This window comes from Tyto alba, unplaced genomic scaffold (genome assembly GCF_018691265.1).
Source record: "Tyto alba isolate M040663 unplaced genomic scaffold, T.alba_DEE_v4.0 Super-Scaffold_39, whole genome shotgun sequence".
Taxonomy (NCBI): Eukaryota; Metazoa; Chordata; class Aves; order Strigiformes; family Tytonidae; genus Tyto; species Tyto alba.
Window position 1 is genome coordinate 13,566,273 of NW_024881314.1, and position 143,802 is coordinate 13,710,074.

The 143,802-nt window shown below is 43.1% G+C and overlaps 3 protein-coding genes and 1 pseudogene across 5 annotated transcripts in view; all 4 read left to right on the forward strand.

Moving 5' to 3' along the window:
• The window catches only part of LOC104368233 (myosin heavy chain, skeletal muscle, adult), a 16,171-nt gene extending 13,060 nt beyond the window's left edge, over positions 1–3,111 (forward strand). The window contains exons 30-38 of the mRNA XM_042802607.1: positions 23–188; positions 349–473; positions 625–933; positions 1,033–1,236; positions 1,486–1,611; positions 1,707–1,877; positions 1,964–2,068; positions 2,212–2,307; positions 2,930–3,111. Coding sequence (XP_042658541.1) covers positions 23–188; positions 349–473; positions 625–933; positions 1,033–1,236; positions 1,486–1,611; positions 1,707–1,877; positions 1,964–2,068; positions 2,212–2,307; positions 2,930–3,085 — 1,458 coding nt within the window. The 3' untranslated portion in view covers positions 3,086–3,111. The remainder of the gene's footprint in view (positions 1–22; positions 189–348; positions 474–624; positions 934–1,032; positions 1,237–1,485; positions 1,612–1,706; positions 1,878–1,963; positions 2,069–2,211; positions 2,308–2,929) is intronic.
• A 9,898-nt stretch (positions 3,112–13,009) lies between these two features.
• On the forward strand, positions 13,010–33,078 carry LOC122154394 (myosin heavy chain, skeletal muscle, adult-like). 3 transcript variants are annotated; one of them, XM_042802600.1, is made up of 39 exons: positions 13,010–13,024; positions 15,194–15,379; positions 15,469–15,612; positions 15,706–15,862; positions 19,147–19,174; positions 19,273–19,384; positions 19,583–19,675; positions 19,806–19,869; positions 19,962–20,060; positions 20,167–20,270; positions 20,370–20,508; positions 21,145–21,263; positions 21,357–21,506; positions 22,309–22,479; positions 23,115–23,424; positions 23,586–23,656; positions 23,917–24,004; positions 24,099–24,216; positions 24,821–24,944; positions 25,038–25,174; positions 25,279–25,534; positions 26,330–26,572; positions 26,803–26,979; positions 27,065–27,210; positions 27,293–27,383; positions 27,472–27,861; positions 28,012–28,138; positions 28,303–28,421; positions 28,947–29,143; positions 29,544–29,727; positions 29,814–29,979; positions 30,152–30,276; positions 30,469–30,777; positions 30,877–31,080; positions 31,356–31,481; positions 31,577–31,747; positions 31,834–31,938; positions 32,082–32,177; positions 32,800–32,981. In XM_042802600.1, exons 1-39 carry the CDS (start codon positions 13,010–13,012, stop codon positions 32,953–32,955), a joined length of 5,817 nt encoding a protein of 1,938 aa, XP_042658534.1. In that variant the 3' UTR covers positions 32,956–32,981. The 3 variants fall into 3 exon arrangements, with proteins under 3 accessions (XP_042658534.1, XP_042658533.1, XP_042658535.1); XM_042802599.1 differs by lacking the exon at positions 13,010–13,024 and having other exon boundaries at positions 15,141–15,379; positions 32,800–33,078; XM_042802601.1 differs by lacking the exon at positions 13,010–13,024 and having other exon boundaries at positions 15,191–15,404; positions 15,479–15,612.
• A 12,582-nt stretch (positions 33,079–45,660) lies between these two features.
• On the forward strand, positions 45,661–64,552 carry LOC116962928 (myosin heavy chain, skeletal muscle, adult). The gene is made up of 38 exons (XM_042802598.1): positions 45,661–45,867; positions 45,955–46,098; positions 46,192–46,348; positions 49,632–49,659; positions 49,758–49,872; positions 50,071–50,163; positions 50,294–50,357; positions 50,450–50,548; positions 50,655–50,758; positions 50,858–50,996; positions 51,637–51,755; positions 51,851–52,000; positions 52,803–52,973; positions 53,609–53,918; positions 54,067–54,137; positions 55,191–55,278; positions 55,373–55,490; positions 55,847–55,970; positions 56,609–56,745; positions 56,848–57,103; positions 57,899–58,141; positions 58,372–58,548; positions 58,634–58,779; positions 58,862–58,952; positions 59,041–59,430; positions 59,581–59,707; positions 59,872–59,990; positions 60,516–60,712; positions 61,113–61,296; positions 61,383–61,548; positions 61,721–61,845; positions 61,997–62,305; positions 62,405–62,608; positions 62,884–63,009; positions 63,105–63,275; positions 63,362–63,466; positions 63,610–63,705; positions 64,328–64,552. Exons 1-38 carry the CDS (start codon positions 45,661–45,663, stop codon positions 64,481–64,483), a joined length of 5,826 nt encoding a protein of 1,941 aa, XP_042658532.1. The 3' UTR covers positions 64,484–64,552.
• A 29,429-nt stretch (positions 64,553–93,981) lies between these two features.
• Positions 93,982–117,534, forward strand: LOC104360920 (annotated as a pseudogene).
• Positions 117,535–143,802: the final 26,268 nt, after the last annotated feature.

Below are 143,802 nucleotides of genomic sequence, written 5' to 3' on the forward strand. Positions count from 1 at the left end.
CTCACACCCCGTTTCTCTTCAGATCCTGGCAGAGTGGAAGCAGAAGTACGAGGAAACGCAGGCTGAGCTGGAAGCCTCCCAGAAGGAGTCTCGCTCTCTCAGCACGGAGCTGTTTAAGATGAAGAATGCCTATGAGGAGTCCTTGGACCACCTGGAAACGCTGAAGCGTGAGAACAAGAACTTGCAGCGTAAGTCCCTGGCCCTCTGCTCCTGGCAGGGCTTTCTCACTCCCCAGCGCCACATGGGTCTGTGCCTGCAGGTTGGCAAAGATACCGGCCACCTTGGTGTGTCAGGGCCCTTCCCATTCGGCTCCGTGCCTGATCTTGACATTGGACTTTGTTCCCACAGAGGAGATTTCTGACCTCACGGAGCAGATTGCAGAGGGAGGAAAGGCGATTCATGAGCTGGAGAAAATCAAGAAGCAGATTGAGCAGGAGAAATCTGAACTCCAGGCCTCCCTGGAGGAAGCTGAGGTACGTAACAGATGGTGTCCAGACTGAAAGTATGGAAGTAGCTATCTGCAGAGATGGCAGGAAAGCAAGCCTAGATGTCACGAAGTACTGCATAAGAGATCACTTAAAAGGAAACACTAGTTTAAGTCACTGTTCCTGCTGACTTGTCCAGGCCTCCCTAGAACATGAGGAAGGGAAGATCCTGCGCCTCCAACTTGAGCTCAACCAGGTGAAGTCTGAGATCGACAGGAAGATCGCAGAGAAAGATGAGGAGATTGACCAGCTGAAGAGAAACCACCTCCGAGTCGTGGAGTCCATGCAGAGCACCCTGGACGCTGAGATCAGGAGCAGGAATGAAGCCCTGCGGCTGAAGAAGAAGATGGAGGGAGACCTGAATGAAATGGAGATCCAGCTGAGCCACGCCAACCGTGTGGCTGCAGAGGCACAAAAGAACCTGAGAAACACACAGGCCGTGCTCAAGGTCCGTTCAGCAATGCTACAGAGAGAGAAAGGACAGTCCTGATGATTTGGCCCCCAAGTGCACGCTGTCGTCCTGTAATTTCTGTTGCCTGTTTTACAGGATACGCAGATACACTTGGACGATGCTCTCAGGACACAGGAGGACCTGAAGGAGCAGGTGGCCATGGTAGAGCGCAGAGCAAACTTGCTGCAGGCTGAAGTTGAGGAGCTGCGGGCAGCCCTGGAGCAGACGGAGCGTTCGAGGAAAGTGGCTGAGCAGGAGCTTCTGGATGCCACTGAACGTGTGCAGCTCCTCCATACCCAGGTCTGGAACACTCACTCTGCTGGAAATTAATCCCATCCACCAGAGATAACACAGAGTGTGATTGCTATGCATCTTGTAAATGACTACGTAACATGGCCAATACAGCCAGCCACCCGTATCTGGTTTGCTGCTCTGGATTTAAAGAGGACTGTGGCATTAAAGACTTTCGTAAACAATGCTGACACTTTCAAGCCTTGATGCGGAGGCATTAGGTCTAACTGTACAAATCATGTCTTTCCTGTTGCACAGAACACCAGCTTAATCAACACCAAGAAGAAGCTGGAAACAGACATCATGCAAATTCAGGGTGAAATGGAGGAGACGATCCAGGAAGCCCGCAATGCTGAAGAGAAGGCCAAGAAGGCCATCACGGATGTGAGTTGGGGGCTCCTTTTGGTGCTGATGGTGGACCTGTTCTCCCCCACACTGCCTCCAGCCCCAAAATGGCTTTGACCTTTTTCTCTCCTCAGGCAGCCATGATGGCAGAAGAGCTGAAGAAGGAGCAAGACACCAGCGCCCACCTGGAGAGGATGAAGAAGAACCTGGACCAGACGGTGAAGGACCTGCAGCACCGTCTGGATGAGGCCGAGCAGTTGGCGCTGAAGGGAGGCAAGAAACAAATCCAGAAGCTGGAGGCCAGAGTGCGTAGGGCTGGTATTCGTGCATGAGTGAACATGTCACGTACGTAAGCAGCAGGGAAGCTCCAAAGACGGGCTTCTCATTGCAGGTGCGGGAGCTGGAAGGGGAGGTCGATGCCGAGCAGAAGCGCAGCGCTGAAGCCGTGAAGGGTGTGCGCAAGTACGAGAGGAGGGTGAAGGAGCTGACCTACCAGGTGAGGCAGGAGGTCTCCTTGGGCTGGCAGAGTTTTCTCCCAGCAAGACAAGCTTTGCACATAACATCCCCAAGGGGAATTGTTAACCGCACATGATGTAGAACCAATCATTTCTTTTCTTTCCTGCTTACCGACCACTCTAGTCTGAGGAAGACCGGAAGAATATTCTCCGGCTCCAGGACCTGGTGGACAAGCTGCAAATGAAGGTGAAATCCTACAAGAGACAAGCTGAGGAGGCCGTAAGTATTGCTTGAAGAGAGAGCAAGAGCCACCTTCTACTGGGGCAACACGCTCGTTTAGATGAGTACAAATCCCAGGAAAGGGGTATGAAAGACACTCCCGAAACACAAGAGTCTCGGCCACGCCGTTTTACTACCATGTCACGAGGCCTTGCTGAGTTCTGGGCACCCTGCAGTCAGGGATGAACTGAGGGGAGTTCTGCAGTCTGTTTTATACGGGAGGTCAGACTAAACAAACCCAGGGCCCACATCCACCGACTGAGAAGTTCCTGAATCTCTGCCACGGATCTAAAGCAGAGGGTTTCAGGGTCTTTCTGAACCTAACAAGTCACACTGGTAGTTGGGCAGCAAGTAGTGGGAGAATAAGTACACAAATGACTAAGCCAAGTGACAAAATTGCTCCTCAAGAGTGACACGGTCCTGGTGAGGCTTGTCACAGTGGGTCCCTGAATAAGGGACGATGAGGAGGTCTGTGTGAGGCTTACGTGTAAGCAGGGGTGGGTGGGAGATGGAGGTCTGTGCCTTCCCCCAGGGAAGAGCCGCAGCCCTGCGAGGCCGAGGCGCAGGAGGAGTGAAACCCCTGCCCTGGGCTCCTCACCACCAACTCCCTCTCCCTGCACAGGAGGAGCTGTCCAATGTCAACCTCTCCAAATTCCGCAAGATCCAGCACGAGCTGGAGGAAGCCGAGGAGCGGGCTGACATTGCAGAGTCGCAGGTCAACAAGCTCCGAGCAAAGAGCCGGGAGTTTCACGGCAAGAAGATAGAAGAGGAGGAGTGAGGATGTCATGAGGCAGCAAAGTGACCTGAGGGATGCACAGAATGTGAACCCTCTGTCACTTTCTTCTGCAACGAGATTTTGTAATTGTGTCTACAGAATCAAGGCTATAGGTTCCTGTGCACATAGAGCAGGATTAGCTTCTTCTCAATCTCTGTGTTCTGCTGTTTTTGTGTCCCTAATTAGCTATGGGATCACATTAAACTTTGGATATTGCTGAATGTTTAGCTTGCGTCCATTAGCTATCTGATGTGTAACACATGCTTTTATTTCACAATCATTTAAAAGTATAAGTAATGATGTAGTTTTCTTGCTAGAGGAAAGGGCATAGAAGGCAACCAATTTACAACAGATGCAGCACTGTTTAGGTGCTTCACTGATACCCCACAATTACACAATTTTTCTCCCCCCAGTCTGGCTACTATCCTCTTTACCTACACCTCTTGGCTCCAGAATTTCATAGGGCTGCTGGGCACCTCACAGGGCCGCATCATGACAAGATTTTCTTTGGAGGAGAGGAAGAGAATGGACAGTATTGGCAAATACTTTTTCCTTCATTCAGACCTTAATCTGAACAGCAGAGGCACACTGGGCACGTACAGCCATGAATTCTCATGTGCTCTATGAGCCATCTCAGCTGGATTATTCCTATGCACTATGTGTTGCTTCTTGGTGAAAGGCACACAGACGGGGTCGTGGTATGTTAAGAGAAAAACATATGCAGCGATGTCTGCCCAAGCTGGATTATTCTCATAGCACCAACAGCTCTGTTGCTTCGAGGTATCTTCTGTCCCTTATTTTCAGGAAGACCAGACAACCTTGGAGGATTTTTTCAGAAACCAAAAAGGCTGAAGGAGCTCTGGGTGAGAGATGATTGCTAACTGAACCAGATACAAGTCAGAAGAAAGAGAGGACTGAAGAGCAGCTGGCGATGAAGGGAAAACAAGAAGCACATTAGGAAGCGGAGGCCAGAGTATGTGTTGATGTTGGATACTTTTGACAGCGTACCTCTTTCCAGCTCTGCCACGTATGTGCTGGTGTTTGCATCAGGAGCTAGTTCCTGCACTGAGCACCGGGCCTAGCAGGGCGCAACAGATAGGAGTGGAGATGGCACGGCGGGCTGAGGAGACAGTGACTGATCTGCTGAACTGAGAGTCGCCTTAAATAACCCTTCCTTTACAGGTTGAGAATCCTTTAAGAAATGCAAACTTTCACAACAGCATCCAGTGTAAGAACACTGATTCTCTTCTCACTCTAATCAGGAAGAAAGGTGTGCTTCCATCCAGCATCTGTCAACATCACTTTTAGATGCACTGCTTGACTTTTGCTCGTTTCCCAGAGAAAAAGGGCACTTGTGCAAAACCAGACCCTAGGTCTAACAAGATCTTGCAATGCCCAAAAAGGCCAACAGAAGATGTAAATGTGCAGGCAAGCATCTGCAGAAGCCCTGGGCTTTGTGGTGTCTCGTATTTGGATAGAGAACACATTTCTCTGTTGACAAGTATCAGGGAAAAAAGAAGAAAATCGAGGCAGCTGGGAATAAATAACCAGGTGTCTTCCATCCTGGATGCATGCCTGAACTGCTGAGGGACCATTCCTGAGTCCCAGCTCCATTCTAGCCCCTACAGAGAGCCAGACGCCTTCCTAGGCCTGGGAGCGGGCACGGAGTCCTGGACATCCACTTCTTGAGAAGGGAACCAAAGAGCAGGCCGTTGAGCAATGCATGTCTGTGCATTTCTGTGTAAGGCACAGGGGAAGGACTGACAGCCTCCACCTCAAGCAGATTTTGAGGACAGAAAATGATGCTGCCAGTCAGAACACACCCACAAAATCAGGCACCCCAAGGAAACCCAGGGGCAAACAGAGTTGTTGAATCCCACTGGTTTTATGCAGGAGATGTTTGGCTTGACAACACTTCTAGACTCTCCCAGGTTAAGACACTTGGGGGAGTGTTTACCAGAGAAGCAGAGGAGAGGGAAGTAGTTTTTGGGGCAGCTCTACTGAGTTTACATGCCTGTGCTCTGCACAGCTGGCTCTTTGGATGCCCACCCACTGTTTTAGGGGTCCTTAAGGACAAGATCTTGTGAATTCGGGCTGCAGCTATGATTGCAACTTCCATGGGACTGCATGCCCCAACAGAGAGCATAAGTGCAGGGGAAGTCTAGGAAGTGATCATCTGCTTGGCTGCCAGCAGTCCCCAGCTGTAGCCTGCAGTGCTCACGCTTGAGGTCCCTGAAATCTCCTGAACTTTATTCACCACAGTGTTACAAAGGAAGGCTTACTAGTGGAGCTCCAGGGAAGTGAAGGTCCCTTGGAAGCCCTGTGGGTTGACACTGGCCAGCCAACGTGTACTGTCCTAGCATGGGCCTGGCTTCCAAAGGGACACTCACACTGTTGGGAAGCTGCAGCTGACAGCTGCATAGCTGATGCCTATGACAGCATTATCCAAAGGGCTTCACCTTAGCTGGCTCCCGGATCACCAACAACCAGAGCTCATCAGATAGCCTGGCCTGCTGAATGGCTCTACTGCGGCAGCAGTGTCTCTGTGCTGAGATTTGCGTGTTCAAGCCTGTCTCCAAGACCACCGCTACTCTTGGATGACTCCAGAATCCCCAGCCACAACCACATCCACAGGAATCTCCAAAGCTTCAGGTGGCACTGGGTAAAGCCTAGATGACACACAGCATTTCCTGAGTATCCCTGTTATATGAAATGGCAGGGCCACCCCATACAAGCACAAGTTTCTGAGGCTTTGAAATCCTGCTTTACAGACCCTGCACTGTCCTCTGCCACATGATGGCTCAGCCACGGAAGCCTGAGCAGGTGTCATCAGAATGGTGTCTGAGTTGACACAGCCCAGCAATGCACGCCAATGTGAAGTCGAGAAAGTAAGCCTTGTGTCTACCGCTGAGTGCAGTTTCCCTTTGCATCATAGTAGACACTCTCTTTGATAATCGTGTAGCAAAGGAATTGGTGCAAACCACACTGCAGCAAAGGTAACGCATTCCTAGAAGGACTACTACATGACACACCAGGTCCTCTGCTGGGTCTCTTCCCCTTAGTGTAGCAGGCAGTAGCTTTGTTGGAATGTGTCTTGGAAGCTGTTCAGTTGCTCTTCTGTCCTTGATAAGAAACAGAGGCACATGCTATCAGCCAGGACCTTCCATCAGCACAAGTAAGCTGATGTGCTGTGGCCTGGCCTTGCGTCGTGTGCTTTGCCGAGGTGTGTATTTCTGCTGGTTCGCCACTCTTGGCACTTGAGCACAAAATAACCAGCTCAGGGGGTAATCATAAGCTACCTTGGAGTGAGAAGCAGCCAGGAAAGAGCCTGGTTTAGTCCTTCAAAATGTATAGGCCCTTACCCAGCTTGCCAAAAATCTCTACCCGTGGGCCTGGCATAAGGCCAGCATACGTGCCATGGGAAAAAAGTCCCAGAATGCTGACATTAAGACACACTGCTGTGAAGAGCTGCTGGGTGAAAGCTGAGCATAGGGTGCTTTGCTCATGGAGCGTACTTCTCTAGGAAAGCTCCTGCACACCAGGTTAGGGTTATCTAGGGATAATCTTCCTCTAACAACCTATAACAGTATTCAACCCATGGACTACTGAATCTTCCTCATGCTGCATTGTAATTAGTTATAATTGCTATCTTTGGGCACGGTGCAGCTGCCCACATCTAAAATTAGAAGATGTGCTCTTCTCTCAGAAAGATTCAGTTGGGCACATTTCCTCTTCTGCCTCAAACACTGAGAATCAGCAGCAGGCCTGTGTGTGCTCTCCCTCATCATGGGCAAAGAAGAGGGTGAAGTCAGATGAAAGACACTATGTGAACCCAGAACCCTGTGTTCTTGCCAGCCTCTCCTGGGACTTGGTCTCCACACCAGGAACAGAGCAGCTGCCTCAGAGGAAGCCTTCTGCACAGTGAAGTATACAGGAGTCAGAGGAAGCCTTCTGCACAGTGAAGTATACAGGAGTCACTCTCACGGTCTACCTTTATGCTGGCTCAAAACACACAAGTAATCTCAATATTTGCCCCCATGAAGTGGATGTGAAAATGGCACTGTGCACCCAAGCAAAGCCCACCTAGGCCTTCACTGTGCACACACAGAAGCAGAGCAGGGCTATGGTGGGATGATGCCATTCTGGCCCTGACCTCCCTCCAGTCTGGGAACTTGGAAGGTCATCAGCTCAGTGTTCTTGGGAATGCAGCTCATTGGGAAAACCCAGTGTTGCCAGTTACTTGTATGGAACAAAATCTATCTGTGCTGTGTTCCACCTTTACAGATCTGAAGAATCTTCTAAGGGGCAGTGAGTATGCTGCTCACTCAGAATACTGACACTCAACAACCAGCAGCCAAAGTACCGACAGGTGCAAGTATGGAGAAGAGCTGCCACACAAAGTCTGCTAGGGAATGCTGAGCTTCAGTGACTGGCAGTAAGGCAGGAAACACAAGGGCATCAGGCCTTCTGCTGTTGAGCTGTCATGTCAATCACTGCCTGCTTGCACAGCTTAATGATGATTACAGGCACATGATACTATGATTACACTCACCGAAAATAACCCCAGGGCCCAGGAAACAGTGGGGAAAAGGACAACCAAGCAATTTCAGAGGACACCGTCAGGATCAAAAATAAAATGGGAGAAAATTAAATTGACAAATTGGAGAAAAACACCCAACGGCTGTTTTTCACACTGAAATTACTTGAAAATACTGCTAGGCTCGTCAGCGCCTTTGGCACACTTATGTGATGGATTCTGAGGAATGTCTTATCAAGTATAACCACGTACTTGCTTCAACCTACAGTGTAAATCCCAAGGAGTGTTACTTATAACACCACGGGCAGCAAATTCTGATCTGTCCCACGTACTGATGCTCTGCTGATGAATCTGTGACCGAGAAAGCCCATTGAGCATAGCAAAAAATAAGCGTCTGAGTAAAACACCAGTGAACGAGACACTGACGGTTACTTTCTGTTGACGTGGGATTTCCTGCCATACATGGACAAGAGGAGGCATTTTCCCCTGACACACTATTTTGGGAGTCAGGTTGCTGTCACCTGTTAAGTGCTGATGTAAAGCGGGGAAATCATCTCTCCGTAAGAGCTCACAAAGGATGATCTCTCAGAGAACTTTTTAAATACATGCAGCTGGTGTGCTCCTCATATGGACTGCAGGGGATTGTGGACCTACGACAATCTGAACAAGAAGCAGCATGCTGTCTCTCCTAAGCACAAAAGCAGCATCCCAGTAATAGCACCAGCAAGAGGACCAGCAGAGAATCTGGAAAGCCTGTTCACTGACAACTTTGTCAGAGAAGCTCAACTCAGCTGCTGTCTTCTACAGACACCAGTGAATCCCTCTGATGGAAATCTAGCAACGCTACCAGCTCCACGAGCAGAGTTGCCCTACCTGCCACACCTCCCCATCCAGTAGAGGAATCATCTAACACCTGATCCTTGCTCTTAGGGTCTCATGACAGTGCTCTTACACCTCCAGCAGAATAGGCATGCCACACCCCTTTGCCATGCCAGCAGCACAGCCCCAACATCAACACGGTACTGTGGGGGAAACACAGTCCATCACACAGGAAGGTTTTGGAATCAGAGCCAAAAGAGGTAAAGTCCAATATTAGCTAACATGTGAGGTCGAGAGCAGTGTGGGATCATGGGATGGCTCTGCTCTGAGAGCCTGCAAGTTACCCTGCAAGGTACTGGCCAATTGGAGGCACCTCTCAGGGAGCTGAAGAGACTGATCTGGAAGGAAGGCAGTATACACCTGTGCTGCCTGGCAAAGCAGTGACCAAGTGAAGTGGCCGTTGCAGCTTGAGCTGGAGAGGATGAGATACATTTTCCCCAATCTACTTGCTTAGAGCTCAAACAGTGTCCCCATCTCTCAGGTTAGACTCAGATCTTGCCAAGTACAACCCTCATGGAGGGAAAGGTGTGTCCCCAGCAGCCTTTATCAGGGTGATCAGGGAATCTCCCCAGGACGGGGGATGCAAGCACTGTTAGAGCACCCTGACACTATGGCTGCTGGCTATCTGGTGGCATGTTGCCATCGTTGTTTCATTTCTGACCCATTTCGTTCCTTGTTTGTACTCAAGAGGCCTGTTCCCTTCCTCACGCGCCCTGTAGCAGGAACTCTCCATTTGCTTTGATGAGTGATGGAAAGGGCATTCGGAAAGTCGCCTTTTCATCCAGGACCCAATGCCCAGCAGGGACTGCTTCCAGAGACGTTAGCTGAGAACATAAGAGGTGTCTGAGCAACTACATAGCTCAGGCACTCATTCAAATGCAGCCCCACTTCAAACGATGGGTCTGTCCTACCAGCCACTCTGCTTACCTTTCCGGTTAGACAATCTGGTACTTCTTCACTGAGATGCTCGGTTTTTTTGCAGGCTGCTGGACAGAGAAGACATGACCAACAGAAAAAGCTCCCTAAAGGAAAGATGCATTCACTTCCCCTTTCCCTGATGTGCGGTCAAGGAAGACCTGCAGAAATTGGTCCCTGAGTGGAGAAGCAGCACAAGGAGATGGCAAAAGGCCATCCCGATCTCTTCATGGCTATTCTGACATAGGGTGTATCTTAACCAGGTAACCCACAAACACCTACGTGGAGTAGACATGGTATGATAGGCATGGAGAAAGCACTCCCCATATTTAATTCCACATGACTCAATGCCCATCAGCAGAACACACAGGCTTCTTGATGGGGAAAGTGCATCCGTACCATACGCAGGCTCTAGCACACAGCCATGTCTTAGCAGAAGGGCAGGGAAGAGGAGTTTTCTTCCACAGGCTTAGGGTGCTAGCATTTCTGTTCAGCTCGGGCTACCATTCCTGGGAGTTCTTCTTTTACACAGAGGACTGCTGCCTGAAGAAACACTGCTGAAGTCGAGGCTGGGCATTCCCTGTCAGACTGACCATCTGGTCTGGTGACGTCTATCTCAGCGTGCTTTACAAATATTTTCAGCATAACTGACACCACCATTTGAAAGCTGCACTTCTTAACAGTGGATGTTTGTCTCTGTGCTGGAAATGCTTTTGCTTCACCCCTAAGCACCTTGGGTTCAGTGCTGAACAAATACAATCCTTACCTGCTACAGAATGGAGGTTTACAATATCTTTAATTTTCCACCTAAGAAGTGCCATATAGCATCACCCATGAGAAACATCAACACATTGACCCTGTGAGTAGGAAATACGCTCTGTGAAAAGAAATGTAAAGTCTCAAGGAAGGAAGGGAGGGAGGGAGGAAGGGGGGAAGGTAGAATTGTGGATGCTTTGATGACATACATATCTCAATGCTGCTGTAGCTCCCATGTCAGTAACCAGTGTTCTTTATGAAGTCTGCCTTTTTACACACTACTTGGAAGCTTCCATGTCACACGATCCACTGGTGATTCACAGGATGCACTGATCTCTAAGGGCATGCTCTGCTAATCCAGACAGCATGGCTGATAACAACACCAGCATGCTGCAAATCCCACAGGGACTGCTTTTCAAAGTCATCTTTGCTTGTTTTCAATAGTCTTCCTGACTATTTCTTGATTAATTGCAGTCACCTTTCAAGGTATGTTTTGCTCCACCTCACCAAACACAGCCCACATATCTGCAACCGCTTTCTGTTAACTGCCACTGTGTGTACCTGGGGACTGAGGCATCAACGCAGAGTTATTAACAGACAAATGTCAACTTCCATGCTAAGCACAGAAATTCCAAATAGAGATCCTTTGCCACTGCAGTGTCTTCTTCAAGAGGTAGCCAGCACATACATTCATGCTGTGGATCTGTATCTGCTGGTAGCGTTTGACCAGAGAAGCGTTCTGTCAAAGGACGGCCTCCTCCAACGCCTTCCAGTTCCATGCAGGGTTAAGTGGGACAGTGTGTTGTGTGCTACAGTTCTCCTGCCCCCTGAGCCGTCAGGCAGCCTTTTGCATCTTCTTTCAGGAAGCTGCTGTCTCCAGTTTTCTGGGTTCTCCTTTACAGATCTCCTATTCTTCTTCTCACCTGTAGATGGTCTTCTCTTGGAATATTTTTCCTTCTATATCTGAATAGAAGCTGGCTCATTACCTCTCCTCGACTCTGCCCACAGTCAGCTAGTCTCATATTACTTATACAGGAATTCTCTTGGAATTATTCTCATTGTTTAACTAGAGTAATAAGGAGGACACTGGGAACTACCAAGCAGTCAGCCCCTCATCAATGGCTGGTAAGATCATGGAACAGACCTTCCTGCAAGTCATGTTGAAGTCTGAGGAACACAGGGAGGTAATTAGAGGCAGCCAACATGGCTTCACCGAGAGAAAATTGTGCCTGACTGATCTGGCGGCCTTCTACGATGACAAGACTGCACCAGTGTACAAGAGAAGGGCAACTGACCTCATCTGCCCGGACTTCTGTAAGGCCTTTGATACCCCACAAGGTTCTTGCCACAAATTGAGGAGTTATGGTTTTGATGGATGGACTGTTAGTTGGATAAGGGATTGGCTGGTTGGTCACACCAGAAGAGTTACAGTCGGAGGCTCAGTGTCCTAATGGTAACCTGTGGTGTCTCTCAGGGGTTCACACTGGAATCAATAGCATTTAATCTCTTCATTAATGACATACACAGTAGGATTGCATGCACCCTCAACAAGTTTACAGACAGCACCAAGCTGAGCGGTGTGGGTGATGTACCAGTGGGAAGGGGTGCCATCCAGAGGGACCCTGACGGTCTTGAAGAGTGGGTCCGTGTGAACCTGACGAAGTTCAACAAGAACAAGTGCAAGGTCCTGCACCAGGGTCAGGGCAATCTTCACTGTCAGTATATACCAGAGGATCACTGGGTTGGGAGCAACCCTGCAGAGAGAGGTGACTCTCCCTCCCTCTACTCTGCTCTCATGAGACCCCACCCAGAGGACTGTATCCAGCTCTGGGGCCCCCAGCACAAGAAAGGCATAGACCTGCTCGAGCAGGTGCAGAGGAACGCCACAAAAATGATCCAAAGACAGGAACACCCCTCCTATGGAGAAAGGCAGAGAGACTTGGGCCTGCTCAGCCTGGAGATGAGAAAGCTCTGAGGGGACCGCATTGCAGTCTTTCAATATATAAAGGAGGCTTATAAGAAAGATGGAAAAAGACTTTTTATCAAGGCCTGTAGCTATGGGCCAGGGGTAAGCTGGAGAGGGTAGATTCTAGTTGGATATAAGGGAGACATTTTTTAAGATGAGGCTGGTGAGACACTGGAACAGACTGGCCCCAGAATTTGGGAATGTCCCCTCATGGGAAGTGCTCAAGCTCAGGCTGGATGGGGCTTTGAGCAACCCGACCTAGTCAAAGATATCCCTGCCCACAGCGGGGAATGTTGCACTAAGTGATCTGTTTAAGGTCCCTTCCAACCCAAACTATTCTATGGTTTTGTGATTTTATGGTTCTATCCTCTAACTTCTGCGTGTCGATATTTGAGGAGATTGATGACACGGACTCCGATGTTAAGATTGAAGACCCCGTATTATTCAGAAAGCTGCATTTTTATGCCCCTACAAAGTTGTCAATCCCCCCAACATAACTGCTTATTGGTTAACATACATTACTCACACACCTATTCTAACATTTGATTGGCTAGCCTAACTACGCATGTCTTTTTTTTTCCTTTGTCACAATAACATTTTTCCTCCGGGCGTTCTTCCAAATTCATCTGTTGTTCACTGATAACGTTCTTATTTTTCTGTTATTCCAAAACCTTCAAGGTCTGGTGTTACCTTATTTTTCTGTTATCCAAAGCCCTTATTTTTCTGTTATTCAAAGCCCTTATTTTTCTGTTATTCAAGGTCTGTTGTTACCTTATTTTTCTGTTATTGAAAGCCCTATTTTTCTGTTATTCACAAACCTTCAAGGTCTGTTGTGACCTTATTTTTCTGTTATTCAAAAGCCTTCAGGAGCATCATGGCCTTCATTGATGTAAAATGTCTCCACAGTCAATGGGAGTCAGAAATTACTCGGAAAATTCACACGTACCCTTGCACTCACTGCTTCCCATTGATTGTTTCTGGGATTCTCCTGGACAGGGCACAGGGTGTTTCCATCAGCCTCCCCATGTCCTGTGCAGGGAGCCCAGGGGTGAGCTCTGGGTTTCAGACTTCAAAAAAGTGGTTGTTGCAGTGCCAGAGCCCTCCTTGGAACAGGCACAGGCCAGTGCTTGACACTGGATATTACCTTGGATCACAGGCATCATTTTTCTGACCTTGCCCCCGTGTTATTCACCGAGCTTTATCCACTGAGCTCTTTTAATACCCAAAATACCAATGACCAGGAGAAGAGCGTGTTTAGAACTGACAATGTTTAAAGCAGCTCAAGTGACAGTGCCCTTTTCTTAGCACTAGATCAGTCACTCTCTGGGACTACCAGCAAATTCCACCTTTCTCAGCATATCAGCATTGTGCAGGACTGCCTACCACCTCCATGCTCTGTTGGAGGCAGTACTGTGTTGACAGCTTTTGTTGCTGGTACTGTATGAATGCGTAAGTGTGCAAGGTATTTGTGATGGGATGGGAGTGCTGGACTGAGGATGCGTCAGAGTGCAGAGGATCTTTGTATGTCTTGTGTGTGATTGTGTGTACAGTTGTGTTTGGGTGGAGGCAGTGGTGTTTCTTTGGAGTTGCAGGTAGTGAAGGGCTACAGGGACGTCCCCAGCTTCCTGACTTGGTTGAGGACATTTCCTGATATATGTTGACAGTGGGTACACCTGTATTGAAGGGGCTTAATCTATTTAGAAGATTACTTTGCATGTGTTGCTTTTTCATGCTCTTAATGATCTGTTCTAAAGGTGGAGGTACAGTAAAAACATTGGTTTTTACTTCAGTCTTATTCAGTAAATATTACATATTTATACTTACTCATATCTGTGCCTAGTGCATTTTTGTGTACAGCTTTCAACTGGAATGTTTAGAAAAACTGTGTAACTGTTTCTTTGTCTTGGTCTGCATCTCACTTCCCAAGAATGTCATATGTAGGAATTTGTACTGTAACACATTTTGTTTCTCTCATTTCATATATTAAATCAGCATAAAAGTTAAATTCATTTAACAGTAACACATTAGTTGTTTTTTTTTTTTTTTTTTTTCCACATTTTATCTATTGCCCTTAATGCATTGCTTCATTAGTCTCAGAATATCATGCAAAAACCCCCCATATTATCTGCACAATGGAAATGGAAGTGTTGCAGCACAGACATGCCATATAAATCTGTCTTGAGTCCAGGAGGAAATCACTGGAAATGCATCAATAGTATCCATAAGGCCTACATCTAAGTTTTTCAAGTGCCTTGAGTAGTTGAGATTCTCTCCTTAAGTCTCTTGTCAAATTATTTATAGTCGATACATTCACATCATTGGTAAGATACAAAACATTTCTAAATATATCTAGTCAAATCAAATGACAATTATGCTGTTGGTTAAGTTTGCCAGACAATGCTTTGCCAAAGAATGTTTGCCAAAAAATGTTTTGACCGAAAAAAGAGGAGGAATCCAGAGCATCTGCCAATCATACTCTATAAAAGTGTCTTTGCAGTGCTCTGCCCTGTCTCCAAGAAAAGTTTCAAGGTAAGTGTGCTGCATTTAGTGCTTGTTGAAAATAGGCATCCCTCTTTATTGAATATTATGCAGTATATTAGTCCCTCTGAAACTGGCTTCCAACTACACTTTTCCACCAGCTTTCAAGGCAACTGTATATTTTCTAGCTATAACTTTTCTTGAATTTTACCTAGAAATAAGAAGATTCCTTTAATATTTTCAGATATGACACTATAATTATAAAATCTGAAATAACAATGTACAATATGTACAGTGTCACAGGACACAAAAATCAGCAATTTTAAAAAGATTAATCTGTATTATTCAAGAATAAAAAAAAAGGTGTTTCTCTTCTGGGTTTATATAATAGAATAAGAGAAAAGATAGTTTGCAATGTTTTAGCAATTTTAGAAGGTGCTTAATTTTAAAACAATGCAAAGGGTCTCCTTGCAAGCAAGGTTCATTAATGATCTATTGATGCTAGATTTCTTTTCTCCCACAGGGATCTCTGCTGACGTGTCTTCAGTAAAGTGCAGACATGACTTCTCCAGATGCTGAGATGGCCGCCTTTGGGGAGGCGGCTCCTTATCTCCGAAAATCGGAAAAGGAGAGAATCGAGGCCCAGAACAAGCCTTTTGATGCCAAGTCATCAGTCTTTGTGGCCCATCCTAAGGAATCCTTTGTGAAAGGGACAATCCAGAGCAAAGAATCAGGGAAGGTCACTGTCAAGTCTGAAGCAGGAGAAGTGAGTAAAAACCAAGGCATAAAAATCTTATGCAAATCCCAGTCTCAGCTCTAAACTGACATACATGCATGCATTTCTTCATCTGGCAGACCCTGACTGTGAAGGATGATCAAGTCTTCCCCATGAATCCTCCCAAGTATGATAAAATCGAGGACATGGCCATGATGACCCACCTCCACGAACCCGCTGTGCTGTACAACCTCAAAGAGCGTTATGCAGCCTGGATGATCTACGTAAGTACCAGCAGCAGTCTTCCTCTGGGCAGCGAGGAGGAGATGCTCTGCCAGGGTAAGCGGAAGCCATCGTGCTCTCTCCCTTCCTCACAGACCTATTCGGGTCTCTTCTGCGTCACCGTCAACCCCTACAAGTGGCTGCCGGTGTACAACCCGGAGGTGGTGTTGGCCTACCGAGGCAAGAAGCGCCAGGAGGCCCCTCCACACATCTTCTCCATCTCTGACAATGCCTATCAGTTCATGCTGACTGGTAAGTGGCTTGGTTTTCTTTACAATTATTTGCCCATGAACACTCTCAGAGAAGAAAAGAACAGTTCAGTTTAATGGTGTTGGGAGGGTGGATGTCCTCTCATAATTGGAAATATTTTCTTCCATAGACACCACCACTGAGATCACGTTTCTAACTATCGACCTTAAAATTTACTTGCCAAGATATTTGGGAAAATATGGTTCAATGCTGAATACATTGTTAGATTTTCCTTCAAAGAAATTTGTATAAACTTTTAAAGTTCTGTTTTTCTTCTTAGTTGGGAGGATTGTTGTTTGAATTATTTGCTTTGATTTGTTTTTTGACCAAAAGTCACTAGGGTGGAGTTCTGAAATTAAGATTGATTTTAAAGGGAAAGAAAACTCAACACTGAGGTCAATGCTTCACATGGTGGTGGTTTTATGAAAACTCAGGGAGTGGTCTTAGCCAGACCTTACAGTGAAATCTGCTTGGAAAATTGGTACTTTGTCCCTCTATCTGAGAAACAGCTTCTTCTTTTCCATTCACTACTACAAATGCAAGCAATAGGAAAGAAGGGTAGTGAAAACTTTTCTAGAAGTGTGTAAACCTCCAGACGGTCAAGAAAGAGCAGATGAGTAAGAAATATGAAACAAAGAGCGGTAGATTTAAGTTTGTTAAAATAAATCTTGTTCCCCCCCTCCGCCCCCAGTTACTGTATTTAACTCTGTAGTATTCAGAGCAGTAAGAAGGTTAACTGGAAGAGAATACTATGAAAATGGAACAATAATAAATTGCTGTTTGGTTAGTGTGTCTTACCATGGCGGTATTTTTGTAAATCATCAGACATTTACTCTTGCTGGCACCTTCAAGAGATGTGCAGGAACTTGGTGAAAGCAAACCCAGACTTTTCCACTAGGAGTGAGCTACCTAATGGCTTAGGCTCTTCATATTGCTTGCACGTTATTGGGAAACACCATCCTAGAGGCATAGAACAAACGTAAACCGTCTGGCAGTAAGCACTTTCTTTGAAGGCCAGTCCAGCCACACAGCCTATTAAATTAGGCTATTAAACACACATAGACTTTGTTCAAAACATAACTCTGGCTAGTTAACTGTAGAAACATAAGAAGGCATGCAAAATTAAAGGTTTGAGAACAACTTGCAGCACGTATGCATGAAAATTTATTTCTTTTTCAAATACATAAGGAGCAGAAGGGCTTGAAGTGAGTCTGTACTGACACAGTCAAAATTTAAAAAGACGGCTTCGAAATTATAAAGTCATATCAGGAGAACTAACTGAGATTTTCACATGTTTACCTTAAAGCAGTATGGGAAGTATTGGTTTCTGGAACTCCTCCTTATAGTGAGATTCATCAGAGGAACTTCTGATTGAAGTGTTCTCAAAAAAGCCACAACGATAAAACAAGCACTAACAAATTGCCAGGACAGAATTCAACCAGGCATTCCAGTGGAACTCTACAGATCAAAAATTCTCACTGGAAATTGCTTGGAAAATGGAGATCGTTGCAGTGACTTTTGAAAAGAGTTGTGTGGGAGTTTTAAGGAACAGCATACCAGTAAGCTTGACTTTCATAAAAAGCAAACTGCCAGCAATTTCAAAACAAGGCAGTTAGCGGACATGTGAATATATGTGACTTACCAAGAAAAAAAAAAGATGCACTTTTTTTAAAGGGACATGTCTTGCCTTACAAAACTATTGACCCTTTTTAACAAAGAAGAGTTGGTCAAGGTAAATTATCTGCATTCAACAAAGATCTTCAGTACAGTTGATAAAGCAGCTATTCTTAGCATAATTTTTAATGCTTACATTCACCACCAACTGCAGAATTGAGAAGGTTCAAAAAGAGCTGGTTAATTAAAAGGAAGACCTGTAAAAGTTTTTTTTTCAGTTTTCACAGTGCAAAGATTTTATCAATCAAGTCGCACTGTGATATGTTCTGAGACTTCTGCTGTTCAACGCTTTTTTAAACAATCAGGAAATGATGGCAGGCTTTCTGATTTGACTAAGTCCTTTGGGCCAGTCTAACAGTGAAGAATTTCAGAGGGAATTTGTGACATTAGATGATGGAATCATTATTCAATGATGTGGCAACAAAGTTTGCTCAACAGGAATGAAAAACAATGGATTTAGGAAAATTTAGGAAAAAAACAACCAACCAATCAAACAAAAGATGGGGTCAGTGTCGACAACTACTGCTTTTGCTATACATATCCTTTAATACAGCTTTGAAAATTTTGTCTCAATGATCAGAAATCTACAAAATAACATATTGCAAGATGGAGGTCACTGAGCAAGAAATAGTGACCAAAGCAGAAAACTTCATTATATCATGGTGGTCACCCAAGGAATGTTTGCACCTTGCGTACTGTATGCATTTCTGCCCTTCTCCTTTTCAAAAAAAAAAGGATACAGCAGAAAAGGAACAGGTCAAGACAAAGATGAAAAGGTTTCCCAAAAGTATGGCAAGACATCTTCTCAGGTAACTCTAGATGAATGACTTTTCCTAGTTTATACAATCATACATGGCACAGAGAAGATGAATAAACAAGGGAAGAGTATGTGAAAAAACAAGCTAAGCACCAATCATTTTTTCCCTTCGCACAGTAAGTGGTTCAAAACCAGATCAGACTTGAATGGTAAGTGTTGAAGCCACGCAAAAAGAACTAGAGCATGGTTCAAAAAAGCAACCAGACAAAATTCTGAAAAGCAAACTCAGCCAAAGCTATTACACACAAAACCACCAAATCTGTCTCTGGAAGTATCAACATTTCAATATTCTAGAGTTTGGGAGAGTATTCCAGTAAAAGATTACCACATGTTTATGATATTTTTGTGGCAACAATCAATTGGCAACAGACAGAAAAAACATGTAGGGGGGGCTTAATCACTGATCAGGAGTGATTGTTCCTATGCTACAAAGTTTATGAGAAGCACCTGTTCCAGTTCACTTCAGCTTACAGATAGCTCAATTAATCAGTAACGCTACAAAAATACTCCTTAGCCGGAATCCTCTTCATAAAGAAAATGAGCAGGTTGATGCGATATCCAGAAAAAGACATGCATATAATATACCTGCCATCTACATCAGTGTTGACATGTCAGCTTCCCAGCTACAGATGGGAAATTTGAAAAGTTCAAAAGGAATTAGGGGTGAAGGCACACAGGTTTATGAAACAAATTAACTGCCTACTACGAGTGAGTCTTCTAAAAGTCCCAGGAATATTTTTATCCAGGGTATTCGTGATACATATTAACAGTTTATTTGTTTCTGCTTCCTTCACAGATCGCGAGAACCAGTCGATCCTGATCACGTATGTACACCCCCTGCTCGGGTGCCTGCGGGGCTGCCCGGTGTCAGGGGACCTCCTGCCTGACCACACGCTCTCTGCTTCTCTCTCTGGTTTCACAGCGGAGAATCCGGTGCGGGGAAGACTGTGAACACAAAGCGTGTCATCCAGTATTTTGCAACAATTGCAGCGAGTGGGGAGAAGAAGAAGGAGGAGCAGTCAGGCAAAATGCAGGTGAGTCAGGAGGATCAGACTGAACACTTGTCATGTAATTGCAATGTCAACTAAATGCTGCAACTGAATAATTATCATCCCATAGGGAATGCCTAAGGATCAAATAATTAATTAATAGATACTAGCTTGAATCATGCTTTCCTCTGTTCCTGAGATGATTTTTGGAGAGGATAACCAGCAATAATTATCATCCTGCAGGGAACGCTTGAGGATCAAATCATCAGCGCCAACCCGCTGCTGGAGGCCTTTGGAAATGCCAAGACTGTGAGGAACGACAACTCCTCACGCTTTGTAAGTTGTTGCTTTGGACAAAATCTCTCCCTCTCATTACAAGATAGGTGACGCCCTAACAGTATTCCACATAAAGGAGACGTCGGAAGAACCCCTTCCAGGCTGAAATTCTGCTTCTTCTCCCTGACAGGGCAAATTCATCAGAATCCACTTTGGGGCCACAGGCAAACTGGCTTCTGCTGACATTGAAACATGTAAGACACTCTCCTGGCCTGATCCCATTCCTCCCCAAATTCCCACCTGCATGCGTATTCCTGTGCCTAACTCTTTCTACCTTCCTTGCCAGATCTGCTGGAGAAGTCCAGAGTCACTTTCCAGCTCAAGGCAGAAAGAAGCTACCACATATTTTATCAGATCATGTCCAACAAGAAGCCGGAGCTAATTGGTAGGAAGGATCATTATGTCTTTTTGAGGATGATCGCTGAGCAACAGTTCCCTCTGTTACCTGGTTGACAAAACTAAGCCTGTGCCTTGCCTCTTCCGTCTTTCAGACATGCTCCTCATTAGCACCAACCCTTATGATTTCCACTATGTGAGTCAAGGTGAGGTCACTGTTCCCAGCATTGATGACCAGGAGGAGCTCATGGCTACAGATGTAAGTAACACAGCAAAAGGGAACCCACTGTACGTGTCTCAAAGGTGACATAGGTGACCTACTGAGGACACATATTTTACTTAATTGTTTCGACTGCAGAGTGCCATTGACATCCTGGGCTTCACTGCTGATGAAAAGACCGCCATCTACAAGCTGACAGGGGCTGTCATGCACTATGGGAACCTGAAGTTCAAGCAGAAACAACGAGAAGAACAGGCGGAGCCTGATGGCACAGAAGGTATCAGCATATTCAGCAACTGACTTGTTCAAAGATCGTCTCTATTTGCAGAGATGATACGTTAGCCTCCAATGACAGGCCTTTTGTTGGTCTGAGTCACCACAGAAAATACTGAGGAAAAGCATCTTTTTTCATTGTCTGTCTAACTACAGAGGTGCTTCCCTGATCATGGGAAACACCACTGTTTTATCCAAGGGATACGTCCCAGTCACACACAGCCTGAAAGGGGGAACTTCAACACAGGGTATTACTCTCTCTGTAAAGACTTCAACCACTAAGTCACCGTGATGTGCAATTATATTTTTGGTGAAATAAAACATGCATTCTTTGCTATGCAAAAATCCACTTTCCATAGAAAAAGAAGGTGCTGCATGAAGTCTCAGAGGCTTTTGGGGTTCTTCTCGGAACTCCCAGATTCAAGCTATTCCTATCCAAGCCATACCTGTTCTTTCTTTCAAAGAAGGTCATCATCAGCTTCCAAAATTCACATTCCTTCACAGACTTTCTGTATGAGACCAGGCCAACGCTTTTCCATTGCTAGAATGTGAACAGCAGAGTTGTTCACACTGACCAAATTCTAGACGTTGTCAAAAGATAAATGCTTCTCTCTCTCTCTCTCTCTCTTTTCCTCTTTAGTGGCTGACAAGGCTGCCTACCTGATGGGTCTGAACTCAGCAGACCTGCTCAAGGCTCTCTGCTACCCCCGAGTCAAGGTTGGGAATGAATTTGTGACCAAAGGTCAAACTGTGGAACAGGTAAATAGAAGATAGTTTGAAAATGTTTTGAAAGAGTACTTGAGCATTCTTCCTTGACCTTAGGAGGTAACTCTGGTTTCTTCTGTGCTTTAGGTGAACAATGCAGTTGGTGCCCTGGCAAAAGCTGTCTTTGAGAAGATGTTCTTGTGGATGGTTATTCGCATCAACCAGCAGCTGGATACCAAGCAACCCAGGCAGTACTTCATCGGCGTCCTGGACATTGCTGGCTTTGAGATCTTTGACGTAAGGAAGAAGGATTTGGCAACATAGTCAAGGGAAGGGCAGGGAGGAGTCATGAGGACTCAGAAACACACTTCTTCTTAAGAAGATTGAGAAGTTTATCCTCCTCATCTGCAGTTTTCCAGAAACACCTCCCTCTTCTCTGTCACAGTAACACTCTCAAATGGCTTTACTAACAAAGACGTTGATTCTAACATTGCCAACAGGTAGAATAAAGCTCTGCTTTCTGGCAAATGGTCTCAGAGGCCCTTGAGTTTGCAAAGGCTTTGCAAAGAAAGAGACAGCTCTAGGACTGAGGCTCACACAGTTGTGGGCCAACGGTGTGGATGCTCTTGGAAGAGCCAAGGAAAGATTAGTGCTATGGGAACATTCACAGAATGCTTCCAGTGTTGTGAATGCAGTGATGATGCTAGGGCTTCTGTGTCAGACCAGAGAAAACCCCGGACTGCTGATCTGAGGACAGAGAAGTTCCTGAGTGGAACACCGAGGAGTTTTCCACTCTCTGGGAGGTCAGAGAGCTGAGACTCCTACACAGTGCTAAGGTTACTGAAAGATTTGCTTTAGAGTAGCATTGTAAAAAAGAATTGTTACTTTTAGCTTGATTTCAAGAGTAATAATAATAAAATCCTTCAAGGACTGTAGATTTTGCAATAGAAGTCCTGCTAGGGAAACACACGCTGTTACAGTATGGTTAGGAGTGGTGTTTCAGCTGGAGCGCTTCAAACAGCATTAAGAGAATGTTAGCAAGACCCTGTGGTGTTTGCCACACCATGAGAATCTGTGCACCTCTCCTTGCTTTGGACAGTTCAACAGCTTTGAGCAGCTGTGCATCAACTTCACCAATGAGAAACTGCAACAGTTCTTCAACCACCACATGTTCGTGCTGGAGCAGGAGGAGTACAAGAAGGAAGGAATTGAATGGGAGTTCATTGACTTTGGGATGGACCTGGCTGCCTGCATTGAGCTCATTGAGAAGGTACATTTTCCATAGAAGTGCACGATGTATTTTGAAATTCTGTGATGTTTCTGAGCCAGATTCAGCTTAGTAAGAACTCACAGCCAGACGTGCAGTGTCATTTAAACATAATATTTTGCACCGAAATTAATTTTAGTCTGGGGAAGAGCAATTAGGAAATGCAAATATGTGTCATCAATCCTGAATTACTTGGTCTTTAATCATGGCAAAAATAGCCTGGACTCCCACCAACAGACTTCTTTAAAGAAACTGGAGACATTCTCCTTTCCTTTTTCCTCTGAAGTCTCAAATCAAGACTCCACACACAAATTTGGGGAATATATATCAACTTACCTGATTTCCCCAAACTAAGGGGACTCATGTAGCTATTTTTCCAATTATTTTTCTCTTTACCACTTCTCCCTCAAATTCTACTCCTAATTCTAACCTGAATCAGACAGATGTTCTTACCAGTTCTGTGAAGACAGGCTGCAGGAAGGCAAGGGAAGGCTCCCTGGCTGAGAACAACTCCTGACAAACTTATGCCCTTAGCCAGGCTGAGGTGCTACCAGCAACACACTGGTACATTTGATGTTCATAGCACATGTATGCCATCACTATAACATTTTTCTGTCACTTCTTGTGGTGCCTTCCAGCCCATGGGCATCTTCTCCATCCTGGAAGAGGAGTGCATGTTCCCCAAGGCAACTGACACCTCTTTCAAGAACAAGCTCTATGACCAGCATCTGGGCAAGTCCAACAACTTCCAGAAGCCCAAGCCTGCCAAAGGCAAGGCTGAGGCCCACTTCTCACTGGTGCACTACGCTGGTACGGTGGACTACAACATCTCTGGCTGGCTTGAGAAGAACAAAGACCCCCTGAATGAAACTGTCATTGGGTTGTACCAGAAATCATCACTGAAAACACTGGCTTTGCTCTTTGCCAACTATGGTGGAGCAGATGCAGGTCAGCTATGTGAAAATATTATTTTCAGTGTGAGACAATGTTGGCACAGAATTAAAACAGTAAACAGTGAATACTTCAAGTTATTTTGTGTTCAGTAGGCTCCAACTGGCAGCATCCATGATTTAATACTTTTTTTTTTTTTTTTTTTTTTCTATTTACAGAGGGTGGTGGTGGCAAAAAGGGTGGCAAGAAGAAGGGCTCTTCTTTCCAGACTGTCTCAGCTCTTTTCAGGGTAAATACATAATTTTCTACCTTATTATTAAAAATACTCACTGAAAAAACAATAGAGTTTAGTAGACTTGTTGTGAGAAGAGAGCCCTGTATTTCCTTGAGTACATTTTGATTCATATTTTTTGAAGGAATTTCCCACCAAGAGAAAGATGTATTTCTGATAGATGAAGATGCTGAAAGATTCAGTTTTTATATGCAAATCATACATAAGCATACAGTGCCTACAAGCTTTAATCTAAAGTTTGCCTTCTAATCTCACAGGAGAATTTAAACAAGCTGATGACAAATCTACGCAGCACTCATCCCCATTTCGTGCGGTGCATCATCCCAAATGAAACAAAAACACCTGGTAAGGGGCTCCAGTAGGAGGAAAACTCAAGCCACAGAAGCTCTTCTCCTGAGTGTCTAACAGCGGGGTGGTCACTAATGGTGGTGTTTGTTAGGTGCCATGGAGCATGAGCTGGTGCTGCATCAGCTGCGGTGCAATGGTGTGCTGGAAGGGATCAGAATTTGCAGGAAAGGATTCCCCAGCAGAGTCCTGTATGCTGACTTCAAACAAAGGTAAGAGTGCTCCACCTTTCTGCCCATTCTTCTCCTGTTCCACACCTTCCACGTCCTAAATTACTTAAGTATCATATTTACTACAGAGTTTGTTGTATACACTCTCCAAACAAATCACATTACCGTAGTCTACTTCTGGAAAACAACGAGGTAACATAAACGTTTCCTTCACACATCAACTTCACGTTTGAACAACACTACATGTTTCCACACAGTGTCCTAAAAATGCCTGTGAACTGTCTATGGGGAGGTCCGTCCCTATCAGTGATGCAGCCAGATATTACTGAAAATGACCATTTGAGAGTTCCTGCTGAGAACAGACCGAGTATACTAAATGCAAATATTTTAACAAGGAACTGAGCAGCAGTAATATTAAAATGTTTCACTGACAGTTCATGACGATATATATAACATGACTGATGATCAGAATTCTCTTGGACTCTGAGTTAACAGTATGATATCTTCACTTACACTGTCTTGAAAGAACGGACTGTCTCTAACACCTGACATTACTCAGTCAGAAGTTTCTGTGAAGGCTGTGGGGTTCAGGCGCAGTGGTGGTTTTGGCAATGTAGATACCTTAATTTGTTGCTTTCCCTTACAGATACAGAGTGCTTAATGCAAGTGCTATTCCAGAAGGCCAGTTCATGGATAGCAAGAAGGCTTCAGAGAAGCTTCTTGGGTCCATTGATGTGGACCACACCCAGTACAGATTTGGTCACACCAAGGTAGAAACAAGTTCTTTGTTCAAACACTATGTGACTCTCAGGTAGTTATGCACTATACTGAGACTGATGAGCTACAATGTTCCCTTTCTTAAGGTGTTCTTCAAAGCTGGACTGATAGGTCTGCTGGAGGAGATGAGAGATGAGAAGCTGGCAGAGATTATGACCATGACACAAGCCAGGTGCAGAGGCTTCCTGATGAGAGTGGAGTATCGGAGAATGGTGGAGAGGAGGTAGACATTTCTCATCCACTTATCATGTTCTCATGGTACTTGGATAATTGAGTCTAAATTCACCACCAAGAGAGTATACAATAGCCATGTGAATTCTATTTCAGGGACTCAATCTTCTGCATCCAGTACAACGTTCGTGCATTCATGAATGTGAAGCACTGGCCCTGGATGAAGCTGTTCTTCAAGATCAAGCCCTTGCTGAAGAGTGCAGAATCTGAGAAGGAGATGGCCAACATGAAACAAGAGTTTGAGAAAACCAAGGAAGAGCTTGCAAAGTCAGAGGCAAAGAGGAAGGAGCTGGAGGAGAAAATGGTGGCCCTGCTGCAGGAGAAAAATGACCTGCAGCTCCAAGTGCAGGCGGTGAGTAATCACTGTACATTTGTCCCTGGGAAAAGAAGAGTATACAGCCAGAACGCTTCTTACCCTGAGCAGAAACTTGCAGGAAGCTGGCTAACATGTAGCAGGAAACAGTCTAAATCACACACACACTAAGGCACACTAACACTGATTAAACAGGCACTGGCAGGGACATGGTGAGTTGCATGGCAGCCCCACGTGAATCTTGGCATTCCTGCTGACTAGGGAAAGAGCTCTCTAACACTAGCCAACATGTAATCCACAGCAGAGCTCTGAATGGGAAGGGAAATATCTCTGTCTACTCAACTTCCAAAGCAGTGTGTCTGTCCAAGAGAGTACAGGTAAACCTGAGAAGGATCCCCGCCTGCACAGCTACACTTGAAGGCACTGATTACTTTCAGAAAAACAGATACTTCTCACTCAGACTCAAGTAGGGAAATACAGTTTCTTCACACCAAACAAAAAACCCACATTGTCTGCTGAATTATCTTCACAAAGCCTTTAGTCCCCAAATATTATGAGGTTCATGATGACTCAATTAAAAAGAAGGGTATTGAATACTTTTTCTGTCATCTGCCCTCTATGTGAGACAATTTAAAGAGACAAAAAGAATTTGGAATCAACGTTGATTCCAGATGACAATGTTTGCCAGCAGACGCTGGGTAAGATCTTCCAGTTGCTGAGGTGGAAGTCCAAGTTCAACCCCCATTTTAAGACAACCCTACTCATTGATACAAAAGACAGGGTGGAGGAACTTCAAAACATGGCAACCCACAAAAATCTGTGTCTCCCCACCAGGAAGCAGATAGCTTGGCTGATGCTGAGGAAAGATGTGACCAGCTCATCAAAACCAAAATCCAGCTGGAAGCCAAAATTAAGGAGGTGACTGAAAGGGCTGAGGATGAGGAAGAAATTAATGCCGAGCTGACAGCCAAGAAGAGGAAACTGGAGGATGAATGCTCAGAGCTGAAGAAAGATATTGATGACCTTGAGTTAACGTTGGCCAAAGTGGAAAAGGAAAAGCATGCCACTGAAAACAAGGTACACACACAGAGAGCCACATCAAGGGGGAAGGGACAGATGCCTCTCACATCCGCCTGGTACCCTCAGAACAAAGCTAGGTTTGGAACACACCAGGAGCATCACTGCAGGGCAAATTGGCAGCCCAAATGAAAACCAAGTTCCTGGCTAAGCACTGCAAAGTGAAAAGGTCACTGCATTAGCAGTCAAGTCATCTACACAGACTTTTGGTACTTTCTTACAATCAACAGGTGAAAAACCTGACAGAGGAGATGGCAGCCCTGGACGAGACCATTGCCAAGCTGACAAAAGAGAAGAAAGCCCTCCAAGAGGCCCATCAGCAGACACTGGATGACCTGCAGGCAGAAGAGGACAAAGTCAATACGCTGACCAAAGCTAAGACCAAGCTGGAGCAGCAAGTGGACGATGTAAGCACACAGGCATACAGCAAGACCAGAACAGGTATGGAGTTAAACCGGACTGGCAGAGCACTGGTGGTCCTGTTTGTTTTAGCTGGAAGGGTCCCTGGAGCAAGAGAAGAAACTGCGCATGGACCTTGAGAGAGCTAAGAGGAAGCTCGAAGGAGACCTGAAGCTGGCCCATGACAGCATAATGGATTTGGAGAATGATAAGCAGCAGCTGGACGAGAAACTGAAGAAGTAAGCGTGTCTGTGGGCCACCCGAATGCTGGGCTGGTGTGCTTTTGTCTTTGAGCTCTGACAAGGTTTGCTTTGCCCCAAGGAAAGACTTTGAAATCAGCCAGATCCAGAGCAAAATCGAGGATGAGCAAGCCCTGGGCATGCAATTACAGAAGAAGATCAAGGAGCTGCAGGCAAGTCTCTGTCCCTTCCCCTCTCTCCCCCAGTCTCAGGTGGGGTAGGAGGAGGCCGTGGGTGTGAAGGGTCCCTAATGTCCCCCAGGCTCGTATTGAGGAACTGGAGGAGGAAATTGAGGCAGAGCGAACCTCTCGGGCAAAAGCAGAGAAGCATCGGGCTGACCTCTCGAGGGAGCTGGAGGAGATCAGCGAGCGCCTGGAAGAGGCAGGAGGGGCGACAGCAGCTCAGATCGAGATGAACAAGAAGCGTGAGGCAGAATTTCAGAAGATGCGCCGTGACCTTGAAGAGGCCACGCTGCAGCACGAAGCCACGGCTGCCACCCTACGGAAGAAGCATGCGGACAGCACAGCTGAGCTCGGGGAGCAGATCGACAACCTGCAACGAGTGAAGCAGAAGCTGGAGAAGGAGAAGAGTGAGCTGAAGATGGAGATTGACGACTTGGCCAGTAACATGGAGTCTGTCTCCAAAGCCAAGGTACGGAATTGCAGTAGAACACGCTCACAGGACCGAAATACGGCACATAGGCTACATCTAGCAGCCACATTCTCATAAAAAGTCCCTGCTGTGAGGATAAGGCAGAGCCCAGGTGTTCATTTCCTTTCCTTCCTTGTATTGGCTATGTAGGCAAATCTGGAGAAGATGTGCCGCACTCTGGAAGATCAGCTGAGTGAGATTAAAACTAAGGAGGAGCAGAATCAGCGCATGATCAATGACCTCAATACTCAGAGAGCTCGTCTGCAGACAGAATCAGGTGAGACATCCGCATTGCTGAGGTGCAATAGGAGGACCTGCATGCCATGAGGATACCACAGTTTGCAGTAGGATAACTTGTATCACGGTGCTACTGATCGCAGGGGTTTACAAGCACAAATGTTATTAGTAGTCTGGCTACTTTTTTCACTTTACTTTGTCCAGGGGAATACTCACGCCAGGTGGAAGAAAAAGATGCTCTGATTTCTCAGCTGTCTAGGGGCAAGCAAGGATTTACCCAGCAAATTGAGGAACTCAAGAGACATTTAGAGGAAGAAACAAAGGTGAGGATATTTGTTATAAAATGACCTTTTCTGGCGATAAAAGTGTTCTTTCAACAAGCAACATCAGCCCTAAAAGTATCTGGAAAATCTTGTCTACAATATTTCACATTTTAAATCCCCCCAAATGGGAATGGTTCAACATGCTTTCCCCAAAGACGTGTAGTACTGGAGGGAACACCAGTAGTGCACATACCCCCCACTCATATGCTAGAGAGGAAAGGAAGAGTGATGATTTTGATGCTGGAGGAAGTCATCCACAAGGCTTTCACGAGATTCTGACTATACTCTCTAAGACAGGATTCAGACACATATGTCAAAACACTCACAGAAACATCAGGTTATGGTCCCCAGCGCACCTGTCACTAACCCATCCTGATCCTCTCGAACTCGTTGATGGGGCGGCTTCATCACGTCCCAGCTTTGCATTTGCCTAATTAGAGTTTCGTTCAAATTTTGTTGTCAACTTCACTGTCAGGAGGCACCTCAAGACAGGTATTCAGGTTACCAATCCCAATGCTCCAACAGGCCAAGAACGCCCTGGCCCACGCCTTGCAGTCTGCTCGCCACGACTGTGACCTGCTCCGCGAGCAATATGAGGAGGAGCAGGAGGCCAAGGGGGAGCTGCAGCGTGCCCTGTCCAAGGCCAACAGCGAAGTGGCCCAGTGGAGAACCAAATATGAGACAGACGCTATTCAGCGCACGGAGGAGCTGGAGGAGGCCAAGTATGTGGGAAGCAGGTTGTCGAATGGCTGGAGAAGACAGAGACTGTCAAGGGAAACTGGAGCCTCTTAGAGTGTGTTAGGACAGGGGTGGGATGAAGACAGGGATACAGTGGCTTTGTGGTAGAGGGATGAGAGAGAGAGAGGAAAAGTATGCTGTGGAAGAAATGTAGATTGGAAGGACAAACACAGCCTTTAGGGCTAGAAGTGCCAAGACAGGCCAAATACTCAGTAGGTGCTAGGACAAAGAAGTGACAGAGCCTTTACGCTGCATGCAGTCTCGGAACAGATAAAACACTGTGAAAAGCACTGGGCTCACAGCCCCAGAAGTGGTGAACAGCCCTCTTGTGGAAATTGGCTCCCCTCTAAACTCTAACCTGGAGCTGTGCTTGTCTCCTGCCAGGAAGAAGCTGGCACAGCGCCTGCAGGATGCAGAGGAGCACGTTGAAGCTGTGAATGCCAAATGTGCTTCCCTGGAAAAGACAAAGCAGAGGCTGCAGAATGAAGTGGAGGACCTGATGATTGACGTGGAGCGATCAAATGCTGCGTGCGCAGCTCTGGACAAGAAGCAGAAGAACTTTGACAAGGTCTTTTGGGCACCAGCCCCGGGGCTCCTGGGCAGAGCTTCCCCTCCTGATTGCCACCTCCATACTCACGCCCCGTTTCTCTTCAGATCCTGGCAGAGTGGAAGCAGAAGTACGAGGAAACGCAGGCTGAGCTGGAGGCCTCCCAGAAGGAGTCTCGCTCTCTCAGCACGGAGCTGTTTAAGATGAAGAATGCCTATGAGGAGTCCTTGGACCACCTGGAAACGCTGAAGCGTGAGAACAAGAACTTGCAGCGTAAGTCCCTGGCCCTCTGCTCCTGGCAGGGCTATCTCACTCCCCACCGCTACCCACTGCTCGACATGGGTCTGTGCCTGCAGGTTGGCAAAGATACCGGCCACCTTGGTGTGTCAGGACCCTTCCCATTCGGCTCCGTGCCTGATCGTGACATTGGACTTTGTTCCCACAGAGGAGATTTCTGACCTCACGGAGCAGATTGCAGAGGGAGGAAAGGCGATTCATGAGCTGGAGAAAATCAAGAAGCAGATTGAGCAGGAGAAATCTGAAATTCAGGCTGCTCTAGAGGAAGCTGAGGTACACGCCCACAGTCACTGATGTCTGTGCTAAAAATAAGAGCAATGGGGAAATAAGGATAAAAACTGCTTGGTCCCTCACTGCACTGGAGGGGAGTGCAGCCTGATGATATTTCATGAAATATTACATAATCACCTAGAAAGGAAGCAGTAGTTTTATGGACGTTACATATGTTTGTATTCACTTGTCCAGGCCTCCCTAGAACATGAAGAGGGGAAGATCCTGCGCCTCCAACTTGAGCTCAACCAGGTGAAGTCTGAGATCGACAGGAAGATCGCAGAGAAAGATGAGGAGATTGACCAGCTGAAGAGAAACCACCTCCGAGTCGTGGAGTCCATGCAGAGCAGCCTGGACGCTGAGATCAGGAGCAGGAATGAAGCCCTGCGGCTGAAGAAGAAGATGGAGGGAGACCTGAATGAAATGGAGATCCAGCTGAGCCACGCCAACCGCGTGGCTGCAGAGGCACAAAAGAACCTGAGAAACACACAGGCCGTGTTGAAGGTTCGTTCAGCAATGCTACAGAGAGAGAAAGGACATTCCTGATGATTTGGCCCCCAAGTGCACGCTGTCGTCCTGTAATTTCTGTTGCCTGTTTTACAGGATACGCAGATACACTTGGACGATGCTCTCAGGACACAGGAGGACCTGAAGGAGCAGGTGGCCATGGTAGAGCGCAGAGCAAACTTGCTGCAGGCCGAAGTTGAGGAGCTGCGGGCAGCCCTGGAGCAGACGGAGCGTTCGAGGAAAGTGGCTGAGCAGGAGCTTCTGGATGCCACTGAACGTGTGCAGCTCCTCCATACCCAGGTCTGGAACACCCACTCTGCTGGAAATTAAACCCATCCACAAGAGATAACACAGAGTGTGATTGCTATGCATTTTGTAAATGACTAGTCTATAAAGACTTGAAGAGCTATGCCGTAACATGGCCAATACAGCCAGACACCCATGTCTGGTTTGCTGCTCTGGATTTAAAGAGGACTGTGGCATTAAAGACTTTCGTAAACAATGCTGACACTTTCAAGCCTTGATGCGGAGGCATTAGGTCTAACTGTACAAATCATGTCTTTCCTGTTGCACAGAACACCAGCTTAATCAACACCAAGAAGAAGCTGGAAACAGACATCATGCAAATTCAGGGTGAAATGGAGGAGACGATCCAGGAAGCCCGCAATGCTGAAGAGAAGGCCAAGAAGGCCATCACAGATGTGAGTTGGGGGCTCCTTTTGGTGCTGATGGTGGACCTGTTCTCCCCCACACTGCCTCCAGCCCCAAAATGGCTTTGACCTTTTTCTCTCCTCAGGCAGCCATGATGGCAGAAGAGCTGAAGAAGGAGCAAGACACCAGCGCCCACCTGGAGAGGATGAAGAAGAACCTGGACCAGACGGTGAAGGACCTGCAGCACCGTCTGGATGAGGCTGAGCAGTTGGCGCTGAAGGGAGGCAAGAAACAAATCCAGAAGCTGGAGGCCAGAGTGCGTAGGGCTGGTATTCATGCATGAGTGAACATGTCACGTACGTAAGCAGCAGGGAAGCTCCAAAGACGGGCTTCTCATTGCAGGTGCGGGAGCTGGAAGGGGAGGTCGATGCCGAGCAGAAGCGCAGCGCTGAAGCCGTGAAGGGTGTGCGCAAGTACGAGAGGAGGGTGAAGGAGCTGACCTACCAGGTGAGGCAGGAGGTCTCCTTGGGCTGGCAGAGTTTTCTCCCAGCAAGACAAGCTTTGCACACAACATCCCCAAGGGGAATTATTAACCGCACATGATGTAGAACCAATCATTTCTTTTCTTTCCTGCTTACCGACCACTCTAGTCTGAGGAAGACCGGAAGAATATTCTCCGGCTCCAGGACCTGGTGGACAAGCTGCAAATGAAGGTGAAATCCTACAAGAGACAAGCTGAGGAGGCTGTAAGTATTGCTTGAAGAGAGAGCAAGAGCCACCTTCTACTGGGGCAACATGCTCGTTGAGATGAGTACAAATCCCAGGAAAGGGGCATGAAAGAAACTCCCGAAACACAAGAGTCTCGGCCACGCCGTTTTACTATCGTGTCACGAGGCCTTGCTGAGTTCTGGGCACCCTGCAGTCAGGGATGAACTGAGGGGAGTTCTGTAGTCTGTTTTATACGGGAGGTCAGACTAAACAAACCCAGGGCCCACATCCACCGACTGAGAAGTTCCTGAATCTCTGCCACGGATCTAAAGCAGAGGGTTTCAGGGTCTTTCTGAACCTAACAAGTCACACTGGTAGTTGGGCAGCAAGTAGTGGGAGAATAAGTACACAAATGACTAAGCCAAGTGACAAAATTGCTCCTCAAGAGTGACACGGTCCTGGTGAGGCTTGTCACAGTGGGTCCCTGAATAAGGGACGATGAGGAGGTCTGTGTGAGGCTTACATGTAAGCAGAGGTGGGTGGGAGATGGAGGTCTGTGCCTTCCCCCAGGGAAGAGCCGCAGCCCCGCGAGGCCGAGGCGCAGGAGGAGTGAAACCCCTGCCCTGGGCTCCTCACCACCAACTCCCTCTCCCTGCACAGGAGGAGCTGTCCAATGTCAACCTCTCCAAATTCCGCAAGATCCAGCACGAGCTGGAGGAAGCCGAGGAGCGGGCTGACATTGCAGAGTCGCAGGTCAACAAGCTCCGAGCAAAGAGCCGGGAGTTTCACGGCAAGAAGATAGAAGAGGAGGAGTGAGGATGTCATGAGGCAGCAAAGTGACCTGAGGGATGCACAGAATGTGAACCCTCTGTCACTTTCTTCTGCAACGAGATTTTGTAATTGTGTCTACAGAATCAAGGCTATAGGTTCCTGTGCACATAGAGCAGGATTAGCTTCTTCTCAATCTCTGTGTTCTGCTGTTTTTGTGTCCCTAATTAGCTATGGGATCACATTAAACTTTGGATATTGCTGAATGTTTAGCTTGCGTCCATTAGCTATCTGATGTGTAACACATGCTTTTATTTCACAATCATTTAAAAGTATAAGTAATGATGTAGTTTTCTTGCTAGAGGAAAGGGCATAGAAGGCAACCAATTTACAACAGATGCAGCACTGTTTAGGTGCTTCACTGATACCCCACAATTACACAATTTTTCTCCCCCCAGTCTGGCTACTATCCTCTTTACCTACACCTCTTGGCTCCAGAATTTCATAGGGCTGCTGGGCACCTCACAGGGCCGCATCATGACAAGATTTTCTTTGGAGGAGAGGAAGAGAATGGACAGTATTGGCAAATACTTTTTCCTTCATTCAGACCTTAATCTGAACAGCAGAGGCACACTGGGCACGTACAGCCATGAATTCTCATGTGCTCTATGAGCCATCTCAGCTGGATTATTCCTATGCACTATGTGTTGCTTCTTGGTGAAAGGCACACAGACGGGGTCGTGGTATGTTAAGAGAAAAACATATGCAGCGATGTCTGCCCAAGCTGGATTATTCTCATAGCACCAACAGCTCTGTTGCTTCGAGGTATCTTCTGTCCCTTATTTTCAGGAAGACCAGACAACCTTGGAGGATTTTTTCAGAAACCAAAAAGGCTGAAGGAGCTCTGGGTGAGAGATGATTGCTAACTGAACCAGATACAAGTCAGAAGAAAGAGAGGACTGAAGAGCAGCTGGCGATGAAGGGAAAACAAGAAGCACATTAGGAAGCGGAGGCCAGAGTATGTGTTGATGTTGGATACTTTTGACAGCGTACCTCTTTCCAGCTCTGCCACGTATGTGCTGGTGTTTGCATCAGGAGCTAGTTCCTGCACTGAGCACCGGGCCTAGCAGGGCGCAACAGATAGGAGTGGAGATGGCACGGCGGGCTGAGGAGACAGTGACTGATCTGCTGAACTGAGAGTCGCCTTAAATAACCCTTCCTTTACAGGTTGAGAATCCTTTAAGAAATGCAAACTTTCACAACAGCATCCAGTGTAAGAACACTGATTCTCTTCTCACTCTAATCAGGAAGAAAGGTGTGCTTCCATCCAGCATCTGTCAACATCACTTTTAGATGCACTGCTTGACTTTTGCTCGTTTCCCAGAGAAAAAGGGCACTTGTGCAAAACCAGACCCTAGGTCTAACAAGATCTTGCAATGCCCAAAAAGGCCAACAGAAGATGTAAATGTGCAGGCAAGCATCTGCAGAAGCCCTGGGCTTTGTGGTGTCTCGTATTTGGATAGAGAACACATTTCTCTGTTGACAAGTATCAGGGAAAAAAGAAGAAAATCGAGGCAGCTGGGAATAAATAACCAGGTGTCTTCCATCCTGGATGCATGCCTGAACTGCTGAGGGACCATTCCTGAGTCCCAGCTCCATTCTAGCCCCTACAGAGAGCCAGACGCCTTCCTAGGCCTGGGAGCGGGCACGGAGTCCTGGACATCCACTTCTTGAGAAGGGAACCAAAGAGCAGGCCGTTGAGCAATGCATGTCTGTGCATTTCTGTGTAAGGCACAGGGGAAGGACTGACAGCCTCCACCTCAAGCAGATTTTGAGGACAGAAAATGATGCTGCCAGTCAGAACACACCCACAAAATCAGGCACCCCAAGGAAACCCAGGGGCAAACAGAGTTGTTGAATCCCACTGGTTTTATGCAGGAGATGTTTGGCTTGACAACACTTCTAGACTCTCCCAGGTTAAGACACTTGGGGGAGTGTTTACCAGAGAAGCAGAGGAGAGGGAAGTAGTTTTTGGGGCAGCTCTACTGAGTTTACATGCCTGTGCTCTGCACAGCTGGCTCTTTGGATGCCCACCCACTGTTTTAGGGGTCCTTAAGGACAAGATCTTGTGAATTCGGGCTGCAGCTATGATTGCAACTTCCATGGGACTGCATGCCCCAACAGAGAGCATAAGTGCAGGGGAAGTCTAGGAAGTGATCATCTGCTTGGCTGCCAGCAGTCCCCAGCTGTAGCCTGCAGTGCTCACGCTTGAGGTCCCTGAAATCTCCTGAACTTTATTCACCACAGTGTTACAAAGGAAGGCTTACTAGTGGAGCTCCAGGGAAGTGAAGGTCCCTTGGAAGCCCTGTGGGTTGACACTGGCCAGCCAACGTGTACTGTCCTAGCATGGGCCTGGCTTCCAAAGGGACACTCACACTGTTGGGAAGCTGCAGCTGACAGCTGCATAGCTGATGCCTATGACAGCATTATCCAAAGGGCTTCACCTTAGCTGGCTCCCGGATCACCAACAACCAGAGCTCATCAGATAGCCTGGCCTGCTGAATGGCTCTACTGCGGCAGCAGTGTCTCTGTGCTGAGATTTGCGTGTTCAAGCCTGTCTCCAAGACCACCGCTACTCTTGGATGACTCCAGAATCCCCAGCCACAACCACATCCACAGGAATCTCCAAAGCTTCAGGTGGCACTGGGTAAAGCCTAGATGACACACAGCATTTCCTGAGTATCCCTGTTATATGAAATGGCAGGGCCACCCCATACAAGCACAAGTTTCTGAGGCTTTGAAATCCTGCTTTACAGACCCTGCACTGTCCTCTGCCACATGATGGCTCAGCCACGGAAGCCTGAGCAGGTGTCATCAGAATGGTGTCTGAGTTGACACAGCCCAGCAATGCACGCCAATGTGAAGTCGAGAAAGTAAGCCTTGTGTCTACCGCTGAGTGCAGTTTCCCTTTGCATCATAGTAGACACTCTCTTTGATAATCGTGTAGCAAAGGAATTGGTGCAAACCACACTGCAGCAAAGGTAACGCATTCCTAGAAGGACTACTACATGACACACCAGGTCCTCTGCTGGGTCTCTTCCCCTTAGTGTAGCAGGCAGTAGCTTTGTTGGAATGTGTCTTGGAAGCTGTTCAGTTGCTCTTCTGTCCTTGATAAGAAACAGAGGCACATGCTATCAGCCAGGACCTTCCATCAGCACAAGTAAGCTGATGTGCTGTGGCCTGGCCTTGCGTCGTGTGCTTTGCCGAGGTGTGTATTTCTGCTGGTTCGCCACTCTTGGCACTTGAGCACAAAATAACCAGCTCAGGGGGTAATCATAAGCTACCTTGGAGTGAGAAGCAGCCAGGAAAGAGCCTGGTTTAGTCCTTCAAAATGTATAGGCCCTTACCCAGCTTGCCAAAAATCTCTACCCGTGGGCCTGGCATAAGGCCAGCATACGTGCCATGGGAAAAAAGTCCCAGAATGCTGACATTAAGACACACTGCTGTGAAGAGCTGCTGGGTGAAAGCTGAGCATAGGGTGCTTTGCTCATGGAGCGTACTTCTCTAGGAAAGCTCCTGCACACCAGGTTAGGGTTATCTAGGGATAATCTTCCTCTAACAACCTATAACAGTATTCAACCCATGGACTACTGAATCTTCCTCATGCTGCATTGTAATTAGTTATAATTGCTATCTTTGGGCACGGTGCAGCTGCCCACATCTAAAATTAGAAGATGTGCTCTTCTCTCAGAAAGATTCAGTTGGGCACATTTCCTCTTCTGCCTCAAACACTGAGAATCAGCAGCAGGCCTGTGTGTGCTCTCCCTCATCATGGGCAAAGAAGAGGGTGAAGTCAGATGAAAGACACTATGTGAACCCAGAACCCTGTGTTCTTGCCAGCCTCTCCTGGGACTTGGTCTCCACACCAGGAACAGAGCAGCTGCCTCAGAGGAAGCCTTCTGCACAGTGAAGTATACAGGAGTCAGAGGAAGCCTTCTGCACAGTGAAGTATACAGGAGTCACTCTCACGGTCTACCTTTATGCTGGCTCAAAACACACAAGTAATCTCAATATTTGCCCCCATGAAGTGGATGTGAAAATGGCACTGTGCACCCAAGCAAAGCCCACCTAGGCCTTCACTGTGCACACACAGAAGCAGAGCAGGGCTATGGTGGGATGATGCCATTCTGGCCCTGACCTCCCTCCAGTCTGGGAACTTGGAAGGTCATCAGCTCAGTGTTCTTGGGAATGCAGCTCATTGGGAAAACCCAGTGTTGCCAGTTACTTGTATGGAACAAAATCTATCTGTGCTGTGTTCCACCTTTACAGATCTGAAGAATCTTCTAAGGGGCAGTGAGTATGCTGCTCACTCAGAATACTGACACTCAACAACCAGCAGCCAAAGTACCGACAGGTGCAAGTATGGAGAAGAGCTGCCACACAAAGTCTGCTAGGGAATGCTGAGCTTCAGTGACTGGCAGTAAGGCAGGAAACACAAGGGCATCAGGCCTTCTGCTGTTGAGCTGTCATGTCAATCACTGCCTGCTTGCACAGCTTAATGATGATTACAGGCACATGATACTATGATTACACTCACCGAAAATAACCCCAGGGCCCAGGAAACAGTGGGGAAAAGGACAACCAAGCAATTTCAGAGGACACCGTCAGGATCAAAAATAAAATGGGAGAAAATTAAATTGACAAATTGGAGAAAAACACCCAACGGCTGTTTTTCACACTGAAATTACTTGAAAATACTGCTAGGCTCGTCAGCGCCTTTGGCACACTTATGTGATGGATTCTGAGGAATGTCTTATCAAGTATAACCACGTACTTGCTTCAACCTACAGTGTAAATCCCAAGGAGTGTTACTTATAACACCACGGGCAGCAAATTCTGATCTGTCCCACGTACTGATGCTCTGCTGATGAATCTGTGACCGAGAAAGCCCATTGAGCATAGCAAAAAATAAGCGTCTGAGTAAAACACCAGTGAACGAGACACTGACGGTTACTTTCTGTTGACGTGGGATTTCCTGCCATACATGGACAAGAGGAGGCATTTTCCCCTGACACACTATTTTGGGAGTCAGGTTGCTGTCACCTGTTAAGTGCTGATGTAAAGCGGGGAAATCATCTCTCCGTAAGAGCTCACAAAGGATGATCTCTCAGAGAACTTTTTAAATACATGCAGCTGGTGTGCTCCTCATATGGACTGCAGGGGATTGTGGACCTACGACAATCTGAACAAGAAGCAGCATGCTGTCTCTCCTAAGCACAAAAGCAGCATCCCAGTAATAGCACCAGCAAGAGGACCAGCAGAGAATCTGGAAAGCCTGTTCACTGACAACTTTGTCAGAGAAGCTCAACTCAGCTGCTGTCTTCTACAGACACCAGTGAATCCCTCTGATGGAAATCTAGCAACGCTACCAGCTCCACGAGCAGAGTTGCCCTACCTGCCACACCTCCCCATCCAGTAGAGGAATCATCTAACACCTGATCCTTGCTCTTAGGGTCTCATGACAGTGCTCTTACACCTCCAGCAGAATAGGCATGCCACACCCCTTTGCCATGCCAGCAGCACAGCCCCAACATCAACACGGTACTGTGGGGGAAACACAGTCCATCACACAGGAAGGTTTTGGAATCAGAGCCAAAAGAGGTAAAGTCCAATATTAGCTAACATGTGAGGTCGAGAGCAGTGTGGGATCATGGGATGGCTCTGCTCTGAGAGCCTGCAAGTTACCCTGCAAGGTACTGGCCAATTGGAGGCACCTCTCAGGGAGCTGAAGAGACTGATCTGGAAGGAAGGCAGTATACACCTGTGCTGCCTGGCAAAGCAGTGACCAAGTGAAGTGGCCGTTGCAGCTTGAGCTGGAGAGGATGAGATACATTTTCCCCAATCTACTTGCTTAGAGCTCAAACAGTGTCCCCATCTCTCAGGTTAGACTCAGATCTTGCCAAGTACAACCCTCATGGAGGGAAAGGTGTGTCCCCAGCAGCCTTTATCAGGGTGATCAGGGAATCTCCCCAGGACGGGGGATGCAAGCACTGTTAGAGCACCCTGACACTATGGCTGCTGGCTATCTGGTGGCATGTTGCCATCGTTGTTTCATTTCTGACCCATTTCGTTCCTTGTTTGTACTCAAGAGGCCTGTTCCCTTCCTCATGCGCCCTGTAGCAGGAACTCTCCATTTGCTTTGATGAGTGATGGAAAGGGCATTCGGAAAGTCGCCTTTTCATCCAGGACCCAATGCCCAGCAGGGACTGCTTCCAGAGACGTTAGCTGAGAACATAAGAGGTGTCTGAGCAACTACATAGCTCAGGCACTCATTCAAATGCAGCCCCACTTCAAACGATGGGTCTGTCCTACCAGCCACTCTGCTTACCTTTCCGGTTAGACAATCTGGTACTTCTTCACTGAGATGCTCGGTTTTTTTGCAGGCTGCTGGACAGAGAAGACATGACCAACAGAAAAAGCTCCCTAAAGGAAAGATGCATTCACTTCCCCTTTCCCTGATGTGCGGTCAAGGAAGACCTGCAGAAATTGGTCCCTGAGTGGAGAAGCAGCACAAGGAGATGGCAAAAGGCCATCCCGATCTCTTCATGGCTATTCTGACATAGGGTGTATCTTAACCAGGTAACCCACAAACACCTACGTGGAGTAGACATGGTATGATAGGCATGGAGAAAGCACTCCCCATATTTAATTCCACATGACTCAATGCCCATCAGCAGAACACACAGGCTTCTTGATGGGGAAAGTGCATCCGTACCATACGCAGGCTCTAGCACACAGCCATGTCTTAGCAGAAGGGCAGGGAAGAGGAGTTTTCTTCCACAGGCTTAGGGTGCTAGCATTTCTGTTCAGCTCGGGCTACCATTCCTGGGAGTTCTTCTTTTACACAGAGGACTGCTGCCTGAAGAAACACTGCTGAAGTCGAGGCTGGGCATTCCCTGTCAGACTGACCATCTGGTCTGGTGACGTCTATCTCAGCGTGCTTTACAAATATTTTCAGCATAACTGACACCACCATTTGAAAGCTGCACTTCTTAACAGTGGATGTTTGTCTCTGTGCTGGAAATGCTTTTGCTTCACCCCTAAGCACCTTGGGTTCAGTGCTGAACAAATACAATCCTTACCTGCTACAGAATGGAGGTTTACAATATCTTTAATTTTCCACCTAAGAAGTGCCATATAGCATCACCCATGAGAAACATCAACACATTGACCCTGTGAGTAGGAAATACGCTCTGTGAAAAGAAATGTAAAGTCTCAAGGAAGGAAGGGAGGGAGGGAGGAAGGGGGGAAGGTAGAATTGTGGATGCTTTGATGACATACATATCTCAATGCTGCTGTAGCTCCCATGTCAGTAACCAGTGTTCTTTATGAAGTCTGCCTTTTTACACACTACTTGGAAGCTTCCATGTCACACGATCCACTGGTGATTCACAGGATGCACTGATCTCTAAGGGCATGCTCTGCTAATCCAGACAGCATGGCTGATAACAACACCAGCATGCTGCAAATCCCACAGGGACTGCTTTTCAAAGTCATCTTTGCTTGTTTTCAATAGTCTTCCTGACTATTTCTTGATTAATTGCAGTCACCTTTCAAGGTATGTTTTGCTCCACCTCACCAAACACAGCCCACATATCTGCAACCGCTTTCTGTTAACTGCCACTGTGTGTACCTGGGGACTGAGGCATCAACGCAGAGTTATTAACAGACAAATGTCAACTTCCATGCTAAGCACAGAAATTCCAAATAGAGATCCTTTGCCACTGCAGTGTCTTCTTCAAGAGGTAGCCAGCACATACATTCATGCTGTGGATCTGTATCTGCTGGTAGCGTTTGACCAGAGAAGCGTTCTGTCAAAGGACGGCCTCCTCCAACGCCTTCCAGTTCCATGCAGGGTTAAGTGGGACAGTGTGTTGTGTGCTACAGTTCTCCTGCCCCCTGAGCCGTCAGGCAGCCTTTTGCATCTTCTTTCAGGAAGCTGCTGTCTCCAGTTTTCTGGGTTCTCCTTTACAGATCTCCTATTCTTCTTCTCACCTGTAGATGGTCTTCTCTTGGAATATTTTTCCTTCTATATCTGAATAGAAGCTGGCTCATTACCTCTCCTCGACTCTGCCCACAGTCAGCTAGTCTCATATTACTTATACAGGAATTCTCTTGGAATTATTCTCATTGTTTAACTAGAGTAATAAGGAGGACACTGGGAACTACCAAGCAGTCAGCCCCTCATCAATGGCTGGTAAGATCATGGAACAGACCTTCCTGCAAGTCATGTTGAAGTCTGAGGAACACAGGGAGGTAATTAGAGGCAGCCAACATGGCTTCACCGAGAGAAAATTGTGCCTGACTGATCTGGCGGCCTTCTACGATGACAAGACTGCACCAGTGTACAAGAGAAGGGCAACTGACCTCATCTGCCCGGACTTCTGTAAGGCCTTTGATACCCCACAAGGTTCTTGCCACAAATTGAGGAGTTATGGTTTTGATGGATGGACTGTTATTTGGATAAGGGATTGGCTGGTTGGTCACACCAGAAGAGTTACAGTCGGAGGCTCAGTGTCCTAATGGTAACCTGTGGTGTCTCTCAGGGGTTCACACTGGAATCAATAGCATTTAATCTCTTCATTAATGACATACACAGTAGGATTGCATGCACCCTCAACAAGTTTACAGACAGCACCAAGCTGAGCGGTGTGGGTGATGTACCAGTGGGAAGGGGTGCCATCCAGAGGGACCCTGACGGTCTTGAAGAGTGGGTCCGTGTGAACCTGACGAAGTTCAACAAGAACAAGTGCAAGGTCCTGCACCAGGGTCAGGGCAATCTTCACTGTCAGTATATACCAGAGGATCACTGGGTTGGGAGCAACCCTGCAAAGAGAGGTGACTCTCCCCCCCTCTACTCTGCTCTCATGAGACCCCACCCAGAGGACTGTATCCAGCTCTGGGGCCCCCAGCACAAGAAAGGCAGAGACCTGCTCGAGCAGGTGCAGAGGAACGCCACAAAAATGATCCAAAGACAGGAACACCCCTCCTATGGAGAAAGGCAGAGAGACTTGGGCCTGCTCAGCCTGGAGATGAGAAAGCTCTGAGGGGACCGCATTGCAGTCTTTCAATATATAAAGGAGGCTTATAAGAAAGATGGAAAAAGACTTTTTATCAAGGCCTGTAGCTATGGGCCAGGGGTAAGCTGGAGAGGGTAGATTCTAGTTGGATATAAGGGAGACATTTTTTAAGATGAGGCTGGTGAGACACTGGAACAGACTGGCCCCAGAATTTGGGAATGTCCCCTCATGGGAAGTGCTCAAGCTCAGGCTGGATGGGGCTTTGAGCAACCCGACCTAGTCAAAGATATCCCTGCCCACAGCGGGGAATGTTGCACTAAGTGATCTGTTTAAGGTCCCTTCCAACCCAAACTATTCTATGGTTTTGTGATTTTATGGTTCTATCCTCTAACTTCTGCGTGTCGATATTTGAGGAGATTGATGACACGGACTCCGATGTTAAGATTGAAGACCCCTTATTATTCAGAAAGCTGCATTTTTATGCCCCTACAAAGTTGTCAATCCCCCCAACATAACTGCTTATTGGTTAACATACATTACTCACACACCTATTCTAACATTTGATTGGCTAGCCTAACTACGCATGTCTTTTTTTTTCCTTTGTCACAATAACATTTTTCCTCCGGGCGTTCTTCCAAATTCATCTGTTGTTCACTGATAACGTTCTTATTTTTCTGTTATTCCAAAACCTTCAAGGTCTGGTGTTACCTTATTTTTCTGTTATCCAAAGCCCTTATTTTTCTGTTATTCAAAGCCCTTATTTTTCTGTTATTCAAGGTCTGTTGTTACCTTATTTTTCTGTTATTGAAAGCCCTATTTTTCTGTTATTCACAAACCTTCAAGGTCTGTTGTGACCTTATTTTTCTGTTATTCAAAAGCCTTCAGGAGCATCATGGCCTTCATTGATGTAAAATGTCTCCACAGTCAATGGGAGTCAGAAATTACTCGGAAAATTCACACGTACCCTTGCACTCACTGCTTCCCATTGATTGTTTCTGGGATTCTCCTGGACAGGGCACAGGGTGTTTCCATCAGCCTCCCCATGTCCTGTGCAGGGAGCCCAGGGGTGAGCTCTGGGTTTCAGACTTCAAAAAAGTGGTTGTTGCAGTGCCAGAGCCCTCCTTGGAACAGGCACAGGCCAGTGCTTGACACTGGATATTACCTTGGATCACAGGCATCATTTTTCTGACCTTGCCCCCGTGTTATTCACCGAGCTTTATCCACTGAGCTCTTTTAATACCCAAAATACCAATGACCAGGAGAAGAGCGTGTTTAGAACTGACAATGTTTAAAGCAGCTCAAGTGACAGTGCCCTTTTCTTAGCACTAGATCAGTCACTCTCTGGGACTACCAGCAAATTCCACCTTTCTCAGCATATCAGCATTGTGCAGGACTGCCTACCACCTCCATGCTCTGTTGGAGGCAGTACTGTGTTGACAGCTTTTGTTGCTGGTACTGTATGAATGCGTAAGTGTGCAAGGTATTTGTGATGGGATGGGAGTGCTGGACTGAGGATGCGTCAGAGTGCAGAGGATCTTTGTATGTCTTGTGTGTGATTGTGTGTACAGTTGTGTTTGGGTGGAGGCGGTGGTGTTTCTTTGGAGTTGCAGGTAGTGAAGGGCTATAGGGACGTCCCCAGCTTCCTGACTTGGTTGAGGACATTGCCTGTTATTTTTTGACTTTGGAGACATGTAGATCTGAGACATTGGCTTAAACTCTTTAATTCATGTTAACACTTCTTTTTTGTGTGTTTGTGAGGGGGATTTGCAAGTTTCTTACTGTATTTATTGAGTATACATATATTTGAGGTTAAAGAAATTATCTCGTCTAGGTCACTTTTTCATGTTTGTCTCTCTTTACCTTTAAAGTACCTTTAATAAAGTATGAGAAAGAGAAATAACTTTGACTATGAATAACTTCCTTTTTAATAAAAGTGCTAGTCATTATTACACATTCTTTTTAGGTCAGCACTGTAACAAAAGCTCTGAATCTTTTAAATCAGAAATGTTTTGGAAAAAAGCGATATATCTATTTTTTTTTTTTTTTTCCATGAATGAGCTACCAGGAGTGATTTGTTTTTTTAAGACTAGATAATACTATTCTGTAACATCAGTTATGACTGAGTCAGCAACAGTGAACGTTCCTCTAGTATGCATGTTTTGAATGTTTTAAGTTCTGTAAAATACCAAGTGTAGGTTTGCTTGCATAGGGATTTATTTCTTTTTATGTCTAAAGAGTCACCTTTCACACTCCAGGCATGAATTGTATGTGCAAACCTCAGCTTTCATTCTGACTTGCTGTCTCTTGGTCTCCCTCCATAGATAACATTATTGCAGTCAAAGTCTGGCCCACAATGTATCTGGTTTTCCCCTTTTGTATATAACTTCAAATGAACGACTGAATGACATGTAGTCATGTGCAATCCCTAAATTCACAGGACCATGTGCATAAGTTGTACATTGTATTTTTCCCATTTTACATCTGGAATAGTTGCTGTACAGAAATGCCAAAGAACCTCCTCTAGGTCAAAGATCAAGTTATCAGTAGAGACGGTAGAGAAACCTGTAAATTTTACATCCAAGTTCTTTAAATGCCCTGACTAGTCAAGATTCCCTTACTAATAGCCCTGTCAGACTATTTACAGGAAATGTATCCACAGGAATGGTAAGATGTAAAACATTGCTAAATATATCCAATGAAATCAAATTACAATTATGCTGTTGGTTAAGTTTGCCAGACAATGTTTTGCCAAAGATGGTTAGCCAAAATAAATTTTGACTGAAGGAAAAGGAAACATCCAGAACATCTGCATATCAGAATCTATAAAAGTCTCTTAGGAGTGCTGTGCCTAGTCTTGACAGAAAATTTCAAGGTAAGTGTATGGCTCCTGTGAACTCTGGGAAAGCATATATCTTTTCATTCCATTTAACTTCCTATAAGCTTTGGATATCTGTTTCTATCAGACTCTCTAACACCAGTGATTTTATTCTAGCTCTGAAGCTCTTTTTCATTCAGCTTATATATTAGCTCTGGATATCTGTGCAACAGAAAATGAGCTGCTATGTTTTCAAACAGCAGTGACTGACTTCCAGCCTCTGCAACCAGAATTAATACCAAAATTTGCCAACTTTTAAGAAACAATAAGAAATCCAACACTTCAAGATATCTAGAAAACAGAACACGCAACAGTGACATTTATAGCTGTCATAATGCAAGATGAATTCTCCACAGCTGGTAAATTTTGCAGTGAAAAGCCACCATTTGCTATGAGAAAAGGAAGTCTCTCAGAGGCTTTCAGATAGCATTTTTTTAAAAAATTAGAGACGCACTTAATATGAAGTGTCTGTTATTGCTATGCCTAAATTCACTAGAGTACGCAAAGTTGAAGTAATAATGCTAAACCGTGCTAAAATACTGCAACACTAAATAACTGTTCTATACTGGTACATAGCTAGATGTCTAGGAATCAATTTCAGGAAAATATGCAAGTATTTTCAGCCAAGACTTGGAACATTAAATCCAACTTTTGACTTGTCGATACCTATTTAAATATTTGAAGAAAACAAAAGGAAAGATATTTCCTCTCTTCCACACAAAGCTGTTCATTCACAGACTCAACATATCTTCTTTCCTACAGAGTATTCTCCTGACTGTGTCTCAGTAAAGTGCAGACATGACTTCTTCAGACTCTGAGATGGCCGCCTTTGGGGAGGCGGCTCCTTATCTCCGAAAATCGGAAAAGGAGAGAATTGAGGCCCAGAACAAGCCTTTTGATGCCAAGACATCCGTGTTTGTGGTGCATCCTAAGGAATCCTTTGTGAAAGGGACAATCCAGAGCAAAGAATCAGGGAAGGTCACTGTCAAGACCGAAGGTGGAGAGGTGAGTAAAAACCAAGGCATAAAATCTATGTAATTCCCAATCTCAGCACTTAGCTGACATACATGCATGCATTTCTTCATCTGGCAGACCCTGACTGTGAAGGATGATCAAATCTTCTCGATGAACCCTCCCAAGTATGATAAAATCGAGGACATGGCCATGATGACCCACCTCCACGAACCCGCTGTGCTGTACAACCTCAAAGAGCGTTATGCAGCCTGGATGATCTACGTAAGTACCAGCAGCAGTCTTCCTCTGGGCAGCGAGGAGGAGATGCTCTGCCAGGGTAAGCAGAAGCCAACGTGCTCTCTCCCTTCCTCACAGACCTATTCGGGTCTCTTCTGCGTCACCGTCAACCCCTACAAGTGGCTGCCGGTGTACAACCCGGAGGTGGTGTTGGCCTACCGAGGCAAGAAGCGCCAGGAGGCCCCTCCACACATCTTCTCCATCTCTGACAATGCCTATCAGTTCATGCTGACTGGTAAGTGGCTTGGTTTTCTTTACAATTATTTGCCCATGAACACTCTCAGAGAAGAAAAGAACAGTTCAGTTTAATGGTGTTGGGAGGGTGGATGTCCTCTCATAATTGGAAATATTTTCTTCCATAGACACCACCACTGAGATCACGTTTCTAACTATCGGCCTTAAAATTTACTTGCCAAGATATTTGGGAAAATATGGTTCAATGCTGAATACATTGTTAGATTTTCCTTCAAAGAAATTTGTATAAACTTTTAAAGTTCTGTTTTTCTTCTTAGTTGGGAGGATTGTTGTTTGAATTATTTGCTTTGATTTGTTTTTTGACCAAAAGTCACTAGGGTGGAGTTCTGAAATTAAGATTGATTTTAAAGGGAAAGAAAACTCAACACTGAGGTCAATGCTTCACATGGTGGTGGTTTTATGAAAACTCAGGGAGCGGTCTTAGCCAGACCTTACAGTGAAATCTGCTTGGAAAATTGGTACTTTGTCCCTCTATCTGAGAAACAGCTTCTTCTTTTCCATTCACTACTACAAATGCAAGCAATAGGAAAGAAGGGTAGTGAAAACTTTTCTAGAAGTGTGCAAACCTCCAGACAGTCAAGAAAGAGCAGATGAGTAAGAAATATGAAACAAAGAGCGGTAGATTTAAGTTTGTTAAAATAAATCTTGTTCCCCCCCTCCGCCCCCAGTTACTGTATTTAACTCTGTAGTATTCAGAGCAGTAAGAAGGTTAACTGGAAGAGAATACTATGAAAATGGAACAATAATAAATTGCTGTTTGGTTAGTGTGTCTTACCATGGCGGTATTTTTGTAAATCATCAGACATTTACTCTTGCTGGCACCTTCAAGAGATGTGCAGGAACTTGGTGAAAGCAAACCCAGACTTTTCCACTAGGAGTGAGCTACCTAATGGCTTAGGCTCTTCATATTGCTTGCACGTTATTGGGAAACACCATCCTAGAGGCATAGAACAAACGTAAACCGTCTGGCAGTAAGCACTTTCTTTGAAGGCCAGTCCAGCCACACAGCCTATTAAATTAGGCTATTAAACACACATAGACTTTGTTCAAAACATAACTCTGGCTAGTTAACTGTAGAAACATAAGAAGGCATGCAAAATTAAAGGTTTGAGAACAACTTGCAGCACGTATGCATGAAAATTTATTTCTTTTTCAAATACATAAGGAGCAGAAGGGCTTGAAGTGAGTCTGTACTGACACAGTCAAAATTTAAAAAGACGGCTTGGAAATTATAAAGTCATATCAGGAGAACTAACTGAGATTTTCACATGTTTACCTTAAAGCAGTATGGGAAGTATTGGTTTCTGGAACTCCTCCTTATAGTGAGATTCATCAGAGGAACTTCTGATTGAAGTGTTCTCAAAAAAGCCACAACGATAAAACAAGCACTAACAAATTGCCAGGACAGAATTCAACCAGGCATTCCAGTGGAACTCTACAGATCAAAAATTCTCACTGGAAATTGCTTGGAAAATGGAGATTGTTGCAGTGACTTTTGAAAAGAGTTGTGTGGGAGTTTTAAGGAACAGCATACCAGTAAGCTTGACTTTCATAAAAAGCAAACTGCCAGCAATTTCAAAACAAGGCAGTTAGCGGACATGTGAATATATGTGACTTACCAAGAAAAAAAAAGATGCACTTTTTTTAAAGGGACATGTCTTGCCTTACAAAACTATTGACCCTTTTTAACAAAGAAGAGTTGGTCAAGGTAAATTATCTGCATTCAACAAAGATCTTCAGTACAGTTGATAAAGCAGCTATTCTTAGCATAATTTTTAATGCTTACATTCACCACCAACTGCAGAATTGAGAAGGTTCAAAAAGAGCTGGTTAATTAAAAGGAAGACCTGTAAAAGTTTTTTTTTCAGTTTTCACAGTGCAAAGATTTTATCAATCAAGTCGCACTGTGATATGTTCTGAGACTTCTGCTGTTCAACGCTTTTTTAAACAATCAGGAAATGATGGCGGGCTTTCTGATTTGACTAAGTCCTTCGGGCCAGTCTAACAGTGAAGAATTTCAGAGGGAATTTGTGACATTAGATGATGGAATCATTATTCAATGATGTGGCAACAAAGTTTGCTCAACAGGAATGAAAAACAATGGATTTAGGAAAATTTAGGAAAAAAACAACCAACCAATCAAACAAAAGATGGGGTCAGTGTCGACAACTACTGCTTTTGCTATACATATCCTTTAATACAGCTTTGAAAATTTTGTCTCAATGATCAGAAATCTACAAAATAACATATTGCAAGATGGAGGTCACTGAGCAAGAAATAGTGACCAAAGCAGAAAACTTCATTATATCATGGTGGTCACCCAAGGAATGTTTGCACCTTGCGTACTGTATGCATTTCTGCCCTTCTCCTTTTCAAAAAAAAAAGGATACAGCAGAAAAGGAACAGGTCAAGACAAAGATGAAAAGGTTTCCCAAAAGTATGGCAAGACATCTTCTCAGGTAACTCTAGATGAATGACTTTTCCTAGTTTATACAATCATACATGGCACAGAGAAGATGAATAAACAAGGGAAGAGTATGTGAAAAAACAAGCTAAGCACCAATCATTTTTTCCCTTCGCACAGTAAGTGGTTCAAAACCAGATCAGACTTGAATGGTAAGTGTTGAAGCCACGCAAAAAGAACTAGAGCATGGTTCAAAAAAGCAACCAGACAAAATTCTGAAAAGCAAACTCAGCCAAAGGTATTACACACAAAACCACCAAATCTGTCTCTGGAAGTATCAACATTTCAATATTCTAGAGTTTGGGAGAGTATTCCAGTAAAAGATTACCACATGTTTATGATATTTTTGTGGCAACAATCAATTGGCAACAGACAGAAAAAACATGTAGGGGGGGCTTAATCACTGATCAGGAGTGATTGTTCCTATGCTACAAAGTTTATGAGAAGCACCTGTTCCAGTTCACTTCAGCTTACAGATAGCTCAATTAATCAGTAACGCTACAAAAATACTCCTTAGCCGGAATCCTCTTCATAAAAAAAATGAGCAGGTTGATGCGATATCCAGAAAAAGACATGCATATAATATACCTGCCATCTACATCAGTGTTGACATGTCAGCTTCCCAGCTACAGATGGGAAATTTGAAAAGTTCAAAAGGAATTAGGGGTGAAGGCACACAGGTTTATGAAACAAATTAACTGCCTACTACGAGTGAGTCTTCTAAAAGTCCCAGGAATATTTTTATCCAGGGTATTCGTGATACATATTAACAGTTTATTTGTTTCTGCTTCCTTCACAGATCGCGAGAACCAGTCGATCCTGATCACGTATGTACACCCCCTGCTCGGGTCCCTGCGGGGCTGCCCAGTGTCAGGGGACCTCCTGCCTGACCACACGCTCTCTGCTTCTCTCTCTGGTTTCACAGCGGAGAATCCGGTGCGGGGAAGACTGTGAACACAAAGCGTGTCATCCAGTATTTTGCAACAATTGCAGCGAGTGGGGAGAAGAAGAAGGAGGAGCAGCAGTCAGGCAAAATGCAGGTGAGTCAGGAGAATCAGACTGAACACTTGCCATGTAATTGCAATGTCAACTAAATGCTGCAACTGAATAATTATCATCCCATAGGGAATGCCTAAGGATCAAATAATTAATTAATAGATACTAGCTTGAATCATGCTTTCTTCTGTTCCTGAGATGATTTTTGGAGAGGATAACCAGCAATAATTATCATCCTGCAGGGAACGCTTGAGGATCAAATCATCAGCGCCAACCCGCTGCTGGAGGCCTTTGGAAATGCCAAGACTGTGAGGAACGACAACTCCTCACGCTTTGTAAGTTGTTGCTTTGGACAAAATCTCTCCCTCTCATTACAAGATAGGTGACGCCCTAACAGTATTCCACATAAAGGAGACGTCGGAAGAACCCCTTCCAGGCTGAAATTCTGCTTCTTCTCCCTGACAGGGCAAATTCATCAGAATCCACTTTGGGGCCACAGGCAAACTGGCTTCTGCTGACATTGAAACATGTAAGACACTCTCCTGGCCTGATCCCATTCCTTCCCAAATTCCCACCTGCATGCGTGTTCCTGTGCCTAACTCTTTCTACCTTCCTTGCCAGATCTGCTGGAGAAGTCCAGAGTCACTTTCCAGCTCAAGGCAGAAAGAAGCTACCACATATTTTATCAGATCATGTCCAACAAGAAGCCGGAGCTAATTGGTAGGAAGGATCATTATGTCTTTTTGAGGATGATCGCTGAGCAACAGTTCCCTCTGTTACCTGGTTGACAAAACTAAGCCTGTGCCTTGCCTCTTCCGTCTTTCAGACATGCTCCTCATTAGCACCAACCCTTATGATTTCCACTATGTGAGTCAAGGTGAGGTCACTGTTCCCAGCATTGATGACCAGGAGGAGCTCATGGCTACAGATGTAAGTAACACAGCAAAAGGGAACCCACTGTACGTATCTCAAAGGTGACATAGGTGACCTACTGAGGACACATATTTTACTTAATTGTTTCGACTGCAGAGTGCCATTGACATCCTGGGCTTCACTGCTGATGAAAAGACCGCCATCTACAAGCTGACAGGGGCTGTCATGCACTATGGGAACCTGAAGTTCAAGCAGAAACAACGAGAAGAACAGGCGGAGCCCGATGGCACAGAAGGTATCAGCATATTCAGCAACTGACTTGTTCAAAGATCGTCTCTATTTGCAGAGATGATACGTTAGCCTCCAATGACAGGCCTTTTGTTGGTCTGAGTCACCACAGAAAATACTGAGGAAAAGCATCTTTTTTCATTGTCTGTCTAACTACAGAGGTGCTTCCCTGATCATGGGAAACACCACTGTTTTATCCAAGGGATACGTCCCAGTCACACACAGCCTGAAAGGGGGAACTTCAACACAGGGTATTACTCTCTCTGTAAAGACTTCAACCACTAAGTCACCGTGATGTGCAATTATATTTTTGGTGAAATAAAACATGCATTCTTTGCTATGCAAAAATCCACTTTCCATAGAAAAAGAAGGTGCTGCATGAAGTCTCAGAGGCTTTTGGGGTTCTTCTCGGAACTCCCAGATTCAAGCTATTCCTATCCAAGCCATACCTGTTCTTTCTTTCAAAGAAGGTCATCATCAGCTTCCAAAATTCACATTCCTTCACAGACTTTCTGTATGAGACCAGGCCAACGCTTTTCCATTGCTAGAATGTGAACAGCAGAGTTGTTCACACTGACCAAATTCTAGACATTGTCAAAAGATAAATGCTTCTCTCTCTCTCTCTCTCTCTCTCTTTTCCTCTTTAGTGGCTGACAAGGCTGCCTACCTGATGGGTCTGAACTCAGCTGAATTGCTCAAAGCCCTGTGTTATCCCCGAGTCAAGGTTGGGAATGAATTTGTGACCAAAGGTCAAACTGTGTCACAGGTATAATTCAGATGTTGAAAATATATGTTTTGAAAGAGTACTTGAGCATTCTTCCTTGACCTTAGGAGGTAACTCTGGTTTCTTCTGTGCTTTAGGTGAACAATGCAGTTGGTGCCCTGGCAAAAGCTGTCTTTGAGAAGATGTTCTTGTGGATGGTTATTCGCATCAACCAGCAGCTGGATACCAAGCAACCCAGGCAGTACTTCATTGGCGTCCTGGACATTGCTGGCTTTGAGATCTTTGACGTAAGGAAGAAGGATTTGGCAACATAGTCAAGGGAAGGGCAGGGAGGAGTCATGAGGACTCAGAAACACACTTCTTCTTAAGAAGATTGAGAAGTTTATCCTCCTCATCTGCAGTTTTCCAGAAACACCTCCCTCTTCTCTGTCACAGTAACACTCTCAAATGGCTTTACTAACAAAGACGTTGATTCTAACATTGCCAACAGGTAGAATAAAGCTCTGCTTTCTGGCAAATGGTCTCAGAGGCCCTTGAGTTTGCAAAGGCTTTGCAAAGAAAGAGACAGCTCTAGGACTGAGGCTCACACAGTTGTGGGCCAACGGTGTGGATGCTCTTGGAAGAGCCAAGGAAAGATTAGTGCTATGGGAACATTCACAGAATGCTTCCAGTGTTGTGAATGCAGTGATGATGCTAGGGCTTCTGTGTCAGACCAGAGAAAACCCCGGACTGCTGATCTGAGGACAGAGAAGTTCCTGAGTGGAACACCGAGGAGTTTTCCACTCTCTGGGAGGTCAGAGAGCTGAGACTCCTACACAGTGCTAAGGTTACTGAAAGATTTGCTTTAGAGTAGCATTGTAAAAAAGAATTGTTACTTTTAGCTTGATTTCAAGAGTAATAATAATAAAATCCTTCAAGGACTGTAGATTTTGCAATAGAAGTCCTGCTAGGGAAACACACGCTGTTACAGTATGGTTAGGAGTGGTGTTTCAGCTGGAGCGCTTCAAACAGCATTAAGAGAATGTTAGCAAGACCCTGTGGTGTTTGCCACACCATGAGAATCTGTGCACCTCTCCTTGCTTTGGACAGTTCAACAGCTTTGAGCAGCTGTGCATCAACTTCACCAATGAGAAACTGCAACAGTTCTTCAACCACCACATGTTCGTGCTGGAGCAGGAGGAGTACAAGAAGGAAGGAATTGAATGGGAGTTCATTGACTTTGGGATGGACCTGGCTGCCTGCATTGAGCTCATTGAGAAGGTACATTTTCCATAGAAGTGCACGATGTATTTTGAAATTCTGTGATGTTTCTGAGCCAGATTCAGCTTAGTAAGAACTCACAGCCAGACGTGCAGTGTCATTTAAACATAATATTTTGCACCGAAATTAATTTTAGTCTGGGGAAGAGCAATTAGGAAATGCAAATATGTGTCATCAATCCTGAATTACTTGGTCTTTAATCATGGCAAAAATAGCCTGGACTCCCACCAACAGACTTCTTTAAAGAAACTGGAGACATTCTCCTTTCCTTTTTCCTCTGAAGTCTCAAATCAAGACTCCACACACAAATTTGAGGAATATATATCAACTTACCTGATTTCCCCAAACTAAGGGGACTCATGTAGTTATTTTTCCAATTATTTTTCTCTTTACCACTTCTTCCTCAAATTCTACTCCTAATTCTAACCTGAATCAGACAGATGTTCTTACCAGTTCTGTGAAGACAGGCTGCAGGAAGGCAAGGGAAGGCTCCCTGGCTGAGAACAACTCCTGACAAACTTATGCCCTTAGCCAGGCTGAGGTGCTACCAGCAACACACTGGTACATTTGATGTTCATAGCACATGTATGCCATCACTATAACATTTTTCTGTCACTTCTTGTGGTGCCTTCCAGCCCATGGGCATCTTCTCCATCCTGGAAGAGGAGTGCATGTTCCCCAAGGCAACTGACACCTCTTTCAAGAACAAGCTCTATGACCAGCATCTGGGCAAGTCCAACAACTTCCAGAAGCCCAAGCCTGCCAAAGGCAAGGCTGAGGCCCACTTCTCACTGGTGCACTACGCTGGTACGGTGGACTACAACATCTCTGGCTGGCTTGAGAAGAACAAAGACCCCCTGAATGAAACTGTCATTGGGTTGTACCAGAAATCATCACTGAAAACACTGGCTTTACTCTTTGCCACCTATGGTGGAGCAGATGCAGGTCAGCTGTGTGAAAATATTATTTTCAGTGTGAGACAATGTTGGCCCAGAATTAAAGCAGTAAACATTGAATACTTCAACTTATTTTGTGTTCTGTAGGCTCTAATTGGCAACATCCATAATTTAATGCTCTTTTCATCTGTTTGCAGAGGGTGGTGGTGGCAAAAAGGGTGGCAAGAAGAAGGGTTCTTCTTTCCAGACTGTCTCAGCTCTTTTTCGGGTAAGTACATAATTCATTATTTTTCTGAAGATGGAAATCAATTTTAGTCTGAAGCTGAAAGGCTTGTTTCAGTTTTTGTCATAGCTCTTGTCACCCTTGAAAATCTTTCCCTTCTTATTCTTGGAAATTACAGAATTACCTTATTAGAACACCACAAAATCTCTACCTCAATGTATACATGGTCTTATTTTTATTTCAGTAGAATGTTGTTGTCAACCTCCTGGAAGTCGCTGGGAAATTGTCTTAGAGGTTTTTTTTCAACTGACTAATGATACTATATTTTATATTTTGGCTTTCAAAATGAAAATCTCCAGAAGGTGAAGTTCACCTACTTACACTGGGAGTGAATAACGAATCAAGTGGATTTCCTTAAAATCTGCTCTGGATATTTCAGAGAGTTTTCCCATACATGTTTAACGTACCTATGAAGATTTTCAGTATTGATGCATTGTAGAATTCAAAAATAAATATCAAACATCAAAAGCAAAATAATTGCCTTGAGATTATAAGAGTGTAAGGCAGATTTTCAATTTCAATGGGGAAAGAGAGTGAATGTTAAATTATGTGAAATTAATGAATTTTTACATCAGTTTTCAGGGTTTTTTTCAAAGTTTCCATTTTGCTGAAGTGGAATTATTTAGGGAGATTGAATTACTGCTAAAAAAGTCAATTTATATGGGCTGTAGAAAAATTCCATCTACTTTAAAAGAACTTATTTAGCTGCCAATTCAGATTCTAGTCATGATTAACCAAGAATACATATTATGCCTTATAACGCCCAACGAAATACCAGAACCTGGAAGAAAAGCTGTGAGATGGTAGCTCTGTATTTGTATAAAGAGATCAAGGAAAGTAATGCTAACCATTATTCTACACAAGAATTTCAAAAGCAAAAATCTGAGAGACTTCAGTTTCCAAGTTTTCCTTTGGGAGTTCTACAAATTGCTTTAGAGAAGATAGGTCTGTATCCTGAAACACTCAGTTTGATACATCCACTATTAAGCTTCCAGTGCTTACTCTTAATAATATAAACTTAATTTCATGATCTCACAGGAGAATTTAAACAAGCTGATGGCTAACCTGAGAAGCACTCATCCCCATTTCGTACGGTGCATCATCCCAAATGAAACAAAAACACCTGGTAAGGGGATCCAGTAGGAGGAAAACTCAAGCCACAGAAACTCTTCTCCTGAGTGTCTAACAACGGGGTGGTCACTAATGGTGGTGTTTGTTAGGTGCCATGGAGCATGAGCTGGTGCTGCATCAGCTGCGGTGCAATGGTGTGCTGGAAGGGATCAGAATTTGCAGGAAAGGATTCCCCAGCAGAGTCCTGTATGCTGACTTCAAACAAAGGTAAGAGTGCTCCACCTTTCTGCCCATTCAGAACAAGCTGAAGAGCCTGTGTATAGCAATATACTTGAAACATTTTACTTTAAATTGGTGCTGAGCAGTAATATAGAAATGTTTCACTGTCACTTCATGATGATATGAAATTGCTGAGATCTGGATTCTCTTGCACTTAATGTTAATAGAAAAAACACTCTCCATATTCTGTTCTGAAAGGATGAACTGTCTTCAGGCATGAAACTCATTCAGTCATAATGACTGAGAAGGTTTCAATGTGGGTTTCAATGAAAAGGTTTCTGTGGGTTTCAATCACAGTGGTGGTTTCAGTGATGGGCATTTCTTCATGTTGCTTTCCTCTGCAGATACAGAGTGCTTAACGCAAGTGCTATCCCAGAGGGACAGTTCATGGACAGCAAGAAGGCTTCAGAAAAACTCCTTGGGTCCATTGATGTGGACCACACCCAATACCGATTTGGTCACACCAAGGTAGAAACAATACCTGTGCTAAAATTTTGTCAGGGAGCAGTAAGGGTGGGCTTCTCCTTCAGGGTCAGGGAGCACAGCAAAATAATAGATCTGGCAGGGTAGAGACCTCAATCAGCAAGTGGCCAGCTGCACAGTACTCAAGCAAGGCAAGTGGGAAAGACCCTGTAATGGCAGTCAGTTTCAATAAAGGGTCCAGATCATCAGACACTTTTGTGACAATTAGGAAAGTCTGAGGTAAAGCCATAAATTCTTGGGTTTTAAGATTTCTCAGGGTCAGATATAGGTAGGATTACAAGGTTATCTATGCATTAATTCCTGTACAGATCAACAGCAAAGAAATTAGCCTAACACCAAGCCAGGAAGTAAGTCCACAGGTCATGGTAGAGCTCACTGGGATCCATGATCAGTGATGAGTGTAGCTGAGGCTGTGGCTGAGAAGGAAACCACAAGACGTACCACATAGCTCAGACAAGGGCTCAATGTTTGTTGCTAAGATCACAAGCCCATGGGCAGAGGGTTTGGGAGGGGACCCAAGTGGAGCCTGGTCATGGCATAAGGTCTATTAGGATCCTGAAAGTCTCTGTGCCTCTATTGTGTACTACCTGACAGTGATGTGCTGCAACATTTACTTTATCAAGGTGTTCTTTAAAGCTGGGCTGCTGGGACTCCTGGAGGAGATGAGGGATGACAAACTGGCAGAAATCATCACTCGTACACAAGCCAGGTGCAGAGGCTTCCTGATGAGAGTGGAGTATCGGAGAATGGTGGAGAGGAGGTAGATATTTCTCATATTTAGTTGATTCTCATGCTACATGACTAATAAAGTTTAAATTCATCACACTGAAGCTATGCAATAGCCACGTCATATTCATTTCAGAGAATCAATCTTCTGCATCCAGTACAACGTTCGTGCATTCATGAATGTGAAGCACTGGCCCTGGATGAAGCTGTTCTTCAAGATCAAGCCCTTGCTGAAGAGTGCAGAATCTGAGAAGGAGATGGCCAACATGAAGGAAGAATTTGAGAAAACAAAAGAAGAGCTTGCAAAGTCAGAGGCAAAGAGGAAGGAGCTGGAGGAGAAAATGGTGGCCCTGCTGCAGGAGAAAAATGACCTGCAGCTCCAAGTGCAGGCGGTGAGTAATCACTGTACATTTGTCCCTGGGAAAAGAAGAGTATACAGCCAGAACGCTTCTTACCCTGAGCAGAAACTTGCAGGAAGCTGGCTAACATGTAGCAGGAAACAGTCTAAATCACACACACACTAAGGCACACTAACACTGATTAAACAGGCACTGGCAGGGACATGGTGAGTTGCATGGCAGCCCCACGTGAGTCTTGGCATTCCTGCTGACTAGGGAAAGAGCTCTCTAACACTAGCCAACATGTAATCCACAGCAGAGCTCTGAATGGGAAGGGAAATATCTCTGTCTACTCAACTTCCAAAGCAGTGTGTCTGTCCAAGAGAGTACAGGTAAACCTGAGAAGGATCCCCGCCTGCACAGCTACACTTGAAGGCACTGATTACTTTCAGAAAAACAGATACTTCTCACTCAGACTCAAGTAGGGAAATACAGTTTCTTCACACCAAACAAAAAACCCACATTGTCTGCTGAATTATCTTCACAAAGCCTTTAGTCCCCAAATATTATGAGGTTCATGATGACTCAATTAAAAAGAAGGGTATTGAATACTTTTTCTGTCATCTGCCCTCTATGTGAGACATTTTAAAGAGACAAAAAGAATTTGGAATCAACGTTGATTCCAGATGACAATGTTTGCCAGCAGACGCTGGGTAAGATCTTCCAGTTGCTGAGGTGGAAGTCCAAGTTCAACCCCCATTTTAAGACAACACTACTCATTGATACAAAAGACAGGGTGGAGGAACTTCAAAACATGGCAACCCACAAAAATCTGTGTCTCCCCACCAGGAAGCAGATAGCTTGGCTGATGCTGAGGAAAGATGTGACCAGCTCATCAAAACCAAAATCCAGCTGGAAGCCAAAATTAAGGAGGTGACTGAAAGGGCTGAGGATGAGGAAGAAATTAATGCCGAGCTGACAGCCAAGAAGAGGAAACTGGAGGATGAATGCTCAGAGCTGAAGAAAGATATTGATGACCTTGAGTTAACGTTGGCCAAAGTGGAAAAGGAAAAGCATGCCACTGAAAACAAGGTACACACACAGAGAGCCACATCAAGGGGGAAGGGACAGATGCCTCTCACATCCGCCTGGTACCCTCAGAACAAAGCTAGGTTTGGAACACACCAGGAGCATCACTGCAGGGCAAATTGGCAGCCCAAATGAAAACCAAGTTCCTGGCTAAGCACTGCAAAGTGAAAAGGTTACTGCACTAGCAGTCAAGTCATCTACACAGACTTTTGGTACTTTCTTACAATCAACAGGTGAAAAACCTGACAGAGGAGATGGCAGCCCTGGACGAGACCATTGCCAAGCTGACAAAAGAGAAGAAAGCCCTCCAAGAGGCCCATCAGCAGACACTGGATGACCTGCAGGCAGAAGAGGACAAAGTCAATACGCTGACCAAAGCTAAGACCAAGCTGGAGCAGCAAGTGGACGATGTAAGCACACAGGCATACAGCAAGACCAGAACAGGTATGGAGTTAAACCGGACTGGCAGAGCACTGGCGGTCCTGTTTGTTTTAGCTGGAAGGGTCCCTGGAGCAAGAGAAGAAACTGCGCATGGACCTTGAGAGAGCTAAGAGGAAGCTCGAAGGAGACCTGAAGCTGGCCCATGACAGCATAATGGATTTGGAGAATGATAAGCAGCAGCTGGACGAGAAACTGAAGAAGTGAGTGTGTCTGTGGGCCACCCGAATGCTGGGCTGGTGTGCTTTTGTCTTTGAGCTCTGACACGGTTTGCTTTGCCCCAAGGAAAGACTTTGAAATCAGCCAGATCCAGAGCAAAATCGAGGATGAGCAAGCCCTGGGCATGCAATTACAGAAGAAGATCAAGGAGCTGCAGGCAAGTCTCTGTCCCTTCCCCTCTCTCCCCCAGTCTCAGGTGGGGTAGGAGGAGGCCGTGGGTGTGAAGGGTCCCTAATGTCCCCCAGGCTCGTATTGAGGAACTGGAGGAGGAAATTGAGGCAGAGCGAACCTCTCGGGCAAAAGCAGAGAAGCATCGGGCTGACCTCTCGAGGGAGCTGGAGGAGATCAGCGAGCGCCTGGAAGAGGCAGGAGGGGCGACAGCAGCTCAGATCGAGATGAACAAGAAGCGTGAGGCAGAATTTCAGAAGATGCGCCGTGACCTTGAAGAGGCCACGCTGCAGCACGAAGCCACGGCTGCCACCCTACGGAAGAAGCATGCGGACAGCACAGCTGAGCTCGGGGAGCAGATCGACAACCTGCAACGAGTGAAGCAGAAGCTGGAGAAGGAGAAGAGTGAGCTGAAGATGGAGATTGATGACTTGGCCAGTAACATGGAGTCCGTCTCCAAAGCCAAGGTACGGAATTGCAGTAGAACACGCTCACAGGACCGAAATACGGCACATAGGCTACATCTAGCAGCCACATTCTCATAAAAAGTCCCTGCTGTGAGGATAAGGCAGAGCCCAGGTGTTCATTTCCTTTCCTTCCTTGTATTGGCTATGTAGGCAAATCTGGAGAAGATGTGCCGCACTCTGGAAGATCAGCTGAGTGAGATTAAAACTAAGGAGGAACAGAATCAGCGCATGATCAATGACCTCAATACCCAGAGAGCTCGTCTGCAGACAGAATCAGGTGAGACATCCGCATTGCTGAGGTGCAATAGGAGGACCTGCATGCCATGAGGATACCACAGTTTGCAGTAGGATAACTTGTATCTCGGAGCTACTGATCACAGGGGTTTACAAGCACAAATGTTATTAGTAGTCTGGCTACTTTTTTCACTTTACTCTGTCCAGGGGAATACTCACGCCAGGTGGAAGAAAAAGATGCTCTGATTTCTCAGCTGTCTAGGGGCAAGCAAGGATTTACCCAGCAAATTGAGGAACTCAAGAGACATTTAGAGGAAGAAACAAAGGTGAGGATATTTGCTATAAAATGACCTTTTCTGGCGATAAAAGTGTTCTTTCAACAAGCAACATCAGCCCTAAAAGTATCTGGAAAATCTTGTCTACAATATTTCACATTTTAAATCCCCCCAAATGGGAATGGTTCAACATGCTTTCCCCAAAGACGTGTAGTACTGGAGGGAACACCAGTAGTGCACATACCCCCCACTCATATGCTAGAGAGGAAAGGAAGCGTGATGATTTTGATGCTGGAGGAAGTCATCCACAAGGCTTTCACGAGATTCTGACTATACTCTCTAAGACAGGATTCAGACACGTATGTCAAAACACTCACAGAAACATCAGGTTATGGTCCCCAGCGCACCTGTCACTAACCCATCCTGATCCTCTCGAACTCGTTGATGGGGCGGCTTCATCACGTCCCAGCTTTGCATTTGCCTAATTAGAGTTTCGTTCTAATTTTGTTGTCAACTTCACTGTCAGGAGGCACCTCAAGACAGGTATTCAGGTTACCAATCCCAATGCTCCAACAGGCCAAGAACGCCCTGGCCCACGCCTTGCAGTCTGCTCGCCACGACTGTGACCTGCTCCGCGAGCAATATGAGGAGGAGCAGGAGGCCAAGGGGGAGCTGCAGCGTGCCCTGTCCAAGGCCAACAGCGAGGTGGCCCAGTGGAGAACCAAATACGAGACAGACGCTATTCAGCGCACGGAGGAGCTGGAGGAGGCCAAGTATGTGGGAAGCAGGTTGTCGAATGGCTGGAGAAGACAGAGACTGTCAAGGGAAACTGGAGCCTCTTAGAGTGTGTTAGGACAGGGGTGGGATGAAGACAGGGATACAGTGGCTTTGTGGTAGAGGGATGAGAGAGAGAGAGGAAAAGTATGCTGTGGAAGAAATGTAGATTGGAGGGACAAACACAGCCTTTAGGGCTAGAAGAGCCAAGACAGGCCAAATACTCAGTAGGTGCTAGGACAAAGAAGTGACAGAGCCTTTACGCTGCATGCAGTCTCGGAACAGAAAAAACACTGTGAAAAGCATTGGGCTCACAGCCCCAGAAGTGGTCAACAGCCCTCTCGTGGAAATTGGCTCCCCTCTAAACTCTAACCTGGAGCTGTGCTTGTCTCCTGCCAGGAAGAAGCTGGCACAGCGCCTGCAGGATGCAGAGGAGCATGTTGAAGCTGTGAACGCCAAATGTGCTTCCCTGGAAAAGACAAAGCAGAGGCTGCAGAATGAAGTGGAGGACCTGATGATTGATGTGGAGCGATCAAATGCTGCGTGCGCAGCTCTGGACAAGAAGCAGAAGAACTTTGACAAGGTCTTTTGGGCGCCAGCCCTGGGGCTCCTGGGCAGAGCTTCCCCTCCTGATTGCCACCTCCATACTCACGCCCCGTTTCTCTTCAGATCCTGGCAGAGTGGAAGCAGAAGTACGAGGAAACGCAGGCTGAGCTGGAGGCCTCCCAGAAGGAGTCTCGCTCTCTCAGCACGGAGCTGTTTAAGATGAAGAATGCCTATGAGGAGTCCTTGGACCACCTGGAAACGCTGAAGCGTGAGAACAAGAACTTGCAGCGTAAGTCCCTGGCCCTCTGCTCCTGGCAGGGCTTTCTCACTCCCCACCGCTACCCACCGCTCGACATGGGTCTGTGCCTGCAGGTTGGCAAAGATACCGGCCACCTTGGTGTGTCAGGGCCGTTCCCATTCGACTCCATGCCTGATCTTGACATTGGACTTTGTTCCCACAGAGGAGATTTCTGACCTCACGGAGCAGATTGCAGAGGGAGGAAAGGCGATTCATGAGCTGGAGAAAATCAAGAAGCAGATTGAGCAGGAGAAATCTGAACTCCAGGCCTCCCTGGAGGAAGCTGAGGTACGTAACAAATAGTGTCCAGATTGACAGTATGGGAGTAGCTATTTGCAGAGGTGGCAGGAAAGCAAGCCTAGATGTCACGAAGTATTGCATAAGAGATCACTTAAAAGGAAACACTAGTTTAAGTCACTGTTCCTGCTGACTTGTCCAGGCCTCCCTAGAACATGAGGAAGGGAAGATTCTGCGCCTCCAACTTGAGCTCAACCAGGTGAAGTCTGAGATCGACAGGAAGATCGCAGAGAAAGATGAGGAGATTGACCAGCTGAAAAGAAACCACCTCCGAGTCGTGGAGTCCATGCAGAGCAGCCTGGACGCTGAGATCAGGAGCAGGAATGAAGCCCTGAGGCTGAAGAAGAAGATGGAGGGAGACCTGAATGAAATGGAGATCCAGCTGAGCCATGCCAACCGCGTGGCTGCAGAGGCACAAAAGAACCTGAGAAACACACAGGCCGTGCTCAAGGTCCGATCAGCAATGCTACAGAGAGAGAAAGAACATTCCTGATTATTTGGCCCCCAAGTGCACGCTGTCGTCCTGTAATTTCTGTTGCCTGTTTTACAGGATACGCAGATACACTTGGACGATGCTCTCAGGACACAGGAGGACCTGAAGGAGCAGGTGGCCATGGTGGAGCGCAGAGCAAACCTGCTGCAGGCTGAAGTTGAGGAGCTACGGGCAACCCTGGAGCAGACGGAGCGTTCGAGGAAAGTGGCTGAGCAGGAGCTTCTGGATGCCACTGAACGTGTGCAGCTCCTCCATACCCAGGTCTGGAACACCCACTCTGCTGGAAATTAAACCCATCCACAAGAGATAACACAGAGTGTGATTGCTATGCATCTTGTAAATGACTAGTCTATAAAGACTTGAAGAGCTATGCCGTAACATGGCCAATACAGCCAGCCACCCATGTCTGGTTTGCTGCTCTGGATTTAAAGAGGACTGTGGCATTAAAGACTTTCGTAAACAATGCTGACACTTTCAAGCCTTGATGCGGAGGCATTAGGTCTAACTGTACAAATCATGTCTTTCCTGTTGCACAGAACACCAGCTTAATCAACACCAAGAAGAAGCTGGAAACAGACATCATGCAAATTCAGGGTGAAATGGAGGAGACGATCCAGGAAGCCCGCAATGCTGAAGAGAAGGCCAAGAAGGCCATCACGGATGTGAGTTGGGGGCTCCTTTTGGTGCTGATGGTGGACCTGTTCTCCCCCACACTGCCTCCAGCCCCAAAATGGCTTTGACCTTTTTCTCTCCTCAGGCAGCCATGATGGCAGAAGAGCTGAAGAAGGAGCAAGACACCAGCGCCCACCTGGAGAGGATGAAGAAGAACCTGGACCAGACGGTGAAGGACCTGCAGCACCGTCTGGATGAGGCCGAGCAGTTGGCGCTGAAGGGAGGCAAGAAACAAATCCAGAAGCTGGAGGCCAGAGTGCGTAGGGCTGGTATTTGTGCATGAGTGAACATGTCACGTACGTAAGCAGCAGGGAAGCTCCAAAGACGGGCTTCTCATTGCAGGTGCGGGAGCTGGAAGGGGAGGTCGATGCCGAGCAGAAGCGCAGCACTGAAGCCGTGAAGGGTGTGCGCAAGTACGAGAGGAGGGTGAAGGAGCTGACCTACCAGGTGAGGCAGGAGGCCTCCTTGGGCTGGCAGAGTTTTCTCCCAACAAGTCAAACTTTGTACACAATGTCCCCAAGGGGAATTGTTAACTGCACATGATGTAGAACCAATCATTTCTTTTCTTTCCTGCTTACCGACCACTCTAGTCTGAAGAAGACCGGAAGAATATTCTCCGGCTCCAGGACCTGGTGGACAAGCTGCAAATGAAGGTGAAATCCTACAAGAGACAAGCTGAGGAGGCTGTAAGTATTGCTTGAAGAGAGAGCAAGAGCCACCTTCTACTGGGGCAACATGCTCGTTGAGATGAGTACAAATCCCAGGAAAGGGGCATGAACGACATTCCCGAAACCCAAGAGTCTCAGCCACGCTGTTTTACTACCGTGTCACGAGGCCTTGCTGAGTTCTGGGCACCCTGCAGTCAGGGATGAACTGAGGGGAGTTCTGTAGTCTGTTTTATACGGGAGGTCAGACTAAACAAACCCAGGGCCCACATCCACCAACTGGGAAGTTCCTGAATCTCTGCCATTGATCAAAAGCAAAGGGTTTCAGGGTCTTTCTGAACCTAACAAGTCACACTGGTAGTTGGGCAGCAAGTAGTGGGAGAATAAGTACACAAATGACTAAGCCAAGTGACAAAATTGCTCCTCAAGAGTGACACGGTCCTGGTGAGGCTTGTCACAGTGGGTCCCTGAATAAGGGACGATGAGGAGGTCTGTGTGAGGCTTACATGTAAGCAGAGGTGGGTGGGAGATGGAGGTCTGTGCCTTCCCCCAGGGAAGAGCCGCAGCCCCGCGAGGCCGAGGCGCAGGAGGAGTGAAACCCCTGCCCTGGGCTCCTCACCACCAACTCCCACTCCCTGCACAGGAGGAGCTGTCCAATGTCAACCTCTCCAAATTCCGCAAGATCCAGCACGAGCTGGAGGAAGCCGAGGAGCGGGCTGACATTGCAGAGTCGCAGGTCAACAAGCTCCGAGTGAAAAGCCGGGAGTTTCACGGCAAGAAGATAGAAGAGGAGGAGTGAGGATGTCATGAGGCAGCAAAGTGACCTGAGGGATGCACAGAATGTGAACCTCTCAGTTGCTGTCATTGTTTGAACCTGGCTGGCAGCCAAATACTATGCAGCTGCTCGTTTACCCTCCCCTCCACCCTGGGAATGTGGAAGGGAATGGGATACATTCTGTCTTATTTACAACCAGCTCAATATGTAGTGAGTGAAGAGTAGATTCCTTTTAGATACATGCCATGAGCAGTAGTGTTCATTTTGTCTCTTTTCACTGGTTTGGGCTTTGTCATCATTAACCCTTGCTCACTTTTTTGGCTTATAAGCTTTTGCACCTATGTCATGGTACAGCTTTTTGTCACCTAGTGCTTAAATACTTATGCCTTCTATATTAGTTAAGTGAGTGATAAAAAGGAAGTTTCTCATTCAGAAAAATTATCAAAGTCGCACAATAAAGAAAATTTTTTTTTGTCCTGGGATCTGTATTATCCACACTATTGGTAAAGCAAGTTGTGATGTAAAGGAAGGAACAGCATGTTTCCCAGTGAAATAACACTATTCCAGGCAGTATGGACAATAAGATATGCCTAAGAAATGCAGAAAACTTCCATGACACTGAGGAAACAGTGCCAGTAAAGAGCATACAAATTTTGATACAGTTAAAAGCACAAAACTGTACATATGGGGAAACATAGTACAGTGTCGCATATAAAAAGATGGATTCTGAGCTGACAATTATGCATCAGGATGAAGGTCTTCCACATATGCTGCATAACTGTATGAAAATATCCACTCATTTCTCAGCAGTGGTAGCAAAAGGGAAAATAAATAAATAATAAAAAAAAAGAGACAAACTCAATTTGCAAGGAATTATGATTCCAAAGGCAATGAAAGTGATCAGACACATGGAGGAGCTTCTGTATGAGGACCAATTAAACAGACCCGGAGTCTTAAGATTGGAGAGAACTGAATGAGTATACAGAGCAAAACTACAAAATCATCCCAGTGTGGCAAAGCTTGACAAGGATCAATGTTCTAACCAGCTCTGGCATTAAAAGAAACAGGAGATGACAGAAAGCAGAAGGTGGAGGACTCTGTGTGTGTGTACCAGTCAGGGGCAGAGGAGTGAACATATGGTTTGGGAAGGATATGGAGACTGGTTGCTGCTCTCATGAGTTTACAGTCTATGCTTTCCATAGCTTGCTCTCTGGATGCCTAATTTCTGAATTAGGTCTTGCCTAAAAGGCAAATTAAAAAAATAAATATTTGACCTCTGGCTATGGCTGTTGTTGCCTTGGAGCTGCATTGTCAAACAGAAACCAATGCAGGGGAAGTTGACTCACCTAATTGGTCAGGCATGGCATACAGGCCTGAGGTTAGTGATCTCCAAAATCTTTTTCTCTATTCATCTACAAAGCTTTCAGAGAGCCTGCCATTGGAGCTCTTGAGGTTTCCTGAGAAGTGCCAAGGGTTGACAGTGGTCCCTCAGTGTGTGTCAAAATCAATGTCGCAGCATGGCTTTGCTTCCAAAGAGCAAAGTGAACTTCCAATGAACTTTGCTTACTCTGCTGGGGACTTCCAGTCAACAAGTCCATGGCCATATGGCTAAGATAGAATTACCAAAAAAATTCTTTAATTATCTGTCTCCAAGATGCAAACTCACCAACACACCAGTAATTCTGCAGTTATCCTGTTGTCTGTAGTGAGGATGAGAAAGTAGGAACCTAGATGTCTCTGTCATTGCTATCTGAAAGAGTGATGAGAGTGAGCTTTTTTGGAGCTGATCAGTTTTCAGCCACAAAGACCTTAATAAATCCATCTAACACCTAGCAGTGATGCTAGCCTAGCTGTTCCCTCCCATGACAGGTTAGAAGGCTTCCTATAGTTCCCTAGTAGACTTCAGATTTCTTTCACTTCATTTTATTCTTCACACTCATGCTCCATGACAGAGACCAGCCCAACTGTTTTCTGATACTGTCTTTTCCAACAGTTTATCTTTTCACTCCTTCTGAATATCTGATCATTCTCTGTCTATACTAAGATTCTTCACTTCCTTAAAAGTTCCATTACTGTAGAACAGTAAATATGATTTTTTTTTCAAATAATAGCAAAAGGCTTGAGGGTTTGTATTGACCTGACAGTGTATGGTCTTAGGGCTTGTCTGGGCCTGAAGTGGTTTTAGGTTATTTTAATAACTGTGTGGTAGTCAAAGAACAATTACCTAATATGTCTCATGTTAAGTGTTGTGAATGCCATATACAGTAAAGCTCTGACAAGCCTTGGGAGCCACTGAGTAATAAAGACATAATAATATCACCTTTCCTGATAATTGAGGCAGGGGAAGCTACCCTACACCTCTTAAACTTCAGTTGGGAACCAGTGAAAGGGAAGCAGACTGTGAAAAGGAAATAGATAAAAATAAACACAAGCAAACCCAAGACCAAGTAGAGACAAGTGCCTGCTATACCATACTCCCCCTGGCAAAGACTTGAGGATGTTGATAACACATAGTTATCAACACCCTTGTCACAGCACCATTCTTAAGAAAGACTGAAGAGTCAGCCTTTGGACAGAAAATAACACTGAGATGCTAAGTATAATACCACACAAAAGAGGCTGTTAGAAGAAAGTGTTTTGTGTAAAAATTTTAACTGTTTTATTAATGAGGTTTTTCTATATCAATAAGAGGGCATTTATTATTAGACTTAGAATGGGAACTTAGATCCACATATATGGTGCGTACCAAACTGCCCATAGCAAGGAAATATCTGCTTCCATGTCCCACTAGTCAGGATGTGTGAATTTCCACATAGAATAGATTTTAGAGACACTTTCAAATCACACTCAACAGACAATGAACAAGTTAATGTGGAATCATTAGCATGTATCAGCACCAGCTGAATATGAGGGACCTTTCCTATTAGAATGGACTGCAGGACAGAATGGTCTAGATCTCTGTAAAATTCAGTTTTATTTTTTTTGGGAGACTTTCTAAGATAACCTTGTATAGAAGGGAAAGGGTAAACTGCACTTCTACAAGAAGTTGCACTATTTATTGGACATAAGTAAAATCACTTAACAGATCCTTTCCCATCTCTGGAACTAGCCATTCAGATTTGAACCCTACAGATGGACCTAAAATCTTGGGATGTTCTACCTCAACAGTACATTTCCAAACTATATAGGCCAGAACAAATCTGCTTTGCCCCTTTTAGTGGCATGTTTAAAATAGGTCTTAAAAATTTTTCACTGTGCCATCATCAGTAATATTTTTGCATGTGCCCAGTAAAAAATCTAATCCATTTTGAGGTATGAAGCACATCTTCCTGCACAGCTGTCAGATGAGAGTGAGGAGAGGTTGTACTACCAGGAGGCACATACTTGGTTCTCTTAGTACTTGTGAAGAGTCTTTTGGAGAGACAGTTAACAACCTGCTTAGACAGGTCATGCTTGCCTGAGGTATGTTCTTCCCTTATAAACCTGGGCTGGAGGTAGAAGATCTGGGTCTTAAACTGTGATGCCAATCTACTGTCACGTGCCCATACAATCGATATATTCATCCCAGTGAGATTATCATGTCTTACCTCATTATCCCTGGCTGAAATGGTACAAACGAGGCAAGAGCCATCAGAGAGGGCAGCTCTGGGCTAGAGGCCCAAGCCAGTGTTGTGCGGGGTGTGTAGGAATATAAGGATTCTGCCAGCTTTGTGGAAGCTGAGCCCATGGAGTGAATGATGGCAGGGATTAGACAGGAACTGCCTGCCTGCTCATCCCCAGGCAGAGGGGCCCTGAGGAGACCATGGGTGCCATGAGGCAGCAGCCCAATAACCAACACTGACACCGGCCCCAGGCAGCAGCAATGTGTAATGGAAGAGCAGCCAGCTGTGGAGAGTCCCCAGGGTGGGTGCTGGTGTAGGGCCCAGAGGCATCAGCTGGGACGGTGGCTCAGCTTTTTGCCCCACCATTTGGACTGTTGCTATGAGGGCAAAGATTTATCCTTGGCTTGGGGCTCCATCAGGCCCCTGTCAGTCAGAGGGAGCTCAGCCCGGCAGCAGCCGGCCCGGCCCACTGCTCCAGGCACCCATTGCCAGGGGGTGGCAGCATGGAGCCGTCAAGGTGGACCCTCCTCTGGGTGGCTCGTCTGCTACAGACCTCTGCTACAGGCCAGCAACCAGGCCTCACTTAAAAAGGAAGGGGCGCTCACTTAAAGAGCTGCTGAAACTTCCCGGCCCACGTGTGATGATCGAATCACACCAGAAAGGTTAAAATCCAACCAGGTGGGTCAGCCAGTTTCATGTGTTCACCACTGGGACAGAACAAAGATGGGTGAAATGGGCCAAAGAAGGCCCAGAAATGTTAGGGTCATCAGTGCTGAAAGGAAAGACCCTGAGCTGACAGAAGAAGCAACTGCTCAGTGTGCAGGACCTCATTTGCACTGGACCCTCTGCCCAGAGAGGGCACCGTGTAGGTGCTTGGACACGTGTGACCACGAACAGGCCAAGACAAGGAATCAATGGCCCTGCCAACTCCACCGCACACCTGGTAGAGCAGCCTAGGACAGCGACTGCAGCACCTCTTTTGACAGCTGTGACCTGGCTGGACCTTCATAGTGCCAAGTATCACGAGAAGCCCAGGGCTCTGGATCACCCTCGCTCATCTTTGGATGACCATAAAATCTAGATCCCACGGAGGAGGATTTCCTAGGCTCTTGGACCAGCAAGGGCAACAGAGAAAGCCCTTTGCAGCCTGAAGTCACTCCCGTAGTCTATTTTTATGCTTCCTCGAAACACACAAGTAATCACGATACTCTTCCCTGTGAAGTGGATGTGAAGATGGCACTGTGAACCCAAGCAAAGCTCACCTAGACCTTCAGTGTTCAAACACAAAAGCAGAGCAGGGCTACAGTGGGAAGAAGAAATCCTGCCCCTCATCTCTCTCATCTGCCTCTCCTGCCCAGAGGTTTCCTCTTGCAGAGGAAGCCCGGAGCTGGGGTGAGAGCAGTCACGCATCAGCTTCCCCTTTCCCTCTGGGACATGTCAGCAGGACAAGCTCCCTGGGAGACAGAGCTGCTGTGGGAGGCAGGGTCAGTCACTAACACACGCTTGAAACACAGGCTGTGTCTTCCTTAGTGAGTAGAGCGGCATGATAGAAGATCGGTGGGGCAGAACAGAAAGTGCTGAGGACCTGGCACCTAGACTAAATGGGCTTCAGGGTGAAAGGGTGGGAGTCCCAAGAGCTGAATGCAGTCTGAGGTGGGAGCACATTAGATGTGCCCCTGGAGCACACCTGTCGTGCAAACCAAAATGTGGGACAACAGGGGGATTTGCTTCAATACCATTTTCCTGTTTGACACTAAGAATTAAGGAAGACATGCTCAAAGACTCCCCCTACAATTAATGCTGATTGCACCATGGCAACATGTGTGGACCTGAGGTGAGGCAGGGGCTGGGTGACACCCACCCCCAAAACCACTGTCCCTGTCCCAGAGGGGACAGTCCAGTCTGGGAGCCTCTGTGCAGCCAAGGCTGCAGGCACAGAAGAACCTCAAATAGCTGGAATATGGGCTGGAAGTTATGGTTATATGTGAAAGTAAAGGATATGAAAGAAAGACGAGAACATTTGAGAATAAGCAGCAAATTAATGTTAGTTTTGGGGAAGAAAAATGAAAAAACTGATAGCTATTGATTTTGGAATATTGCTACAGATAAGGGTGACACCAAAGGGAAAAAAACTATGAGTTAGAGGTAGGAAAAGGTTACAAGAACATTTGCTGCCTTTTTACTATAAGAAATTATAGGCCTGAGGCTATCTTTAAATGTGTAAAATAGTTACAATTATGATTATATGAGAAACTATAACCATAGTTATTACATTATTATAACTAGATATTTCCTTTCGTTTACTAGTAAATGACAATTTAAGTAAATGGCATCACATAAGGAAAATCATATCTCTGCTTTTTTAAACTATATTTAAGGTCATGGCAAGCATCTTGGATAAAGGAAAATGTCTCTGAAGTAAAATACTGGCAGTTGTGTTTTCTTTTGCTGAAAAAATTTTCCTGGCCAACATTTTCTATGTTGTCATTTCTGAAGACGTAAACAAAAATCTGTATACAGTCAGTATTAATTCTGGGGAAAACTATATGCTTATATGTGTTCAAAAACAGGTTTTTAGTAACTGAACTGAAACATTCTTAGTTGGTGTTACTACAAAACTATTTATTTCCCATCTGCTTTCCATTTGTTCAGTGACCAGAAAAATTATCTTGGTAGAATCCAATAAGCAGACCTCATAGTATTCATACATAGAGCCATGGTATTATTTTGCAAAGAAATTTTACAAAGATTTAATATGTTTCATCCGATTGATTTGAATAGAAGGTGAGTACACCATAATTAAAATAGAAGTTATCTTTTTTTTTTTTTAAATAAAATATTAAACTACATTCATGATTAACATGCTGAACATTTACAGTGGTGATGGTGTTTAATAACAACAATTTGCATGTGCCACCAGGCTGTTTATGTCCAGAAAAAGTAAAATAATAGACACTATGTCTTAAATACTTGTTTTGCTCTTGTGAATCTGGAAAAGTTCTTTATTTAAATTGGGAAAACATCTCTCACTCATTCATGTAAATGGATCTATATTTAATTTCTCATTTATTTATAGTTTGATGCCATATCTTAAAGATTAAAATCAGCTTGTATAAACACTGTCTGTAGTCATATTGTCTAGTAGCTGTTAAATAATGCAAAGGTCACAGACCTTGGAAAAAGCATTGGTCTGTAATTACAATAAATTAATATCTCTTATAGGAAGTTTTAAATAGATGCAGATGGTGTACTCCAGTGGAGACGCATGGAATGCAAAGACTCTTATAGCTATAATAATCTGGACATCAGTGATGTGACTCCCAAGTAAATAAGCACTGTTTCATTGGCAGAATGACATTACATGAAAATATTCCTGTTCCGTATAAAGAAACTTCTACTCAGTGAATTCTGACAAACCAAATTTATCAATTCGGTTCTTCATGGTTGATAAGTCTATCTAAACCCCAGAAGAAACTACTAGCTTAAAAAGAACCTGCCTTTCTTATGAAAGAGAGAAAGGAAGAAATCTTTTGAAACATTTTATCCTACTTACCTGGGTAACCCTTTGGAAGACTAGATAATACTGCTGGGAATATGATTCAACATACCTAAAGACCTCAGACTGGGGGTGCTAGGCAAAGTCCAGGGTTTGCAAATATGCAAAGCAGAATGCAGGGCAGAGCACTGACACACTCATTCCATGCCAGCTCTGCCAAGAGGCCCCTAGATGTCACCCTGCTCCAGGGGCACCCAGGCTAGCTGGGAGAATCCCTGAGGGAGCATCAGGGAGTTTACAACATGGTTGAAGAAGTCAGAGGTTAGGCCTGTATGCTTGGTAAAGCAGTGGTTGAGTGAAATAGTCTTTACAGCTTGAGACAGATAGGAAATATTCACACAGGGTTCAGGCAAAACATAATTTAGTTGTACATTCCATTTATAGTGTCTGAGAGTCACACATCAGAGTTATGATAATCTGTCTGAATCATGACACCTCTCCAGTAATATTGGGCTAACAACTCTGATTTCTGTGACAGATGCACTCGACACCACCACCCTCACCTCCACACCCCATTAACCAAAACAGCAGCAGTTTGGTACAGGTTCCAAAGGAGGTATAGGCCTGAGCCACAACCAGGTTAAAAACTCCTCTAGGAAACCCACAAAGGAGCAGAGCAACACAGTGAGAGTTGTGGGTACAAGGAGTCTCATGCATACCTTTCCCATTGTATGCATTTTGACTATGAGCCAACCACTTTATCCCATAAGTATGACAGCCTAATTGAGGCTTCTTTGAGCAATCCTTGCCAAGCAGCATGGCTGCGTGGTGGCAATCTCCCCTTTAGCCGGAGTGCCTCTCAGCAATGCTCCTCAAAGTAAAGAGATATTTTACCAATGACAGATTGTTGGATGAGCCTAATTTGAGTTCTCCTGGGATGGCAACTGGACTGCACACCAGGAAACTCTCCCCTTGAGCAGGGACACCTCTCAGCATGCAGAGATATTAGTCGTTTAGACTAAATAAGTAAATTTTAAATAGAATTAATCACTTAGAGTTACAACGTTGTGTAATTTAGTATGTTGTTTGCTTAGCTTTACTTAGTATGAGTAGCTAGATTTGCTGAAGACTTAGGCTGCAAGCTGTAAATTTTCACTTAGATTTACTCAGCTTGTACCTACTTAGTCAAAACAGGGTCCTCCAGAGCCAGCATAAATCAGAAGATAATGAGGCTTCAAGACTGCAACCATCAACAGCAGCTGCAACTCGACAAGACAATGGCCTGCCTGGAGACAGGGAAGGAGTCCAGTAAGGTGTCAGAAAATTACAGACCAGAATCATTGTTGGACCAAAATACATGTGGAAGGCAGGTGAAGATTGCATGAAGGGTGAGTTAATCTGTAAGGGTACAATTGCTGAGGGATTTCTTTGTTTGGGTTCTTCCTTCCCACCTAGCCCCCTCCCAGGGCACCCAGACTGAGCTGATCCTGCTGTTGTACCACTCTATTAAATTATTTATTTTTATAAGACTCAGTGCCTGAGAGTCTGTTTTGAGAAACCAAGGACACAAACTTCAGAGTGAACTAACATTGGATGCCCAAACAGATCAGTAAGAGATTAATAGAATGCTAAACACTGAAATTCTAATTAAGTGATTGAAGGATTGATTGTGCACACATAATCTCTTAACCATAAATGACTGACCAACTCTGCGACTAAGTATGGATCCAGACACACCTAGACTCCTCTCCAAGAAGGAATTTAGAAAACAGAAAGATCCATTCTGAACTTCATGACTCAACAGGAGGGTCTCCCTTACTTTTTCACATCTCTGATATCTGTGTAAATCATTCTAAATCAATTCTAACTTGATTACTCAATTTTCTTTTGTGTGTTTCTCCCATTAGTAAGTAATAGAGTAAGCCTTGCCATTAAACTCTTTTAAGTCGCATTTTTACAAATACCTTAAGTGATCTAAAACACTCATCCATGACACCTTCCATCCACCTCTCTGTCCTTCTCTCTTTTTTCCACCTGTTGTCCCTCTGCTTTCTGCACTTCACTCAGAGGCTTCTAAACCTTTTTACTTCCTTCACCTGTTCTGTAACTAGAGTCACACTGCTGCTTAAACATGTGAAGGAATGTCACCTAAGAGCTGCTTAATATTTGTTATGCATTGCTCACCTTGGCTGCATATTCAGTACTGCCCATTTTCAATCACAGGTTGCACATTTATCCACCTTTCTACCCTCAGTTGGCTGTTTCAGGACCTTTCCAAGGGATTACTTTAGTCTATATACGGAACAGAGAGATGTTTCTGGAAATAGAAAGAAGTCCCTTTTCCAAATTCCCTATGAGGAGACATTAAATGTTTGGTTCATTTCTTATGTAATAAAGCTAAATTACAAATTGACAATGCATTGCAGATATTAGTTCTTGAAGGCAAGGGCAGGATTAGGAAATAGGGTGGGCATCTCTGCCACTACCTTCTATGAACTGCAGCACAAGTTAGTCTTCATCAATAATATTCTCAGGAGATTTACATTTAGTCCCAGACATTGCCTTTTACATATCTACATGAATTACTGGTCCCAACTGACTTTCTTCTTAGAGAATTACTCCATAACTCACATTAGTAATGGTAATTACTGGGTTATCTTAAGAAATCAGATAAAAATTCCACCTCCCCTGCCCCACCCCAACACATGAAGTCTTTATCGGGAACATTCAAACAAATTCTTAGAGGACATCTTAAGAATGTCAGTTTAACAGCATGATAAGCTCCATATTTAACAGACAAGTTCCATGGGAGATATAGAGTATTCCCTGTAATTAATTTAATCTGACCCAATACTTATCAAATCTAATAAAGAAAGTGTGTCCTTACCATATCCAGGTCCTGTTCATAGCAATGTATTAGTTGAAGTGAAGCAATGAGAAGATTTGCTCTGAAGGATTAATGTTCTGGCATTTCTACTTATCATCTGCCAACATTCCCTAGAGCTCTCGTTTTACCCAGGGAACAGCAAAATGAGGCTACACTTCCTATATCATACCATATATACTGATGATTTACAGGTCATATTGATCTTTCCAAGCATGCTCTTCTAATTCTGATAGCATGGCTGACAACAGTATTTACAAGTTGCAGATCACACAAAGACCATTTTTTTTTTTTTTTTTTTTTTAAGAGAGTGTACCAATCAGGTCAAGAAAATGCAGATTTTGTTCCAGATCTCTTTTTATGGAAAAAATGGTAGGCTGCATTTTGTGGATGACCTACCAGGAATAGAAATATTCTACAAACACTCAGCTGACTGATCTCTGAAATGTAATTCTCCTTTTTATCCAGAAAGAACTGTGTTAAACTCAACACACTGTCCCATGTCAATGGTAAATGCAGACTAATTTTCTGAAAATTATTTGTTTTCAATTCGACTTCTCAGTAGTCTTAAACCCTGTATAGAGACATATTCTGTTCTGCCTAGAGCAATAATTGAGTCTATTTTATATATGGGATACAGATTGGACAGAGCCACCTTGTAAAGTTTTCTTCAGTCTTCTCAAAACCTTAGCATCCCATTTTTCTTAGATACCATAATTATTGAGGAAACATGAAGTAAGTAGACATAATCTCTAGTTCCAACATTCTTTGCAGAACTGCTCTCAAAATCACCTCACCTGGATACACTTACATGTCTATTGACAGTTTCTGATGAGAATGTCTGATCAGTTAAACCCGTCTTGAATAAAAATTGTCTTTTCATCCTTCTGCAAAATCTTATGGTTTCTCTTTCTATTTAATTCTTCCTCAAATTATTAATTTATGGTGTTTTCTTATGAACTGTCAGTACACAGATCTGTTAAAGTCTATAGCCTGTAATACCTGCTTACTGCCTATTCTATTTACCCCTGCCACAATAAGGTGTTAACCTACTCATCCATAAAAGTTGAATGACCTAGCTCTGAGGATTTTTATTATCATAGACAACATTATTATTTATTTCAACATTAAATCTTCAAATTTTCCACTTAAATGTACATATTCACATTTTTATAATATTTATATATTTTTATGATATAACATATAACATTTTTTTGAAACTTAGAGGTCTTGGGTACATATTGCTATACCAGATCCATTGTAAATGTTAAGTAACTACATAACATTTGAATATACATAATGACTTGATCCACATGAGACTAAGAACTGCCTTCCCAAAAATTGCCAACAAGATCTGTGGATCTCACTGATCTTGCATCTTTTTGACCATGTGGCTAAACAAATAACAGAAACTTGCTGGTGAATGAACAAAGAGACCACCCTCATACCCTTTGGCTGTTGTTTTAGCTACAGTGCAGATTATTGGATTGACTATTTGGGAAGAATAATATGTCAATAAAGAATCAGTCAATTGTACTGCAGGTGCAAACTTGCCAGGCATCCTTAGGATTTAGGATTCCCTCACACTGTCTTGCTAAGAAGTCAAATCATAGCAGGAAGCAGACCCAGGTCTGCTAAGTGTATCCTCTTGTCTGCTCCACAAAGCTTGAAAGTTGCTTTACATGAGGTGCCCTATATCCTATTGATTACAGCATTGTCACAGTATGTTACTTCATGGTCATTCAGGCTAATGAGAGCCCACATCACAGCTATTTCACTATCTAAGCATATGGTGTAATCAGTAGGCATTCCTGCACCATACATTTGTTTTCGCATCTTGGAAACTGAAAAACATTTTTAGATAATGTTCTGTCTAACATAGATCCCAAAAGATCAAGGGAGCAAAAAGACACCTGTCTCCCCAGGTTGAGGCTGCTTCTGAGTAAAAGTAACACCTAACACTGAACAGCTAAAAACACTTCCAGCTGGCACTTATTTAGGCAATAAGAAGTTTAACTAGTGCTACAGAGAAGGCAATCAGTGTTTCATTTAATAGAATTTAGGCAGTTGCTATTCTCCTCTATTTGTAATGTTGAGGCTTATAATAGCAGCATGTGAAAATCACTGCTTGTTCAGTGTTCCTATGCCACTCTTCATATAGGCTTGTTTTTTGGTTTTTTGTTTTTTTGTTTTTATGATTAAGCTAACCTTTTAGCTGGCTTTAGCTGGCCTGTTGCAATAACCACTACTAAAGATATTTTGGCAGTGTCTTACATAACTAGTGGATGACAAGCATGTTTGGAAAGCTCCACAATCTGACTGGCTTGTAAGACATGAATCTTAGCATTTCTCATCTATTTTAAACACACTAATTAACCAGTCAGTGTTGACAGGTAGGAAGCTTGTTGGAAAGTAAGTCAGTAAAAGAGAAAGCAGAAGAGCCCTTCCTTCAGGGAGGATAGGATAGGATTCAAGAAGGCAGATTCTTCTGTTTCTGAGTCTTCTGTCTTCTTGCTGAATAGAGTCTGAGTTATTAAGTCAAATTCAGACACATTTAGAAACCCTTCCCTCAGGTGCATTCATCCTGCATGCAGATGGAAAAGACATTTAAAAAGCATCTAGCTTATAAAAGATACATATATTGTCAAGAAGAGCTATTTTCTATTCAGAAGTTATTTTGAGTTACAGAAACAACTCAAGAAAAACTTCATTTAATTCTCAAGTATTCTGTCTTCTGAATAACAGAAATTCCTAGATGCCAGTATAAGGCAATGTCTGTCTGATCATGAATTAACTCAATTTTTTTGCACATATTAAGTACAATAGTCCCATTTGGACAATTATTGTGACATTCTAAAAATATTCTATTCTATTCTATTCTATTCTATTCTATTCTATTCTATTCTATTCTATTCTATTCTATTCTATTCTATTCTATTCTATTCTATTCTATTCTATTCTATTCTATTAATTCAAATTCTCATCCATTGTCAAGTTTACAAAATATCAATCTTGATTTTCCTAGTGAGTCTGTAAAAAAGAGTCAAAAAGATTATTAAAAAAACTTCAGGGTGATCACTGTTAATTTTAAAATAACAATTACATTTACAGACAGTGTGTTCTGGCTACAATAACATGCAAGATCATCATCATATACCTTCTATTCTATTCCAATGACACAGCAGGAGAGCACTTGGCCATTTTTACTCATGTCTTTTATGGCTTTGAGGAGGAAAGGGGCAGAGTTGCTCATATTAATATTCCTTCTGAACTTTTAACTTTCACACCAGTTCCCGATCTTTGATTCTTTTATGTATTATTTTTATTTGTTCAGTTTTGTTGTCTATTTTTACATTCCATGTAGAATTCTACATTCTGTTTTACATTCCATGTAGAATCTCAGAATACTTGAAATTGGAAGGCACCTCTGGAAGTCACATAGCCCAACCCCCTTGCTCAAGTAGAGTGAATTAAAGCAGGTTGCTCAAGACCTAGCCTAGTTGGGTTTGAATAATTCCAAAAATGGAGGCTAAACAACCTCTCTGGACATCCAGCAACAATGTCTGACCACCTTCACAGCATAAAGTCTTTCCTTATGTTTAAAGGTATTTCCTGTATTTCAGTTTCTTGTCACTGGGAACCACTGAGAAAAGTCTGCCACTTTGCAGGTTATAACGGAGGAGACAAAAAGCCAGTTTTCCACAGGACTTGGCTGAGTCCTGTGATTCACCAACAGCTTCCCAGAATTGTGTAAAGAGGTTGCATTTTAGTCCAGTGTAGCTGCACTGGTGTGCAGTTCTGTCTCAATATAAAAAGTTAGAAAGCAGAAGACAATCATTAGTGTTATAGAATCATAAAATCATAGAATAGCTTGGGTTGAAAAGGGCTTTTAAAGGTCATATAGTCCAACACCCCTGCATGAGCAGGAACATATTCAACTAAATCAGGTTGCTCAGAGCCCTGTCCAACCTGACCTTAAATGTTTCCAGGAATGGGACATCTACCACCTCTGTGGGCAACCTGCGCATGTTTCACCATCCTCACTGTAAAAAATTTCTTCCTTATATCTAGTCTGAATATACCCTCTTTATTTTTAAAACCATTAACCCTTGTCCTATCTCTACAAGCCATGTGGTGATGATTATTTTGTCTTGAACTAGCTGCATAGTTCAAGGCATCAGTTCCTAACAAGCATGCTAATGGAGAGGAAATACTTTAGTAAGCACTTGGGCTGTTGGGAAAAACAGGTCTGTGGTGGGCTCTGCACAGGCTTTGGGAAGAAGGAAATAACAAGTTAGCCACAAAATTGACTGCTCAGGATCTGTTTGGATATACAAGCAAGTATACCAGAGGCTGCTGTCTTAACAGCCCCTGCTTATCTTCAGGAGCAAGTCACCCTTATGGCAAATTTTTATACCTGATGCCTTTAGGCCTGCTAGTCCATGCACTTGAGGGCAGCCATAGACAGGGCTTCCTCCCTTCCAATCAGATGGCCTGCGGGTCATTGGTTGTATCTGACTGTCATATATACTTTGTAATACCTTTTTATGTCTCTGCTGTTTCCTCTGAAGAATTATGTAGCTCCCTGATATTCTTTCCTTCTGCAGGGTTACTACTGTGTGGACAAGAGGATGGAACAAAACTATTCTGTCCTGTGGTCAGGTCAGGAATGGAGCTGGCATGAGAGCAGTACAGAGATACTAGCCTGGGGATGTTTGCTGTTCTGCTCTTCATACCTTATGCATGAAGAAAAGACTTGGGATGGGGAGAAAATTGTTTCTTTTTTTGACCAGTGATGGGGAGAGATCTGTCTTCCTCTCACTGGGCACTTCTGGGTGATTAACAGTGTGCACATCTTTCTGCTACATGCAGACTTTCTTTGTTTCTTCATTGACCTGTGAAGGAGTTATCTTTGATTTTGTGTGTAGACAGAATTTTTGGACATCCCAGTAGTTCTTGGTACTTGATTATGACCACATAACTCATGTTAAAAGGAGATATGCAGTGTTCTCCACAATGCTGACTGTCATGACTCTGAAGAGTTTAACATTTCTTGAGGGAAAGAGAGTATCATCTTCCCCTGATCAGAAAACACCATCTTTGTGGACAAATACTGGGAACTCAGAAAGCATAGCTGTTCAGACCATCTATTATGTTCCCACTATGGACAATGAAAAGGGATTGTTCTTCCTCACCTCATGCTTCTGTAGGAATAAGTAACCAAGACTACAGTTGCACTCAGAAGATGCTGTAATGGAGGGATAGCAAAGCACTTCTGAGCATGGACCATGCTGATAAGTGGCATCTTGAATTGTAAAGTTCTGGAAAATTTCCCACATAGTTTTTCTAAGTTAGGGCTTGTAAGGCCTTTGATATTAAAGTCGGAAAGAAACTGCTGCAGCCATTTATCACTAGTACCCAGGCTTTGCCTAACATATGATAATGATGTTTCCCTAAGTAACACTGACGCCACATACGAGACCTCCCTCCAGCAGTATTCAAGTGTGTGTGTGGGGAGCATATGTACCACTTCAATCCTGCTGATGAGGAAACAAATCCCCATCTTGGGGCCAAATAAGTTGTGGAGAAATTTCTCTCCTAGGCACTGTTTTATCTGATCAGATGAGAGAAGTTTTCAGTCTCCTGTACCAAATAACTTATTTTCTTGACAGAGAGAGATGGAGAGGTGATGAAACAGGGCAGAGGAGGGTCATCATGATGGTTATGTTCAGAAAAGTCTGTGGAAAAGGTAGCCACTCATTGCATACATCACGTAGAGATTTTTCCCAGGGAGATTTCGGCTTCTGCACAGCAACAGTAAGACCAACCCTGAAGCAAAATGTTAGAGCATAATAAGTGGTGTGCGTATACATGTAGGTGTAAGTCAGTATATATGTGTGCAGGAAGAATCATTTCTTAAAATTAACTTATGATGTCTGAGACAAATGTATAAATCCCTCAGTTCTTATATTTGGCTCAGATCATATTCCCTGTGCAGCTGGTAGAGCCAAATGTTTCAGTCACTCCTCAGAGAGCTCAAAGCTCTCCTTCATATCTTAAGATGTCAGCGAAACACTAGCTTCTTTCTCCTGAAACCCAACTCCAAAGAGCAATGACACTAGCATCCATAAAAATAACTGTCTGTTCTGGGGTCCGTAGAGAAGTGTTTACAATGGGATTCTTGAGCCCAATATAGATCAAACATCTTCATAACAAGTCAGATCCTGTGGGGCAACCATTTCAGCTTGATCCATTTTAAGAAGACATTGCATACTTCATGTGTGGCAGGAAAGGAGCAACTTTATGTTGTGTCCCTGTATGCTCCCGACTCAAAATCACTGATATTTATTGCATTTTCAGAGGATGTCCTACCCATGTTGTGCCTACAATAAACACGTGACATGAGCCTCTGAGAAACGAATTGTTTTGAAAATGACTGTTGTCATTATTACTACTGACCAATGGCTACAGGTACCACTTGAGATAAACCAAGAACAGGCTGTGACATGGAGAGCTTGGAGTCCATGTGCTACTGCTCTGATGCCAGGACAGGCTCTGCTCCCTGGGAGGGAAGATGCCCCTCTGTTTACCCAGGCAGGCAGGCTGAGCACAGGCAGCATCAGTCACTGTGCACAGCACTGTGAATCCACCCCACAGCTGCCAAGCCATGGTCTAGGATGTTCACTGGGTTCAGATGCTGATGTGTGACCTGCAGTACAGGTGGGCCTGCTCAAACCTAAGCAAATCTTGCTTGTGGGGTGCTACAGGCAATGGGGGACACACCAGCAGGGCTTACAGAAAAGCTGTTGGAGACCATGACAGACTAAAACTCATGTGTAAAATACCTTGTTCTCTGCCTTTTTTTTCTAATGATATTCTTGTCCAGAACCCTTTTGTTCTATTTCTCTCATTTAGTTCAGAGAGTTATTTTCTCTTTAATTAGTCCCATTTTTTAAACAGAATCTCTATTCAGAGTTAATTTTGACTAGACTATTAAGACAAGACCATATCCTACATCTATAAAATGCACACTAGTGTCTCTTTCAGACAGTGAATATGCATTCATAAGCACAGATCTAGCAGGATAATACTTTCTGGGGTTCACAGGAGGCTGTAGTCATAATTATAGCATGAAACATCATGTTTATCCAGTGTTTACTGCCTCAAATAAAATTTCTTAATTGATACAGCTTGGGTCTGCCTCTGATTCCTTCATGCCAGAATCATATTGATGGCTTGACAAAATGGAATCTGTTAATACAATGAGCTCTTTCTTCATTGCATTGTCTAGATGAAGTGTTGGTGAATGCAAAAAGATGGAATGAAGAGCTCATCAGAGCTTCCATTATCACCATCCCAGCCAAAAGCAGTACCATCTCCACCGCTTATCCCATACCATTTAAGTTATGCACTGGTCTCACACTGTCCAATACAGCCTTATTAAACACTAGCCGTCGCTTCATCTTTTAATATATATATATATAAATATAATTTCCTATGACAGGGGTGGTCTATAGGCTACTGCTGTGAAATGTCCATAAAACACCCATAAAATATCCATTGAGATCATATAGTCCATGATTTGGGTTCCATCTATTATGGTGGTCACTGAGGCCAGAAGATACAGTGTGCTTTTTGAAGTTATTTGGCACCAAATGCAGCTCCATCTGTCTCACGGCTGCACTTGCATGTCTTCTTTTGAGGCTAGTCCTCCATTGATTCGGGTGGTTCCTGCTATAATACTTACTATAACATGTAATGTAAATCATGGGCTACAATAATTTAAAGGTATATCTTTTACAGTCTCCACCTCTTGAGCCTTTGGATAAGGGTTTAACATTTGCAATGCACTCCTATCCTTGCCCATGTCCTTTCTATTTCATGGATGTATTTATGGGCCACAGTCCCATAAGTTTGTGACTAGTCCAACATGAGAAGCATAATATTTCCTGCAGGGCCAAGAAAATAAAGGTGGACACTGTGAGGGCCTTGCCGTGCCTAAGGGACTCCTGTGCCGGGGGTACTGGGGCCCCACCTCTGACTGTGCAAATTGCATAAATAGGGGGATGCCAGCTGCTGGGGAGGTGCCATTGCTGCTGCAGAGCTGGAGGAGTGCAAACCAGATACTGGTGAGGCACCTGATGGTCTCTAAACTCCAGCCTGCGTGGGAAAGGGGTTGTGGGCAGGACCTTGTCAAGGCCTCAGCCCAGAGGGTTGATTCCTGGTGCGAGCTTTGCACAGGGGCTCCTACCCGTGCTGTGGGCTAGGTGGGAGCCCCCCTTCAAGCAGTATCCCTAGAGGAGCAGAGAGGCATGCAGAATAAGACCTGTTTTATTTGTTCCTCTCCCTAGAGATGACAAAGAGAGCTGCAGGGAACCTGTGTTGGAATTATAAATATTTTATGGCTACAAATGGACCTGACCTGAATGACTTTGGAGGAGATAAGGAGTCATTCTTGTGGTTGTACTTCAGAAAGGGGCATGGGGAACTGCAGGGGCATATCTGTGGCAGGACTGCTACAGTGGGACTGGGTTGGCTTGGAAGCCTAGGCACAGACCAGCAGCACAGAATGCTCCTGGAGGAGGACAGGCTTGAGGAAGGGTGGGGAGAATATCATGGTACCTGCTCTGGAGGGAGCTTCATTGTGACCGGGGGAGGCTCTGGACATCTGAATCCAAGTGCAAAACCCCCAGAAAATGCTTGGGACATCTTCATGGATGGTGGGGCCTGGTACCTGGCAGGGCCTGTGTGAGCAAGTGTTGCACAGGAACCTGCTTCCGCTTCTTTCTATCATCAGCCTTGAGGGACTGACTCTGGTCTCAGGGCAACTGTGAGTGCTGTGATGATGTAAGGAGATGAGTGTTTTTCAGAGAGAAGATAAGTAGAGATTCCCAAGACAGCATACAGCTGGGTAGTGCTGTATGAGGGCCCTCCCGTGCCTTCTGTCTTCTGATCCCCTCCGGGATGAGGGAAGTGTCCAGAGAGGAGGCACCTTCTGCCAGCCAGTGTCCCAGTATGCCTTGGGGAGGATAGAGGGGAGAGGTGGTGCTGAGCCCAGGCTCACAACTGCTTCTCTTGGTTTCAGGACAATGAGGCTGAGGCAATGGCTAAGGAAGAAGGCAGCAGAGATGTGCATTTTTCCAGGGGTGGACATCATGGATACTGCTAATTGGCAAGGCCAGTCTTATGAAGACAGAAGAGAGAAGTTCCTGGGGAGGAAGAGACATCATCTGAGCCCACAAGGTGATGGCCTAGGGTGCAGATGAGGAATTGGGACCACACTGAGACCTTAAACTGTCAGCAGGAACTGTGAAGCTGCTCTCCTTGTGGATAGAGGTGCCATGATCCTGACAGCACCCTAATTCCACCAGTGTCACCTTCCATACCAGCAAGGCAAAATGCTGCCCCCACCTCAGGGCAGAAGGTGGAGGTTTCATCCTTAGATTCCAGGATCTCCTCCACCCCACAGTCTTCTTGATGCCTAAGAGATGTGAACAGTTCCTGGTCCTCAGAAAACACAGAGAACATGGTGATCATCTGCAAGGGCAACTGTGTCTGGGACATGGATGGTGAAAAATACTCCCCATATAGCTGGAGCTAGTGGGAGAGTGAGAACAGTACTGAGGTCTGTGGCTCCCTATTCTGTGGATGTACAATGGACCATGCCATGACCTACACATCTGGTGCATCCCCAGGTGTCAGTGTGAGACACACATGAATCCAAGAAAACTTATTGTTAGCCTAATCAGTGTTTCAACAGTCTGATCAAAATACAGTACATATTACTTTTCCGGTTACTAATACCTACAATCTAAATTGCCTAGTTTCTCGCAGTGCTTAGATATAGTCAAAATGGATAAATCACAAATTTAATAGCATCTGCTCTTTTTTTCAAATTGTTGAATTCTCATTTTTCCAGTCTTCAGAGGTCAATGGTCCTTCCTGATAAAGTGAGTCTTCAGCATCCTGAATTCTTTTCCAGGAAGATTATGATGTTGCTTCTGGGGTTTCTATATCCTCTATCTTGTTTCCTCTTGGCATTATTTTTATGTGCTATTGAACAGTCTGTTGTTATTTTTTTTGTTTGTTTTATGTCCATAAATCTAGTTACCCACTGATCAGTTGAGTTTTTGTTTAGATCTTTAAAATGTAGGGTAAAATTTCTCCTTACAAACTAGGCTAAAGCTAAAAACAAGTTAGACATTTGTCTCCAATCTGTTGGAAAAATTGCTGCTTCAGCTAAATGAAGCTAAATAAGCTCAAGACTCAACAAGTCCAGGCAAGCTCTGATGAGTCCTTATTGTGCTAAGCTAGCTCAAGGCTCCTGGCCTTCTGATAGAAATGGCAGCAGGAAAAGTAATATGCTATGGGACTATACTAGGAAATTGCTTTAGGCATCTTCTGGGCTCACTTGACAGTTGGTCTGGCCCAGAATAGTCATTCTCATGGTTCAAGCTATTAATTTTGAGTTTCAACCTGTAACATATGGAAAGAAGTAACTCTGAAAGTTGCTTCTTTGCAGGACCATGACATCTTTTTTAGAGAAGGGTTTATCACTTACAGAGGTACCTATTTCTTTCCTTAGGAAGACAAGTCTAGAAGATCAAGTTAGACCAGAAGTTGAATTTTTAGACAGTTACATCTACTGTACTGTAAATGTCTAAATCTACACAGTCAAGCAAGATGGTCTTTTTCCAATTGAAGCTAGGCAGATAGTGGCATTTATTTTTCATGTCAAATGGAATTTTTCCCAGTGTGTTATATTATATACATATTGAAATCCAACCAAATAGATATCTTATGAAATTTTCTGTCATTGATATCCTAAGGGGAAAACAAGTTCTGCATCTGTTTGCATTTGTCATAGACTCCTTGATCCTTCACACTACTCTGGGTGGTAGCTTATCTGATACTGTCATACCAGTGCATTTATTTTTTTTCTAAACATGGTTTAGAAACCTGTCTTCTAAAATAAGCTAGTTTTTTATGTTGTTTTACTTCACTTTTGCTTAACTTTTGTTCACTACAAGGTGGTTGCTGAAGATTTTGTACTAATTTCACTGATTATGTTAAATACCAATATCTTTTAGGAAGTTTTGCAATTCCTGCTATAAGACAAAGCTTTCTGTGGAGGAGAGGAGAGTCAGTTAATATTACTCTGAGGGCAGAAGCAGAGAACAACTACAAATGTCAAAAAAAATCGTACTAATGAGCAAATTTTTCTACCATCTATTCACTGGATTTCTATGACATGTTGACATCAGGTGGATATCATTAGTTCTTTTTTGTTGTTTTGCAGTAACCTAGAAAGAGCCTTTAGCTTTTCTGAGCTTTCAGTTCAGGGTTGTGGACCAAAGGTGGAACAGTTCTGCCATAGACCACTTGGCTTCTGGAAAAAGCGAAGTAAATACCTTCTTTTATGAAGAGTATTTGTATTTTTAACTGAGCGAAGTACATTAAATGTTGAACTAGCACTGCATAGACAGCAATTATGTTTATCCTTGAATTTGGTTTAACAAGTAGCTAAATTTGACAGTGTCTTTGTGCAAATTCAGATTATCATGTTTAAATATTATTCTCTTCAAATCCTTTTGACTGTAAGTGTAACAAATTTTTAAGGATTGTGAAGTATTTGCAACTTCCATGATACTTTCTAATTTAATATTCTTGAATCATTTTTGTGTATCATAGGTCTTGAAATTTGATTCACATTGAGGAAAATTGTGCTTAGGTTCGAACTGTTATGAGTCTGAATGGATAAAAGGATGAAAACCACCAGATCTTGAAAAAAAAAAAAAAAGGCTGGAAAATTTGAGAGTTATGAACTAAAGGCATAGAAAAAAACAAACACTTTTAGACTTTTAGTACTTGTGACTAACCCTTATGTCACAGTTGTCAGGTTGAGATGTACAAGACAGCATTTTGATCATGTATAGAAAAGAGCAAGATTACAATATTATAGATACTGCTCACCCATGAAGTTAAGTGTCAAAAATATTTCTTTATGTAGAGTATTTAAAATATCCATTTGCTAAACTTGAAAAACATATTGAGAGAACCAGGACTCCAGTTCAAGTCAGTGCCCTTGCCACCAGGGCTCTGGCTGCAGGCCTGATTCTTCCTGCCCATTCTTAATCCCATGCTCTGAGAAGCCAAGACCTTTCTGTCCCCTCCTCAGACAGGACTGGTAGCCACTGAGCTGCTGGACACCACATGGCACCCCAGCACTTGGGGACTCAGCTGCAAGGGCCCCTTTAGAGCCCCTTAGGACCTGCTGGCCCCTTGTTGGGGAGCACATTTGTTCTCTCGGTCCCGCTGGAGGGAGATGCCCCCACCAGCACCCCTTGGTGCCTTCTCCCCAGAGAAGCAGGACTTCAGATGCACCCCTGTGCTCAGCATTTCCCACTGGCTGGCTCTGGACTTCTCCTGGGCAGGTTGTGGGGTTGTTTCCATCAGCCTCCCCATGCCCTTTGCATGAAGCCCAGGGGTGAGCTCTGGGTTTGGGCTCCAGGATGGGGCCTAGACACCCAAAATATGGGAGCTGCAGTGCCAGAGCCGTTCTTGGAATAAGGTCTTCCCGCTCAGTTCGGTGTCTAATGTTGGCTTTTACCTTGGATCACAGGAATCGTTTTCCTAATCTTCCCACTGTGTTTTTGGCTGAGCTTTATCCACTGAACTCATTTAATAACCAAAATGTCAATGACCAGGAGAAGAGTGTATTTAGATCTGGAATGATTTAAAGCTGCTGATATGTAAGGTCCAACAAGTGAGCTCTGTTGGATTTAGCTGTAGAAACTTAGGAATGCTCTTCTCACGTGTCTCACAGGTCCTTGTAGCAGAGAAAAGTTGACAGGTGGAAATGTTTGCCCACACCTGTCATCTGCTTGTAGCGTTTTGTGTCTTAATCTCTGATGAACATGGGCTCAGGGATGGCACAGTAGTTAATGTCTGGGCACCTTTCTACAGATTCTTAGACAACCTGTGTAACAGGGCAGTAGCAAGGAAGTGGAAAGTGACAATTCAGAAGGTTTTTACATGCTGTTATAGTGCAATGTGTGCTAGGTGAAGGTATCAGTCATTTCCTCATTAAAAACACTAGTATCAGTCACTTTAATCTTAATCTGAAATTTATTTCTTTTCACAACATTGAAATTCAAAACACCATAAATTGGAATCTTCTAGTTAGAAAATATACACATCTAAAAAGCATATTTTCTTATATTTACACATCATTTTGGAGGAATCATGTAAATGTGTGAACAAAGCTGGACTTCAGATATGCAGATGGTGGAGGTGTTAAGCATTCAATGTACCAAAATCCTGGGACTCTATACTGAGGTAAAGTTTGAAAAAAGTATGTGTTGACATGGACAGACAGACATGGTGTTTATGATTCTTATGTGCAGATAAGAATTACTCATTAATTGAGCAGAATTGTGGATTTGTGATAGTTTAGTGTAGGTGTGTTAACAGCTGTCAGAAGGAATGTCTTGCTTGGTGTTTGTGGAGTAGACACTGTGTCAGATATTGTGAAAGCTATTGACAATCTCTTTTGCATTCTGATGTGACACAGGTCTAAGCACACTACTTCAGAAAATACTTCAAATCAGCCAGGACAGAGCAGCATTTCCATAGCGTCTTCCATTTTTAGGAAGGAATGCAAAGGCTGGGTGTACATGCATGCACATTTGCAAATGGATGAGTACGCTCGTATGTGTATTTAACTACTTACCTCAGAATTCACTTGACATATGCTATGTGGGGCTCTAGCTCAGAAACTCAGCATGGTCATGGACTCAGGCAGTGAAGGACACCCATAACCAACAATGTCACAGGAAGGACGGTGGACTGTAGCAAATCTTGTCTCTTCTGCTTTAGGTGTTCTGCTATTGCAGCTGGTAAGTAGTTTTTACAAAAAATTATTTGCTTATTCATGGCATAATTTATTTAGAACATTTAGCACATATCTTCTTAAACTTTAGACTGCACTGAGAGAAGAACTACAAACAAATGTTTAAGCACTGGAAAATTTGTCCAGAGGGATTGTGACAACTTCCTCCTTGGAGATTTACAAAATTCACCTATACGTGCTTCAGAGCAGCCTGATCTAGCTCTGCTTTGAAAATTCTATGAGACACTTCCAGAGAACATTCTGACATAAATCTTTCTTCAGGATGCCATGATTCAGTGATTTTTCTCCATCAAAAGCAAGGCCTCTGCATCCTCAAACCTGCACTCTGGATTATTTTCAGTGTTTAGCTCACCAAATTTAGTGGGCCCTTTCAATCTGGCTCTGCTGAACTTGTCCAAATCCTTCTTTTATATCTTTCTCATATTATTTATAGGGGATTTATTCAGTCAGTGGGATATCAATAATTTCTAATTATATCTGTTCACATCACCTGACAATTTTCCCTTTAGTTGACTTTGCCAAACAGTGTTTTGCCAGGAACGTAGTTTGCCAAAAATGTTATGACTGGAGAAAGAAAGGGTATCTGTACCTTGTGAAAACGAGAGTATAAAATGCCTTGAGACAAGACAGCTCTGCTGTTAAGGAAAATTTCAAGGTAAGTGTGGGATGTCTCACCTAACAAATAGGAGATAGAGCCTTGCATTCTCTGTTACACTGTAGTCGTGTTCCTCCTGGCCCTCATTTTCAGAAGGTGATCTGTTTCTCAACTCATATTTTAAATATGCTTTCAAGGCATCTGTAAATATTCATTCTGGAACTTCACTCTGAATTTCTGCACATCAATAGGAAGGGAAATTCTTTTTCCATTTTACAGTGCTACCAACCTGCAAGTTGCCCAGCCTGCAAGTAACTAGTTCTATCCTGCAAGAGGTAAGATGTTGTTTTATTCATTCATTGTGTATAATAAGGACTTATAAAGGATTTGTACTTGCCTAGAAGTTCTACTTTGAAATACATATTTACTGGGGGGAGGTAGGGGGAGAGAGAGAAATTATGCTGGGAGTTCATTTGCCATCCAAAGAGTGTGTGTAAAAAGTACAGTGTAGGAAAAGTAACATGTAACTTAGAAGCAATGTGACTGTATCAGTGTCATGCTGAAGTTTTGTTAAGAAGCCCTGCTCTTTGGTAGTATGAAGTAATTTGGGTAGAGAAGAGCACACTGATACAGTTATGCAAACCTGGTGATGGTCATTCTGTGCACAGAACACTACAAAATGAATAGTGCTTTGTAACGTGTTGTAGACCTGCCATAGGAGACAATCTAAGGTAGAATTTCTTTCCTGCTGACAAGCTGCTGTCTCTCTTCTGTAAAATTTAATTATAATTCCACTGCTCTGGACTTAAACCCACTTCCAGCTGATGTCTTGTATTTAATTGTGGACCAAAGCAAAATGTGGGGGGTTTATCTTTGACTTGGCAGCATCCAAACTGATCAGGTTACACCAGAAGAAAATATTTCTATATTTTATTCATTAATGAAAAACATGTGAATCAGTCTATCACTTTATCCCAAGTTTTCAATTAAAATATGCTGTGTTGAAAAGCACACAGGTCCTTCTGATTAGCTTTGAAATGTGATACAGTGTCCTCTTGTGTTGCAAATTCCTTAGTTGGTGGCAAGTGATTTGAGTCAAGTGAAGACACAGATCACAACCACTCTTTATTTGAGCACCTTTCACTGATTTGTTTGTTACAATTACCAGACTCAAGCTGTTATTATTCATTCCAAGAAGCCTTGGACACTGTACATTAATGTATTGCCTCACAGCTCATTCATGCACACACACTCCAGTAGGAGCAACAACCAGGAGACCAACCCTGACAGTCCAGTGGCTTCCATCTGTGTGTTCAAAAAGACCCTCAGGGGATCCTGGTTTCATCAGGTGGTATGTATAATGCTGTAGTCTTTACTAACCTCTTGGATGTCATCCCAGTTACACAATTCATTGTTGATAGTGGTGTGTGCCAGTGGGATTAGGCAGACTCTGCAGGTCTTGGTGTTGTGGGTTTGGCAGTTCTTGAGGATTTAGCAGGACCACTATCCTTAAGAGATTACCAGTTTTGAGGAGACTTTCATAGCATGTACTTTTTCTCTGTTCAGCCTGCTGTCTTCTGGTGGTTGTTTCTCCATCCGTGCAGAGGAGTACATATGCAACCCGTTCACATTGCTTTACAAGGAGGGAACTTTTGATAAGGACTTTGTGCTATTATGCCCAACCTGTACTCCACATATAGAACTGGAAATCTCTTTTCCCTTCCAAACTCAAATTGTTGAGTATGTACGGAGCTATTCTATAACTGCAATTCATTTAATGCTTTGCTCTTGGTTACCCCAAATGAGTGTTTAAAGACTTAAATGAGAATCTAAAATTGCCTTGACTTCTGAAAAATCCGATTATGAGACATGTATTATCATTTTGGGATTCTAGTACTGGATTTAAAATTCCACTTCAATTTTTTAAATTCATAAACCTTTATTTTCTTACAAATTGTTCTTATGTACATTTACAAGGCACCAAAACATCATTGAACTGAAACTGTGATAAACATTAGAACATCGTAATTTTTTTATGCAATTGTGTCACTTACAAGTTATTTCCAATCAGCACTATCAGTCACCAAATTTTTTTTCATTATTTAAGTTCAGGTAGTCACAATATGTTACAGTTTAGTGTCAAAAGAGAAAAAAGGTCTAAAAAGTGCAGTATATGTGCCTCAGATCAGCAGGCTGATTCAGAATAAAAAAATGTCTAATTGGCTATATGGTTGGGAAATACAAGGTTTTGATCTAAACTTCTTTAAACATGTAAAGTTTCAGTGCCATCTTCCACAGCATGAATACATGGGAACCTGTCTCCAAAGACATTTGCAGAGGAAAGTGGAAATGTGACACTGGAATACTGCATGAACTGAATCTGATGCCTTTTTTGGGCACTGGATGATCACTCCTGTCTGTGCACGGACAGAGAGGCCAGAAATTCTGTTTCACACAGAGTACAGCTAAGCAGCATTTCCACATGAAACGATTGTTCTTGGGTGTAGTGGATGAATGATGCTGTTCACACTGGGTGACACGTTGGACCTCACTGGTCCACTGGGGGAACTGCCTCAAGGATTCATGTCCTCCTGATTCCACAAGGGAGAAGGAGCAGTTGGGGAAGACAGTGGTGGATGACATGGGAAGTAGTTTCTCCCCAAGGTCATGCTCCTGTATGTTGCAGAAGACAGGCTGGTTTTCCTGTGTTCTGAACAACAAAAATGGTTTGGGGAACGATGTCTTCTTTGTTGCTACTCACTTGCTCCCAGTGCCCACCTCAGGGTGGTGCTTTAGGCAGGTGGACTTTGCCTCTGTCTAGGTGATACAGCTGATTATTTCCTGGAGTGGGTTGTTCCTGCTCTATGGAGCAGGAAACGACTAGGAAGGATGGGGAGACAATGGGGAGATGCTTCCTAACAACCCTTCAAGACCTAAGTTTTCCCAAATATTTGTCAAAAAACTTTAAGAATAAAAGTCAAAACAGAAATATCAGCAAGCTCTGAAGGTATTTGTAATTATGTTAAAGACCCAGAGATGCCTTCAGTTTTACATTGTGCTTATGTCTTATATTCTGAGCAGTCATGTGCTTCCTGCTTAAATCCCACTAGGAATTAAGTGAAGTTGTATTTTAATAGTTAATTTACCAGCCAATCAGGAACACCCAAGTCACAAAAGCCTAGAATAATAGCAACAAAATCTGTACTCAGCATTCACTGAATACAGAAAAAAACTGTGGTTACAGTGACTGAAGATTGGAAGATTGGCACTGCTTTATTTTTGTAGCTCTATACCCTAACAGCTAGATTGCAGTCCTTTCTGTACAAGGATTCATCTTCAAGAGGAAAAATAGACAGAAATGTGTTTGGCCTTCAGTGAAATTTGTAAGAGGTGCTAATTGAAACTAGATGCTGGAATTTAGATAAGGTTCACTTGCCTGTCATATAATAGGTACTCCACCACCCTGCCTGCCATAAAAGACAAGGGAAAGGCTGGATCAGATCTTTGGAAAAATGACTAAATGTTTCCTGAAAGGAAGATCCCAGGTTTGATACCTGATATTTCCTTGAGTGTTAACTCATATACACTAGGCAGCTTATACAGAACTACAGAAATGACCTGTGCTCCATATTGCCTGTCTGAGGGTATATCAGTTGTCTTCTGCAGGGTTCTGTTTCTCTCCACTGACTATATAAGGGTGCTAAGGTGGTAAGCTTAAACTTTAAAAAAAAAAATGGCTTTCAGAAGAAAAAACTTGTCCTTGTTCTACATCTCTGTCACCTAAATTTTGTCTATAGTCAGTGGAGAACAGTGTATATTGACAAAGAATGATGCAGGCCATCCTGAGAAAAAGGTGGAGTTAAGTCCTGGAGGTGACTTTTTTCATCAGAAACTGTAGACACCTGGATCTCCAAATTAAACTGCCAAATAAATAAAAAAGTAAACAACCAAACAAACACAAAAAACCACAAAGACTTCTTCAAAACAAGGCAAAAAAAAAAAATGGGGAACTATTAATAAAGCAATTTTTTAGGAGATCAAGAAAGGCACCTAGGTCAGAAATGTACACTGAGATTATGTCAAGCACTCTTATAGGAGTTAGAAGCTGCTAAGAGTGAGAGGATCCTACACCCCATCCATGGAAGACTGGTGAGAACACTTCATCAAGGACTTTGTTTAGTTTCTCTTTCTTAGCATCTCCAATCACACCTCATTTAATTTCCACATTTCTGACAAAAAAAAAAAAAAAAAAAAAGCATTTTCTGTTTTCATTTCTCCACTTTTAAGTTAGAATAGTATTAGTGTGTTCTTTATTGAATTTGGTACATTTTAATATCATTGCTTGGGTAGGAGCTTTGAACTGCATTTAGAGAAACATCAATGAAACTTGTTTTTTCCCCATTAGCAAGTTTTCAAAACTAGGAAATGACTAAACATAACTCTAAACATGTCAATCATGACTTGATTTAAAAGATGTAGATATAATATACATGACTTTGTTTTCAGCGTATGTCTTTCTAAAGTAAAAGTGTATGGGAGAAGCTAGCCAAAGTCCACTATTTATAATGTTTGAAGGGTGGCTTTCAACAAAGATACAAGATTATCTGCCAGGAAGGCATGCATAAAGAGATGTTCTTGGACCCGTGCAAAAATTGTATATCTTTAAAGCCAGACTAGTAAGTGAGGAACATCTGTCTCTTTCATGTTGACAGGTACTTCTGAAAAGTTTGTCTTCACTCTGAAGCATGCCATTAGAACTGAAGTTACTGTTCCTGCTTGTTAGTAAAGCCCTTTTCTGAACTGTATCCTAGAATTGGCTGAGGGGAAGAAAATCTTGTTTTATTTTCTAAAGGTAGATCCAGTTAAAGTTTATCAAAAAAATATTTGTGCTAACGCAGCTGAGGGAGTAGCATGCCATGTCATGACAGGGCAGGCATAACTTAAATTGCTGTTGCCATTAGACTGATCATAAAGCAAACCTTTGACGGGAGATTTTTAATCCTCTACAGGTATAGCCCAAATAAAGTGCAGACATGTCTTCAGATGCTGAGATGGCCGCCTTTGGGGAGGCGGCTCCTTACCTCCGAAAGTCAGAAAAGGAAAGAACCGAGGCCCAGAACAAGCCTTTTGATGCCAAGACATCAGTCTTAGTGGCCCATCCTAAGGAGTCCTTTGTGAAAGGGACAATCCAGAGCAAAGAATCAGGGAAGGTCACTGTCAAGACTGAAGGTGGAGAGGTGAGTAAAAACCAAGGCATAAAAACTATGTAATTCCCTGTCTCAGCTCTTAGATGACATGCATACATTTCTTTCTTCATCTGGCAGACCCTGACTGTGAAGGATGATCAAATCTTCCCCATGAACCCTCCCAAGTATGATAAAATCGAGGACATGGCCATGATGACCCACCTCCACGAACCCGCTGTGCTGTACAACCTCAAAGAGCGTTATGCAGCCTGGATGATCTACGTAAGTACCAGCAGCAGTCTTCCTCTGGGCAGCGAGGAGGAGATGCTCTGCCAGGGTAAGCAGAAGCCAACGTGCTCTCTCCCTTCCTCACAGACCTATTCGGGTCTCTTCTGCGTCACCGTCAACCCCTACAAGTGGCTGCCGGTGTACAACCCGGAGGTGGTGTTGGCCTACCGAGGCAAGAAGCGCCAGGAGGCCCCTCCACACATCTTCTCCATCTCTGACAATGCCTATCAGTTCATGCTGACTGGTGAGTGACCCCATCTGTCTCAGAGAGCTTGTACGATGAAATTGTCTGGATGGATACCCTGTCTCAGTAATACAAAGAGACTTGCAAAGCTTGCATGGTTCTGATGCATACATACTATTGTGTGGTTTATTATCTCTACACCATTGTTTCTACCATTTTAAATAAAAGACACCTCTGCACTTAGTGAAGTGTTGTGGAGGTTTGTTTCTTTCTTTGTTTAAGTCAAGCTGGCAGCATGCAGTTGGAAACATTAAACTTACCTGACTAGGTTTCATTCTTTCTGTGTTGTTGATTGAGTTTTAAGCACTGTATTTCTGCTTCCTTCACAGATCTCGAGAACCAGTCGATCCTGATCACGTATGTACACCCCCTGCTCAGGTCCCTGCGGGGCTGCCCGGTGTCCGGGGACCTCCTGCCTGACCACATGCTCTCTGCTTCTCTCTCTGGTTTCACAGCGGAGAATCCGGTGCGGGGAAGACTGTGAACACAAAGCGTGTCATCCAGTACTTTGCAACAATTGCAGCGAGTGGGGAGAAGAAGAAGGAGGAGCAGCAGTCAGGCAAAATGCAGGTAGATTAATAAATAGCAGCTGGAAGCAATGCTTTTCTCTGTTCCTGACATGATTTTTTGAAAGGTTAAGCAGCAATAATTATCATCCTGCAGGGAACGCTTGAGGATCAAATCATCAGCGCCAACCCGCTGCTGGAGGCCTTTGGAAATGCCAAGACTGTGAGGAATGACAACTCCTCACGCTTTGTGAGTTTTTGATCAGAGAAGTTGACATTTACAGGTGAACAAGGATGTCAGAACAGAAGTTGCCACTTCTGCAGTGTTATGGTCACATGGTTGTATTCATTGAACTAGACTATGTAATTAAAAATATAACTTTAAAATTGTAGTACGCAAAGGAAATATTTACAAAAGGGTATCATTTAAATATATATCAATATCTCTATTATTTAATAATTATATATATAAATATATACATATTACTATTATCTGTCATATAGGCCGTAGATTCAAATCTTTATAAATTGATATAATGCAGAAAGGAGGGAAAGATGAAAAGACAGCCAGACAGCATGGAAATTGCCTGCATCAGATGAGCAAAAACATTAATCTCTGTTTTTTCAGACACAGAACTGGGCAAGTCTATTAATCTGAGAGTTGTGAAGGGTTAGGGACAAAGATATCTTTCCTATCAGAAACTAATCTACTCTGTGACATGACCCTTTGGCCATTTTAATGCAAAAAGCAATTCCTAAATTTTATTATTTAGGCTGTGAATTTCCTTGAGAAATCACAATACCAATCTACAGTCTCAGCTTAAAGTTCTATTTTCTGGGTGTGTTGCCTCTATCCCCACCAGTCAGAAAATAACAGCTGCCTTCTGTTTTTCCACAAGATCAAAAAGTCTCATTTAACATTTATACCACCAAAATCCACCTTCACAGCATCCTATCTGATTAAAAAATGAAGCGAGCATATCTTGACTTTGTCTATATTCATCCGTTTGAATTGTGACATAAAATACCTAATAAGAGTCTTGCTTAGTGGTTTTCTTGTTCCTGTGTTATCCACTAAATAATAATAACTTGGCTTAAATCTTTACCTTAGTATTGCCAGTCTATAGAGTTTCCTGATTTTTTTTTTTTGTTCTATTTTGAATTTTTTAAGAACAATAAGAAAAATATCAAAACAACTTCTAAGATTAAATGATGTCCTCTATGGAGAATGTAAAGTTACGTACTGACAGCCTTAGTGAAATTTCAGAAAGTCTTCTTTCTTTCCCCTCTCAAGGGCAAATTCATTTGAATCTACTTTGGAGCCACAGGCAAACTGGCTTCTGCCGACATTGAAACATGTAAGAGACCTCCTGACCTGATCACATTCCTTCCTCCCTTTCCACCTCAGTGTACTTTCTCAGGCCTAACTCTGTGCTACCATCCTTGCCAGATCTGCTGGAGAAGTCCAGAGTCACTTTCCAGCTCAAGGCAGAAAGAAGCTACCACATATTCTACCAGATCATGTCCAACAAAAAGCCAGAGCTAATTGGTAGGATGTATTATAAATTGTCTGATGGATTCTGAATGTGTTTAACATTTATCTTCATTCTTATGCTCAGATACATCCTATTCTTTACAGACATGCTCCTCATTACCACAAATCCATATGACTACCAATTTGTGAGTCAAGGTGAGATCACTGTTGCCAGCATTAATGACCAGGAGGAGCTCATGGCTACAGATGTAAGTAACATGGAGCATATTAGTATGGTGGAAGTTCCATTTAATGGCCCCAAGGGTTTATCTGACTGACTCTGTTGCCAGAGTGCCATTGACATCCTGGGCTTCACTGCTGATGAGAAAACAGCCATTTACAAGCTGACGGGTGCTGTCATGCACTATGGGAACTTGAAGTTCAAGCAGAAGCAGCGTGAGGAGCAGGCAGAACCAGATGGCACAGAAGGTATTAGGATGATTTCTACTGATCTTTCTGTAGCACCAGCAAAATTCTGTATTGGAATACCAAAAGAGTCTGTAGAAAAGGTGGGGTTTTAAAATGACAAGCTTTTTTCCTTCTAAGAAAAGAGTTGGGTTTTTTTTTGAGAAGATGACTTCATCAATCCAAGGACAAAAAAGATTGTTTAGATGTCTTCTTCTCATTGTCTTTAATCCTGAATTCTAAATTTTTAGTTTTCTTGGCTCTGAAGTCTCCTCCATTGTCTCACATCATAGTCTTCTGGGGCCTGGTGGGATTCACCTTTCTCAGTGGGAGAAAAATATTTTTGCTCATAAGTTAGTGGGACTGATTGAAAGAGCTTTAAATGAGATTTGAAAGGGGGGAAAGCAGTAAAATCAGGCTTACTTGAGGTAAGCTGTGTGATGGCATGACAATGTCTGAGGGATGGTGTGCTAGTGAGAGCTTACACTCTTCTCCACAATGTACTGAGTACTCTGGAACACATTTGAAATGTTTGTACATTCATGCATGCAGCATGAGGAATAAACAAGAGGAACTAGAAGCTTTGTCTCAGTCCCAGAGCTACAGCGTCATTGGCATAAGTTAGACTTGGTGAGAAGAGTCCTGTGACTGGAGTCCTGTGATGGATGGTTATAGGGTCTCCAGGAGTGAGAGGCAGGACAAGTAAGGTGAAGGGATAACACTGTGTGTAAAGGAGGAGTTGGACTGTACAGCGCTTGCAGTTGCAGACAACGTGTTTGAAAGCCTCTGTAAGGATTAGGGGAAAAGCTAATAAAGCAGATGTTGTGGGAGTCTACTATAGATCACTCAGCTCAGATGGCAACACTGATGTACTATTCTATATGGAATTAAGGGAAATCTCTAGATCAGTTGCCCTTGTCCTTATGGCTGACAACTTCCCAGATGTTAACCGGGCCTATCATAGAGTAGACATGAACAGGTCCAGGAAATTGTTGAAACACGTTGAAGATAATTTCTTGATGTGGGTACTAAGGGAGCCAACTAGAAAAGGTGCCCTCCTAGATCTCTTGTTTGTAAATAGAGATCTTCTTGTAGGCAATGTGATGATTGGTGGATGTCTTGGCCACAGTGATCATTAAACTGTTGTATTAAAAGACTTCAGTGAGAAAAACTGTCAGCAGAGCTACAACCCTGGATTTTGGGAGAGTGGACTCTAGGATGCTCAAGGACCTAGTTAGTAAGGTCATCTAGGAATCTGTTTTCAAGGGTATTGAGGTCCATAAATACTGGTCACTGTTTGAGAACCATCTTTTAAGAGCACAGGAGCAGGCAATTCCAATGTGTCGGAAGTCAAGCAAGCAGAGCAGAAGGTAGTTTGTCTGAACAGGGATCTCCCTCTGGAATTTAGGAGGAAAAAGAAAGTGTATGGACTTTGGAAGTAAGGTCAGGCTACATAGGAGAACTGCAGTGATACTGTTTACTGCCATAGGGAGAAAATTCATACAGCCAAGGTTCAGTTAGAGTTGAGGCTGACCAGTATCATGCTGGATGAAAGAAAGTCCTTTTAAAGTGTGTTGAAGCTGGCCAGTATCGCGCTGGATAAAAGAAAGTATTTTTAAAGTATGTTAACAGCAAAAGAAGGACTAAATAAAACTGTGGTCCACTACTTGATGAGGTTGGTCAGATCACAAAAAGAGGTAAAGTTAAAGCAGGGACATTTAATGGCTTCTTTGCCTCTGTTTTTAACACCAATGATGGGCCCTGGAACCCCAGGAGCCCAAGGTTGGACGATTGTGACTAGCAGAGTGACAAGCTCCTAGCTGACTTTGGACTTGCATGGGATTTGCTGCTGTGACTGAATGCACATAAGTCTGTAGGCCCAAATGGGATTCACCCCAGGGTAGTGAAAGAGTTGGCCGATGTCATAGTGAGACCTCACTCAGTTTTTTATCAATGTTCTTGGGTTGACTGGAAGCTAACAAATGTTATTCTAATTTTCAAAGAGGACAAAAAAAGAAGACCCTGGTAATGATAGTCCTGTCAATGTCACTTCGGTGCCTGGTAAAAATATGGAGATTATTTTGAGGGTTATTAAAAAACACTTGAATGACAAGGCAGTCATCAGTCAAAGCCAACATGGGTTCACGAAGGGAAGGTCATGCTTTACTATCTTAATATCCTTTTAGGACAAGGCTACCCACCTAGTGGATGAAGGCAAGGCAATGGATGTGTTTTTTAGGGATTTTAGCAAAACTTTTGATACTGTCTCTCATGTATCCTTCTGGATAAAATATCCAGCATACAGCTAGACACAGTACAATGGGCGAACAATTGGCTGAACGGTCAGACTCAAAGAGTTGTAGTAAATGTGGTAATGTCTGGTTGGTGGCCAATCACTAATGTTGTTTCTCAGGACTCAATCTTAGTTCCAATTCTCTTCAGTATTTTTTAACAATGACCTGGAAACAGGAGTTAAGTGCACACTAAGTTAAGTTTGCCACTGATACTAAATTAGGAGGAATCGTTGATTGCCTTGATGGTAGAGATGTCTTACAGAGAGATCTTGATAGATTAGAGTGCTGGGCAATCACCAACTACATTCAATTTAACAAGGACAAATGCTGGATTTGGCAACCGGGACAGTATAATCCTGGATGTAGCTTTAGATTGGGGGGCAAGAGGCCAGAGTGCAGCCCTGTAGAAAGGCATCTGGAGTTCTTGGTTGATGAGTCAGCAAGACACCCTGGTGGCCAAAAGAACCAACCATATTCTGGGGTACATCAAGCACAGTATAGCTAACTGGTCAAAAGAATTTATCGTACCACTACACTTAACACTGGTACAGCCTCACCTTGAGTACTGTGTGCAGTTGTGGGCTCTGCAACATAAAAGGATTATAAAAATATTCAAATGTGCCCAATAGGGGTCATAAATGATGGTGAAAGGACTAGAGGGAATGACTTATGAGGAACGTCTGGGGATGCTAAATTTGTTTAGTTTAGAGAAGAGAAGACAGAGGGGTGACCTCATTGTTGTCTACAACTTCCTGATAAGGGGGAGTGGAGAGTGTGGCGCTGACCTCTTCTTTCTGGTGTATGGTGATAGGATGTGAGGGAATGGCTTAAAGATGTGTCAGGGGAAGTTCATATTGAATGTTAGGAAAAAGTTCTTCACTGAGAAGATGGTGGTCAAGCACCAAACAAGCTCCCCAGGGAAGTGATAATGGCCCTAAGCCTGTCAGTGTTAAAGAAACATTTGGACAATGCTCTTAGATATATGGTTTAACTTTTAGATACATGGTTTAACTTCTAGGTTGCCCTGTGGGGAGACAGGAGTTGGACTCGATGGTCTTTGTGGGTTCTTTTCAAATCAGGATATTCTATGGTTCTATGACATTCATAAACTAGACTTCAGAGAATATTTTATTTTGAAATAATTTTATCAAAAACTGTGCATCATCCAGTAATTGATTATTCTCTCTCTTTCTTTTATCAGTTGCTGACAAGACTGCCTACCTGATGGGTCTGAACTCAGCAGATCTGCTCAAGGCCCTCTGTTACCCCTGAGTCAAGGTTGGGAATGAATATGTGACCAAGGGTCAAACCGTGTAGCAGGTAACCAGCTGGTGACTGGGAATATTTGTCTTCAACTAACATCATAAGCACTCTCATCAGATTTGCATGGTAACTTTCTTTCTTTCCTCCTGGTATAGGTGCACAATTCAGTGGGTGCTTTGGCAAAGACTGTCTATGAGAGGATGTTCCTGTGGATGGTTGTTCGTATTAATCAACAGGTGGATACAAAGCAGCCCAGACAGTAATTCATTGGTGTCCTGGACTTTTCTGGCTTCGAGATCTTTGATGCAAGGAAAATAGTTTGTTAAATGCTTCTTAGAAGAGCCATCCATCAATTAAGGAAACTCAGAGAAATATATTGTTCTATTTTACATAATAGTGGAAAAATGATTATGCACTTATAGGAGCTCAGAAGCACCTGGCTGTACAATAGCTATTGATTTACATGAATAACAACTCAGTAATAACACTCTTGAGAAATATAAAAATTCTTATAAGGCATAGAAAGTGGGTGTTAAAGGACTGTCAGATGGATCATTTTAGGCTGAAAATGGTGGCAAAGGAACACAGTTTTTTTTCATCCTAAGTTTTGAGGTAGAACGGCACCAAAAATTATATGTTTCATGATGCAGTGAAAACCAAGGATGTGATCTGAAGGAAGAGAATATTTTGAATTAAATAATTGAAAGTTCAAAACTGAATAAGATAGAAGTGTTGTAACATGCCTGGGCACTAAGCTTCTAAAAATTTTCCCTTATTGTGCTTTATAATTCTGTACAAATTAGTAATATTTGTTGCAAAGTATACCAGAAAATCCTTTGAGATCACTGCATTTTATGTCTGTCTTTCTTCAATATGAAGTGAAAGGTGTTATTTAGAATGTGGCACTTTCTTAATGTAGTGCAGTTTTCTTTGTGGAAGCTTGTGAATTTAAATTTCTCAAGTTTCTCCTCTTTCAACATCTGATACTATTGTTGCATGACAAGAGCAGAGTGCTGACATGAAAGAAGAGAGCTGCAGTGCTAGTCTTCAGATGCAATTACAGAGTTCCTCTGACCACAGGCACCTACTATGTCAAATAACCCTAGTGAGTGTTAGGAAAAGGACACTTGTCCTGCCATTGTCTCTTTGCACTAGATATAGTTGTTAAGTAAATCACAGATCAGGCTGTTTAGCTGTGTCTGGTACATGCTTATTTCAGGAAAGATGCCGTAGATGAGTGCTACAGTTGAATTATAAGCTGATCTAACCATAGATCTAGCCTGAGATGGAAAATAATGGAGTAAATCTCACTGTTTCATAGAAGTAGGAACATGGTTCAAAAATAGATGCATCTGTCTTTGTGTTTTGCAGTTCAACAGCCTGGAGCAGCTGTGTATCAACTTCACCAGTGAGAAACGGCAACAGTTCTTCAACCACCACATGTTTGTGCTGGAGCAGGAGGCGTACAAGAAGGAAGGAATTGAATGGGAATTCATTGACTTTGGAATGGACCTGGCTGCCTGCATTGAGCTCATTGAGAAGGTACCCTTCCAGTTCAGGTACATTATGCATCTAGGAATTCTATAGTTACTTAACATCAGTTTTCAGAAGACTCTTCCATATTCTCATCCAAACATTTAGTTTTAGTTATCCGAAATACATGAATACGAAGCTTATTTTATCTGTGAAATTTTAACAGCTTCATGGCAGTAGCTTTGTACTGATCTCTTTTCAAGACCCAAAACACTACAAAGCTCCCAATAACATCATTCTTTCATAACAACTAGAGTTAATTTCCACTATAGAGCCTGCAAGTTTCTCTTTAGTTCTGTTCAATGCATTTCTGCCTAGCAGTACAGCTATTACTAGAGATTTTTATTTTTTTTCTTTTTAATATTTGCAATATTAAAGATGGAACTTCACACTTTCCAGATGATAGTCATCCTTTCACATGCATCAGTTAGATCAATAAGAGATCAGTCAAGTTCATTACAAGACATGGCATTTAGTAACTACAAGGAACTTGAGAAAAGAGTACTTTTATTAACACATATCCATACACTGTGAGCTGCTTAGATCAAGAGGTTTTGTGAATATGACATTTTTAACTTTACTTTTCACATGTTCTGGCACAAATAATGTAAATTTCCATCAGTCACTGAGCCTGTGAAGGTAAAGTGGGTAGGTATGTTTAACCCTGATATTTGGATTTGAAAAGAGACAACAGCATCATCTTACTGATAGCATAGTTTTTATTTGTGTTATCATATTCTATTGAGACAGATCCAACCACCTTTGTGTCAGAAGCCAATTTGACATCTGTGTTTCTTGTGCTGCCTTCCAGCCCATGGGCATCTTCTCCATCCTGGAAGAGGAGTGCATGTTCCCCAAGGCAACTGACACCTCTTTCAAGAACAAGCTCTATGATCAGCATCTGGGCAAGTCTGGCAACTTCCAGAAGCCCAAGCCTGCCAAAGGCAAGGCTGAGGCCCACTTCTCACTGGTGCACTACGCTGGCACAGTGGACTACAACATCTCTGGCTGGCTTGAGAAGAACAAAGACCCCCTGAATGAAACTGTCATTGGGTTGTACCGGAAATCAACACTGAAAACATTGGCCTTACTCTTTGCCTCTTATGGTGGAGAAGCAGGTCAGTGCTATGAAATCTTTAGTTTCATTCATGCACAATGTACAGGGAGAATCACAAATTAAAATTTAAAAATATGTATTTTTTCAATTTTATAGGAAGCAGTGGTGGCAAGAAAGGTGAGAAGAAGGGTTCTTCTTTCCAGACTGTCTCAGCTCTTTTCCGAGTAAGTACAGAATTTGTTATCTCTGCTGATCTGGAAATGGAAAATAAACTCCCTTGAAATCTGAATAGTTCTTGGTTCTAGTTTAATAAGCTGTAGTCATAGTTTATTTAGAGTTCCTAACCTATTTTCTTATAGCAAGGAAATCCATCACATCATTTAACCTCTGTTACAGTGGATACAGAGCTTATTCCTTTATCCTCTATCTTACAGTGAAGTTGTCAGCTATCATTAAAGAATTGTCTTATATAGTCTAGAAGCCTTCTTTCCCTCTACTTCAGATTTCAAGGTGTAATAGAGTCCTGTAATGATATTGTTTTGTCTTTCTGATTTAATGACTTCTTCACCCTTCCCATGTCAGCTGTATATTCTAGGAGTTAGTCTGTTATGTGTGAAATATCCCCATATCTTGAGCTCTAAACTGTTAACAAGTCAGAGGCCTAACAGCTCTTTCACAAGCCTAGGCCTTCCTCCTGGCTTTTCTATATGCTTCTCCCAGGTGAAACTGCTATTCTTCCTTGAGGGTATTCAGGACTCATACTTCACTTTAGGACTCCATTCCTCTTCTCATTCTTCCTGAGTTGCTTTTATTTCGCTTTTGCTCTCTTTGTCCATCCTCCTCTGGAGTAGAAGATGAGCATGTGTACCTTGGCTCCAGGAACAGTCACTGGCAGAGGTGTAAACCTCTCATGGGTGAAGGACATTTGTAAATGTCTCCTTAGTTGTCCTCCGATTCTTACTTCTCCTGTTTTTCCTGGTAAAATCATGTTTTAAAACACACACTAGAAGAACTGAGTTTTCAAGACAAACTTGGTAGCCTCTGCCACATTGGTTTTATTCTGTTTTGGTGTCTACTATCATTGCCAAAGATGGCTTTGCAAAAACATGACTTATATTTCAAAAATGTCTCTTTTGGTATGGGTTAAAAAAATTGGGAATCTGCTCTCTCAGATGTGATTTGAGGCAGGGGGAATGCTACTGATAGCTGTTCTGTTTACAAGGTTATGGACCACAGCTGGACTCTGTTGCCTCGTTCTTCACTACTCTTATCTTTGTGCCTACCTCTGAATCACATCACAAAAAAGCATCTTTCACACTTGGTTCCACAGAAAATATAAGCAATAGGCTTGTAAAATTAATACCAATATTCACTCAAATTAACTCATTATTTGGAATAGAATTTCTGAAAGATATCAAATATAGTGATAGTTCAGATAAAATTATTTAATTAGTACTGTCTATGAGTTTTCTAGAACTAAATGGAAAAATTTTTTACATTTTATTTTATCACAGTATTCATATAACTGAAAAGAATACTATGTTCATAGGGCTCCAACAAGTTTGATGGTATTATAGTAGTTTTACTGTAAAGATGAATGTGCAGAACAAACATTTACTAATATAAGCTTTTTTTTGTAATTCTTCAGGAGAACTGAAACAAGCTGATGACCAATCTGCACAGCACTCACACATTTTGTGACATGCATCATCCCCAATGAAATATAAACACCTGGTAAAAGCCTCAAGTATATAGAGATTTTCCTGTGATACTGAAGATCTCTATGTTGCAATCCACAATATTCACTTGTATGTTGAATTGTTAGGTGTCATGGAACATGAACTGGTGCTGCACTAGCTTTGGTGCAATGGCGTGTTGGAAGGCATCAGAATTTGCAGGAAAGGATTCCCCAGCAGAGCTCTCTATGCTGACTTTAAGCAGAGGTCAAATTTCTCCAACATACTGTCTTATTATAGCTAAGTCTGTATGTATACAACCATAACCTGGCAGGACAATTTAGGTCCACATTACAGCATTGATGTATCTTCTGTAGAGGTGAGATAAGTACTCTTTGTTGTCTTTACTCAACACTATATGTCTCACCTGTTCTTTTGATAGCATTACATGACTCATTGAAAGCAAACAGGACATACTGGCATCCTCCCTAGAAAGGTCCTGACATTGTCTGTTGTAAAAACAGATGGAATTTGTATAAGCAATTATCAGGGAGCAAAAATGGCTAACTGTTCCCTAAGAGAAGGAGAACTGTGAGCTGAATGTGACGCCAGGGCAGACCCTCACCAACACCACCCAACAGGGTGCAGTCCAAGAGAGTCTGAACAGAGTGGCCAGAGCTGGCAAGTGGTCCATTGACAATCCCAGACAAGTCAAGCATTGAATCAAATCCAAGGAACATCCAGGTAGTCCTGTCAGGGACTGTCAGCAGGAGGTTGGGCTGAAAACAACACTGGAAACCAAGCTAAAATATCTGTACATGAGTTCCATGGAAGAGGCAACTGCTTACAGTATAGGTTCAAGGTCCATTGAGAAAGCAATGCCACAGGCTGGACTGGAGAACAGCTATGATGTAACTGATGCAAGAAATGAGATCCCAGGCCTAAGCTGAAATGGAACCCATGGGCCCATGGTGGAGACCTAGGTGAGTCTCATCAGGGCCATTAAGACCTATTGGTGCCATCAGGGCTCTGAGAGCACCATGGTTACTTAGAGACAGATTTGACATTGTGACAGGTTTCCTTCCAGTTCCAGATACCCCTAATTCCAAAATAATGCAGTATTTCTGTAACATTTATATGTCAGTTATTTAAATAAAGCGTTCATTATACTTAACACAGCGTTCTCATTTTCTTAAATGATTATTTTACTGTCAATGACACTGTAGAATCATTTACTCCACATAGAATCATAATGGGTAAGTTCTAGCAAAAGTTTCTCACATTGCTCAGAAAATGTATCTCTATCTAATAAAGGAATGTCTCAAAAAATCAGTCAAGGTTCAGCTAAGACATTGTACTGCCATATTGCTGAACCAGCAAGCTTGTCTTAAAAAACAACATTGGCTTAGGTAATAAGAATAGTCTTACATTCTGTTTTTTCCTACAGATACATAGTGTTGAATGCAAGTGCTGTCCCAGAGGGACAGTTCATGGATAGCAAGAAAGCTTCTGAGAAGCTCCTTGGTTCCACTGCCATTGATCACACCCAATATAAATTTGGTCATACCAAGGTACAAGTAAAACTTTGTTGAAATATAGAGATTTGTTACAGAAATATTAAGATAGGTATGAACGAAGTATGAATATAAATGTACATGCATAAAAGCATTAGAAACAAAACCAGTGCAAGGACTAAAGCAACAGCATGCATAAATAGTCAGGGACATGTTTGCTAGCAGTAAAAGTAGTATCATTTGCAACTAGTAGTAGGAAGATGTAGCTTGCACTAAGACCACAGGGTAGTCCCATCAGCAGACAGTCTGTGCTCTGTTAACTAGGAGGATGGCAACAAAAAGACTGTATCCAAAAGATACAGAAAATGAGGAAACAAAAGAATTTTGTGAAATAAGAAGCAATATTCTGAGGTGAAAGAACATTCTGCAAACTCATTGATTCCTAAAAGGAATAAAAAAGTCTCTCCAGTTACAGTTTGTGACTGCCTATCAAGATAAAGCTAGTGGATGTAGTGAGGAATTGATAGCTGAAATTCCCTGTCTTCTGTGTATCAGATAAGTCATACCATTCAGACTGTCTGGACACATACACATTGGTGTTTGTGAGTATATGGATGTGAAGCTGTGATTGATTGCAGATAATTTAGAGAACTAAATAAAATAAAAATATCACATTCCCCTTCTATAAAGTCTCAGTGACTTTGGTAACAGTAATTCCTATGGAAATGTAATCTGTTTGTGTTTTGATAACTTAAGCGTGATGTTTTATGTCATCCCCTTTTTCAAGGTGTTCTTCAAAGCTGGGCTGCTGGGACTCCTGGAGGAGATGAGGGATGAGAAGCTGGCACAGCTCATCACCCGCACGCAGGCCAGGTGCAGGGGCTTCCTGATGAGAGTGGAGTACCAGAGAATGGTGCAGAGGAGGTAGGCATTCCTCATCTTCAGTTAAAGGCACTGTACTTGGGGGGAAGTGTTTGCACATATCATACGGAAAAATTCAATGTACACTTTAATAATGCTTCAGGGAGTCCATCTTCTGCATCCAGTACAACATTCGTGCATTCATGAATGTGAAGCACTGGCCCTGGATGAAGCTGTTCTTCAAGATCAAGCCCTTGCTGAAGAGTGCAGAATCTGAGAAGGAGATGGCCAACATGAAGGAAGAGTTTGAGAAAACCAAGGAGGAGCTTGCAAAGTCAGAGGCAAAGAGAAAGGAGCTGGAGGAGAAAATGGTGAAACTGGTGCAGGAGAAAAATGATCTGCAGCTCCAAGTGCAGGCTGTGAGTACCATCACTGCAATTCATTAAATAGTATGTAGTTAGTATCAAGTTGCTATAAAATAAAATGAAGATTAAACATGCCTTCCAACAATAGAATCAAATAGGACAGTTTAATCTGCAGAGCAACCATGATGAAACTCAACTTTATAAATAAAAATCCATTCATAAGACTGTACTATTTGTGGCCTTGGAAAGTGATTTGGATTAGAGAGACTTCAAAGTTACACCACCACAGACTCAATGTAAAGAAGAAAATATCTTCAAGAAACGTATATGTGTGTATACAAAATATATAAAAAATAGAAATATATATATGACATAGATATCATATAGAAAACATATGTAAACACATGTGTGAATATATATGTTTATTATATATATGCATCAAGTATATAGAATTATATCTATAATGTTTACAAAACTATATGTATATACATACACAGTCTAAAATGTATATATATAAAGTACATGTAACCATATGGTCCCACTAACTAAAAAGTTGTCTGAAGTACTCTAATAGGAGCGAGAGTAAACAGAGGTGTGAAAGGATTCCCACCATCGCAGAGGCTTCAATGTACAATGAAATACATGGGAGACATCTTTATCCTGAGAATACACTTGTAGTTGAGTAGATTCAATTTTTCTGAACGAGCATTTCCTTCACAAGTCAGGACTGTGGGTTCCAAACATCACCAGAATTATTAATAGGCTACTTAGCAATGATCACTGAATCAAAAGTCAGAAAAAACCCCTAGAAAATATATGTGACTCTATATTGCAACAAAACTGAATGAGTGAAAAAAAAACAAGATGTAACTAGTAATAATAAAAACAGTAAAAATTCTTTCATTATAGGAAGCTGATAGTTTGGGTGATGCTGAGGAAAGATGTGACCAGCTGATAAAAACAAAAATCTATCTGGAAGGAAAAGTTAAGGAGAAAACAGAAAGAGCAGAAGATGAGGAGGAGATGAATACTGAACTGACAGCCAAGAAGAGGAAACTGGAGGATGAATGTTCAGAGCTGAAGAAGGATATTGATGACCTTGAGTTAACACTGGACAAGGTTGAGAAGGAAAAACATGCCACTGAAAATAAGGTACACAACAGATTTCTGACTCACATTCAAGGAAAACAGATCCATTTCATATTCCTGTAACAAGACTGTTTTCTTTTTTAAGGTAAAAAACCTGACAGAGGAGATGGCAGCCCTGGACGAGACCATTGCCAAGCTGACAAAAGAGAAGAAAGCCCTCCAAGAGGCCCATCAGCAGACACTGGATGACCTGCAGGCAGAAGAGGACAAAGTCAATACGCTGACCAAAGCTAAGACCAAGCTGGAGCAGCAAGTGGACGATGTAAGCACACAGGCATACAGCAAGACCAGAACAGGTATGGAGTTAAACCGGACTGGCAGAGCACTGGCGGTCCTGTTTGTTTTAGCTGGAAGGGTCCCTGGAGCAAGAGAAGAAACTGCGCATGGACCTTGAGAGAGCTAAGAGGAAGCTCGAAGGAGACCTGAAGCTGGCCCATGACAGCATAATGGATTTGGAGAATGATAAGCAGCAGCTGGACGAGAAACTGAAGAAGTAAGTGTGTCTGTGGGCCACCCGAATGCTGGGCTGGTGTGCTTTTGTCTTTGAGCTCTGACAAGGTTTGCTTTGCCCCAAGGAAAGACTTTGAAATCAGCCAGATCCAGAGCAAAATCGAGGATGAGCAAGCCCTGGGCATGCAATTACAGAAGAAGATCAAGGAGCTGCAGGCAAGTCTCTGTCCCTTCCCCTCTCTCCCCCAGTCTCAGGTGGGGTAGGAGGAGGCCGTGGGTGTGAAGGGTCCCTAATGTCCCCCAGGCTCGTATTGAGGAACTGGAGGAGGAAATTGAGGCAGAGCGAACCTCTCGGGCAAAAGCAGAGAAGCATCGGGCTGACCTCTCGAGGGAGCTGGAGGAGATCAGCGAGCGCCTGGAAGAGGCAGGAGGGGCGACAGCAGCTCAGATCGAGATGAACAAGAAGCGTGAGGCAGAATTTCAGAAGATGCGCCGTGACCTTGAAGAGGCCACGCTGCAGCACGAAGCCACGGCTGCCACCCTACGGAAGAAGCATGCGGACAGCACAGCTGAGCTCGGGGAGCAGATCGACAACCTGCAACGAGTGAAGCAGAAGCTGGAGAAGGAGAAGAGTGAGCTGAAGATGGAGATTGATGACTTGGCCAGTAACATGGAGTCCGTCTCCAAAGCCAAGGTACGGAATTGCAGTAGAACACGCTCACAGGACCGAAATACGGCACATAGGCTACATCTAGCAGCCACATTCTCATAAAAAGTCCCTGCTGTGAGGATAAGGCAGAGTCCAGGTGTTCATTTCCTTTCCTTCCTTGTATTGGCTATGTAGGCAAATCTGGAGAAGATGTGCCGCACTCTGGAAGATCAGCTGAGTGAGATTAAAACTAAGGAGGAGCAGAATCAGCGCATGATCAATGATCTCAATACTCAGAGAGCTCGTCTGCAGACAGAATCAGGTAAGACATCCGCATTGCTGACTTGCAATAGGAGGACCTGCATGCCGTGAGGATACCACAATTTGCAGTAGGATAACTTGTATGCTGGAGGAAGTAATCCACAAGGCTTTCATGAGATTCTGACTATACTCTCTAAGACAGGTTTCAGACACGTATGTCAAAACACTCACAGAAACAGCAGGTTATGGTCCCCAGCGCACCTGTCACTAACACATCCTGATCCTCTTGAACACATTGATGGGGCGGCTTCATCACGTCCCAGCTTTGCATTTGCCTAATTAGAGTTTCGTTCTAATTTTGTTGTCAACTTCACTGTCAGGAGGCACCTCAAGACAGGTATTCAGGTTACCAATCCCAATGCTCCAACAGGCCAAGAACGCCCTGGCCCACGCCTTGCAGTCTGCTCGCCACGACTGTGACCTGCTCCGCGAGCAATATGAGGAGGAGCAGGAGGCCAAGGGGGAGCTGCAGCGTGCCCTGTCCAAGGCCAACAGCGAAGTGGCCCAGTGGAGAACCAAATACGAGACAGACGCTATTCAGCGCACGGAGGAGCTGGAGGAGGCCAAGTATGTGGGAAGCAGGTTGTCGAATGGCTGGAGAAGACAGAGACTGTCAAGGGAAACTGGAGCCTCTTAGAGTGTGTTAGGACAGGGGTGGGATGAAGACAGGGATACAGTGGCTTTATGGTAGAGGGATGAGAGAGAGAGAGGAAAAGTATGCTGTGGAAGAAATGTAGATTGGAGGGACAAACACAGCTTTTAGGGCTAGAAGTGCCAAGACAGGCCAAATACTCAGTAGGTGCTAGGACAAAGAAGTGACAGAGCCTTTACGCTGCATGCAGTCTCGGAACAGAAAAAACACTGTGAAAAGCATTGGGCTCACAGCCCCAGAAGTGGTCAACAGCCCTCTCGTGAAAATTGGCTCCCCTCTAAACTCTAACCTGGAGCTGTGCTTGTCTCCTGCCAGGAAGAAGCTGGCACAGCGCCTGCAGGATGCAGAGGAGCACGTTGAAGCTGTGAACGCCAAATGTGCTTCCCTGGAAAAGACAAAGCAGAGGCTGCAGAATGAAGTGGAGGACCTGATGATTGATGTGGAGCGATCAAATGCTGCGTGCGCAGCTCTGGACAAGAAGCAGAAGAACTTTGACAAGGTCTTTTGGGCACCAGCCCTGGGGCTCCTGGGCAGAGCTTCCCCTCCTGATTGCCACCTTCATACTCACAACCCGTTTCTCTTCAGATCCTGGCAGAGTGGAAGCAGAAGTACGAGGAAACGCAGGCTGAGCTGGAAGCCTCCCAGAAGGAGTCTCGCTCTCTCAGCACGGAGCTGTTTAAGATGAAGAATGCCTATGAGGAGTCCTTGGACCACCTGGAAACGCTGAAGCGTGAGAACAAGAACTTGCAGCGTAAGTCCCTGGCCCTCTGCTCCTGGCAGGGCTTTCTCACTCCCCACCGCTACCCACCGCTCGACATGGGTCTGTGCCTGCAGGTTGGCAAAGATACTGGCCACCTTGGTGTGTGTCAGGGCCCTTCCCATTCGGCTCCATGCCTGATCGTGACATTGGACTTTGTTCCCACAGAGGAGATTTCTGACCTCACGGAGCAGATTGCAGAGGGAGGAAAGGCGATTCATGAGCTGGAGAAAATCAAGAAGCAGATTGAGCAGGAGAAATCTGAAATTCAGGCTGCTCTAGAGGAAGCTGAGGTACATGCCCACAGTCACTGATGTCTGTGCTAAAAATAGGAGCAATGGGGAAATAAGGTTAAAAACTCCTTGGTCCCTCACTGCTCTGGCTGTGGAGTGCAGCCTGATGAGATTTCATGAAATATTACATAATCACCTAGAAAGGAAGCAGTAGTTTTAGGGACGTTACATATGTTTGTATTCACTTGTCCAGGCCTCCCTAGAACATGAAGAGGGGAAGATCCTGCGCCTCCAACTTGAGCTCAACCAGGTGAAGTCTGAGATCGACAGGAAGATTGCAGAGAAAGATGAGGTGATTGACCAGCTGAAGAGAAACCACCTCCGAGTCGTGGAGTCCATGCAGAGCAGCCTGGACACTGAGTTCAGGAGCAGGAATGAAGCCCTGCGGCTGAAGAAGAAGAAGATGGAGGGAGACCTGAATGAAATGGAGATCCAGCTGATCCATGCCAGCCGCGTGGCTGCGGAGGCACAAAAGAACCTGAGAAACACACAGGCCGTGCTGAAGGTTTGTTCAGCAACGCTACAGAGAGAGAAAGGACATCCCTGATGCTTTTGGCCCCCAAGTGCACGCTGTTGTCCTGTAATTTCTGTTGCCTGTTTTACAGGATACGCAGATACACTTGGACGATGTTCTCAGGACACAGGAGGACCTGAAGGAGCAGGTGGCCATGGTGGAGCGCAGAGCAAACCTGCTGCAGGCCGAAGTTGAGGAGCTGCGGGCAGCCCTGGAGCAGACGGAGCGTTCGAGGAAAGTGGCTGAGCAGGAGCTTCTGGATGCCACTGAACGTGTGCAGCTCCTCCATACCCAGGTCTGGAACACCCACTCTGCTGGAAATTAAACCCATCCACAAGAGATAACACAGAGTGTGATTGCTATGCATCTTGTAAATGACTAGTCTATAAAGACTTGAAGAGCTATGCCGTAACATGGCCAATACAGCCAGACACCCATGTCTGGTTTGCTGCTCTGGATTTAAAGAGGACTGTGGCATTAAAGACTTTCGTAAACAATGCTGACACTTTCAAGCCTTGATGTGGAGGCATTAGGTCTAACTGTACAAATCATGTCTTTCCTGTTGCACAGAACACCAGCTTAATCAACACCAAGAAGAAGCTGGAAACAGACATCATGCAAATTCAGGGTGAAATGGAGGAGACGATCCAGGAAGCCTGCAATGCTGAAGAGAAGGCCAAGAAGGCCATCACAGATGTGAGTTGGCGGCTCCTTTTGGTGCTGATGGTGGACCTGTTCTCCCCCAGACTGCCTCCAGCCCCAAAATGGCTTTGACCTTTTTCTCTCCTCAGGCAGCCATGATGGCAGAAGAGCTGAAGAAGGAGCAGGACACCAGCGCCCACCTGGAGAGGATGAAGAAGAACCTGGACCAGACGGTGAAGGACCTGCAGCACCGTCTGGATGAGGCCGAGCAGTTGGCGCTGAAGGGAGGCAAGAAACAAATCCAGAAGCTGGAGGCCAGAGTGCGTAGGGCTGGTATTCGTGCATGAGTGAACATGTCACGTACGTAAGCAGCAGGGAAGCTCCAAAGACGGGCTTCTCATTGCAGGTGCGGGAGCTGGAAGGGGAGGTCGATGCCGAGCAGAAGCGCAACGCTGAAGCCGTGAAGGGTATGCGCAAGTACGAGAGGAGGGTGAAGGAGCTGACCTACCAGGTGAGGCAGGAAGCCTCCTTGGGCTGGCAGAGTTTTCTACCAGCAAGTCAAGCTTTGTACACAATGCCCCCAAGGGGAATTGTTAACCGCACATGATGCAGAACCGATCATTGCTTCTCTTTCCTGCTTACCGACCACTCTAGTCTGAGGAAGACTGGAAGAATATTCTTCGGCTCCAGGACCTGGTGGACAAGCTGCAAATGAAGGTGAAATCCTACAAGAGACAAGCTGAGGAGGCTGTAAGTATTGCTTTGAGTAGTGGCAAAGACAGTTTCAAAGGGGGAAACCTGGAGTTTGAAGGAGTGATTTTGAGCATTAATGAGTGGATTTTTTCTTATTATCATATTATGTTTCAGATTTGATAATGTATCTTCAGCACTGATTAGGAATTCACAAAATAAGAAGTAAACATCTATATCTGAAAATATGAAGACTATATGAGATTATAAATTAACTAATTTTCAACCTGAAATAATCCTCAATTCTTCTCCACAAGAACACAACATTTAAGCAATTTCTTATAAGCTACCTGACTAATATAATATTTTTTAAGGTTTTTTTTTGTTTGTTTGTGGGTTATTCTTTTTAAAAGGACCATGATTTTATTTGGTATTTCTGCCCCTCTTAATAGAAATATGGTTTTCATAAACATTATATATTTTTGGAACTTATACACAATATGGAGAGGTACCTCTAAGAAAAAGTAGACTGAATTCTTAGAAGGGTGTTCTGCTTCTTTTTATGCCATTTCTAGGGAATGTGATTGACAAGGTTGTGCAAACAGTGAGTTAGCATTTCATGCTGCATTTAATGCAGATGACAGACACAGATGTGCTGCTCAGGATTGTTGGTGACTCCTAGAAGCAGTTCAGAAATGGTGGCAACATGCTATAGATCAGTTTCTGTCACCAGGTGGAACAATCATCCCCACACTTCAGACTTCTCAGTCAAAACATATTATTTGAGGAAAAATGGATTTGTCTTGCTGGAGTGAACAGCTTTTCTTCCCAAGGCTTGGTCCAGTTTATGAATTTCCAAATGAAGGAGCCACTTGAGGAACTGAGCAGTTTGCATTGTTTCTGGAATGCCCAACAGGAGATTAACAGGTCCTCAGAGAGACCCTGGAGGTGCAAGAGCTCGAATCCTGCATTACATAAGATAGATTGCATGAGGCTACACTTGATGGAGACTTCCAAGAAGCTTGAAGCTTTTGACATCTGTTGTCAGGAGAAGGTACATTCATCACCTACAGATGTACACTTATAGATAGATACAGGGTCTGGTGATGAGTGAGATATGCTTCTTCAGATGATGCACCTGGGCCAGGTGAGCCTGACCCATACTTACTTGAAGTGGTGGTAGAAGTGGTCAGACACACGTTTCTAAATAGGGTGGAGGAACTCATCTGTCAGCCAGATCTGTTTTCTCAGGAAGCTTGGTACTTGCCGAAGGCTCTAATCCAGGATGTTGTGGAGGGACTAAAAATCTTGACTAACCATCAGATTGTTAACCATTGTTTCTTCTAAGCATGTGGGTCCTGTTCTGAGAAGGAAGCAGGACTGGGTAAACTACTGAGATCCCTTTAACTGTGAGCTAATAGTTTCTGATACTCAATGGTACTACCCAGAGATTAGGGAGCTTTGGGGACTACAATGAAGGGCATGGGAGCTCAAGCATTGTTCTCCCTGATTCCGCTGATCATGGGGACTGTTTTGGTATGAAAAGATGCATTCTTCAGGTCAACAGCTGGTTATGTGACTGGTCACAGTCAGGGCTTTGGCTTTTATGACTACATCTTATTTTGTGGGGAAGAAGAACTTCTGGGGAGTGGTGGATTTATCTGAACAAATAAGGTAAGAACATATTTACCAGCATGCTTGCTGATTCAGTGAGGAGGGTTTTTAAACTAGGTTTACTGGGGGGATGGTAACAAAATTCCCTAAATAAAAATACAGATGGTTGCAGGGAGGAACTATCTGGGGGACAGCATAACAAGGAAGGTTCTCACACCTCCCCTGAAAAAGCAGTGTAATGGGAAAAACATCTCGTGTCTGTAGACAAACTCATATAGCATGGGGAACATGCAGGAGGAATTAGAAGTCTGTGTACAGACACTGCACAGCTAAGACTTCCCTGAGATCACAGACACAGTGTGCTAGCTCTTAATGACTGGAGTGGTATGTTTTTAAGGCCCATCTCTACAGAACACAGGAATGCACAGGAAGTCAAGCAGTTTTTGCAGGAGGCTATATATTCTGAATAGACAATTCAGCTCAAATAGACAATTAAACTCAAATACAGAAGGAATTGTATAGAAAGTGGAAGAAGACATAAATGTCCTGTGAGGAGTATAGAGACGTTGTATGAACATATAAAGTTGGAGCCAGGAAAACCAAACAGTAGAGGAAGATCGAGCTGGGAACCACATAAGCAACCTGGACATACATGAGTCCAATAGACCTTGTGGATGTATCTGACTGTGTTAGGGAAGCTGGCCAATGACAGTGCAATTTCTCTATCAACTTCGAAAGGTTATGGCAGGTGGTGAAAGTCTCTGATGACTAGAAAAGCACTCACCTTAAAGAAGGTCAAGATGGAAGATTTAGAAAGCCACAACAAGTCAGCCTTACTTCAGGCAGTGGGAAGATCATGTTCCAGATCCTCCTGGAAGTAATTTCAAGGCACATGAAGGACAAGAATGCAATTGGAAACTGTCAGCATGGATTTATCAAGGAAAGTTCTTTCTGGTGTCTTTAATGGTCAAATGTGGTGGTGTTGAAAAGGAGAGAAACTTATCCTGGAGGCACACATTCAAAGCATGAGTGCCCAAAGAGTACAAATTTCATCAGCAAAATTCTGACTGACATTAGAATAAATATTTTTACCATGAAAGTGCCTAAAGGCTGAAACAGGAGCCCAGAGGGGCTGTGAAATCTTCATTTTTGTCGATGGTCAAAACTCAAAAATTCTCTGAGCAACCAGATCTAACATTGGTGCTAGCCCTGTGTGAGTAGGGGATTGAATTGGATGGTGACTTAAAGCTCTTGTCAACCTAAAAGTTCAAAGTCAAGTCCTTAGATTGAATAAAAGTTATTCATTATTGTCTGAGTATTTAATTCAGAGGTAACATGTACCTGTTCTAGAAATACATGCCAATCAACAAGAGGTAGATGGTCTGGACCACAGGCAGGCAGAAAGAGGAGAAAAAGGGGTTTAATAACTGCTTAGATTAGGAAGTGAATTGTGTTTACTCTTGTCTCTTTTCTCTGAGACAGACACTTTCTGTCTGTATACATTCACAGGTTTTTATTTTCTGTGAATGTCTTGCCAGAATTCAACAGGCCTAGAGCATTAAACAGGATGTTACTTCTACAGGTCATCAAGTCTGTGCCATCATAGCAGGATTCCAAATTCAACAGTCATATTTGAAGATATTTAGATGACCAGCAATGGTTTCTTTTTAGTTCAGTTCTGAAAAACAGACATACATGGATGTACTGGATTCCTGATCTGATGAGTTCTAAGATACAACATAGCATGTTCTCAGTCTCCTTACGGCTATATGCATTTGGTTAAATAATACAGTTTTAGTATTATTCTGTAGGCAAAATGGAGTTTCATAAATTTTTTAGTGAATTTTCTAGATAAGAAACCAGAAAGATGGAGAAGATCTATATTATGTGTTTAGATAAGAGCTGGAAAGTTGCAACTGAGGCTATGGACCTTCCCCTTCCTGCAGGACTTCCCAGGCTACAGGTAGAGGAAAATGGAAGTGTCAGCCTTTCTGTTTTCACAGCTCCCTCTCCCCCCACAGGAAGAACAGTCCAATGTCAATCTCATCAAGTTCCGCAAGATCCATCATGACCTGGAGGAAGCCGAGGAGTGGGCTGACATTGCAGAGTCACAAGTCAACAAGCTCTGAGTGAAGAGCTGTGAGAATTATAGGAAAAAATGAAGGAAAAGAATGAGGATCTAGAAAGTTGTAAAGTGACTAGGGAATGCACAGAATGCGAAGTTCCCTCCCTTTATTTCTGAAAGTGGTTTGTTCCTTTAGAAATTTGTAGAAAATAAAGATTGTAGAGATCTTGGCCCAGTAAGTGTTTCAAATTACTTCTATTTTCTTCTGCAATCTCATTAATCTTTTCTAAATCCTTAACTTTCTCTGTTGTCTATTTTATACCTGCATTATGATGTATCCTTATTTATAACAATGGAAACTTATTAAAGATATAAATACATATACAAGTGTTTGTATATATTCCATTATATACATATATCTAAACATATATACACATTATAAACATACACAGACATGTTTATATATATACATACTACATATGATATAATACATGACTGATAATGGAAAGTAGTGTTAATGAAGCATCAAATAGGGAAATTATTATTTGACACTGAGTGACTGTGAAAGTGCCTTAGCCTACGTAGGTTTTCTGCAGTATGGTGTTTATGTTATCTTCAATTTCTCTGTTTCTTTCAGGGCCATATCAAGTAATGTTATACTCAAAACTTTCACTTTTAGTAGTTTTAGCACTTCAGGGGGAGAACCGTTTGAAGGCTGGAGGTTTAAATTTCTTCATTGGGAGGAAGGGGGTCTTTCGTAGACTATTTATATTTCATTATATTTATATCAAGCTAAACAATGCAGATGAAAGAAGTTTCCTGTGCTGGTACTTAGCATATTATACTGTGACACATCAGTTGATCCTTTCAGCCATTCTCAGTGCTCCTCCTAGTCTGTCACATCCTTTCTGAAATGAAATCACCAAACCTGATTTTAGTGTTATGATGTGAACAGGCCATGGATGCACACTGAGGGATACTAATGACCTGTTCTACGTGCCACATGAAGGCACAAGTAAGATGAATTCCTCTCAGCTGTAGCCTGGGCCAGCAACTACCTAAAGCCTTTTCATAATGAGCCGCCACAAAACCCTGATAGGCTTCTACATTAAAAAGTCAGGCTTAGCATCATACCACCTTGGTTACACTTAGATTATTAAACAGAAAAACAGACTAGAGAAGACATAAAAACAAATAAAATCTTGTCAACAACTGGCCACCTGCCCATAGAGTCATTGCAGGCAGGTTCCTTCATCCAAATTGTCTTTAGATAATTCTTATGTCTCTTTTCAGAGCAGCAAGATCCACCAACTTCCACAGGTCCCAGGAGATTGCTCTTTCCTGCACTCCTGTATCCAGATAGCTGCTGTTCCTGGCTGTTGTAGTATCCAGTGAGCTGCAGGCTTCCAGTACCATGCTGCACCTCCATTACCTACTACACGCTGACCAGGCATGATGTGGCTTGAGAACAGTACAATCTCACTCCTCCAAGTCTGTTGCTGTGCTTAGAGAAACATAGCTTCAGTACTAAGACCAATTGAATTAACATAACTTAAGAAAGGTTGTTTTAGAGAGATAGTAACAGCCTTTTCTGATATCAGCTAATATATCTGGGAAATGTGAATAGCATATACTGAACAGCCCTCAGTCTTTCCTCATGATCCTGAAGAAAGCTTTGTGTAATCTGTGTTGGAGCTCAGCTTTAAAACCGGTTTAATGCATGTAGATAGTGTAAGAAAAGTTCAGCAGACCAAATTAAGGGTAAAGACCTTTGTTTTAATGCATTGAGGATCTTCAGATTAAAGGCTAGTACACATCTGATTGCTACTGAGAAAATCATCCTTTGTCATAAAGCAATTCACACACGATATTCAGTTAAAGCAGGATAAGTGGGGAAAAGCATGCTTTAAATATCTGAGACAATGGAGTAGGCAGCCATAACGAATTTGACAGGAACACTTCTCCAATCGGGCAAAAATGGTATGTCTATCTTTATAATAGGTGTTTTCAAGCATGTGCATAGTATATTAATCAGCTGTATTCTAGACCTACTGAGATTGGTTTGCACTATGACTAGATATGGGATGATAATAATCAATGTGATTTACAATAGTCCATGACTTTGACCAAAGCAAGCGGATACTTAAATTGCACTGTGTTTATATGTGGTTAAAGGAGATATGTTGATTACAAGCTGACATTTATATAGCTATGATTTGAACTTCCATTGAGATGATTTGTCCCCATGTCTCTTTGAGTAAATAAGATTTATCAGGTGTATTTCTATGTTAGGAAGCAAAATTAAGGTTGCTACTTTACTTACAGTTGTAAGTTAAACTGCATCTGAGAACTGGATCTTGTGGGACTGTGAGCAGGATCTGGTAGTAGATGTGCTGCTTTTCTTTTCAGCATTTCCCCTCTGGAAATCTATAGATTGCTTTAGAACATGCCTGTGGCAGGTCTCTGGAGCAGAACAGTACTGTCAAGTCTGGCAGCACTGTTGCTATGGAGGAGTATGAGTATGGATGTTTCTGCATCCATTTACTGGCGTTAAGGCACCATCCATCAGTGCCACTAAAGAGCTGTTTTCATTCCACCAGCCAGACCATGCCAGTTTTAAGATAATGATCTTGGTTCAAATAACTTTTGGCTGGCCTTTTCTGCCTTCTCAAAGAGTTAGAAGTGGGAAGTTTGATACTAAATAGCAGTTGGATAGAGCAGTATTTCCTGTGTGGATCTGAAGTTGCCTTCTATGGAAATACTAGAGTATTCTATTCATATAATTAGGGGTTTTTGTTAATTCCTAAGAAAAAAAGTAAAATACTGCTCAGAGGATGGGAGGCCAGGGTGGAGGACTTTCATTTGTCAAATGAAACAGTCAAAGAAGTACAGCACAGTAAAGTAACAATTCATTCATCATTTCTTCTTAGATCCATTACCTTAGATAATTCCTATTAGCCTGGGAGGTGAAACTAAATATGAGATGTCAAACTCAAGTGACAATATACTGTAAATGTTATTTTTGATCCAATGTACTGGAGTCTGAGCTTTGGTCTTCATTTCCTTTTGAGTTGCTTTGAATGGTCCATGAAGGAAGTTTAACTGTAAAGAATGATTTCCACTAATTTTTTGATGCTGTAATGACTCTTCAATTGGCTGTTTTCAATTTACTAAGAGAATAGGCTACAAAATGTGGCAGTTCTGCTCTTAGATACTTGTCTCAGGTTTTCTCTCCTTTGCGCAAGGAGGCTGTGTTAATGACAGACTCAGAATCTGAATTTTTGATATGAGAAGCTCAGCAAGAATCCAACCCCAACTTCCTTACAGATGATTCCAAAAAATAGGTTTTGGATCCGGATAACTTGACAAGGTCTGTGTACATTAGTCTTGGAGGATGGTTTCCCAGAAGACCTAACAGCTTCAAAACTACTTGGACTGTTGTATAACTTTTCATTCTGCCTCAGTACACAAAGTATGGAAAAAGACACAAATGTTTTAAAAAGGTTTCAAGAATGATCTTATGGAACTCAAACCTGAAGATACTGTAGCCAAGAATGTAATTACTGACACATAGTAAAATATCCATCAGAGGTCTTTGAAGGCACCAGGAAGCATAGTGTATAGTTATTCTCACTATAGTATTGCTGTTCATTCTCAGATGATTTGTCTTATTAACAAATGCATGCTCAAAGAATACATTGTCTTCCTCATATGGGTCACTGATGGATCTAGCTGTCTGATGGAATAACTAGCATGAGAGGTTCTGCCCATATTGCTAAATCAACAGGGAAACTCAAAGGCCAATTACTTTCTCACCAATAGACAGAGCTTAAGGTAGGTGCAAAGAATCCTGTTTGAGTTCCTGTGGCACCTAGCTACTTCCTGGTACCCTCAACAGTCTGTCATGCTGTGTGGAAAGAGTACATTTCTGAATGGCTCAACCATTCACTGCTCCAAACCAAGGCTAAACTGAAAACAGTTATGTCCAACACTTACGTCCAACCTCAGAACTATTTTCTGAATTAGCTATTAGGAAATAGTTCCTTCAAGCTGTCCTCTCTTCATGCCTGTTCTCTGAGAGCTATGACCTCCATTGTCACCCAGCAACATGTCCTCTGGCTTTTCTAGACACTCAGATTCATCCTTGCTCTTTCACATGAGACTTCTACAGGACCACATGGTTTGTTTCTCTGCTCAATTCTATGTTCAGACTCTTCATGATCATTCTCCTTTACATTTTGTCTTCCCTCCAGTTTTTTTTGCATGCCCTTCATAAATCAATGTCCATGCTGAGTAAGAATCTGGTGATGGCAGAGAATGTTCTCTCCTTGATAATTATGTCATCTAGTGCCCAAAATCTTCTAGTGCCCAGTGTCTTGTCCCTCTTGCATGAGAACACATTACATAGATTTATGTCTCAGTTTGTTGTTTAAGACTGAAATGAAGAAGAAATGCCTTTGGTGCTTTGACAGCTGATTATTCTCTGTTGATTATCTTCATGATCCCATGCTTAAACTACCAGCATGCCTAATTGTATAACTATAGAGGTAGCATTTGTTAAAAAAAAACTGTTAAAGGAAAACTAAGCTATTGCCCAATCTGAAAAATGCTCAACTTGGTCTTGCTTGATGTGAAATTAAATTAAACACTCCTGAAGATTTTCCAAAGTCCAGAGACATTAGTGTGATGCACCTGTTCCTCTTTTACTGTCAAATATGGTGTTGAATTTCTTCTGTGATTTACTAACATGTCTTGTCTAATGGACTCTTGCTATGGGCATGAACTGTGCTATTAAGAACCAGTGTTTGTAGGAAGTCTGTCTCCAGTGGGATCTCTTACAGACGTCTTAAATGTATCAGTTTTTCTGACTCCTTTTTTTCCACAGTCTTCTTTTTGTCCTGATGTTTCTTAACTATTTGATTTAGATGGATCATTTTAACTCTCATAATATCTTGTGATTATAGAAAGAATTGAGAAAATGTTTAGGACCACATTGCTGCATAACTTAATATAACTAACATCCCACCAGCACAGTGTGTGTGAGAGAAATGTCTGGGACACCCAACTGTAGCAGAAAATCTCATAGTCAAAGGAAGATCTGTATAGATGAAAACATGTCAGGGACTCCATATTTTCCTATGGATTGTTGCTGAGGGTTACAGCAATTTCAATTGTCACAGAATAGAGAAAGGTTTGTTCTGAAAATATACATCAATGTGGGACCTTACACAGGGGGAAGGACTGCTGTGCCAGAAAATCAGCCTGTTAATTGATGATCTTTTGGTGTATTGACCATTACAGAATTATAACAGCATAATTTTTACTGCATAATTTTCTCCATGTTAACATCAACAAAAAAAATCCTCAAAAAATATTTTTGTTACAACATTGAAATTATCTGACTCGATGGAACTTTGAAGATCAGTTTAAGTACTTAATCAAACAGAGAGAGTGAAAGGCTGTGATTCATATGCTGGTCTGCTGGATGCTTCCAGGGCAGAGGTCACCTATCCTGAACTGCAGTGTTATTCTTGAATATCTTGGCAGTCATCGTAGCTAGCAGATTATAGCTGCAGTGAAAAGATATGGGCTCCAGCTTGTGTGACCTTGGGAGTTGGTTATTGAGCATCATCTCTTGAGGAAAATGTTCTGTAAGGATACCAGTGGATGTCAGATAAGGAACGAGGAGTCCGTCCTTCCAGTAAGCTAGAATATCCTCCCAACATGTCAGATTGATCTGAGTTTTAAACTCTTCAGATAAAAATGCTATTTTAAGTGTCTTTCTTTTTAGATGTTTTTAAATCAGTCTTTCTGCAGGAAAACTATGAATTGTGCAAGGGTATGCAGTCACTGACATAGCAGCAAAAGCAGACATGTCATTTTGCCTTCCTGAACTTAGCTTCTGACAGTTTAAATGTCAGGAATAACACTGTGCCACATTTCTTTGGTCCCTCACATATGATTTGTATTAATGTTCTTCATGTGTTGAATTTCTTGGCTGTAAAAAGGAAAAAAAAAAAAATCAGAAAAATAGTGGTGTACTCCAGAGGTCAAAACAAATGCCAATATTCTTTAACATACTAATTAACAACCTAGATACTGGGACAGAGTGCACCCTCAGCAAATCTGAAGATGATACTGAACTGGGAGGAGTGGTTGTTACACCACATGGTTGTGCTTCTATTCAGAGGGAGCTTGACAAGCTGGAGCTTGACATAAGTTCAGGAAATGGAAATGAAAAGTCCTGTACCTGAGGATGAATAACCCCTTTTACCAGCACAGCTTTGGGGATGACTAGCCAGAAAGCAGAAAAGGACGTGGTAGATACCAAGTTGAATGTCAGTTGGCAATGTGCTTTTGTGACAAAGGAGGCCAACAGCATCCTGGGCTTCATTTTGAAAAGCATTTCCAGCAAGTTGGGAGTGGTGATCCTCCCCCTCAGCTCTGGTGAGACAACATCTAGAGTGCTGTGTCCAGTTCTAGGCTCCCCAGTAAAAGAAAGGGATGGACATCCTTGAGCAATTCCAGTGAAGGGTCACAATAATGTTTAAGAAATTGGGGCTTCTTATTATGGAGAGACTGAGTGTGCTGGGATTGTTTAACCTCAGGAAAAAAAAAAAAAAAAAAGCCTCAAGAGGATGTTGTCAATCTGTGCAAATACTGACTCCAGGTGTAATAAAGTCAAAGCCAGGCTTCTTGGTGCTATGCCATGACAGGACAATTTGCAATGGGCACAAATGGAAATGTAAGTAATTCCACTTAAGAAAAAACATTTTTTGGAACAGGTTACCCAAAGTGATTGAGTAGTGTCTATCCTTGGAGATATTCAAAACACAGCTAAACATCTCCTAGTTGACACTGCTTTGAGCAGAAGGGTTGGACTAGATAATTCCCTGTGATCCCTTACAACCTCATAATTCAAGGACTACATGATTTTATATCATTCTGATTCACCTAAGGTTATAGAGGACAACAAGTTAAACTCTGTAAAGGGTTATTGGACACTAGTGATAATGCTTGGTATCTGGATAGCAGTCCTGTGTAACACCAGAGGTACTGGAAGTGGTTGGAGCCATACCACAGTCTTCTGTAACACAGAGTGAAAGAATGAAAAGAGACCATGAGAAGCCTTTAGTTTACATTTTGCTCTTGTGAATCCATAAAAAAAGTATGCATTTGAAATGTAGAAAAGGCTGAAGTGTATGTCTTTTTGCTGAAGTGCAAACAGACTGTATAATTAAAAATAATCCATTCTGTATACTTTAGATGATGTTACAAAGAATATGAAATGGATAATACATATTTATTTTAAAGCAGTCACAACATTCTTTAAATCAAGTATTTTTATTTATCAATAAATTAATGTCTTACAGTGTTTTGCACAAGCTATTGCTATTGTGAATTTTTATGTATAGGAAAACTCTGCAAATTTGTTAAAGTCAAAATATCAGTTGGATTTTCTGTTATAAAAGGTACATTTAGGAAACATAAAATTCCCACATGTTGTACTGTTCAGAACTCCACTAGACACGCTATAAAGTACAGAGGATTATCAGGATCAAAACTGAATATTAATAGAAGTGGAATGGAAAATCAATTTCTCCTTGCTTTGTGATTTGCTGCCTTAGCTGGCAGACAGGAGTCACTTTGCATTGACACACTATTCCTGGAGTCAGGCTGCCTGTCAGCTGGTAAGTGCTGATGCAAAGGTAACTGATCTTGGGAAAAACACGGATCCATAATAGGCATAAATGAACACCTCTGAGAGAAAGTTTAAAATTAGATGCATCTGATACCTTGTTTGTATTGTAATAATGATCTTGATATGAAAGAGTGATGTGTATTTCTTAGCATATATGAGCTCCATTCCCTTTCTTATTATCCGAGTTAGATGAACACATCTTAGTTCTGCAGAAAGTATTTTTTTCTTGAGGGACTTCTCTAAGGCTAACTGGTGAAACTGCTTTAACCTGAATAACCTGATGCCCCAGAAGAAACTGTATCTGACTCCTGAGATGTAATTTAAGGCTTGAATGACGTGTTTTTTCACAGTGGGGAATGTTCACCATTTGCACATGCTGCTGAGCTCTTTTAAAATAAAGAGGGTACTAGTATGAATAAATATTATTTAAGCAGTAATGAGTGGAGGTTTGCAATTTTTAAAGGAAAATGTGTAATTTGAGAATAAATGTTGGGAGTGAATCTCTGGGAAATGTCTGAAGAAATGATCTACCAGCCTTGGGCATATTAATTGTTTTTCCACCCATTTCATGTCCATAGCCTGGGTGCCTCAATATCTGTCTCACTGAATACTGAAAGAGTGCCTTGAGAAATAGATCCATTTGCCAAATCTCTGCTTTGTCCTGTCACTGAAGGAGGGGCAGGCAGGCAGGCTGTGACTGGTGCCTCCTCACACCCCAAGTCCTTGTGAGTCATTGTGCCGAAAGAAATGTCTGAAAACAAGGTGGGAGAAAAGCAGAGGGACTGGTGGGGACTGGGAAGACAGAAAGTGTTTAGAACACACCTGGGAGATCTGAGAGAGTGTGTGCACACTGGGCATTGTGTGAGAAGCTATTTTACTAACAGGTGACTCTTTGAGATACAGAAAGCCTGAGTGTGACCTTCATGCAGACAATTATGAAGCATAGCAATGAGATTACGGTCCTTCTCACAGCACCAGACTGACCACTGAAGGAGTGTATCCTGTCCAGAAACAGTTTTGGGCATCTTGGGTGGGATGGAAAACACTGTCAGTGACTGTTGGGTCACTAAAAGGATTTATTTGAGAAGAAAGAAATGATACTTCAGCTGCATGTAATGACTGATTTGTACTTAGATTGGTGCTAACAAGTATGCAAGGAATCCTTCCCAAGGGGGCAGTGAGGAAATGGGGGCCTTAAGGAGATATGCCTTGGTCCTTGTGACAGGAACCATATCTTTAGCAGATGCAGAAAAATGTTGTCACTGCTGTCACAATCCTGTTTCAATATTTCCTGAAAAAAAAAGGTATAAGATGTCTGATAAAATTGCTTTGGCCAGTAAAAAGCCAAAAGACAGGATAAAAACCAAACCAAACCAAACCAAACCAAATGCAAAAACCAAACCATACCAACACCAACAACAACCAAAACAGAAACAAAAACAAAACCAAACCTCTCCAAAGTGTGGTAAAGAAGCTCATCGAACAACAGGTGCGAGGAGATCTGTAGAAAAAAGTTGAAAAGGGATTGCAAGTCAGAACTTTAACTCCTGAAACGGTGTTAAAAGATAAGAAATAGCTGAGCATACATTGCTGAGATTAACTTCAGGATGCCTTTCAATGTTCAAACCTATGTTACATATTTTCTTCATGTTTTTCCATAATTGTAGGGAAGAAAAGTAGGCATATTTAAAAGAATAGGAATTAAAATGTAGGTCCCACTCCAAGTGTTTCTGGCTCCTTATTACCTGGTCTATAACTTCCGCCTTCCTGCTGCGTGTGGGTCCAGCTGGAAGACAGCAACTCTTATCAGTATGTCAGTTCTGCTGTCTGTGTTGAAGACACAGACACGTTCCTGCGAATTGGCAAATGTGGCTGTGATCTCTTCCAGCCTGAGAGACTATTTATGTCATTCTGTGGTCATGTGAATCTATCAAACTGGGAGTCAACTATAGCAAAAGAAAGAAAAAATGCAATAGCTGTACTGAAGAATGGGAAAATGTGTTCATCATAAAGTTATCTTAATAAAGTAAGTATTGATGAAAGAGTTGAGAAAGATTCACTTACCTGGAACTAGTGCAGCTCAGAATTATTAAAATGGTCATGAGAATAGATGAACTAATTTACGATAAGTGACTTGAAAAGTTTGGCTTCTGTAGTATAACAAGATGAAGCTGATGCAAGATGGATTTGTTTGTACAGCTACTGAGCAGGAAAAAAAAAAAAAAAAAAAAAACAAAAAAAAAAACAAAGAGAAAGAAACCTCTTTAGTAAAATGAACTAATGTAAAGACACTATATACCAATTCATACTGAAAATTAGAGGTAGTTTTCTGATCCTCAAATACCTATATGCTAGATCCATCTTTTGAGAATTTTAGAAATAAACAAATACATTTTATAGAAACTGAGAACTGGAAAGATGTCATCAAATCCTGGTCGCTTCAGTGGTGAGCATCACATAATAAATTTTTCTCCATCACTGTATTGTTTTTCATTATAATTGGTAGCAATTTGTGATCTGATGAGATTACAGAATTGATTTTTAGACATGTTGATTGATACAGACAGACTGGGAAGTTGTCTAGTTCTATGTTTCTATGCTTCTGTTTTCCAAGTGACAACACTCTTGCTTTGAATTTAAAGCTCAACCTTCTTTATGGTCCCAGATGGACTGTCAGGAGTACAGTGTCCTTCTGCTCAAAAAGTTTTGTCAGTGTCATGGATAAGAAATGAATGACAGGGATATTTGTTAAGTTTCTCTGGCCAGAATTGTAGAGCACAAACTGTATTATTATTAAGCAGACAATATGTCAAAATGCCCACTCAGCAACAGCAACCTGTAAATCACAAAAATCATTTAATAAAAACTTTCATTATATGACAAAAATTTCTCATCCTTAGGGAGAGAATTACTAGGGGAAAAACTGTGTACCTTCTAAATACTGACTTTATAAAAAGGAGTGGGAATATTGCACTGACTGTCAGTGGCTTTTCATCTGTTCTAAAATGACTGATGCAATGGCCTCTTTCCAGAATTATCATGGTATATTTTTTTTTTTTTTGTTTGTTTGTTTGTTTTTTACATTGTTTCTTTTTGTTTGTGTTATTAGAAGGAAACTACTGGTCCTATTACCCTCTGGCACCCACCTGTATTCTGCTCTGGGTGAGCTGCTCGCCAGAGGTAATACAATACCATGTTACAGAAAGGGTTCCTTCATGCCATATTGTACTCGCTGATTGTGACACTAAAAGTGGAATCACATTCTGCCTGCACATGCCTAACACTCTGTTGGCCTGCATCAGAAGAGCCCTGAATGCTCTGTATAAAGTAGAAGCCTAAAGCATAAAGAAGAGAGAACAGATAATCTCCTGTTTAGTAGATGCCATGTCACTCAGGCTATTCCCAAACAATCCAAATAGTCATTGAATGTGTGGATTGTTTCCTGGGCGTGTTAACAAGCTCTTTGCTGCTGGCAGGACTGCCATATAGACATCTCAACTGAGGACATGAAGGAACTGCTGCATTAGCAAGAGTGAACTAATGGAAGCCCAGCACCATTCCGTGAGGTCAATGCAAGACACCATCAATATCCCTGTTTCCCCACAGCTATGGGGAGACCCACAACAGGGTTGTCCTGTCATGACAGAGGACCAAAATTTTTCTCTGGGAGGGAAAAGACTGTCAGATTGGTGCATGGTCAGCGGTGCTCTTACACTCTGGAGAGAGAATGTTACATCAGCTGCACTGCACCAGAGCAGCAAAGCAGTTCTAAGACTCCTCTCTGGCCCAGTTTCCCCTTCCTTCCATCCCCTCACCTGTAGGAGAAACATGTTGATGCTGTTCTGCCCCTGGACTGACTGAGCCATGATGACTGTGGCCAGCTGTGGCAGTGAGATTCCAGGCTTCCCCTCTCTTCCCTGTTCAGTGGCTCTGGGGTCACAGCAGAAGAGGGCACAGGAGTCCAGCCTCATAGTGTGGGGAGCCAGCACATTTCTGCAAAGGTTTGTTCTTTCCTTCACACTGCTGTAGGGATGGTTTTCCCAAACCACACTCCTACTCACTGTCTCCTTTTCCTAAAAGCTCTGGCAACTACTTGATAACACCACAGTGGAGGGAAGACAGGACACATCTATGCTTGGAGCACATTGCTTTGTGAAATCATCCATGGTAAAATTCAGGAAACTCCCTGACAACTTTGCTGAGTTAGTGCCTGTTACAATCTTTGATACTGAAGACAGGGCAGGGAAGCTGCTGCAGACATTTCTCAGGGCTACCTGTGATGTGCCCAACACTTGATGATCCTGGTACCCTAAGAAACTCTGATGTCACATAGGAGACTTCTCTCCAGGTGAATTCCATAGAGACCAGAAAAGGAGGACCTTTCCGCCACCTCACTGCTGCTTACAGAGAAGAAAATGAGTCCACCTCCCGCCATGGAAAAACATCAGTGGAGAACTCTCTATTCCAGGAAGTCTTTCATAACATCAGTGTAGGAAGGTTTGCACCCCTTGACAAAAAATAACCTGTTTTCTTACCAAAAAAATGTTGCAAGTATTTGGGAGAATTTACTTGTCAATAAGTAAAGTGAGGACTGGGAATATGAAACAGGGTGGAATCCTAGAATTCATGTTCATAAATATTCATGGATTTCTCAGGAAAAAGCCACCACTCTTAGCATTCAGACAGAGATTTCTTCCCATGAAGAGTCCAAACTCTGTACATCTATCACAGGACCAACAGAGAAGAAAAATATTAGAGTACCATAAACACTGTGTGAGCATGCATTAATTTTACTGTGCTTGCAATTTCCTGAATGCAGAAAAAAATATTTTAGTTGAATTTATGATGTCTTGAATTGTATAAATCCTTGTGTTCTTATTATAGGCACAGATCATATATTCTAAGCAGCTGACAGAGTCAAATGCTACACTCATTCCCTAGCAAGTTCTAACCTCCCCCTCAAATTTTAATATGTCAGTGAAGAACAAGCTCCGTGTTGCTGAAACCCAACCCCAAGGAGTAATGATATTAACATCCATAAAAATAACTGTCTTCTCTGGGATCCTTAGCAATGTATCACTGACAGAATTGCTCAGGCCAAGACAGTGCAGGTGTCCATATAAAATTAGATGTCATTCATTCCTTCCAAACCAGAAACATAAACTTCAAAAAGTTACTTGCACAGTTCACATGTGGTGTAATAGGAACAGCTCTCTGTCTCATTTCAGTCTGCTACACAGTTAAAAAACAAATGCTCTGGAGAGGATGTTCACAGGCCTAGAGGGTGCCTCTACTGTTAGAAGACCTATACTTTGGAGACCATTTAGTGTCACGTATTCTTAAAATCACTTGTAATTAATCCACACAGCTTCTTACCACCAATGGAGTGGCTACTGAATGTTTTCATCCATTCAAAAAGCTGCCACAGAAATCCATGGGAAGAGAACCAGGTGCAGACTCCTGACCCCCCACACAACAAACGCATCAGGATTGGGATCTGTGTGAGACAGGAGCACCTGCGGAATGGGTCAGTGTTCAGGGAAAGCCTCAGCACACCTGCCTATTCTCATCATTCCCATATTTTTTCAGCGAGGCTCTCAGACACTGCCAGGGAGACACTGCTCTGGGCTGGTCTTTAAGTTGACCCAGAGCAACAGCCACAACCTGACATGCCTGTCACCACCAGCCGATGTGGAGCAGCAAGGCAGGAAGGTCCCCTTGGGGTCAGCACCTGGTAAAAAGTCCATGCCATGGAGACCCTTGAGCCCATGTGCTGCTGCTCTGGAGCCAGGAAAGGCTCTGTTCCCTGGGAGGGAAGACACCTTCTGTTTGCATGGGCAGGCAGATTGAGCACAAGCAGCATCAGAAGCAGACACTGTTTGTGGTTCTGGACAGAGTGTCCACCTGGGAGACAAAGCACTCTGTGCATTCGTGGAGTGGCTGGAAACTTGCTGATGACAGGGCTATCTGGGGTCTTCTTCTTGTTTGGGCAAGGCAACTCATTCCATGCAAAGTGATACTATCTCCAGGCTGATGTTGGTTTCAAATTTGGCAAGCCATCAATGTGAAGTGCATGAGACAGAGAGCCCAAGGAGGTAACATCCCATAAGATTGCTCTGTAAGGATCTGTCCCATCTGAAAGCAAGTGTGTGGCTTGTCAGTGCCTCTTGAGCACTGGCCAAGCCCCAGAAGCAAAGGAGCAGCTCGAGAGGAGAGATGGGATGCTATGCTGGCACACCATGGAGAGAGGAGAAGCTGAATGATGGGGACTGATGTCAGGCCTGAGATGTTCAACTGCTTTTAGAGGTGTTGAGGGGTCAGAAAAGTGACATATCAGATAGATACAGGTCCAAGTATGGTGTCATGAATGTGTAGCAGCTGAGCAGACATGGTTACCCTGCAGCACATCGCCCCAGGTCTGGAGCTGAACAGGGGTTTAAAGATCAGCTCCTGTACGGGGTCAGTTGAAACTCAAGGATGTCTTGTCTCCTGTCAGGACAGGACACAGATCCCTGAACCTTGGCAAGCACATATTATAAAGGAGGCATTTGTTATTTTAAGCATAGGGTAATCACCACAGTGCTCTCCCTGTTGTCTCAATAAGCTTACGCCTTTCCTTTCAGAAAGGAAGAATTAGGTGGTTTATGTTCTACTTTCCTGTCCCTGGCCTGCAGCTCTTGTTTCTTGGGCATTGGCATCTTCATTTGCAAGTGTGGGAGCTCACTCATAGCTTTTTTTTCCCTAAGTGGAACATCAAAAGAAAACTCAGCAGTGATCTCCAGGAGTGGACCCAAGCTTTGCTGAACCAGACAAGAGCTGTTGGGAGATTTATGCAGATTTATTTATAGTGCTTGTTCCCACTTCAGCCTTTACCCTGCAATAGTAAGCCTTTGCTAGGTTGAGCTCTTCCAGGCTCCTTTCCTCAAGGGAGCTTTTCTGTTCCCCTGTGGGTCGGACAGTACAGAATATTTCAGAGCAGGTGTCACCGGAGTTTTATACAGAGCCGTCAGTGCTCCCCTACAGTTTCCAAAGTACCACCGATAGTACACTCAACATTACCGTGTCTGTTTGGGAAACCCACAGTTCACACAATTTCTGCTTTTATTTTTAGTCACTCTTTACTATTGTGCTCTCATATTACCTCTGAACCAATGGGAGAGTGTTGTATTTACCACAGTGTCACACAGTACACATGGATCAAGTATTAAGTTGCCATCTCAGGTGTCAAGACAGTAACAAGCAGTCCAAATTTTCATGTTACGGTGCAGATCACCCAGCAATCACAGCTATTTTGGTACATCTGTGATTCTCTTCAGATGCAGGGGACTTAATGAGTAGTAGAGGCTTCTCCTACAAGGCTGCTAGGTGTTCCACACATCCCCATCAGTGTTATTGCAAGAAGTCTGCCTATTTAAAAAGTGACATCATACATCCTGATACTTCCTCATGAAGCAGCACACAAACCCCAGTCATTTTCCAAAAAAATACTTTGATGGTTTGTCTGTCCCAGAGTAACTGCTGACTTTTAGTTCTGGTGAACTGGTACTGTTCAAGATGGAGGAGATACAAAGCCAAGCTCTTTCAGGCTAAGATTTCCTACCAGTTTCTTTAACATACCCATATTTGCTGACTTTCAGTAACATCTATTGAATGCCAGTGCCCAAAATATATTTTGAGTCTGAAGGACTGACAAGTTGCCCTGCTAGTCCAATAAAAGCACAGGAATTATCCTCCACTCTCCTTCTTCATTACCTTTTTCATCCTCTTGTATTGTAGATCAGGAAAGATATCTTGATCTGAAATTTTCTCATCAGGGCAGGACTATATCTACTAGAAGCCTTCACCACTTATAGTTTAGAAAACCACAGTGTAACTAGCCAGGAATGGGCACCAATAGGGTTGTCTGCACAAGCACCCCTTTCACACCAAGGCAGGACTCACACCCACATATTGGGACAGTTGCTCATGGACCTCTTTATCCACCAGCAGCCAGTTTGCACAGAGTCCAGAAGCTTCTTGCACACTCTGGCTGCCTCTTCTCCAACGTTCCATCACTTGGGAGAGCAGCAGTTGGTTAAAGTCAGGATCCTAATAGCTGGCAATTTGTCCTGGGTTTGAGTGAGTGTGGCAACTGAGGCATGGACTCAGATCATGGGTAATATTGAGACACTTTATTTCAGCAAGCAGGTTGCTTATATAAGTTTTGAAAGTTACAGTACTTTTCCATGAGCTTAGCAGCACTACCTTGCCTAATATTTAGCAGGCTTCCTTAATGTCCTTGTATGGAATGTTCACACACTGATCACACAGTCCTTGTATGCTTGCTTTCCTCTATCAGTCCTTGCACACCTCTTGCTTCCTTATGACATTCTGCTCATCTTGACTGTGTCTGGGGCCCTTTCTCCCTCCTTATCCTGTTTTACCTCTCCCAAGGTCGACTTGGCAGGAGCCTCTCTGTGCTTGTGTTCAGGCTGAGGGTTCTGCTCCAGGGCCTAGCATTCATTTCCATGTCATCTCTCCCAACAAGTGAGTTATGGGGTATTTTTGGTAGCAGGGGAGGTGACTACAGTGATGCCCCCCTGTAAGAAGCTTCTCTGAGTTCTCCTAGATCCAAGTTGGACCCACCTCTGCACCAAGGCTGAGCCAATCAGTTGCTCCTCTGCGATAATGTATTTAAGAAGGCACCTGGTGAGGAGGAGTCAGACTTGTGAGGAGGATTTGCTGCAACTGCATGAACACCAAAATCAGTGGAGGAATGGAGGAAGAAAGGAGGGAGGAGATGTGCCAGAGCAAAGACCCCCCTGTATCCTGTGGTGAGATGGCAGGGCAGCCCCACCCCCCTTACTCCCCCCCCTATCCATAAAGATCTACAGTGGAGCAGGCACCGATTCATGGCCTGTGAGGGGCCTCTCATGGACTACCAAGGTGACTGTGCCCAAAGAAGGCCGGGATCTTGTGGGAAAAGGTAGCCTCTGCTGTTGTAGTTTGGCACTGGAGGGTTGCAGCATGTGGGGGTGTCCCCCACTGGAGTAGCTCTGGGAGGGCTGCAGACCATGGGAAGGACTCACGTTGGAGAAAGTTTGTGGAGGACTGTCTCCTGTGAGAGGGGGACCACACTGGAGCAGGGGAAAAAAGTTCTAGAAGCTCCCCCCACCAAAGATGGAAGCAGCGGCAGCACTGACTGCACCCCCCATTCCCTGCCCCTACACCACTGGGGAGAGGAGGTAGAGATATCAGGAGCAGAGCTGAGCCTGAGAAGAAGGGAGGGGTGGGGGAAGATGTCCTCAAGATGTGGTAATGCTTCTCACTGTCCTACTCTGTTAAGTATTGTCGGTAATAAATCTATGGGTTTTTTTCTTCCCCTAACAAGTCTGCCTTTTGGCTGTGACTATGAGTGATTTGTCCCTCCCACTCCTATCTTGAATCCCAAGCCTGGCTTATTTTTTCCCTTCTCATTGCTGGGACAGAAGGGAGGAGTGAGTGGTTGTGTAGTGCTCATTTGCCCTCTGAGCTCAAACTATGACAGTCCTTTTTTTTTTTTTATTACCCTTAGTAAACTGTTTCTATCTCAACCTGTGAGTCTCCCTTTGCCCTCCAATTCCCTCCCCCATTCCCAGATGGGGGGAAGGTGGGCAAGTGGCCACACGATGTTTGGCTGCCAACTAGGCTGAAACCACAATACAATTGTAGAGGGACTGTGCACTTGGGTGTGAAGGCAGGGCCTATTCATGATATGGGAAAAAGATATTTCTTCTCAGATCCTGACATCCCTGCTGACTTTTCTTTGCCATCCCCATGAGATATTTATGAACTGTAGCTCTGGCCTGATGTTCACCTGCCTTGTTTATGGCTTCAGAAAAAACTTTACCACTTTGCCTGTGACATTCTTTTCCTTAAAGTAACTAGCAGCCAGCAGCTGACAGAAAAAGCTCCAGTGGTTTACCCAGCACCCTAATTTTCCCACCAAAATTCAGCTATTTACTTAGTTTTCTAATATCCTTTGGATGATGGAGGTTCATGATTCACCTATGCTGAAACCACCTCTCCTAAACACTCACATAATAACTGCCATCCCAAGATATTTTAAGGATATAGGAGCCCAGCTGAGAGATTTCTTTCCTGTGACACAGCTGCTTTGATCCTGTGGCTCTCTTTAAAGGCTGCATTTTTTTTTATATATACAGATAGGAAATATTGGAAGATGAAAAGGCAAGTCATTGCCCTCTACTTGTTGGGAGCTTGAATGGCCAGATGAGAAAGACTTCAGCTTGCTTGACATCATTAATAAGTTCTACCTTGTCTAACTGGGACTACAGTAGCTCAAGCACAGTTCTGGGCATGGTGGTAGCCCTGGTTATCATTGGAGTCTGTTTTCTCATAACCTGGCTCCAGTTTGCATTAAGTAGTGGGGAATATGACCGGCATGTTTTACATCATGACTGTGTGTGTTCATTGCGGTATAGGATTGCTAGCACAGCTATGAGCAGAAGAAAACTGTATTGCAAGGGCAACAAAAAGCAAATCTGATGGAGCTGGGAATTTTATGTCACTGGATGTGTACCAAAGACCTGTATGTATTTACAATGGATGGAGGGCAGTCTGAATGCATTTGATTCTACAAAACTGGCTTTAGGAAGGAAAATAATTCCATTAACTGCAATAGTTTTTACCTGAATAGCCCCATTCTTTTGAAGTTGTAGTTAATAGTATACTGTTTCATCAATGAATGCATAACTGTGGTGCAGGAGCAAAGGAGACTCCTGAGACTTTAGTCTGTGCACTATAGAATCTTCAGAGAATGTAGATGTAGTCCCATAGAAAAGATATTTGTGATGTATTTGCTCTGCATAAAGCTCTTGAGGTCTAGCCTCTTAGAAATAGAACCACAGAGGAACAGAAAGAGAAAGAGAGAGGGAGGAAAGAAGAGAGAAAGAGAGAGAGAAAGAGAGAGAGAGAAAGAGAGAGAGAAAGAGAGAGAGAAAGAGAGAGAGAAAGAGAGAGAGAAAGAGAGAGAGAAAGAAAGAGAGAAAGAAAGAAAGAGAGAAAGAAAGAGAGAAAGAGAGAAAGAAAGAGAGAAAGAAAGAGAGAAAGAAAGAGAGAAAGAAAGAGAGAAAGAAAGAGAGAAAGAAAGAGAGAAAGAAAGAAAGAAAGAAGAAAGAAAGAAAGAAAGAAAGAAAGAAAGAAAGAAAGAAAGAAAGAAAGAAAGAAAGAAAGAAAGAAAGAAAGAAAGAAAGAAAGAAAGAAAGAAAGAAAGAAAGAAAGAAAGAAAGAAAGAAAGAAAGAAAGAAAGAAAGAAAGAAAGAAAGAAAGAAAGAAAGAAGAAAGAAAGAAAGAAAGAAAAGAAGAGAAAGAAAGAAAGAAAAAAGAAAAGAAGAAAGAAAGAAAGAAGAGAAAGAAGAAGAAAAGAAAGAAAGAAAAGAAGAAAGAAAGAAAGAAGAAAGAAAGAAAGAAAGAAAGAAAGAAAGAAAGGAAAGAAAGAAGAAAGAAAAGAAGAGAAAGAGAAGAAGAAAGAAAGAAAGAGGAGAAAGAGAAGAAAGAAAGAAGAGAGAAAGAAAGAGAGAGAGAAAGAAGAGAGAGAGAAAGAGAGAAACGGAGAAAGAAAGAGAGAGAGAAAGAGAGAGAAAGAACAGAGAAAGAGAGAAAGAGAAGAAAGAGAGAAAAGAGAAGAGGAGAGAAAAGAGAGAAAGAGAGAAAATGAAAAGAGAAAGAAGAAAAGGAGCAAAGAAAGAAAGAAGAGAAAAGAGAAGAAAGAAAGAAAGAAAAAGAAAGAAAGAGAGAAAGAGAGAAAGGAGAAGAGAGAAAGAAAGAGAACGACAGAAAGAAAGAAAAAGAAAGAAAGAAAAGAAAAAAGAAAGAAAGGAAAGAAAGAAAGAAAGAAGAAAGAAAGAAAGAAAGAAAGAAAGAAAGAAAGAAAGAAAGAAGAAAGAAAGAAGAAAGAAAGAAAGAAAGAAAGAAAGAAAGAAAGAAAGAAAGAAAGAAAAGAAAGAAAGAAAAGAAAGAAAGAAAAGAAAGAAAGAAGGAAAGAAAGAAAGAAAGAAAGAAAGAAAGAAAGAAAGAAAGAAAGAAAGAAAGAAGAAAGAAAGAAAGAAAGAAAGAAAGAAAGAAAGAAGGAAAGAAAGAAAGAAAGAAAGAAAGAAAGAAAAGAAAGAAGAAAGAAAGAAAGAAAGAAAGAAAGAAAGAAAGAAAGAAAGAAAGAAAGAAAGAAAGAAAAGAAAGAAAGAAAGAAAGAAAGAAAGAAAGAAAGAAAGAAAGAAAGAAAGAAAGAAAGAAAGAAAGAAAGAAAGAAAGAAAGAAAGAAAGAAAGAAAAGAAAGAAAGAAAGAAAGAAAGAAAGAAAGAAAGAAAGAAAGAAAGAAAGAAAGAAAGAAAGAAAGAAAGAAAGAAAGAAGAAAGAAAGAAAGAAAGAAAGAAAGAAAGAAAGAAAGAAAGAAAGAAAGAAAGAAAGAAAGAAAGAAAGAAAGAAAGAAAGAAAGAAAGAAAGAAAGAAAGAAAGAAAGAAAGAAAGAAAGAAAGAAAGAAAGAAAGAAAGAAAGAAAGAAAGAAAGAAAGAAAGAAAGAAAGAAAGAAAGAAGAAAGAAAGAAAGAAAGAAAGAAAGAAAGAAAGAAAGAAAGAAAGAAAGAAAGAAAGAAAGAAAGAAAGAAAGAAAGAAAGAAAGAAAGAAAGAAAGAAAGAAAGAAAGAAAGAAAGAAAGAAAGAAAGAAAGAAAGAAAGAAAGAAAGAAAGAAAGAAAGAAAGAAAGAAAGAAAGAAAGAAAGAAAGAAAGAAAGAAAGAAAGAAAGAAAGAAAGAAAGAAAGAAAGAAAGAAAGAAAGAAAGAAAGAAAGAAAGAAAGAAAGAAAGAAAGAAAGAAAGAAAGAAAGAAAGAAAGAAAGAAAGAAAGAAAGAAAGAAAGAAAGAAAGAAAGAAAGAAAGAAGAAAGAAAGAAAGAAAGAAAGAAAGAAAGAAAGAAAGAAAGAAAGAAAGAAAGAAAGAAAGAAAGAAAGAAAGAAAGAAAGAAAGAAAGAAAGAAAGAAAGAAAGAAAGAAAGAAAGAAAGAAAGAAAGAAAGAAAGAAAGAAAGAAAGAAAGAGGAAAAGAAAGAAAGTGAGTGAAAAGTGATAAGAACTTGTAGTCAGTCCCATCTTTCAACTCCACAGGACACATCCAAATGTTGAACTTGTTACTGCATCCTCACACACAGGCAACACATGTCAGTGAGCTCAGGCTTGTTTCCTTGAGCAATTGGAACAGATCAGCACCAACCTGTCTCTCCTAGTTAAACACACATGTGCCATTCTTTGTTCTTGTAAGCTGCAAACTTGTCAACTTGTAAAGCTGTGTCTTGCCCTGAAGCCAGGAGTGTCTGCCTTCTATGTTTAGTAGGTTTTGGATTTTGAGACTTTATTTTATATTCAGAGTGGGGAAAAAATCTGGTACCAGGACCTTCCTGTAACCTAGAAGCAAAGGGTTTCAACTGTTCAATTGAAACTGGGCTCATACAGGTTGAAGAGACATCAGGAGAAGCTTCCTGTTGGAGCTTATTGAGTATCTGAGGGGACTTTAGTGTAATTTGATAGAAGAAACATTGTCAGAAAGAGGTACAATAGAAAATGGGGGTGAAAGAAAGAGACAGATCCCAGGGTGCCTAAAGAGGTGAGAGTGTTTCAGCTCACCCACTACGTTAGGTAAAATTAACTCTTGCTGTTAGTTTGAACAAGGAACAATCACCAAATCTCATAGCGGTTGGGAATTACTGACAACATGATCCTTTGACATCAGATTTGACTATAGACAATTCAGCTGGTGAGACTGTCAGTAGTACCTGCTGAGCCTGAAAGTTATGCATGTTTCCACAGGCGCATTGCATATTCCGCTGCTGCAGTGCTTTAAGGGAGAAAAAGAGACACCATTAGCACCTTCTTTTCTGCACCAGAAGTTACTGACTGCATGTACTGGTTTTAGCTGGGATAGAGATACATTTCTTTATAGCAGCTTGTATAGGGCTATATTTTGGATTTGTGATGAAAACAGTGATGATAACACAGGGATGATTAAGTTAATGCTGAACAGTTCCTACACAGAGTCAATGCCTTTCCTGCATCTCATGCTGTCCCACCAGCAAATAGGCTGGGGGTATACAAGAAGTTGGGAGAGGACACAGCCAGGACAGCTGACCCCAACTGACCAAAGAGATATTCCATACTATATGATCATCTGTTCAGCAATAAATTCTGGAGGAAGAAGGAGAGATTGAGGGACAATTAATGTTATCGTGTTTGTCTTCTCAAGTCACTATTATGCATGATGGAGCCCTGCTTTCCTGGAAATGTGTAAAATTCTGCCTGCCAATGGGAAGTAGTGCATGAATTTCTTGTTTTGTTTGCGCACATGGCTTTTGCTTCACCTATTAAAGTGACTTTATCTCAGCCCATGTGTTTTCACAAGTTTACCTTTCTAATTCTGTCCCCATCCCACTGGGACAGAATAAGTGAGAAGCTGTGTGGAGTTTAGCTGTCTACCTGAGTTACACCATGACACTGCCATACAGTAAAACCTTTAACAGTGTGTTTTGGCTCAGAGAAGGTGTAGAGACTTTAGTCACTGAATACAACAACAGATTTCTTCAATCACTCTCACAAAGAAGAAACCATGGAATTGGAGACTCACCTCTGACACCATGCTTCTTTTCCACTACTTTATGGGGTGGCACATTCTGACCAAAGGGGCAGAGGGATTGAGGGAAGTTCAGATAGGAAGCAGTGAAAGATGTAAAGGCACGTCCTTGTCCACTATTTATTGGGAGCTTGTAGTCCAGGTAATGTGCTTTAGATCATTCGCCATTTTGGTAGACCTTCACTGGACCTCCTCCAGTTTTTCCACATCTCTCTTGAACTGCAGAGCCCAAAGTGTAATACTGTATTCCAGCTGTGACTGCACCAGCCCCAAGAACAGTAAGGAAAACAACTTCTTTCAGTCTGTTGGACACACAGTTCCTATTGTAGCCCATTATGGGGTTTGCTTTCTTCACAGTGAAAAAACACTGATAGCTTACGTTCAAACTAACATCTTCAAAATGCCCATATCCTTTCCAGCAGGGCTAGAGCTAAGACACTTCCCTGTCCATATAACATTATTCTGTCCCAGGTGGAAAACTCTGCAGTTCTCCATACTGAGCTTAATGAGGTTTCTGTTGGCCTCACCCTCAGGTTAACCAAGGTCCCACTGGATTGGATCTTTGCCATTTGTGATGTTTAGCCACTCCCCGTAGATTAATGTTAAATATTAATGTTAATGTTACTGATAAAGATTTTGAAAGATAAGGGCCTCATTGTGAACCACAGGGGTACTGTTCTCATTAACAGCTGCCAGTCTAATTAGCTACAGAATGATAGCCCTTGAACAGTCCAGACAACTTTCAAATGTCACAACAACACATTTGTTCAGCCCATACATCCTCAGCTTCCAAATAAGACACCAACAAGATATACTATGAAAATCCTTACATTTTTATACAGAGCCTAAAGTTGTTTAGCACAGTATTTCACAAGGTGTATTATTTCCACCGCCAGCTCCTCATCCATACACTTATTTCAGTTTAAGTGAAGTTTCCAGTTCATGAGATCAATGGCACCAAGAAAAAGACATGGGTAAGGGGTGTAGGGTGAGGTGTTCTGATGGGATGCAGACTATCAGACTTGAGAGGGTTCCACTTTCCCACTCAACCTGTGCCACCTTGTTAAGATGTGACTTCTTGCTCCTGGTATCACAGCCAGCCACAGAACACAAGGAAGGGGAAGCCGTGTTTTAAGGGGTGGCAGAGAGTGAGGCAGGTGTCTGGTCCCCATCTCAAGAAGGATCTATTTTCAGCACACCCAGATCCTCACTCTTCCATGGGAATGTCAGCACTGCAGAACCTTGCCCATGTCACATTGCCATGCCAGATAGCCTGTATCCACAGTCTACTCTCATTTTGCCTCTTCTCTTTTGACTCTGCTGTACTTTGCATTCATCTGCAGTGGAGTCCAGCCCTGCAGACATTAAAACATTGACAGAAAGTTAACAGAGGCAAGATCCATTCCCTTTCCCTTTTTCCATCAAGGTATCATTGCTTCTTCTTGCAGGTCCTTCCTTTCCTAAGACAGATACCTTTGTGGCTGCTCCAAACCTTTCTACAGTAGGACTACAGCTATGCTGGTAAATTAAACATGTCCAGGAACTTAGGCCAACTGGCATAGGACTGCTTATGTTTATAGGAGTAAACTATTTCTGTATCAAGAATGGTGAGGCTGGATGCAGACTGTATTGGGAATGGTCCCAGAAAATGACAGCTGTCCAGTTATGCTTTTGAAGCTACTTAGGAGCTGGGTAAGCTGGCACAGGTCGAAAACTTGACAGGGAATCCACTAGTATTTTATCAGTATAAATGATTGGCTTCCTATATCTGCAAGTGTTCTCTGGCATAGTGCAGCATACTAGCAAAGACATAACATAGGATGGAATTTTCTCCAGTGTAGTTCACCAATGTCTGTGCACTTAGAGCAGGCAAGAAATAAAATTGAGGACTTTGGTTTATAGACTTCTTTGCAAGAAGCTTACAGGCCAATATGTCAAGAAATATAAATTAATTGTTGCTGGGAGAAAAATCAGTTTTTTAAAAGAAAATAAAGCTGCCACAAAGGATGAGTAGCCCTAATCCCTTCAGGGTATGTTCATGTGAGTGTCCAAATGACTGAACTTGAGTCTTTCCAATTTTTGCTTCTTACAGAAGAACACTTCAGCATAGGCTGCCTTCAAACTTTCTTTGAAAGAAAGTTGTCTTTTCAATTTTGCCTTTTCAACTGCAGGAAATTAAAGAAGTGCTATCTGTATTGATAGTTTCAGTGCCACAGAAGCCCTGGATATCCAGTATTTTTCCATGATGTTCATATGATGTTCATCTCCATCTTTGACCTCTATAAACATAGTCCAAATTACTTTTCCCTGTCCACTTTGCCTTGAATACCTAAATCTAATGTTTAGTTTATTTTCCATGGTAGTAATTGCTGAGATTAATTCCTGAAAACTTCGACCTGCAAGAACCAGATATGGACCAAAAAACAACAAAAACAAACAAACAAACAAACAAACAAACAAACAAAAAAAAATCTGTGAAATATTTTGCCTTTTGGTTGAAAGTTCAAGAGAGCAAAAAAAAAATCACTGGTATTTCGGCACAGATTACCTAAGAATGTTTCAGGCAGTTGTTTTCATATGTTTTAGTTCTATTTTTCCAGCTCATATGTTCTTCAATATTTCTTGCCTGTATTTCTATTGTCTTTGTGTGTTCTTCCAGTTCAAAACACTAATGACAATACTGATTAAGTCCCTGCTAAGTAAGTTTCTGTGTGGACACCAAGTGCTTTTACCTAGGACCGTAAATAGCCAGACAGTCTCTCTGAAGCTGCTGCTAGTATATAAATCTAGTCTTGGAAGTTTCATGCAGCACTCTGTTAATATGATGGATTAAGTTCTGGCAAACTTCTGGCGTATGTCCAAGTTATTAATGAAACTATGATGTTCTGGAATGATTTTACCAATACACTTTAAAGTCAGATATGTAAATAAGCTACATTTTTCATCCTGATTCCCTTCCTTTATAAATTTTATTTTTTTTAGTCAAAGTGTCAAATGTTGACATTTTTCAATGGTCATTAGCTTTTCCTTTCAATGAACAAGGTGTTTTACAGCTGACTACTAAAATATTAAGTAAAGAATTATCTTTTTATATATTCTTTTTCAAGTGAAGGTAGAAGGCAACTGGCAAATTAAAAAATAAAAATGTTATCATGTTTCTTTTTATTTCCTCAGTGTGTCAAGATTAATGTCAACAAGAGGATTCCTCTAGAATGGGAAATGAAATGTGAGATGTCACTGAGATGGGGCTGTCAGCTATGATACGTGACATCAGGATGATCAGATTTTCAAGGACTAATGAAGGTCCTCCTAAACAACTAATATATTCAAATGTGTTTTTATATTGAAACTTTTTCAGTAGATTGGGATATAAATATATGGTAGTCAAAAATATAAATATTCACAACAGTGAGATTTTCCTCTAGTGTGCTTAAAGTGAATGGATATATATGTTGCCTCCCCATGACCTTTCAGTCCTCCTGATCTTTTGGAGCTTATAGGGAACTGATGATGACATCTGTGTCAACCACACAACGTTAAATAAGACAAAATCAGACTAGGAAATTTAGCTTTGTGTTCTAGTTTTTTAATTATGCCGTCTCTTTGCTCTGACATTGAAACTATCATTATTTAAATTTCATTCCATAAGGAAGTACTGTAGCTTATAGGGAGTTGGAGTTTAATTGGTCCTTGAGTTCATAAGATAGTTGAAAGTTACTTCCAAGAAAGAGGCTGATTTTCTCTCAAGTCCAAGCTGTCTCTAAACTGTCACCTGCTTTTGGAAGAAATAGAGCTTCCCATTCCTGCGAAAATGCTGGATGCATTGCCAGAACACGTTACAGCACTGCCTAATGAGATGACGCAGTTTCATTTATATTGATATATCTTTGGGAACTATGGCTTTCCTTTCTACTCAGGTGGACAGAGGGTGCTGCTACCAGAACATCATTAATATACTTCTATTGCACTGAATTTTTTGA

Bases quoted from the DNA above. Each gene is read 5' to 3' on its own strand.
- LOC116962928 (XM_042802598.1), top strand. From the start codon at position 45,661: ATGACTTCTTCAGACTCTGAGATGGCCGCCTTTGGGGAGGCGGCTCCT. The intron at 52,974-53,608 runs GTACATTTTCCA...GGTGCCTTCCAG, and splicing joins GCATTGAGCTCATTGAGAAG to CCCATGGGCATCTTCTCCAT. The intron at 59,708-59,871 runs GTGAGACATCCG...TACTCTGTCCAG, and splicing joins TCGTCTGCAGACAGAATCAG to GGGAATACTCACGCCAGGTG.
- LOC122154394 (XM_042802599.1), top strand. From the start codon at position 15,173: ATGACTTCTCCAGATGCTGAGATGGCCGCCTTTGGGGAGGCGGCTCCT. The intron at 27,211-27,292 runs GTAAGCGTGTCT...CTTTGCCCCAAG, and splicing joins CTGGACGAGAAACTGAAGAA to GAAAGACTTTGAAATCAGCC. The intron at 32,178-32,799 runs GTAAGTATTGCT...CTCCCTGCACAG, and splicing joins AGAGACAAGCTGAGGAGGCT to GAGGAGCTGTCCAATGTCAA.